General features: G+C 45.5%; 13 protein-coding genes and 1 non-coding gene across 23 annotated transcripts; 7 read left to right on the forward strand and 7 right to left on the reverse strand.

Moving 5' to 3' along the window:
* Positions 1-746: 746 nt before the first annotated feature.
* LOC120648316 (uncharacterized tRNA/rRNA methyltransferase YsgA-like) lies at positions 747-7,599 on the reverse strand. 6 transcript variants are annotated; one of them, XR_005664901.1, is made up of 6 exons: positions 6,882-7,599; positions 6,507-6,786; positions 6,240-6,290; positions 5,461-5,782; positions 1,316-3,876; positions 747-1,174 (listed from the first exon to the last, which is right to left on the reverse strand). XR_005664901.1 is itself a non-coding variant. In XM_039925047.1 (6 exons), the coding sequence occupies exons 2-6, from the start codon at positions 7,166-7,168 to the stop codon at positions 5,169-5,171; spliced, it is 1,056 nt and encodes a 351-aa protein (XP_039780981.1). In that variant the 5' UTR covers positions 7,169-7,194; positions 7,226-7,599; the 3' UTR covers positions 2,358-5,168. The 6 variants fall into 6 exon arrangements, 4 of the variants coding, with proteins under 4 accessions (XP_039780981.1, XP_039780984.1, XP_039780982.1 ...); XR_005664900.1 differs by lacking the exon at positions 747-1,174 and having other exon boundaries at positions 2,358-3,093; positions 3,722-5,284; XM_039925047.1 differs by lacking the exon at positions 747-1,174 and having other exon boundaries at positions 2,358-5,284; positions 6,882-7,194; positions 7,226-7,599.
* A 534-nt stretch (positions 7,600-8,133) lies between these two features.
* LOC120648317 (ferredoxin C 2, chloroplastic-like) lies at positions 8,134-11,897 on the reverse strand. The gene is made up of 9 exons (XM_039925051.1): positions 11,689-11,897; positions 11,376-11,583; positions 11,192-11,255; positions 10,160-10,183; positions 9,428-9,514; positions 8,953-9,041; positions 8,449-8,517; positions 8,288-8,332; positions 8,134-8,198 (listed from the first exon to the last, which is right to left on the reverse strand). The coding sequence occupies exons 1-9, from the start codon at positions 11,709-11,711 to the stop codon at positions 8,154-8,156; spliced, it is 654 nt and encodes a 217-aa protein (XP_039780985.1). The 5' UTR covers positions 11,712-11,897; the 3' UTR covers positions 8,134-8,153.
* Positions 11,898-15,339: 3,442 nt separating this feature from the next.
* LOC120648319 lies at positions 15,340-17,488 on the forward strand. Its single transcript, XM_039925052.1, has 5 exons — positions 15,340-15,718; positions 16,083-16,216; positions 16,675-16,822; positions 16,916-17,022; positions 17,121-17,488. The coding sequence occupies exons 1-5, from the start codon at positions 15,409-15,411 to the stop codon at positions 17,160-17,162; spliced, it is 741 nt and encodes a 246-aa protein (XP_039780986.1). The 5' UTR covers positions 15,340-15,408; the 3' UTR covers positions 17,163-17,488.
* Positions 17,489-17,773: 285 nt separating this feature from the next.
* LOC120648320 (glucosamine inositolphosphorylceramide transferase 1-like) lies at positions 17,774-20,789 on the reverse strand. The gene is made up of 4 exons (XM_039925053.1): positions 20,505-20,789; positions 20,297-20,419; positions 19,898-20,065; positions 17,774-19,784 (listed from the first exon to the last, which is right to left on the reverse strand). Exons 1-4 carry the CDS (start codon positions 20,754-20,756, stop codon positions 18,102-18,104), a joined length of 2,226 nt encoding a protein of 741 aa, XP_039780987.1. The 5' UTR covers positions 20,757-20,789; the 3' UTR covers positions 17,774-18,101.
* Positions 20,790-39,686: 18,897 nt separating this feature from the next.
* Positions 39,687-40,205, reverse strand: LOC120647709. Its single transcript, XM_039924568.1, has one exon. The coding sequence runs from the start codon at positions 40,203-40,205 to the stop codon at positions 39,687-39,689; it is 519 nt and encodes a 172-aa protein (XP_039780502.1).
* A 7,589-nt stretch (positions 40,206-47,794) lies between these two features.
* On the reverse strand, positions 47,795-53,710 carry LOC120648322 (magnesium transporter MRS2-A, chloroplastic-like). The gene is made up of 13 exons (XM_039925056.1): positions 53,134-53,710; positions 52,716-52,788; positions 52,485-52,555; positions 52,104-52,189; positions 51,910-52,000; positions 51,139-51,207; positions 50,229-50,309; positions 49,979-50,144; positions 49,480-49,525; positions 49,309-49,389; positions 48,555-48,637; positions 48,401-48,444; positions 47,795-48,291 (listed from the first exon to the last, which is right to left on the reverse strand). The coding sequence occupies exons 1-13, from the start codon at positions 53,527-53,529 to the stop codon at positions 48,196-48,198; spliced, it is 1,383 nt and encodes a 460-aa protein (XP_039780990.1). The 5' UTR covers positions 53,530-53,710; the 3' UTR covers positions 47,795-48,195.
* A 366-nt stretch (positions 53,711-54,076) lies between these two features.
* On the reverse strand, positions 54,077-57,307 carry LOC120648324 (recQ-mediated genome instability protein 2-like). Its single transcript, XM_039925059.1, has 4 exons — positions 57,107-57,307; positions 56,895-57,018; positions 56,241-56,308; positions 54,077-54,514 (listed from the first exon to the last, which is right to left on the reverse strand). Exons 1-4 carry the CDS (start codon positions 57,236-57,238, stop codon positions 54,395-54,397), a joined length of 444 nt encoding a protein of 147 aa, XP_039780993.1. The 5' UTR covers positions 57,239-57,307; the 3' UTR covers positions 54,077-54,394.
* A 134-nt stretch (positions 57,308-57,441) lies between these two features.
* LOC120648321 lies at positions 57,442-63,567 on the forward strand. Its single transcript, XM_039925054.1, has 11 exons — positions 57,442-57,769; positions 57,986-58,080; positions 58,172-58,313; positions 59,330-59,395; positions 59,497-59,636; positions 60,032-60,158; positions 61,190-61,338; positions 62,251-62,386; positions 62,620-62,704; positions 62,791-63,056; positions 63,222-63,567. Exons 1-11 carry the CDS (start codon positions 57,590-57,592, stop codon positions 63,357-63,359), a joined length of 1,524 nt encoding a protein of 507 aa, XP_039780988.1. The 5' UTR covers positions 57,442-57,589; the 3' UTR covers positions 63,360-63,567.
* Positions 63,568-64,437: 870 nt separating this feature from the next.
* Positions 64,438-68,940, forward strand: LOC120648323 (GATA transcription factor 18-like). Of its 2 annotated transcripts, none has more exons than XM_039925058.1 (8): positions 64,438-64,840; positions 65,926-66,012; positions 66,106-66,242; positions 67,043-67,162; positions 67,254-67,359; positions 68,317-68,376; positions 68,464-68,537; positions 68,617-68,931. In XM_039925058.1, exons 1-8 carry the CDS (start codon positions 64,538-64,540, stop codon positions 68,660-68,662), a joined length of 933 nt encoding a protein of 310 aa, XP_039780992.1. In that variant the 5' UTR covers positions 64,438-64,537; the 3' UTR covers positions 68,663-68,931. The 2 variants fall into 2 exon arrangements, with proteins under 2 accessions (XP_039780992.1, XP_039780991.1); XM_039925057.1 differs by having other exon boundaries at positions 64,439-64,840; positions 65,914-66,012; positions 68,617-68,940.
* A 1,694-nt stretch (positions 68,941-70,634) lies between these two features.
* On the forward strand, positions 70,635-79,774 carry LOC120648325 (E3 ubiquitin-protein ligase UPL7-like). 4 transcript variants are annotated; one of them, XM_039925060.1, is made up of 14 exons: positions 70,635-70,803; positions 70,888-71,010; positions 71,530-71,770; positions 72,719-73,296; positions 73,984-74,955; positions 75,044-75,378; positions 76,117-76,395; positions 76,542-76,794; positions 77,318-77,488; positions 77,561-77,653; positions 78,507-78,614; positions 78,690-78,806; positions 79,209-79,298; positions 79,477-79,774. In XM_039925060.1, the coding sequence occupies exons 1-14, from the start codon at positions 70,774-70,776 to the stop codon at positions 79,558-79,560; spliced, it is 3,474 nt and encodes a 1,157-aa protein (XP_039780994.1). In that variant the 5' UTR covers positions 70,635-70,773; the 3' UTR covers positions 79,561-79,774. The 4 variants fall into 4 exon arrangements, with proteins under 4 accessions (XP_039780994.1, XP_039780997.1, XP_039780996.1 ...); XM_039925063.1 differs by having other exon boundaries at positions 70,648-70,803; positions 72,828-73,296; positions 73,974-74,955; XM_039925062.1 differs by having other exon boundaries at positions 70,746-70,803; positions 73,974-74,955.
* A 274-nt stretch (positions 79,775-80,048) lies between these two features.
* On the reverse strand, positions 80,049-83,747 carry LOC120648327 (GDSL esterase/lipase At5g03810-like). Its single transcript, XM_039925064.1, has 5 exons — positions 83,219-83,747; positions 82,945-83,081; positions 82,618-82,851; positions 80,566-80,821; positions 80,049-80,472 (listed from the first exon to the last, which is right to left on the reverse strand). The coding sequence occupies exons 1-5, from the start codon at positions 83,478-83,480 to the stop codon at positions 80,279-80,281; spliced, it is 1,083 nt and encodes a 360-aa protein (XP_039780998.1). The 5' UTR covers positions 83,481-83,747; the 3' UTR covers positions 80,049-80,278.
* Positions 83,748-92,136: 8,389 nt separating this feature from the next.
* Positions 92,137-92,275, forward strand: LOC120653058. The gene has a single exon (XR_005666749.1). It is a non-coding gene; the product is annotated as a small nucleolar RNA Z247 (small nucleolar RNA).
* A 7,044-nt stretch (positions 92,276-99,319) lies between these two features.
* LOC120647710 (glycine-rich cell wall structural protein 1.0-like) lies at positions 99,320-99,799 on the forward strand. Its single transcript, XM_039924569.1, has one exon. The coding sequence runs from the start codon at positions 99,320-99,322 to the stop codon at positions 99,797-99,799; it is 480 nt and encodes a 159-aa protein (XP_039780503.1).
* Positions 99,800-99,963: 164 nt separating this feature from the next.
* On the forward strand, positions 99,964-116,707 carry LOC120647711 (protein argonaute 12-like). Its single transcript, XM_039924570.1, has 38 exons — positions 99,964-100,287; positions 100,469-100,614; positions 100,755-100,901; positions 101,050-101,135; positions 104,703-104,753; positions 105,807-105,916; positions 106,008-106,114; positions 106,202-106,535; positions 106,658-106,765; positions 106,856-106,927; positions 107,110-107,232; positions 107,311-107,482; positions 107,577-107,698; positions 107,788-107,925; positions 108,168-108,310; positions 108,376-108,438; positions 108,524-108,587; positions 108,720-108,855; positions 108,960-109,033; positions 109,185-109,281; positions 111,470-111,520; positions 112,574-112,683; positions 112,775-112,881; positions 112,969-113,302; positions 113,425-113,532; positions 113,623-113,694; positions 113,877-113,999; positions 114,078-114,249; positions 114,344-114,465; positions 114,555-114,692; positions 114,929-115,071; positions 115,137-115,199; positions 115,285-115,348; positions 115,481-115,616; positions 115,721-115,794; positions 115,946-116,040; positions 116,135-116,166; positions 116,286-116,707. Exons 1-38 carry the CDS (start codon positions 99,964-99,966, stop codon positions 116,459-116,461), a joined length of 4,737 nt encoding a protein of 1,578 aa, XP_039780504.1. The 3' UTR covers positions 116,462-116,707.
* Positions 116,708-132,990: the final 16,283 nt, after the last annotated feature.

Raw genomic sequence — 132,990 nt, forward strand, 5'->3', positions numbered from 1 at the left:
GCACGCGTGCCACGCCATCAGCCGCACCGACAAATGCAAGAACGCCTTTAGACCAGACAGACCATCCCGGTCGTCCTCATCCGCCACCAGCACGGATCCTACGCACGCCGGTCTCTGTTGAGACGAATGCGCATGCTGTCGTTTCAAAGCGCGCACGCTACATGTGGGCACGAGATGCATGCAGAAGCGTGGTCGCTCGGTCCAACAATGTGTGGGTCCCTTCTGTCAGCGACCCGGCTCCATCGAGACTCGACGCCGTTCGGCACTACCGTCGTTGCGATCCAAAACGCGCCCTCGTAAATTCTTGCTCAATTCGGTCGTCCTCGCTGCCAAGCGCAAGCAATTCTTTTCTCTTTTTTTCCCCCACCGCAACGTGATGTGGACAGGTCATAGGAGATAAGGACGATTACACGATGACACGAAACCACTGGAGGGGCCGTGTGCTGTGGCCGACGATGGCACACGGGAGCAAAAACAGCCGTGCCTTCGGCGTTAGTGAGTAGTGAGTGGGGTCTGCTGCAGTGCCTGTACTAGAAAGATTTAAGATTTTCTGCAATGACACGTATGGTCGTCCCTGTCTCACTGCTGCCTCGTGCCCTCGTCCTTGCTAGCACGCAGCTTGGCGTATGGCGCCAAGCATCTTCCGAAATTCCCGCGGGTGTCATTGTCCAAGTAAAATCCGACCCTAATTGCTTCAATTATTCTCAGGCAGTGCATGTTGCATTCGATCAGCGGGTGGTTTTGAGTTGAGGTTCTTTCACTACCTTGTACAGATGCTACATCATTACAGGCACGGCAGTCAATTAGTCAGTCATCATAAAAGGACATCATCATAAGATGCAGGTTTAAGGTTCAACGTGACCCCAACGATTTTCCATGGATTGTGCCACCGATCGACATGGATTGGCAGCCCCGCTTGGAACGGGTAAATCTTGCCGATCACCGCAGAAGTGGAACACATCTCCACCCTAAACCTCCAACTTTTCTTCCCGTTAGGCATTTTTGCTCATCCAATAATCAGAGCCCGCGATGTTAGCTGCTTCTGGGAGCTTCCGGGCGCCCTACATCCACATGGGCAATGCTCTGAGGCCCGAATCCCTTCCCAGCAAATAAAGCGAAATTGATGGACTCCCTTTAAAAAAAAAACTAACAAAATATCCCCGATCCTGTGATCCTGTTAAGGGAAAAAAATGGCGCCAGCGTATAAGTAAGATGCATTGAATGTATCAGGCCGCAACAGCTCAGCTTTGTGTTGCCTGATCTGATCACTCTTTCCCAATGGGAACCAGAGACTAGTGTAGTGTCATTCACCAACCTGTCGATGCTTATTTCAGCTAAATGATGCACCAATCAGTGGCCTCCTGATGCCATCCTATCGGCGATCGCAGATTTGTCAACACGCCCAAACCAAGCCAAGCCGTGTCCTTGCCAGCACACTGCAAGACACCAAAAGGATCGGCAAGGCAGAGGTGCCAAATGGCAAGCGCTGCATGAACACCAACCCTGCATGATTCAGAGTCAGAAAGGCAATCATGTGAGTCCATGGGCATTATCAATTGACAAGGAAAAGATGCCGCAGTTCCACAATGAAGCATCGCACCGTGACACGCTGGTCACTGGAGGCAGCAAACAAACTTGCCTATGTTGGCATAGGCAGAGTGATAATGTTGATTCGATAACTTGACTAAACTTGTTTCGGGAAAGGCTATAAAGGCAAGGATGATGAAACAGCACGATCAGAACTCAGAAGCATCTAGGTGGTAGGTGCCAGTACCATACCGATATCACCTCCTTTCTGTGGAAAGTAGGCACTGTGCATGTGACATGACAAAACCCAAGATATTTTATGTTCGTACCTGAACATGATTGGTCCATCCCTGCTCTTTGATTGTACAGTACTTCTGAACATGTGAAAAATTGAGGAAGGCCACAAAGAGCATGGGCACAAAGCGCCAGTACACATACATTATGCACATGGAGAAAAACGTAAGAGCGTAATTTACATTAGTACCGTTCACTGTTTTGCTGCATAGTGGTATCAAGATACGTGCAGGTAGAGTAACGGCTTAATTTACATTACTTAGACTACTGGGCAGGAAACTGTCCAAGTTTCTTTCTTAAATAACAGCTGGTGGTTACTGATCACAAAACAAGTACAATTTGGAATTGAGGACTATCATTGTCACGTAAAAGATAATGACGAAATTATGCACAATGACATCAGAATCACTAATCAAAGATTGGCAGAAACGGAAGTTGACAAATGTTGTCTCACCACTTCATATAGGAAATATTAAGTGTATGTTAAGCCTGACGGCTCAAGAACTCGTAATTACTACAGATGCAATCACAATCACTATGAGAAAATTGTTTTCAGATGTCAAATTTTGAAAGGGTACATCATCCTTTACAATTTGAACTATAGAATAAAAGTTGACATGCATGTAAACTTTGCTTCGTTTATCTCTTAATTTAATTGAACAAAAAAGTTAAATATAATAAGGAACAAAAAAGAACACAAACTCTTGGAACAAAAAGGTTAAATATAAACTCTTGGAACAAAAAATTTAAATACAAACTCTTGGAACACAAACCTATGCTGGAGTTACTAACTAGTGCTTGGACCACCTAAAGACAACCTGAATAAGTTGTTTATGACAAATAGACAAAAAGCAAACTGAATAGAGTAATAAAGCAGTACAGAAAAAAAAATGCTACAAGTAGTGTTTCGTTGCTTTATCCAACATCTTGATGTTCCACAGTGCCAGCCAGCGCATTGATCAATCAACTTTAACTTTGTTTCCTATTAGTTTTTTTTTCAGGTGTCAGCACAGGTAGCATCCTAGTACTTTAGTGGCGAAGCATGTGAATGCTGTGATGCAGCTGACTCTATAAACTTTTGATACAGATTTTGTAAAAATATGTATCTGATTGCTTGTGCCTAGACAGCCTAGTGGTTGGTTACTCAGCATACTGTAGATAGCATAATGCCTTTTCACAAGCAGGAGATAGTGAGTTGTTTCCAGTTGCAGCAGACATGGCAAGCAATATACCAACAGTTCTGCTTGTGTAAATGGGTTCCTCATCTCTTCCCTGAGTATCAAGCAGTTTATACAGGGTAAAGGTATTTAAATAAATTGAAAAAAGGGAAAGATATAAAAACTGTTGTTATTGATATTTTAATGAGCCAATAACACTTCCCATAAAAAATGTTCAGAGAAAGAGCAAGTTACAACTACAGTAACAATTTTTTTATAAACATAATCAACTTATAAGCTGCATACAACAAAGCATTAAACCACAAAAGGCAAGTCAAATTAGGATTTCCTAAAAACAGATGCTAGTGCTTTAGAAAAAAAATGCCCTGCAGAACGGATTTCCGACAAACAGATGCTATTACTCCAAGGGGGGGAAAAGAAGAAGAAAAGACCACTGCTATGCAGAACAGTAGAAGTTGAAAGTGAGAATGGTAATATTATTTTTCATGGAAAAAGGAAATAAAACAAACCACTATACACAGATAAACTAAGGCAAAGTGATTGTAGATGCTCGAAAATCCTTTATGAACTGGTACAACATGATTCCTTGAAAAATATTGGTCTAGCATCAAAGACAGGAATTGGAAGCAGCACTAGCATTTCAGTGAGCTACAGGCATGCACACATTGATTGCAACAGTCAAATCCAGATTGCTTATGAGTTATGACTCAGGATGCTCTTACCTGTTAACAAAGCAAGCTCCACCTGAAAGCATGCCTTTGAAGATCCAACTAAATCAGCCCGGAACAAGTTGAAGTGACGCCACTAGAAGGTGATGGTGTGTTTTATTTTAGGACAAGCACAATACCAAGTCAGCAGTGGTGAATCATGAAAGATCCTGTAACAAGTACTGCGAAAGATGTTATTGTGGTGCAGGCATAATGCCAGGAGTTTTGCTGATCTTAGTTTTGATTACCTAGATAGTTAGATTTGATATCACCAAGAACCGAACCCAACTGAGAAGACACAAACCTAACACAAATTATTTGCCCCCTCACTGAGTGGAAATCAAATTTGTGTTTTATTCTTTCATACTCATAATATTGTTTATCTACGGGTCATAGGATCAAGGAAAAATCACTTGGCATGAGCATTCAGTGTCAATTGCTCAATTCTGTTGCAACAAATTATTGTACAGTAGATATTTTCGTGCATGTGTTAGACAACAGTCAGTAAAAGGAAAAACCATGGGACAGAGCTTTCGTCCTGGCGCCATAACTTCTCTAGGATGGGAATACCCAAATCTTCCATGAAAAAGGAAAAAAAAAGATGCAGCTCCTCCTGTAGACAGTAATGCATAATGTTCTCTCTCATTTATAATTTTACCATGCATTCAGCAGAGCAGAACATCAAGAAGACAGCAGTTAAGCTGAATTTTCTGTTGTATGCCATGTTTCTATGAAGGTCAGAGAAGTATAGTACAATCCAGGTACAGATCAATAGAGTTTATTCAGATGCAAACTTGCAAAGGGGTTTGCACACAAAGCAATGAAGCTTCCTCTCTACTAGGAATTTCAAACATCAATAGTAAAAGGTCTAGCTCAATGAGAGTTTATTCTAAAGTTGCAAGCATCCTATAAAGCTTATCTTGCAAATAATTCAACTGACAAATGATGAAGTAATTCTCTTTTAAAGAATAATTCTTGGAAAAGGACAAGTGGATTTTTCATGGCAATAAATCACTCACGTGGGATGCTGACATGCCCTACTTAGTTCTGAAAGGCGGATAACATCCATTATCCAGAATCCTCCTATGTTATTGTTGTTAAAGGATACACAAAAACTGTAAAGATTTCCTGCTGACTACTTATCATGGTATGTGTATTGATATACAATCGCTAGTGTCTCCTAACTTCAATGCAGATGTATTGCAAGATTAACCTGTAATGTTTCAGCTGTGAGCTGTCTATAACTTAAGTTTCTAACACAGATAGTAGCTTGTAGGCTGCGCCATGTGCAGAGGCCAGAATTGATTTTTCCTTTATCTAGAAGAAATATCGTCAAACATTCCAGCATTATATGTAGTCTAAAATGGTAAAACATTAATCAAGCCCCCTTTCCCCCCGAAACGATCATTAATCAGGCGTCACAACATGCTTCCTTTACTAGAGAGCCAGTGGAACACTGAAACTACGTGACACCACCATAGTAAGAAATTCCATGAGTAACAGTTCCCATACATTTCTTGTTCCTGGAAAAGTAAACCAGATGGAACAAACTGTTCATTTCCCTTGAATCAGCATTAGCAGTGAAGACAGAAACAAACAATTAGTTAAATGCAAATAGAAAACGAGTTGACAACATCCAAAGAAACAAATGCAAAGTTAAGGGGTTAAAGTTGTGCTATCTATTTGATATTTAGGTTGTAACATGAACAAAAATATACCACCTGCAACCGAAACATTCAGAGATTCAAAAGTACCTTCCATCGGAATGTTTACAAGCTCACAGGCTTGGAGGGTTTCTGAAGAAAGGCCATTCCCCTCACTTCCTAACACTAAGCACAGAGACTCATTCAAGAGTGAATCAGCTAGTTCTTTGGACAGCGAGTGGATTCCCTTGGATGCATCACTGCTACTTTCTGGATGGCCTGCCATCATCTTCATATCATATTTAGTCATTAATGCATGCAGGTCATGCCAGGTACCAGAGACAATAGGAAGCTGCAAAGAGGCTCCACGGGCTGCACGGAGAGCCTTTTCATTGAAAGGATCACAACAAGCTGGGAGAAGAAATACCCCGTCCTGTTGGCATTTGGGTTTACAGGTTGTCACAAGTGTAGAATTCAGAACAGTAAATACTAGAGAGTATTTGGTTTTGTCAACCAGATATAGTTCTAATACAAATGAATCCTGTGTTGTGTATCCCATTAAAAAAATTATTGTAAACAATAGCATCTGATAAGGACATTCCATCATATCTTGCATAAGAGCAGAATGAAATTTCAGGCATATTCTCAAGACCCAAATTACTGCCAACTCTATCCTGTGACGGTTCAATTTATCTTACAAATCAAATAGGTTCCAAACAGCTAGAAAAGAATCGAAGTAGAATGACAAATCTGGTCTAGGAAAGGAAAAGCATATGCTCTAGTGAAGTGGCAATATATTGTCAACAACTCAACATTATGCAATGTAGCAGTAGTTCAGTCTGACATACTTCAACAAGTAAGAAGTAACGCTAAAGAAAGAGATGTCGTACCCATTTGAAAGCACAAGCTGATCTTATCAGCGTTCCAAGGTTACCAGGATCCTGCAAGGTAAGGGCACTATGATCAACTTGAGATGCATTGTGCAAAATTTGTTACTATGCTTGTAATGCACATAACTAAGTTAGTTTTGAACGAAAACAACATGCATGGTTTAGAATTATGTTATGTTTTTGAACTGTGGAATGCTTTGTGGTCTATGCATAAATGATGACAGCAATTATCTCTCTGCACAATGGTGGGGTACTGCATATCCTTGCCTGGATCCCATCAAGGACCAGAATCCTCTTTGGGTGATTGAACAGCCCATGAAGAGAATCCCCATCCTCATGGCTCCCGAGGTCGCGGAAGTGCCTAGGCATGTGCATGACAGCAATCGCCTCGGTGGAATCAACCGACTGCATGCCGGACACCTTCTTCATCACCGCGGCGCTGACAAACACGACATCGCCAGAGAACTCGCGCAGCGCCTCCGGGACCTCCACGCCGTCCAGGAGAAGCAGGTAATCGATGGCGTCGAGCTCAAACCTACACATCTCCCTGAAGCAAGGGGGGCAGGAGCACAGGATTAGGACGAGAAGCTTCGCCGCGGGACGGGCCAGAATCGGCGAGGGGCCTGGAATAGCAGGGAGTACAGGATGGGCGCGAGGCCGACGAGGAGGAGGCGGCGGCAGGAGCGGCGGTACGCGGCGGAGAGCCGGAGCTTGACGCAGTGCTTCACGAGCGGGTTCGCCACGCTCGCCACCTGCTTGCGCTTTTGCCCGGCCCGCGAGGAAGCCGCGGCCGCCGGCTTCGCCGCAGAGGAGGCCGTAGCGACGACGGCGCGGGACGAGGGCATGCTCCGAAGGCGGAGGCCGCGCTCCGGGCTCGCCGAATAGTTGGCCGCCAAGGACGGCGGCGGGGCTCGCGCCAGGAGCAGCATCGCGGTGGCGAGCGGCCGAGCGGGGGCCGTGGTGTGGCGACAGGCGAGCTCCGTTTGTCAACTTGGTGGCTTCGTGGGCTTGGCGCCCATCTTATCTGCTCATGGACTCAATTGCACTGCACACTTGCATTCAAGTACTCAACGGTCGGGATGGCCCGTGGCCACAGAATTCCGCAATGCGCTTCGTCAGAAGCATTTTTTTGCCATTGGATATTCCAGCCTGCCTCGGAAACACATTTGAACTTGGAACACGATTGATATGTTTGATTAACTTTCAACTCATCTAGGATCCATTTATACGCTGCTATCTTTCATATTCTAGAACAAAGGAAAGGATCAATTTGAAATTATTGTGCATTTCATACTGATTTCTGAAGCTTGTTCACTGATCATTGTGCAAACATCTTGGCACATCAAAGCGCCACCGGCGGGAATTGCACGTTCGCCGATCGTTCAGGTCCACGCGGGCTGGAAGCAGCAGGCCGTAGCCACGGGAGCCACCTGCCCACCTGTGACCCTGCCTCACCCCGCCGGCGACAGGTCAACCCGGAACACGGCAAGGGTCCCATGACAGCACCACGTCAATCAAGCACTTCAAGTGGCATCTTCCAAATCTCATAGCTCCGGCGATCATTATTCGCGCCGAAGATTTACTGCAGTGCAGTTTACAACTTTACAAGGTTCATACAGCTCGTCGTCTATCAGAAGTGGCATCTTTACAAGAAGCACATCTGCACATGCCAAACTGCAAGGACACAACCGAACACGGGAGAAATGCGAACATAGCAGCAAAACAAAAATCCTCTCCTCTTGCGAAGCAGGTCCTTGTGACTCTATAAGCTACCAACTGCAGAAACAAAGCTGAAAACCACGATCCTGAAAGAAGTGAATGTAGAGATTCAGATTTTGGGGAAAGAACAGAGAACGAATGTATTCGGTATTGCAGGGATTCTAATTTGAGATGACACGACCTCTTAGGCACTGCTCACTCGTCTCCCATTGCAAGTTCTAGCGCATAATCGTCTCTTTCCTGAAAAAGGAGTCCAGTTCATCTGAGGATAGTGTCCAAGAACCAATATATAATTGCATCTTGTAGATCAGAAAGTTAGTACTACTCACCACAGGCCCTCTTGCAAAATATCTCCCGAATTGGAGCCAATATACCTGCAAATTGACAAACAATTTGTTAAGTAAATGAGTTTCATAAGATTATTTCCTACTACAAATGGAGCTATATATTAGTTCTTTATATTCAAAAAGTGCTTAGACTATGTGCTTGCCTCATCTTCATCTTGAGTCTCGACTTTGACATCACCAGATGGGAAGCCAACACACAACAAGGCATAGCCCTGAAAAGAAAACCATACAATAGGACTCACGAACACTGGAGCGCATAGTTGATTGGCAGCAGTAGACAATATTTTATGATTGGACAACTAATTTGCAATGGTGAATCTTTCTATGTTGCTCAACTAAAAATTATACTCAATCAAAAATATATGGCCATATATGTGACACAAAAGATACTAAATTATCGGTTACATTGTAATCATAGTCCTTCCTAAAATGAAGTCACGTTAGTCATGCACCAAGCTGCAAGGAATTACCCTTGCCCAGGAACCTTCAGGAAGCTGCATGAGCTGCCTAAACTGGACGTCAGGTTAATGGCGCAATACAGCATCGCATTGTCCAGACCATGTACATGGCCACATGGGGAACAATAGTATGGCATGGACACAGTACACGAATCAAATCCCAACTAGTGGAAGAAAACACGGATATACCTGATCTTTTAGTTCTGCAGATATCCCAAGTGCTTCAGGTTGTCTAATTTGTCCTGATTTTATCCGGACTGCACAGCTTGTACAACAACCTGATTACCAAAAAGAGTTTTCAATTATTATCTCGATAACAAGAAATAATCAAAATGGAGATACTACGCAAACTAGCACCATTCCTAGTTACACCAGTGCATCAAAATGCAATAGCATGTTTAGGTCCTTAATTTAGTTGTTGTCCGCAAGTATCAGACAAATAGGAGAGTCCCAAATGATCCCAACATGGTTCTGCCTACATGTTCCAAAAAGGTGAAGTAGCAAATTTGAGCAATGGGCACAAAGAGTTCACAATCAAAACAATTATGTATCTTTCCGATCAGATGCAGTGAAATGATGGATACAACCTAGACCTTCCATCTAGAGGATAAAAAATAGATGGTGCTACAACATGGTGGGTCTAGACTTTAAGCAAAGACTCTACTCTTAACAGTCTGACTGGACAACTTTTGTATATTGCCTCTCCAGCCCACCTCCTTGGTCGATGCCAGGTACAAGCAAGAGCTTCCATCTAGAAGATCAAAATTGTTAGGTGCTAGAGCATTTCAAAATAATCACACACTGACACACTCTTGCGAATACTTGGAGAAGATGAACAACACACGTGAGTTTTGCAGCGTGACGACTACTCCTCTACTCTCTTGCATATATATATATTTGCTCAACTCAATACAAAGTGATGCGGAACATGAGGTTGGTTTAACTTCAAACACAACAATTACAAGGGAATCGTTGGTCCCAAGTGGGTGGAGCATACAAATAACCTGATGGAGCACAGATAATTCTATTATACATGTCGTAGATGTCCTATCAAACTACAACCCCAAGAGTACTTGCTTATATATAAAGCGCAAAGGTTCCCCTACATATGCAAACTGTTGCACAATACATTTAGAGGGGGGCTCTAGGCCCAACTACATAGGAGTGCATCTGCTTATATATTGGAAGGACATCTCTTGTGCACTTCTCATAACCTATATGAGTTTCGTGTAAGACTTGCCCATGCTGCTATCCATATCTGCATGAGGAGGAGCCATGATACCCACTATTCAGTTTTCACCACCATCTTACACAAGTCTATTTTGGAGCACTAACTACCTGACTGGCTGCAAGTAGAAGGGGAGGGAGGGTGGTTTTCAGTTTTCTACCAACTTACATGGTGAAGACAGTGCTTCAAATCCTGTATGGAAGAAATGCAGATGCTTCAGCTAGTGGGAGACAAGCACGGTTGGTATCGGTGAACTTATTAATGTAAGCGCTACTACTAGTCATGCATAATGAGTCTACCAACGGTGGCTTACTTAACAGACACGTTCATGGTTGCTACATGAATATTTGGATCATATCATGTATTCCAGCTTGGGCAAGTTTGGTGCTCCCAGGGCATTCGCATTCTGCTCTACTCTTGGTGTAGCCGTGTAGTGAACACTGCATGCGCTATGTATCACACAAAAGAAATACCACATGATGGGCCAGCTGGTCTCGCTTGATTATTGTTTTCTTGCAAGTTTGCAACTACAAGGATATTGCCCGATCATTGCACGAAAACGCACCAGTAATTTGCAACTGATCTCAGTCAAATGCAGACCCTTACTTTGTAGTTTTGTTACTACTCAGCAAATCTTAATTAGTTGTTCATATTTCAGTTCCTAGGAAGATGGATGGGCGTGGTTCTTACGATCTCTTAACTATCTTAGCATCATTGTTCGAATTATCTTGAAGGCTCATATTTCAGTTCTAATGATAGGGACTAGGGTGTCGTTGGTGCCCAGCCATCGAGCCTAGCCAGCACTGCTGCTGAAAATTAAGGCTCATGTGCCATGCAAGGACAGCAACTCAATGTACTAATATGATTAACTGACATCTCCTAGAGACATTGCAGTGTCATTCATCAGGAGTCAGGAGCTCAGGATATGTTGCAAAAGCCACTATTCCTTTGTAAAACAACAACTGAACATTCAAAATCGTGCCGTTGCCAGGTTATCATGATAAGTTGGTTAATCATACACAGCAATCTGAATAGCAGTTCAGCAGATTAGCTTATGTCTGTAGTTGCGTCAGTTTACCTTTTCAAAAACCATGGCATGGTCAGGTCTAGCTTAATTCGGTTACTGTGCAGTAGTATCGAACAAATGAGAGTAGCAAATGAGGGCAGAGAGGGGATAGGAGGATTCAGGATGCAACCTACCGTGCCGGCACGCGAACGGCAGCCTGATGTCCTGCGCCTCCGCGGTGTGCAGAATGTACTGGTCCTGCGCCCGCCACCCACCATGAGCCCAAGTCAGTACCCGTACCAGATCTTCCTTCCCCACTCACTCCCCAGGAAACAGAGACGCCGGGGCAGAACGCGCTCGGGGCGAGGCTGGGCGTACCTCGGGCACGACGAACTCGTGGACGACCCCGCGCTGGCGGTCGTGGACTGTGACCTTGTGAGTGGGGACGGCGGCGGCGGCGGACGGCGGGCGGGGCGCCTGCTGCAGCTCCGAGGCGCGCGCCCTCGTGTCCCGCGCCGGGCGGCTCCGGCGCGGGGACGCGGAGCCGGCGATCCCCTCGCTCCTCCACAGGCACCCGATGCGAGCCCTGCAGCAACGCAACGCGCATGGATTGCCCGAGTTCAGCGTGCGCCAGCGAGGCGTGGCATCCGGTGTATCAGGAACCGCGAATGGTAATCGTGCCCGTACGTACGTGGTGGCGGCGGGGCAGGCCATCGTCGGCCTTCTGCTCTCGGTTGACGGGCGGGTCCGGCCCGCGGCGGCTGGGTGGGGCCGTGGGTGCTCGGACGGACGGGTCCGCTGCCGCCGGCGCGGGGGGGGGGGGGGGGGGGGGACGGGAGGGAGCGCGGTGATCGAGCGGGACGGAATCCTCGCGCAGCTGGCTCGGAGCGGATAAGGGGCCTGGCTGGCTGGCTGGCTGCCGCGCGCTCCCCCGCCGCTCGCTGGTCCCACTCCCACCACCCCCAAGAGGGCTCCAGGGAAGAGCAGAGCGGATCCACGACTAGGACGGGCCGGATCGCGTCGGTCGAACAGGCCTGGAAAACTATTTGTGCGCGCGGCCTGGCGGGTGAATCCGGCCGGCCCGCACCCCAGAGAGGCCCAGACGTACGGACTAGGCTGACTGTGGCCGCGCGGGGCGGCCGGCCGGTCCGAGCCGCCGCTGCCCGCGGCCAAAGGACGCGCGCTGTCGTGCCGCGGCGGCGCACGCAGCGCGGCCTTTCTAGCCGGCACCGGTTCACCATTCGGGAGCCTCGCCATCGGCCGTCGAAGGAAAACACCATCTGCTGCCTCCAAGCGGCCGGCTCCGGCGGTGGCGGCGCGCCACCTCCACCGTCCCGTCCGTGCAGAGCCGTCGAGCGGCGCCTACGTGAAAAACCATCCCGAGACGGATCTGCGGCGCCGCCGGGCGGTGGACGGTGGTCAGGTGTCATCCAATAGGGCCGCCGCGATGATTTTCTTGGCGTGCTCGACTCAGCAGGTACAGTGATGGGCGACCAGCACGCGGAATTCACGTGACGGAATAAAAAACGAAGAGAGAGAAATGAGTGAGTGTTTGCCCACACGCCCACTCCGGCCAGCGAAAGCAACCAGCGGCTGCTGCCATTGGCTGAATTCACGTGACGGAATAAAAAACGAAGAGAGAGAAATGAGTGAGTGTTTGCCCACACGCCCACTCTCCGCTCCGATGTCCAAGGAGGTTCGGGTCGAACCGCCCCGTAAGTACAGCTGCCTCGTCAAACCCGTGGGTAGCCGAGGGCGACCCACTTGTAGAGCTGCACCGCTGCTCGTTATTTGTGAGCTGCTGTCTAGCCACGTCAAATAAGCTTTTGATGTTATGATGATACCCATCACCCATATGATTCCTGCTGCTAGAGACACGTACAACTCCGATCGTTGGGAAGGCCAACGAGAATTCAAGCAAGCGAGCTGATTTGCCGCGCAACGGCTGTATTGCTCTAGTGGGCTCGATGTCGACAGAACAGCGAGAGGTTCGGATCGAACCCAGAGTCGATGGGTCACAAATTCAATTGCACATCTTTCATTCAGAGTCGATTCGCTCCTATCCACCACTTGATTTGAGGGTCGGAGCGAGTCCGCGGAAGGGTCGAACCGGACCCCTTGCAGACTGAATCAGGATGGTTCGGTTTCGGTCGCTGCCTACCGCCTACTTGGCTACTTGCCTAGTACTTGGCTTTGGCTCTTCCGACGCCCGCAAGGCCGCAGGAGCCGCACGGCCACGCCGGTGCACCGCACGGGCGGCCTCTTCTGTTCATCTTTCTTTTCATTTTCTATAAAATTTATTTATCCTTCCCGTGGCGCCTGATCGAGTGACAAGTTGACAACGTCTTTTTGGCAGGTCGCAATGCAAGAGTGTGTCAAATTTAGTAGAGATATAAATTGTGTCAAATTTTATAAATAAATACGGACTTATATACCACCTTTCATAATCACTCAACCAACAGTACCGGTCCATTTAAAAAACGGACGGGATATTTTATAAAGCATTAGACGCGCTCTAAACAGTAATCTGGATCTGATTATGCACACATGTTTGCTGCAACTTCCATGTGGTCGAGTATTCTCTATGCTGGTTGATGCTGCTACATCTTTCCCCCATGTTGCAGCGCCAACTCGCATCACCTACCCTCTTGCCCCGCCGTCTCGGTATCTCGCCGCACTGGCAACCAGCGACAATCAAGTGTAACCTTTGACAGATTGACACTATTAAAAGATTATGGAAAAAAATAATATATGAAGGATGATTAGACATGTCGAAGTCAAATTTACTGTGACAAAACTTGCACTGGACGGGATCCCTGGAAAAATTGGTCAACCACTGCCTAGTCACTTAAAGAAAAAGCACGAGATCAGTGTTTTTTAGTAGAGGAGATGCTAACCAGCCATCGAGATTCTATCGGTTCATGTCAAATTGTCAAGGCTTTGTTCGAACACATAATAAATTATTTATTAGAAATCTCACAATTTTTTTCCAAAATAAAAATATTATAGCTCAAACTATGTTTTGGCAGCACGGTTTCTAATTCTTTGTATTTATATTGGAATTGTAGGAAAATCAACTACTCCCTCCATTCCAATGTAGGTCGTTTTGGCCTTTTTAGATTCGTAGTGTTTACTATGCATCTAGATATAATATATGTCTAGATCCATAGCAAAATATATGAATTTAGAAATGTCAAAACAACCTACATTTTGAAACGGAGAGAGTATAGGTTAATACCCTACTTTGGAAATACCACTGTAGTTTCCTAATAGTAGAGGAGCCCTTTCCCACAAAAGAACTAAGAACATTCTTTTTTGCGTAATATTTCGTGAAACAATTATCACCAGACAACTCTGTAATTCTGAGAACTCGAAATTAACTGAAAAAAAAGGACTGAATAACTTTTGTTTTTATTTATTGAAGTTAAGTTGGTAAAATTTATATTTCAGAAAATAACGTAGAAACTTTGTTTGAAACACCTCGATGTTGAAATCGTCGACTATCAATAGCAAAGGTTACAAACTGTGTTATCCTTTTAATACTGCAACCAACCAGGACCTAAAACACCTTTTCCTTTTCTAGACAGAATGTTCTCTGAACCTTTTCATTACTTTAGGATTTATCCAGCACTTACTGGTTCAGGGTTATCTGAACGAACCCATTAACAAGAAAGATTCATCCGGCACTTGCTGTTTTCTTTTTGCTCCCTGAACCTTTATCAAGTATGATAAGATTCAGCCAGCACCAGCTGCTGGTTCCGTGGTTGGTCTGCAAAATATCTTTTTTTTTCCTTCAAAAAAAAAATCTTCAGGGACAGGAACTGTGTTAACAAACCGTCCTCAGCTGTCCTGAAGGCTTCACTTGTTTTTTTGATGGGAAAATTCGATTCATGCCACCACAACTCCGTGAAATTGGGTGTCATGTTGAAAATCATGCCACTCAATGGCATGATTTTCAACATGAGATCCAATTTCAAGAAATTGGAGTGGCATGGATCCAACTGAGCTTTTTTGATTCATGCACGCACATTTGTCGCGCGTGGAAGTTTGTCACCACACATGGGAGAGCTCCAGTTTGTCACCGTGCCGCATGAACGACACGGGAGAGCAGCCTCGACACTGATCCAGTCATCCTTGGGACCGCAAGGGGATCAGAAGAAAACAAGGAGGCGCGCATGATCAGTATCTGACTGCCTGTCTGTAACTCTGTTTGTTTGTTTTTTTCAGTCGGAGCAGCTGCGACTCTCCACGGCACCGAAGAGCTCATCACCCCCGCCTCCTCCCACCCACCCAAGAGCTCACCTCCTCTCGCACCTTATCTTACTCGTTTAAATACCCGCGCTTGTTCGCGGGTGGAGAGAGAAAGGGCGGAGCTAGAGAGAGAGAAAGGGAGGCGGGGGATTGGGGGAGGATGGCTCTGCTGCAGTGCCAGAGCCTTCCCGGCATTGGCTGCAGCGGCATCGCCCCGGCACGAGCGAGGGTGCAGCAATGTCTGGCAGCGGCGTCACACGCGCCCCTTCCGCCTCCCCTCCTGCGCGCCAATGGCGGCACGACGGGCCGCTCCCCTGCCTCCGTTAAGGCTGGCAGTGCGATAGGCTTCGGCCGGCGGGGACGGAGGGACCTGCGCGTCGTCGCGGAGGCGGCGGCGGCGGCGGCGGCCAAGGTCACGCCGGTGTCGCCTGGCGGCGTCAGCGTCAGCGACGTGCTCTGGCCTTCCGCCGGTGAGTTCCAAGCTCTCTGGTCAGATGTTGCCATGGCCCATGGCCCATGGCTACTGCCTCCGACTCGTTTTCTTCTTTTGGAAATCTCGGAGGTGTGCTATTTTATTTCCACTCCGCGATGCGATCTGCTGCTGACTGGTCATGGCCGCGTCCTGGCTTTGCTGGCTTTGTCTGAAGCTCCGAGCAGCTGAGCTGCCAGAAGATGACAACTATTGCTTGCATATTTATTTCAGAAAAGAAATGTTTCTCTCATATCGACAAAGGAGTAGAGGTTTTCATGGTTTTAAGGACAAAGTTTACGGAAGAGAAGGCCTTTCTCTCTGATGTTTTTTTTTTCTTCTGCTGCAATGTTGATACCATGCAGGAGCATTCTTGGCCATGGCAGTACTGGGGAAACTGGACCAGGTGGTGGCGTACAAGGGAGTCTCCTTGACAATTGCGCCCCTTGGAGCGGTCTGCTGCGTGCTTTTCAGCGCTCCAGACTCGCCTGCAGCCAAGGTTCGAGGTCAACATTCATTTTAAATACAGTTGCAAAAATAAATGTTCCACTAAAATGCATAGAGCAAGTAGCAGTAACTGTAAGGTCTAAATTTAGCAAAAAGGACTGCATCATTTTGCCAAAGGATTTTTTTTTTTGCCCATCAGGAACTAAGTTTCAAGCAAGCTCAGTGTTACCACAAGAGAATATGCTTGTGGGGTTGTGTAGGTTTCCAGCACAGTAAAATGGCATTGTTACAGACTGCTTACAGTTAACCATCTTCTATTATGAGATGATTTGAGATTTTAGAAACTTGTAGCACTCTCTTACAGCAAATCAAAAGCTCCTGAAATTCATCTATGATAATCAATACTAACATTTTTTGGGAGTTGCGACTGTACAAACTTGTGTCTACTCTCATCATGAACCAAAAGTTCTTGTGTTTCATCTGACTAATACGTGTGCTAAAAACTTGCAGAAATACAATATGTTCATCGCACAGATTGGTTGTGCCGCATTAGGTGTATCGGCCCTTTCGTTGTTTGGACCAGGCTGGTTAGCAAGAGGTGCAGCTCTTTCTGCCTGCATAGCATTCATGACCATCACAGGTGCCTCACATCCTCCAGGTAAAACTCCGATGAGAAAAACGCAGTCGGGTTGTATTGTATTTCATCTGTGCTTTCCTGAACTCTTGTTTTAACTGCTGCTTTTATCTGCAGCTGCAAGCTTGCCCCTCTTATTTATTGATGGCCCGAAGTTTCACAATTTGCAATTTTGGTATGCACTTTTTCCTGGAGCTGCAGGTTGTGTCGTCCTTTGCTTGATTGTAAGTAAATTGAACCTTACAGCTTCCTGAAAGAACCAAAGGCTTAGTGCATTAAAAAAAATAGAACATTGACCCATATACCACAATTTTATTTGCAGCAAGAGGTGGTGGTTTACCTAAAGAAGAACTTCAAGTTTTGATTGAAGCAGCATGACTTCATGACTTCTAGTGGCAGTGATTCCATTAATTATTCAATCATGTACCATAAATAACATGACCTGCATTTGCAAGAAGATGAGAAAATGTAGGTTTACTGTCACTTGGTTAAAGATGAAAGAAGACTTTCCTTGATACTTTCTACTGATCAAACTGCAGAGCTACAAACGTGAAGTACATACCAATCTCTTATTGAGTGAAGTCTGACAATTGCACACAACGAATTCCTGACTTTTCTTTTCTGGTAGCATCAGTCATGTAATGTAATTGTGCAAATTTAAATGAGTAAAATGCACCGTGGGCACCTGAACTTGCAGTGCTGTGTCAAATAGATCCATGAACTTAGAAACCAGACATCTAGCTCCTCGAACTTGCGAACACGTTCACCCCAGGTCCAGCCCGGTTGAGTACAGTGCCATGCAAAACCGGGCTGGACCTGGGGTGAACGGGTCCGCAAGTTCGAGGGGCTAGATGTCTGGTTTCTAAATTCATGGACCTATTTGACACAACGCGCAAGTTCAGGTGCCCACGGTGCATTTTACTCAATTTAAATAATCAGGAATACTTCATGATAACCTCTAGCTCTGGTTATATCTGAAGGGAGATCAAAACATTTGTTCTAGAATAGAGTTGCAGTTGCATGAACAGTACCATAATTACAGTTGACTGACCCAGACACAGTACAGATATCACTAAGAATTTAGAAAGGTTAGATTTATAATGGATTTAGTAATCAATTTCAGTGCAAGGACATGGCACACACAAAAGGAAGAATCTTTTTAAAAACTTACAGATAGGGATGTGCCAACAAACTATGAATCACACTGCACTGGTCCAAAACTCGAGTTACTACCTTATAATTATAAACATTGCTGAGCAGGCTCTTTTCGAATCAAGAAGAGGCTACCTAGCTATATTTGTCATTATGAATCCCAACCATCACCTCGTCTGTTAAAGAACCTCTTGGAAGTCAAATTCCCATAGATTCCTGAAAATATAGCAAGGCATTTACTCCTAATATGGTAATGTGCCTGTGTGTTACGACTAATGGCTACTCCTGAGAACTTAGACATATCAACTGCCCAAGCTGGTTTTACATACTCCACTGTACTTGTCAAGCTTTCATTTACAAACAAGAAATTCAGGAGAACATCCTCACAATTAAAGAAACTATCAACAATCTGCCTTCCTATTTCAGCCTCTTTGCTCCAGTATCTCTTAAAGGCCAGCTCATGATCCATAAATGCTGCTCCTGTCAGTATGATGTTATAACCTCCTTGTTGCCGAGCATACCTCTCGTTGCGGTATTCCAGAGGCCTGCCCTCAGCAAGGCGTGGATAGTAACCAACAATCCTATCAGGATGCTCCCTCCAAACCTTGAATCCACGCTCTAAGTCATCACATGTCATCATGATATCATCATCAAGCTCCATAACAGTTTTTTTTTTAATTTCTTTGTCTATGTTGAATCTGTTGTTTATTGTGTTCTTATTTTCAATTCTGATCCTAACAGGCACCATCGACTTCAATTCAACTAGGGATGGGGGTCGACCTTTGTTCCAGACCACTACAATCTCCCTCACTGATGCACATTTGGAGTAATGCTCCACAAACATCTTTAGATTCCAAAGTCGGGCATCATATGTCATGGTCAACAATGTGAACTGTGAATACCTGCCCTTAACAGGATACGGCTCTTCTGCGCCATTGCCACCAAAGATATAGTGAGTCCCAAAACAAGTTAGGACTACTAATATCAATAATATTACAGCTATGTAAATTCCGCCTTTCCGAGCTCTGCAATTAATTCTTCCATCAATAAGAGATCCCAACTTGTTAACATTGCAGATAAGCGAATTAAACTTATGGCATAGAAAGACCTGCTTCTCAGTTTTCAAGGTGTCACTCCGTTTTTCAGTATGTGGTAAATACCATCTGAGTGGTAAGATGCACTTGATCGCACCAATAAGCGCACCAAGAAGCAGAACTGAAATGGAAGCAACACCATAAAACATGGAACCTATAGTCAGACGATGAACTGAGTCACCCAAGGGAACTCTGTCTCCATCCATTACCCCAATCCAAAGCTGACCTAATGGATGCTGCTGGATATCAAGGTGATGGGACCTTGCACCATTCCATGCATTTCGGTCCTTGAGGGGTTTCTCAGGGACAAACGGGACCACGACTTCCTTGTACTGATTTGCTGTCAGGACTTCAACTTTGAACACTAGGATATCATAGCCAGATCCAGCATCACGGTCTTTGCCTATGCGATAAAGATTGCCATTGTAAATGAATGGCCTGCCTCCATTTCTGGCACTCGGCTTGTTGTCCTTATTATTATGGACTTGGTTCTGCCTGTGCGGGTTCCATGGACCAAGAGGAGAGCTGCTGTACCAAATACAGAGTTCTCCTCGCTGCTTCGAGCCATAAGAACTTATATCTGATCCAAGGAGCCAATAGGAACCCTGGAAATTTACGATGACTGAATCTACAAGTGGTCTCTCCAGAAGGACTTTTTCTAATTTCCACTTAAGGGGAAAATCCACAGTGTAATACAACCGAAGGTTTCCCTTTTTGCTGCTTTCAGGCATCATGTATGTCTGTGAAGTAAGGCAAAGAAAATGGAAGAAAGATAAAAGAATTAGAGCAGTAGGGCTTATTTGTCGAGGATAAAAAATGCACAGTATTATCTGACACATCAAAAAGTATTTACCTTATTTTCATAGCTAAACACATAAGGATAAGAAAGGTGCCACTTCTCATCCAACACTACACCCAGCTGCTGCCATGTTGCGCCGGCATCCTTGCTAATGGCAGCAGCGATGTTGCCTTGTGATGTAACAGGGTCTTTCGTCTCGAAAAACATATAAATGGCATCCCCCTAAAGACATCGTAGTTTTGCATTCATTAACGGCAAAATGCTATTTTGAAACTACAACAGATCATAAAAATCGTGACATTGTGGTGAGGTAATCCGTAATTATGAATTCGTGACCAAGAAATCAACACTTTATGAAATTGACGCAAGATGTGACATCGGAGGTGTAACTTTCCCGTACCCCCCATATTAAAGTGCTAAGATAATACTAGGAAAGCCAGCAAACCTCCAAACCTGGATGAAGAGAAAGGGGTTGGCGACGAAGCTGCTGGGGAATCCAGCCTCCGCCACGTCCGCGCACGTCACCACTGGGTTCGACACCGGCCACGCCGCTCCACCGCCACTGGAGATCCCCCACTGCGGCCACAGAAACCAAGTTAAACAGCAGCAGCACAAGGAGACTAGGAGAGGGAGAAGGGGATTTACTGGGGGAGCTGGTTACGTGTTCGATTGGCTTGAGGGAGAAGGGGGAGTCCCCGAGGAATACGCCGGCGGACCAGGAACCCTCGGCGTCGGGGCGGCACAGGCGGGTGGCCGGCGGGTGCGGGAAGCGCGGGAAGGCGGCGTGGGAGTAGGCGAGCGCTGCTAGGACGAGGAACGACAGCGTCGCGGCGAGGTACGCGGGAGCAGATGGCGCTGCAGGCTGGCGGCGGCGATTCGCTCCCGCCGCCGGCAGAGAGGGTGACGACTGCATCGGTGGCGGTTAGAGAAGGGAGATCGCCACGTGCGCCTCCCCCCCCCCCCCCCCCCCCCCCCCCGCATTAGGACGTAAGTAGGCCCCGGCTGTCAGTAAAATACGACGCAGCAATGACCGGCTCCACCAAATTTTATGAGTTTCGATCTGATCACCCGTGGGCATCTTTTTCCTTCCTCGTATCAATTTTGAACCATTGGAGCAAGGTCTAACGGTGGTTGTTCGTTTTCTTCCTTGAATCATCTTCTTTCTCGAGTCAATCTCCTTTCTCGCGGGCGCGGGATGTTAGTATATAATAGAAAAGATGATTTTTATGGGCATCTGATTACAATAATATTACTGAACATAATATAAATATCGTTATCCTCAAATGCTGAAGTTGTGCAATCTTTTTTGGATTAAAAGAGAAAACAAAAGATTACATATGTCTCTTTATCGTTGGGCGGTCAAGTTGTGGACATGAAAAACTTAGTTGCTTAAATTCAACTATACTACTAAAATAGAAATGATTGTTTAGTGACGGTCTTAAGCATCATTCACGTACTCATACACAAAGCACTCAACCAATAATGATAATTTTCTTTAAACTCATCGCCAGTTACATCGTCATCTGACGTTTAATCTTTGTCTTGTGTTGCGCATCTTTCTCAAGAATTTCTGGTGCCGTGTTCACTTTTAGTAGCGTATAGCTGTCCTTGTGAATTTCTTGTAATCATTTGTTGCCTGTGCGTAAGTCCCGCTAAAACTGGGAGAAAGGTTGGCCCTCAGCACATACGAAGGCCATCATCTGTGAATGTGATTGGCTTAGATGTTCAGTTTCCACCATCATCTTAATCAAGTGCATCTGGAATAAGAGTGTTGGGTATAGGCTGCCTTTCAAGAGAGCCTTTTCCGCCATGGTGAAGACTGAAGACGACTGTGTTTCAGTTTCTTCATGGAAACATATATATATGCTACACGCCGGGAAGAACACAGGTACGTACGCGCGATTGTGTGAACTTTTATAATAACGTAGCTGCTACTTGACTGACTGGCTGACCGTACGCATGCAGAATGCGCTGGGCAACTGCTCACTCGTTCATGCATTCCAGCTCTCCAGCACGAAAGTCTGGTGGTCGGCTGTATGGCATGCTGCTGTGACTCCAACCTGACATGTTGGCACCTCAGTATTTGTACAGAGTACGGCGAGTACATTACCGCGCGCGGGTGTAGGGCCAAATTAAAGTTGGAATATAGTTCAGCTTTTGAGCCAAACAACGGCTAAAAGTGGCGTGTCAGTTTTTGTTGGCTGGACGTCGTGTTGGAATATATGCGCATGTTACGTATGCCAGATACATCCTGCAAGATTTATGTTGCTCAAGACGCATCAACTTCTAGTAATGATAAACAAAGCAAGTTTAATTTACTCCATCGAACTATCGCAAAAGTCCGATTTTCAACCTTATGGTGGTTTTGAATTTTTAAAAAATAAACAAAATCTAATTAGATCTAAAAATCAAAACTAATTTATTTTAAATCAGAAAAATATGAAACTTGTACAATTTTTTTTATAAAAAATGTAACATATCCACTATTTCCCTATTTGAATCTTAGTTATTAAAAAATAATAGCCATAATTACAAGCGATCAAACATTATGAACATAAAAAAAATTGAATCTTAGTTATTAAAAAATTGGACAGAACCGCCAAATTAAAACTCTAATTAAGCGTAATGGCCGTCATTTGAACACATCGGGCTCATTAGCTTAACGGCTTAATTTGGCGATCCTTTCTCAACCCACGTCCCGATCGAAACATCACCGATAGTCCCACGCGAAGGTGGGCGCAGATGGTACAAGCACGACACATAATTGAAAGTACAACTAATATACATAAGACTTTACCTTAAGATTTACAAACCAAGTTGAATAAATACATAATTTACAAACTTCGTAAGACTGAGATCCGGGTCCAACTAGAGGAAAGGGCCTACAATTACCAAAAATGTGCCCTAGGGAGATCCCTAACTAAACGTCTGGCTCCACGACCTCCCATCCATCGGCATCCCGACGGATGAACTTGGCGCAGCAAGGGCAGAAGTCTATGTCTGCGTGTCCTGAAATAATGTTGGCAACAAACCCTGAGTATTCTAATACTCAACAAGGCTTACCCGACCAGTGGGTATACTTAGCCCACATATCTAGACATGCAAGGCTTTTGGCTGGTGGTTATTTTGCAGAAAAAGGCAACTAGAGTAATTCCTTACTTTCAATATTTTAGCTTCAAGTTCTATACGAATGAACTCTTATCTAATATTTGCAAAGACCTACTATAGCAATCATGGTGATGCAAGCAAAATAATTCAATGAGCTCAATACTTTTATATCAACATACCTAACTCAGATTCTACATTTATGCTACGGTGTGACAAAGAGACCAAGGCCCTCATAACCGCGAGACACGGCGAATCGATCCGATTTAACCTTGCAAGGTGGACCTAACCAACACGGCACGTATAAGCCCCGTCGGACCACACGCACCAACCCTTCCCCTCCCCGCCTCGAACTACAGGACCGCCCCACCATCATATGGTCAGCCGAGCTCAACATGAGACCACCAAAAGTAATACATGCATCCCCATTTCTCTGCGACTACTCGACTACCCCAGGAGGTGAGATGGAGTCCTGTACTTTCGAAACAAGGCAGTACTAGGCTTACCGGTTTCGACTACCTCCTACTCCCGGCATGCGGTTAGTACAATTCAATCCCCAATCAGCACTGCCACAACGACCGGTCCTTAATCGACACAGACGGGGCTAAGACACCCAGGAACCCTGTCCTGCTGCCATCCCTATCCATCATCCCCGCCCGGTCACTCATTTCCATATCCATTTCAAAAACAATCCTCAAATACTAAATTATATTTAAAGATAATAATGTATCTCGCGAGTAACCGGAAATTACTCGGCTTCTACATCCTACATCTCGCGAGTGCAGGAGACCACTCGTCTTCTACCGGTAACATTAAGCTTAGCACAACTATCGTCCTATACATGCTAGTATAACTCAGGGAATCCTATGGATCATGCAACTAGGGTTTCAAACAATTCCTGAACTTAATGCACAAGTAATAGAAACATACATAGGTGTCATAATTTAAAATACTAGGATATGCACCGGGGCTTGCCTTGCGCCTGCTGCTCAACACCGGGGCCAGACGGCCCTTGGGCCGGGTGCTCACACTTCTCCCCTTGGGCTTGCGTCGGCTGCTCTTGTGGTGCCGCAATCACCTCAAAGACGGCTCCCTCAGATGCGGATGCTACACGTATGCATATGAATTAAATGAGTACAGCCCAAGGATGTAACTGTTTTACTTTAACTGAAATACCCTGCGGACTGTCCGCGCCCAAGTGGCGGACTGTCCGCCGTACTATCCTACCAACCCATCAGAGGCAACAACGTCTCTGGAACTCTTTTCCATTCTACCTGCGGACTGTCCGGCCACCCCTGGCGGACCGTCCGCAGTTCTAACACTCAATCCACCAGAGACGAAAACGTCTCTGGACAATTTCCTAGACTCTACTGCGGACTGTCCGCGCCCAAGTGGCGGACCGTCCGCAGTTCACCCCTGCGAACCCCCAGAGACGACATCGTCTCTGGAACAATTTCAAACCTCAACGGCGGACCGTCCGCTCCCCTATAGCGGACTGTCCGCAGTCAACCTTGCAAAAACAACCAGAGGCAACATCGTCTCTGGACAAAAACTAACCTGACTGGCGGACCGTCCGCGCCTCCCAGGCGGACCGTCCGCGATAACTAATTTCTGACCCACGCCCTAGGCGGCAGCAAGGGCGGCGGCGACGGCGGAGGCCGTGCTCCGGCGCCGGCGACACGCCATGGAAGGGGAAAAAGGCTGTGAAGCATAAGGAACTCACCACAAATCCATTCCCGCGGTCGGTTCGAGTGGAGGACGACCGGAGAGGCGGATCGACGGTGGAGCAAACTTCAAGCACCTCCAATGGTGTCCGGCGATAGTGGGGGCGATTCCGGCCGGGGAGAAGCCGGTCTAGAGTTTGGGGAGGGTGGAGGAGGTGCCGAGGAAGGTTCCTGCACGAGGAATCTAGGTTCGGTGGGCGGAGGAGGGAGATCGACGGTGAGGGGCTCCGTCGGGGCGAGCGGTCGAGCTTCGCTCGGCTCTGGACGAAATGAGAAGGAAGAGAGAAATGACAGGTGGGTCCCACGACCATCCAGATAAATATCTGGGCGACGCCTCGCGGACTGTCCGCCGTCACCTCGCGGACTGTCCGCGTGGCGGTTGTTACAATCCTACCCCCTAAAAGAAATCTCGCCCCGAGATTTAATGAATGGCAAAAAGGAAGGTTTAAAAACTTGCGTGTACCTCGATAGGCTTGTAGCAATTCCGGGCATTTAGTCCGAACAAATTCCTCCGTCTCCCAAGTAGCTTCCCGTTCGGAGTGATTGCTCCATTGCACCTTATAGAAGTCACTGGTTTGATTCCGAGTGACCCTGGTCTTGTGATCAACAATTTTGATTGGGTATTCAGGATAGACAAGATCGGGTTCCATTTGTAGTTTCTCAATGTCAAGCACCTTCTCTGGAACACGGAGGCATTTCCGGAGCTGGGAGACATGGAATATGTTATGGACCACGGATAAATGGGCAGGAAGTTCCAAACGATATGCCACTGGCCCACATTGCTCAATAATAAGAAAAGGCCCAACATAACGAGGTGCGAGCTTTCCCCTCACCCCGAACCGTTGAACCCCTTTCATTGGAGACACCCGCAAGTAGACATGATCCCCCACTTGAAACAGGACAGATTGACGCTTCTTGTCCGCATAACTCTTTTGTCGGGATTGGGCAATCTTCAAATTTTCCTGAATGACCCGAACTTGCTCTTCTGCTTCATTCACCATATCAGGCCCGAAGAAAATTCTCTCCCCCGCTTCTGACCAATTCAAGGGAGTTCTGCATTTCCGTCCATATAAGGCCTCAAATGGAGCCATTTTGATGCTTTCTTGATAACTGTTGTTATAAGCAAACTCGGCCAACGGCAAGCACTCATCCCATTTCTGGCTGTATGTGAGCACGCAAGCTCTAAGCATGTCCTCTAATATTTGGTTTATTCTCTCTGTCTGACCGTCAGTCTGGGGATGATAAGCCGAGCTGCGAAGGAGCTGAGTGCCGAGGGCGGCATGAAAGTGCTCCCAAAACCGGGCAATGAACTGAGCACCCCGGTCCGAAATAATTGTTTTTTGGAATTCCATGAAGACTCACAATGCGATCTATATATAGCTGAGCGTATTGCTTCGCCATATGTGTGGTCTTTACCGGTAGAAAATGGGCCGACTTGGTGAGACGATCTACAATAACCCATATCGAGTCATACCCCTTGGAAGTTTTGGGTAGACCGACGATGAAATCCATACTAATGTCTTCCCACTTCCAGGAGGGAATACTCAATGGCTGCAAGGGGCCGGCTGATCTCAAGTGGCTAGCCTTAACCCTCCGACAGGTGTCACACTCGGACACATAACTTGCGATTTCCCGCTTCATCCTTGTCCACCAAAACCGCTGTTTCAGATCCTGATACATCTTGTTGCTGCCAGGATGGATAGAATACCTAGAGAGGTGAGCCTCATCAAGAATTTGTTTCCGGAGTTCTAAATCCTTAGGTACCACCAGCCGGTTCTTAAACCATAACACCCCCTCGCCATCTAGCTGAAAACATGCCACACGAGGGTCACTTCCCATGAGCCTCTGCCTAATCTTTTCCATGCCAATATTATTTTTTTGAGCGGCAATAATTTGATCCCGCAGTGTTGGAGTGAGGGTAATATGAGTAAGTGTACCCTCAGCTACTATAGCCAACTTCAACTTCTCCATCTCTTGGCATAGAGTTGCATGCATAGGTGTTGCTGAGATACAGTTACAACTTGCCTTTCTGCTCAATGCATCTGCTACCACATTTGCCTTGCCCGGGTGATAGTGAATCTCCAGGTCATAATCCTTGATGAGTTCTAACCACCGTCTCTGGCGCAAATTCAGCTCACTCTGGGTGAAAATATACTTAAGACTCTTGTGGTCTGAGTATATGTGAACAGGATTACCCAGAAGATAGTGGTGCCAGATCTTTAATGCATGCACGACCGCTGCTAGCTCCAGATCATGTGTAGCATAATTCTCTTCGTGCCGTCTGAGGGCTCTGGAGGCATAAGCAATCACTCGCCGATCCTGCATAAGGACGCAGCCTAGGCCCGTACCTGACGCATCACAGTACACATCAAACGGCCGGGTAATATCTGGCTGAGCGAGGACAGGGGCAGACGTCAGAAGTCTTTTCAAGGTCTGAAAAGCCTGCTCACAATTGTTGTCCCAACTAAATCTCACTCCTTTCTTGAGTAATTCAGTCATGGGCCTAGCAATTTTTGAGAACTCCGGTACAAACCGTCGATAATATCCTGCTAGCCCAAGAAAACTTCGAATCTCGGGAACAAAGGTAGGAGCCTACCAATCCAGGACATCCCGAATCTTGCTAGGATCAACAGAAATCCCTTTGTCCGAGATGATGTGGCCCAAGAATTGGACTTCCTTGAGCCAAAAATCGCATTTGCTAAATTTGGCATACAGCTTGTGCTCCCGCAGGCGCTGAAGTACAATGCGGAGATGCTCTGCGTGCTCTTCTTCATTTTTAGAAAATATAAGAATGTCGTCGATGAAAACCACGACAAACTTATCGAGCTCAGGCATAAACACTAAGTTCATGAGATACATGAAGTGAGCAGGTGCATTGGTTAGCCCGAAAGACATGACAAGATATTCAAAAAGCCCGTATCTGGTGGAAAAAGCCGTCTTGGGAATATCCTCAGCTCTAATCTTTATCTGATAATAGCCAGAGCGGAGATCAATCTTGGAAAATACTTTGGCCCCGAATAGCTGATCAAACAGAATATCAATCCGGGGAAGGGGATATTTATTCTTGATTGTGACGGCATTTAGAAGTCTGTAGTCCACACACAACCTGAGGCTTTCATCCTTCTTTTTCACAAAGAGTGCAGGACAGCCCCAGGGTGACTTGCTAGGACGGATGTAGTCCTTATCAAGCAATTCCTGCAATTGTTTCTTTAGCTCCGCTAGCTCATTGGGTGGCATCCGATAAGGTCTCCTAGATATCGGTGCCGTACCCGGTTGCAATTCAATGGCAAATTCCACATCACGGTCCGGTGGCATCCCGGGTAGATCCTCTGGAAAAACGTCCGGGTACTCGCGCACCACTGGTATGTCAGCCAAAACTTTGCCCTCAGTGTGATTCACAGTGGAAGTGGTTGACTCGAGGTTCTTTAAAGACAAGGTCATAGACTCTTGGTCAGATGATTTTATGTGCACCGAATGTGCATTAGTGTCCAAAAGAACTCCTTGTTCCTTCATCCAATTCATGCCAAGTATAATATCCACTCTTTGAGTTGGGAGTACTATAAGATGTGCTATAAATCCTTTTCCTTGTAACTGGAGAGGTACTCGCCTGACAACTTGGTTGGTAATTAATTGACCCCCGGGCGAATGAATATTGTATGGATTTGGCATGTTCTCTATTTTCAATCCCAGCCTAATGGCGCACTCCTTGGTAATGAACGTATGAGATGCCCCAGAGTCAAACAATATAGTGACGGGATGATCGTTTACAGAAAACGTACCCGCCATCACCGGAGCTCCCTCAGGAATACCATCGAGGGTGGTGTAGTGCACTTGCCCAGGCTTGAAGTGGGCCACACTCTGCTTCTGACCCTGCTGACTCAATTGCTGGCCTTGCTTGGGTGGCATTGGACAATTCCGTGCAAAATGACCCAACTGTCCGTAGTTGTAACACGGAAACAGGTTGGGGCGCAACCCCGGCTGCTGCACCCAGACCTTCTGTTCATTCTGCTGAGAAGCAGGAGGCCTGACCGTCCCCTATGGCTGAGCGTACTGAGGGGGCCTGTATCCCCACTGCTGCTGTGGCTGGTGCTGAAAGGGGGCTCGCTGTGGGCCCGACTGCACCAAGCGAAACCTCTGAGGGGCACTGCTAGAAGATCCCGCCGCCGGTGCCTTTCTCTTCTTCTCTGCCCTGTGAGCCAGGTGGGCGTCCTCCTGTATGATAGCCCCATTGACTAGCTCACTGAAACTGTCGAATCTGACCATCGCCAAGCGATCCTGGAGCTTGGTACTGAGCCCCTGCCTGAAACAGGCCTGCTTCTTCTCATCAGTATCCACATGGTACCCAGCATACTGTGAGAGGGTGTTGAATCCTTGGGAGTACTGTAGTACACTGTTATTGCCCTGGCTCAATGCCAAGAACTCGGTGAGCTTCCTGCGAATAACCCCTGCAGGAATATGATGCGCTCTGAAGGCTTCCTTGAACTGTTCCCAAGTGAAACGGGTGTCCGCGGGAAACATTGCCACATGATTGTCCCACCATGTGCGTGCTGGGCCCCTAAGCTGCTGAGCGGCAAATCCTGCCTTATCCCCATCATTGTACTGGTGCAGGGTGAATTTGGACTCGATAGTCCGAAGCCAGCTGTCTGCCTCCAGCGGTTCATCCGCTTTATGGAAGAGCGGTGGTTGAGTAGCCAGAAACTCTGGATATCCAGGAGCAGGCGGCTGGTGGTGATGTCCAGGCTGCGGCGCTCTGCCCTGCGCCACAAGCTCACGGAGGAGTGCCGTCTGCTCATCGCGCCCAGTGAGCATGGCCGCAATGGCCTGGGCCAACTCAGGAGGGTTCGGTGGTTCTCCCATTCTGCATTCAACCATGACGAGGTTAGTTCATCATCCAGATAAATTAAGACAAAACCGATAACAACTAATCCTTGCTAGTCATGGCACAATGCAGAATGTAGGGCTTCAAAACAATTCTGAATAATGCTTGTAGGCGGGGCCAGGCGATCGACCGGCGTCACCAATTGGTCTGACCGAGCTGCCCTGGTCCAGCCAAAAATGGTACGGCGGACCGTCCGCAGTACATGGGCGGACCGTCCGCAGTAACAAAAATCCAGCTAACCGGACTGTCCGCAGAGAGTCCGCGGACCGTCCGCTGTACACAACGCCAACCAGACTCAGTTCCATCCGGTTTTGGTAATTTTTTCTAAATGTCCGGCGGACCGTCCGCGGCACCTGACCGGACTGTCCGCTGAACACACTTTAAACTACGCGACAGTGCCTCTGGTCCGGCCGACGACACTTTCACAACCTTTCACGCCTCCCCACCGGCTCCTACGGAAAAACCCAAAAATACTACAACAAAGAGATGCATGCTCGCCCTGCGCTCAAAATCCATTTTTATATTTTTAGAAAAACTTGAAATTAGTCCTGCCTGTACCACCCTCGGTGCGTTTCGTCTCTGATACCAGCTGTGACAGAACCGCGAAATTAAAACTCTAATTAAGCGTAATGGCCGTCATTTGAACACATCGGGCTCATTAGCTTAACGGCTTAATTTGGCGATCCTTTCTCAACCCACGTCCCGATCGAAACATCACCGATAGTCCCACGCGAAGGTGGGCGCAGATGGTACAAGCACGACACATAATTGAAAGTACAACTAATATACATAAGACTTTACCTTAAGATTTACAAACCAAGTTGAATAAATACATAATTTACAAACTTCGTAAGACTGAGATCCGGGTCCAACTAGAGGAAAGGGCCTACAATTACCAAAAATGTGCCCTAGGGAGATCCCTAACTAAACGTCTGGCTCCACGACCTCCCATCCATCGGCATCCCGACGGATGAACTTGGCGCAGCAAGGGCAGAAGTCTATGTCTGCGTGTCCTGAAATAATGTTGGCAACAAACCCTGAGTATTCTAATACTCAACAAGGCTTACCCGACCAGTGGGTATACTTAGCCCACATATCTAGACATGCAAGGCTTTTGGCTGGTGGTTATTTTGCAGAAAAAGGCAACTAGAGTAATTCCTTACTTTCAATATTTTAGCTTCAAGTTCTATACGAATGAACTCTTATCTAATATTTGCAAAGACCTACTATAGCAATCATGGTGATGCAAGCAAAATAATTCAATGAGCTCAATACTTTTATATCAACATACCTAACTCAGATTCTACATTTATGCTACGGTGTGACAAAGAGACCAAGGCCCTCATAACCGCGAGACACGGCGAATCGATCCGATTTAACCTTGCAAGGTGGACCTAACCAACACGGCACGTATAAGCCCCGTCGGACCACACGCACCAACCCTTCCCCTCCCCGCCTCGAACTACAGGACTGCCCCACCATCATATGGTCAGCCGAGCTCAACATGAGACCACCAAAAGTAATACATGCATCCCCATTTCTCTGCGACTACTCGACTACCCCAGGAGGTGAGATGGAGTCCTGTACTTTCGAAACAAGGCAGTACTAGGCTTACCGGTTTCGACTACCTCCTACTCCCGGCATGCGGTTAGTACAATTCAATCCCCAATCAGCACTGCCACAACGACCGGTCCTTAATCGACACAGACGGGGCTAAGACACCCAGGAACCCTGTCCTGCTGCCATCCCTATCCATCATCCCCGCCCGGTCACTCATTTCCATATCCATTTCAAAAACAATCCTCAAATACTAAATTATATTTAAAGATAATAATGTATCTCGCGAGTAACCGGAAATTACTCGGCTTCTACATCCTACATCTCGCGAGTGCAGGAGACCACTCGTCTTCTACCGGTAACATTAAGCTTAGCACAACTATCGTCCTATACATGCTAGTATAACTCAGGGAATCCTATGGATCATGCAACTAGGGTTTCAAACAATTCCTGAACTTAATGCACAAGTAATAGAAACATACATAGGTGTCATAATTTAAAATACTAGGATATGCACCGGGGCTTGCCTTGCGCCTGCTGCTCAACACCGGGGCCAGACGGCCCTTGGGCCGGGTGCTCACACTTCTCCCCTTGGGCTTGCGTCGGCTGCTCTTGTGGTGCCGCAATCACCTCAAAGACGGCTCCCTCAGATGCGGATGCTACACGTATGCATATGAATTAAATGAGTACAGCCCAAGGATGTAACTGTTTTACTTTAACTGAAATACCCTGCGGACTGTCCGCGCCCAAGTGGCGGACTGTCCGCCGTACTATCCTACCAACCCATCAGAGGCAACAACGTCTCTGGAACTCTTTTCCATTCTACCTGCGGACTGTCCGGCCACCCCTGGCGGACCGTCCGCAGTTCTAACACTCAATCCACCAGAGACGAAAACGTCTCTGGACAATTTCCTAGACTCTACTGCGGACTGTCTGCGCCCATGTGGCGGACCGTCCGCAGTTCACCCCTGCGAACCCCCAGAGATGACATCGTCTCTGGAACAATTTCAAACCTCAACGGCGGACCGTCCGCTCCCCTATAGCGGACTGTCCGCAGTCAACCTTGCAAAAACAACCAGAGGCAACATTGTCTCTGGACAAAAACTAACCTGACTGGCGGACCGTCCGCGCCTCCCAGGCGGACCGTCCGCGATAACTAATTTCTGACCCACGCCCTAGGCGGCAGCAAGGGCGGCGGCGACGGCGGAGGCCGTGCTCCGGCGCCGGCGACACGCCATGGAAGGGGGAAAAGGCTGTGAAGCATAAGGAACTCACCACAAATCCATTCCCGCGGTCGGTTCGAGTGGAGGACGACCGGAGAGGCGGATCGACGGTGGAGCAAACTTCAAGCACCTCCAATGGTGTCCGGCGATAGTGGGGGCGATTCCGGCCGGGGAGAAGCCGGTCTAGAGTTTGGGGAGGGTGGAGGAGGTGCCGAGGAAGGTTCCTGCACGAGGAATCTAGGTTCGGTGGGCGGAGGAGGGAGATCGACGGTGAGGGGCTCCGTCGGGGCGAGCGGTCAAGCTTCGCTCGGCTCTGGACGAAATGAGAAGGAAGAGAGAAATGACAGGTGGGTCCCACGACCATCCAGATAAATATCTGGGCGACGCCTCGCGGACTGTCCGCCGTCACCTCGCGGACTGTCCGCGTGGCGGTTGTTACACTGGTGTGTTACGGTTACGGACCAGCGCTACTAGCGGCGTGCGTGGCCGCAGCGTGGCGGGGCCGCGCGCGGAGCTGCGGTGCGTGGGGCGGCGGCGGGCCCCGGCGCACGGCTGCAGCAGCGGCTGGGGGCTGGGGCCGTGGCGGCGCGCAGAATAGCGGTGCTGTGTGGTGTGGTAGTGTTTTTTTTTGGGCCAACACTGCCCATTCTGGAACCGGCGGTGTTGGTTCGGACTGTCAGGTTTGGAACTGGCGGTGATGACCTCCTCCATACGATGATGATTGTTTTGAACTGGTGGTGAGGAGCGTTGGAATAGTGAAGCTCTCTCCTCGAGCTCCCACGGGGACAGCATTGCCGGCGGCCAAAGTATTCCGATCGGTTTCGAAACCATCTCCCGCGCGCGGTCTACTTGACTCCATCCATTCTGCAGCCGTCATGAGGAAGCGTACACTATTAGGCTTTGTGGTCATCAAGACCTTAAGATTTGTACACTATTAAGCTTTGTGTTGCTCAGGGTGCATCAACTCCCCCATCTTTGTGATACATCAATATAGACACTTGCATGCATACTTTAGCTTCTTTTTGGAGAGCCAATCCCAAACTTGTGCCCTAATAATAGTATATAGTTTTTTATTGTATATTGAGTAGACATTCAGTACAGGAAACATATATTTATATGTAAACGTGAAAAAAAAATAAACATCATTGTCCAAATGTAACATTGGCACGATTTTCACTGACCGTGTCGTTGCGGAACATTCACATTTCCTTACTCTGAAGCATATATAATGCTCGAAGCTTTCGTACCTGCCTCTCCAATCATGTAGTTCAAATAGGACAAATATACGCATCAATGTGATTGTACGCTAAATTAGGAGTGCTCACGATCGCGGTAGCCAAAGGAACTGCACCAGCTACCCTAAAGCGGATTGAATGGTATTCCTTCACACTGTACAAGCATACACTATTCAGTTTTCACCAATATCTTAGTCCCCTAGTTCATCCGAGAACATTGGCCATTGTGACTGTTTCAGTCTATATTGCATGGAGAACGCAAGGCATATTGCTGCAGTTCTATATTTATAACTAGTGATGTGACCCGCGCATTTACACGGCTAGTATTGATATTCTAAATATATCTTGCATTTTTTTATCTAATTATTATTTATAAATTTAAATATTTCTCATCACGTGCTACTTACTTCAGTAATCAAGAGTGCTTCGCTACTGCTAGTGCAGTGGTGCCTCCTTTTCCATATATCTTTCTTTGTCAGAAGTGCACAACTCTAATCCTGTCACGACTGCCTGTCTCCTCGATCTTAGCTACTATTATTCTCTAGTAGCAGTAATTATCTACCAGCCCTTGATGCTGCCCACTGCTCAGTTCAACTGACTCAGCTGTTCCTTTGCCAGCTTCCCTACTTTATGATCTTCTTGGTTGTTTGTTGCTACTATGTTTAATTCTGCCGTTTGTTGCATGACGCCATGCCTCTATGGCCTAGTTTTTGTTGGGGAACAATCGATTCAAGTTTCTTGTCTTTTGGAAGCCAACAAATCTCCATAGTGCAGAGCACAAGATTCTGTTCAGATTTTCAGGAACCTATGTTCATGTTCAAGCCTGGTGAGCTTACTATACCAATCATGGTATGTTCGATATTGTTCTGGTTCCTGATCTGTTTGTGGTGTTAATTTTTTTTGAGCTTGTGGTATTAATTGTGAGGTGCGGTAGTGTCTTATAGCATTGTTGGCAACAAACTTTTGGAGTAATGTCAAGGACCCTCCCTCGGCAAGGATAGGGATGCAGGAGGGTTGCGAAAAAGGGTTAGGTTGGACGTGTAGTGACCTTGTGCTTGCATTGGGCTTGTGGACATGCACGTTCAAACATCATCATAGGCAGTAGGTGATGGACAATCTCCACACTCCACGGAGAATGAAGAAGCTTGCTGCGCGGCGCTTACTCTTGCTCTTAGCCCCCAACTCTGTGATCCTCATCGCTGGCCCAACTTTGGCCACCCTCTCATCATGATCACCGCAGGTCAGGTGGTAGTCTAATATAGCGCAAAACCTAGAATTATCTTGTTTATTTTGACTAATAATAATATAATCGTGAAGTGCATTTGGGATTTTGTTAATATAATAAAATATACGTGTGGTAAAACATGTTAATTGTTTGTTTAGCTAGTATATGCACGATATGTAGTTTGATATGCAAAACGATGGATAGATTTATATTTATAAATAGAAATATATTTTAATGGCACTGGTGGGTAATTTATAAACATGTATATGGATATTTTAGGTTAATTTTTTCGTAATGGCAGTGGCGGGTAATTTTAATTTTTTTTATTAATGTGAGTGAACGTGGAGACTCCATTTGTTGGCCAAATAATAAGATAATAGATGGAGTGGTAACCAGGGGCGGATACAGGAGGGGGGGCTAGGGGGGCTCAAGCCCCCCCAAGCTCCCCTAATTACACGTAAAACACTGTAGCAAGACTTCCAAATCACCATTAAATCTTCACACAAATCAACATCTATATTGTTTCAGCCCCCCTTGCCTCCAATTCTGCATCCGCCACTGGTGGTAACTACTCCAATGGATGAGCCCTCCTAACTCGTCATGCATAAAGGCTGCTCCACTTTGTAGGAACGCCACAGCTAATGCATGGGCAAGATCACTGTTCAAACATTCGTGGGGGCATGATATGGATGCTCCGTCCTTTATAGGGACGGCGGCGCCACGTACGTCCACAGCCCAGAGTGCCAGACGGTGCGCTGTCTCGGCCGCGCGCGGCATGCTTTGAGCCTTTTGACTACGGCATGTGCTGGTGCGCAGCGGAGCAGGCAGCGTGGGCCGGCCGGGCAGGAGCGCGGCTTTGCCCGAGGCCCCGAGAGATCTCCCGGCCCGGGACAACACTGCCGGCGGGCAACGCCAACTCCTCCTGGCCTGGTCGGTCCAAGGCCACTGCAACGGGCGGCCTCCTCAGAGGAGGCTCCTCTCTTGTTATTCATCCGCCAGGACGTGGCTAACGATGATGGCATGGAGGAGGAGGAGGAGGAGGACGACGACGTGACCACGCGGCTGCTACCCGACGATGTCTGACCATGATGAATGAATGAAGATTATAGCACGAAATACTTGTGGAGAACATGGGTCTGTTTGGAGAATTAGTTCTTAGATTAATTTGAGGACTAAAGTCTAGCTCTTAAATTATTTCTCTAAACTAGCCACTAAAGTTGCTTGGATCCATAGAATAATTTGAGAACCAAAGCATATACCACATTTTTTTTGCTTTTTAGCCCTTTTCGGAAAAGATTTTCACATATAGGTCCTTTAGTGTCGGACTGGGAGGGGGGGAGAGAGAGAGGAGTTAGGGAAGATTAGGGTTTTCTTCGTTATATAGTGTTCTCAGCGAATGGATTCATGCGTTCATTTGGGCTGGGCCGAATTTTCTGAGGCGGACACTTTGTACATGTCTGCCTCCGTAAATGATTAACCGAGGCGGTTGTTTTAACCGCATCAGTTAATAAAACAACCGCCTCGGATAATCTATTTTGCGAGGCGGTTTTTTTAACCGCCTCGGTTAATAAAAATTGAACGCCTCGGTTAATCGCAGGCATTAACCGAGGTGGTTTTTTTAACGTGCCCGCCTCCGAGGCTTTTTCAAAGCGCCTCGGTTAATCAGTTTTTGTAGTAGTGTACCACAAGTTCGGAGTCTTGCTGCACATGACTCACCCCAAAATGATTATTTGACGCGCCTGCGTCAGGCTATCACTCTGCTTGCTCCGTATGTTTTTACCATGTGATTGAGCAACACCATGTTGCGTTGTGGGCTTGTGGCATATGCAGAGATTTAACATCACGAGTACGAGAAAAAAGCCACGAAATATACACCAAACCAAAACATCTCACATACCCTTTATTCCTCCCTCCTCTCCAAGCACCTAGGCACATTTTTTTCTTGTCTGACATACACTGGGTCCATCCATGTAGTTAGCAGGATACAGAGCAAAACCTCCATGGTCCTGCAAAGCCTGCCAACACATGGCTGCTTGACGAAACTACACGACACCGGAGGCGAGCTCCATGGGGAACAACTAGCTAGCTAGAACAACACACACAAATACTGCCAGCGGGCAAACAAACACACAATCAGTACGGCAAGGACACGCTCCCATGGAAACCATCTAATCTAAACTAGAGCATCGATGGCCTCAGTAGTCACTTCTGATCGATGGATGGAGAGACGGCCGTCAGAGGTCTTGGTGCAGCGGTGCCGCGCCTGCGCCTCCTTCTCCAGCTTCCTTGATGGCGATGCCGATCTCGTCGTCGTCTTCCTCGCCGCTGTCGTCTTCGCCATGGTCCCGGCCTAGGCCGACACATAGCTCTCTCGGCCGCTTGAGAAGGTTGAGGATGGAAAGTGCCTGGGCCGCATTGTGGACGCCGATCCTCTCGAGCCCCTTGGCCTGCTCCACGCCTTCTCCACCCCACGCGCCGGTCGCCTCCCACCGAAACACGAGGTACGACAGGTCCACCCAGCGCGGCACGAGCTCAGCCTGCTCCCTGGTGATGAAGGTCTCGCTCTCCCAGTCTCCGCCGAACGCCTCGCGGATCGGCTTCCACCGCAGCGCCTCCGACGTCATCACCATCAGCCTGACCAGCGCCGCCGCCGCCGCCTCGGCGCTGTTGGAGCTGCCCAGAATCAGTAGCTAGCACGAGATCACGGACTCCGGCGAGAACTCACGTGGACGCACACACGAGACAGAAGCTAGCTCTGGAAGTGGACACACACACGAACACAGACTTGCGGCGACGAACGCCCCGGCCGGCGAACGGCCTGTATGTTGGCCTCTGTATTCAACTCACGGAACAAGTAAATGACTACAGGATCTTATAGACCCAGGCGACAACGTGACGCACCCGTCGAGCAACGTCCTGAACTCCGAGTCTCCCGCACACGCCGCACGATCTGCATGCCCAGCCACTAACCGTTGCATGCCGTGCCTCCACGATCCGCATGAGACGCGTGACCCTATCCTGATGCAGCTAACAACCTGAATACTAACTCCACTAGCAGTTGCATGCACACACATGCTGCCAAACTAACAGGCTAATTCTATGTGCATGCGACTCCCTGGCCATAGGCGTGCACACGACACGCTTCCGGCCACAAGCTAATGCAAAACACGTCTAACACATGACGTGATTAAAACATGTCTATCCTACATGCAAGACTCAAGACTAACTCAAGTCATGATTATTTCTAACATTGCCTCCCCTAATCTTGCCTTGCGTACTCAACGCAATCACAGAAGAGTTGGCTCATCATCGGCCGTCGCAAGTAGCGCCTCTTCCTGCTTCTTCTTGGGACATTCATCATTCATGAGCGAAATGTCCACGCTTGCCGCAGTTGTAGCACTTGCCTTTCTTGTTCTTTGACTTGCGCTCGCCGTTCTCGGAGTAGGTGCTGCTGCTCCCGTCGTCGTCGCCGCCGCCTTCCTTGCCGCCGCGCTTGTCGCCGCCGCCGCCACTGCGCTCCTTGCTGCGACGTTGGCGGCAACGCGCCTCCCACTGATCCTCCGTGAGCAGCAGACGCCCGGCACCATCCTCGACCGCCTGGACACCGCAGCAGCGTTCCTCCGCCACACGCAACCTGCCGACAAGTTCCTCCAGCGACAAGGTCTTCAAGTCGCCGAACATCTCGATGGAGCACGCGATCTGGTTGAGCCTTGCCGGCACAACCCGCAGCATCTTCTTCACGACGCGCTCATCCCCCATTGTCTCCCCCAACTCGCGCAGCTTTGCAGCAAGGGAGCCAATCCTCACAGCAAAGTCTTCAATGGACTCACCATCCTTGAACGTTATGTTCTCGAATTGCTGGATGAGATGTTGCGCCTTGGCTTCCTGCACACGCACGTCTCCCTTCCGCAGCGACTTGATCGCCGCCCAAGCGTCCTTGACCGTCTTCTTCACGGCGAGCCCGGACTTCATCTCCGGCGGCACACCACGCAGGATAACGGCCAGCGCCTGGCGATCCTTGCTGCGCTTGGCGGTGCCGCTCTCCACGGCATCCCAGAGCTCCATGCCCTCAAGGTTGACTTGTACCTCGAGCGCCCACTCGTGGTAGTTCGCCTTCGTCAGCTTCAGGATTTCTCCATTGACGGCGATGACGCGCTCCACCACGACCGTACGAGCTGCTACCATCACCCTTGTCACCACCACCGGCCATCGCCGTCGCCGCCGGTGCTCTGCGCGGGATCACGCGCTTCTTCCTCGACGGCTCTCGTGGTGGACGGATAGAAACACCATAGTGCATACGCCGGCTCTGATACCAAATGTTGGAGCTGCCCAGGATCAGTAGCTAGCACGAGCTCACGGACTCCGGCAAGAACTCACGTGGACGCACACACGAGAGAGAAGCTAGCTTTGGAAGTGGACACACACGAACACAGACTTGCGGCGACGAACGCCCCGGCCGGCAAACGGCCTGTATGTTGGCATCTGTATTCAACTCACGGAACAAGCAAATGACTACAGGATCTTATAGACCCAGGCGACAACGTGACGCACCCGTCGAGCAACGTCCTGAACTCCGAGTCTCTCGCACACGCCGCACGATCTGCATGCCCAGCCACTAACCGTTGCATGCCGTGCCTCCACGATCCGCATGAGACGCGTGACCCTATCCTGATGCAGATAACAACCTGAAGACTAACTCCACTAGCAGTTGCATGCACACACATGCTAGCCAAACTAACAGGCTAATTCTATGTGCATGCGACTCCCTAGCCATAGACGTGCACACGACACGCTTCCGGCCACGAGCTAATGCAAAACACGTCTAACACATGACGTGATTAAAACATGTCTATCCTACATGCAAGACTCAAGACTAACTCGAGTCATGATTATTTCTAACAGGCGCCGCGCTCCGGGGCCGTCGTGCCCGGGCGGGAGAGCGCCCGGATCGCCTCCAGCGCCGACGCCCTCCCCAGAGGCACCGCGGGGAGGTTCTGGTGGCCGCCGACGAGGTGGTCGTACGAGGCGTTGAAGGGGAGCGTGGTCGAGTTGGGGAAGAGCGGCTCGAAACCGGGGAACGCGTGCCAGAGCCCGGCGCCGTCGGCAAAGGCCATCACGCCGGCGTCGGCGTTCGAGAGCGCCAGCGTGACGCGGTCCTCGTCGGAGCAGCCGGCGAGGTGGAGCTTTATGGTTCTCCCCGGCGGGGTCCCGTCCTCGGCGTCCTTGATGGACAGGTACCTGTGGCCCTCGAACTCCAGGATCGGCGGGTTGTCGCTCAAGGTGCGGTGGAGCGCATCGAACAGCTCCCCGTGCGGCCGGGTGCACAGGTTGCAAATCAGGTGGACGTCGACGGCTTCGTACCCCGCCTCGGCGAGGAAGAACGCCCTGCTGGATGCTACCGCGAGCAGGAGCATGAGGATTGAGGAGGGGCGTGTAGGGAAACGGGTAGGCTACGCTAGCATCACTACCGCATAAACCCAAGATACTTGCGAGTAGAAGATCAGATCGTTACCACTAGACGCACAGCGCAGCGGAAGAAGTCGCGCATCGATGTAGAGGAATTAGTCGATCACGTCCCACGAACCGAGCTCCTCGTACTTGATCCCAGCAGCCGATCAGCGCAGCAGTCGCAGCAGCGCCTCCACGGAGTCCACACGTACGGGGATGAAACGCCGGGCGTCGGTGTGCTAGCACCGCACGCACGGCAAGGGCGGCGGCCGAGAGAGAGGGAGGGGTGGCGGCTAGGGAGGTGGCGTGGCTCAGGTCATCGCCCCCCTAGCCCCTCCCTCATATATATAGGGCGTACTAATGAGCTTCTATCTCATAGGCCCATTAGTAACCCTAATCCCTCTTGGATCAATATCCACTTGGGCCTTTAAATCGTATTGTGATGATGGGATCTTGGGCATATCACCAACAATCTCCCACTTGCACTAGAGACAATCATACATGCAAGCTTTCCAACATTCCAAACCCCTTAAGTGTGTGACCCGTTAGGTTCATGTGTAGGTGGTCGTGATCGGAAATCATTTCCGAATCACAAGTCAATAGCGGCACCTAGCAGGACATAGTGACTCACAAATACACATAAAGATCATATCGGCCGAACCTTAGATATACTCATACACCGATCCCTTTGCCACACGATACCAGTCAAGCTCAAAGCGAGATGCGTGCCACCTTTGTGATAGCTCGACCATTCTCTCGATCTAATAGTGGATTCTATTCATAACTAACCTTTAGTCATCATGATTAACTCTTTAATCACTTTGGCATGGCCATGCACTTTCAAATCCAACTATCTCGAGGGGCCCAGAGATATCTCTCCCGTTATCTAGGAGGGGCAAATTCCATCTTGATCCGCTCACATCCCATTCCATGTTTCATGACATACCTGTAAGCTGCTTTTGTAACTACCCAGTCACGGAGTAGTGTTTAGCAGCCCCAAGATGCACCACTACACACAGTGAGAAACAATGGCGATCTCAGGTCTAAGGATTCAGTAGGTATAACACTCAAGAACAACTGATGGCACATACAAAATAACAATCCCAACATTGTCTTGGCGTGGGTCAATCCAACACCATGTTCACCAACATGTGTCCACATCATTAATCCGATATCTCCATATCCATGATCCGTGAAACATGATCATCAATTAATGCATGTGCTAGTCTCAACGTCGTTGTTGTCCCACACAGCGACATAAACTAGGGATAATTTAGAATCATATCATTTTGAACAAAGAGTTTCACGAACAAGTCACATACTTGATAATCAATGTAAAATAATCATCCATGGAACAAATAACAATTATTTATCATTACATAAACATACTCATAACACAAAATCTCCCACGCACACTAGAATCACTGATGTAAGTATCTAATACCCATAGATCTCATGTGCGCCTCATGCTTTGGTTGTGGGAGAGGCTTCGTCAACGGATCAGCAACGTTTGAATCCGTGTGCACCTTGCAAACCTTCACATCACCTCTCTCAACAAAGTTACGGATGAGGTGATACTTTCGCAGTATATGTCTGGACTTCTTAGTTGTTCTAGGCTCCTTTGCTAGTGCAACGGCACCACTATTATCACAATAGAGGTCCACTGGACTGGACGCACTAGGAACAACACCCAAGTCAGAAACAAACTTTCTGATCCATACAGCTTCTTTTGCAGCTTCGGAAGCTGCAATATACTCGGCCTCTGTCGTCGAATCAGCCACCGTATCTTGCTTGGAACTCTTCCAGCTCACTGCCCCACCATTGAGGCAGAAAACAAAACCGGATTGCGATTTGGAGTCATCTTTGTCTGTTTGAAAACTAGCATCGGTGTAACCCTTTACAAGGAGCTCATCTTCGCCTCCAAATATTAGGAACATATCCTTAGTTCTTCTCAAGTACTTAAGGATACTCTTTACAATTGTCCAGTGAGGTTCACCGAAATCTGACTGATACCTGCTCGTAACACTTAGAGCAAAGGAAACATCTGGGCGCGTGCAAAGCATAGCATACATGATCGACCCTATGGCTGAAGCATAAGGAATCGTACTCATCCTCTTTTGCTCATCAGGTGTCGTAGCACACTGACTCTTGCTTAGAGTAATGCCATGTGACATTGGCAAGAAACCTTTCTTGGAATCTTGCATATTGAACCGATTCAATATCTTGTCAATGTACGTGTCTTGGCCCAATCCAATTAGCCTTTTTGATCTATCTCTATAGATCCTAATACCCAGAATATAAGCCGCCTCTCCTAAATCCTTCATCGAAAAACTCTTTTTCAATGAGGTTTTAACGGCTTCAAGCATTGGAATATCATTTCCGATCAGTAATATGTCATCCACATATAGGACCAGAAACACAAGTGCGCTCCCACTAGCCTTTTTGTAAACACAAGGCTCATCTTCATTCTTGATGAAGCCAAACCCTTTGACTACTTCATCAAAACGAATATTCCAACTCCGAGATGCTTGCTTAGATGTCCATTAAGAAAAGCGGTTTTGACATCCATTTGCCATATCTCATAGTCATAATATGCGGCAATTGCTAGGAGAATCCGAACAGACTTTAGCATTGCGACGGGCGAAAAGGTTTCCTCATAGTCAACACCTTGAATTTGTCGGAAACCTTTCGCCACCAATCGTGCCTTATAGATGTGAATATTTCCATCCATGTCTAATTTTTTTCTTAAAAATCCACTTACAGTCGACAGGTCTTACACTGTCAATCTGATCGACCAAGTTCCAAACTTGAATATCATGCATGGATTTTAACTCGGATTCCATGGCTTCAAGCCATTTATCGGAGTCGGGTCCCAGCATTGCTTCTTTGTAGGTCAAGGGCTCATCATTTTCCATCAATAATACATGGCGCTCCTCCGTAATAAGGAGGTTGAGCTTGTCAGTAGCGCGACGTGCCCTTATAGACCTTCGTGGGGCTGGTGCCTCAACTACGGGTTGTGCAACATCTTGCACATCCCGTGGATCTTCAGTGGGTGCTGAAACAGTTTCGGGTGTTTCCTGAATTTCTTCAAGTTGCACCTTGCTCCCACTAAATCCTTTTGAGAGAAACTCCTTTTCTAAGAAAACACCATTGCGAGCGACAAACACTTTGCCTTCCGCCTTATTGTAAAAATAATATCCTTTGGTTTTCCTAGGATACCCCACAAAGAAATATTTGTCTGACTTTGGAGTGAGCTTATCTGACATCAAACGTTTGACATAAGCCTCACATCCCCAAACTTTGAGAAAAGATAATCCGGGACGCTTCCCAGTCCATATCTCATATGGTGTCTTCTCAACAGACTTACTTGGAACCCTATTCAGTGTGAACGCAGCAGTTTCAAGAGCATAACCCCAAAATGACAATGGAAGATCAGCTTGGCTCATCATGGACCTAACCATGTCCAACAAGGTTCGGTTCCTCCGTTCGGATACCCCATTCCATTGAGGCGTTCCGGGCGGAGTTAGCTGCGGAATAATTCCACATTGCTTCAAATGATCACCAAATTCAAGGCTCAAATATTCTCCTCCACGATCAGATCGCAGAAATTTAATTGTCTTGCCTAATTGATTTTGTACTTCATTCTGAAATTCTTTGAACTTTTCAAACGATTCAGACTTGTGCCTCATTAAGTAGATATAGCCATATCTACTAAAGTCATCAGTGAAAGTAATGAAGTACTGAAAACCACCTCTGGCTATTGAGCTCATTGGTCCACATACATCGGTATGTACAAGTCCCAACAAGTCACTCGCCCTCTCACTCTGACCAGTGAAAGGCGATTTGGTCATCTTTCCAAGCAAACAAGACTCACATGTGTCAAATGATTCAAAATCAAATGAGCTTAACAATCCATCTTTATGGAGTTGTTCAATGCGCTTCTCATTTATATGACCTAAGCGACAATGTCAAATAAAAGTGGGATTCAAATCATTTGGTCTAAGCCTCTTAGTATTAATGTTACAGACAGATTTATTCTCAAGATCAAGAACATATAATCCATTCACCAATGGACAATGAGCATAAAAAATACCATTGCAAAAGATAGAACAACGTTTGTTCTCAATTACAATCTTAAAATCACCAACTTCTTCCAAACATGAAGAAGAAATAATGTTCTTGCTCAAAGCAGGAATGCAATAACAATTATTTAATTCCAAAACTAATCCGGAGGGTAGAGACAAGTGGTAGGTGCCGACCGCCAACACCGCAACCTTTGCGCCATTGCCGACCCGAACGTCCAACTCGCCTCTTGCAAATCTTCTAGTCTCACTTAGACCCTGCAACGATTTGCAAGTGTGAATCATCGATCCAGTATCAAATACCCATGATTCACTAGAAGATAATGCAATATTTATTTCTATAACATTTATACCTGAAGTGGAAGTCTCACTTCCCTTCTTCTTCTTCTTTTCTTCCAAGTACTTCTTGCAGTTCCTAGACCAATGTCCCTTTTCATGACAGTGGAAGCATTCATCTTCAGAAGTAGGGCCAGATTTGGCCTTAGGTGCTGGCTTTAGCTTAGAGCCTGAGGACTCACCACCGGAACTCTTTTCCTTGCCTTTACCTTTGGGATTAGGAGGCGTCCAACGCTTCCTCTTTTTGTTCCCCTTCTGAATCATCATCACATGATTGGGATTCTTCTTAATGCTCTCCTCTGCTGTTTTTAGCATCCCATGCAACTCACTCAATGTTTTATCCAAGCCATTCATCTGAAAGTTCATGATAAAAGGCTCATAGCTCGCCGGGAGCGACTGGAGAATAACATCAGTAGCCAAGTCTTGGTGAAGTTCAGAACCAAGTCTATCCAAAGTCTCAATATAACCAATCATTTTGATCACATGAGGACTGACTGGGCTACCTTCTGCCAGCTTGCACGCAAACAAGGATTTTGGGATATTGAACCTCTCAGTCCTGGCTTGGTTCTGAAACATCCCACGCAGCCCCTCGATCATGGTATGAGCATCCGCATGCTCATACTGCTTCTGCAGATCAGGGGACATGGTGGCGAGCATCAGACAGCTGACATCAAGTGAGTCATTGCAGTGCTTCTCATAAGCTCTGCGATCAGCAGCAGTTGCATTGTCAGGGAGATCATCAGGATATGGCTGCTCAAGAACATACTCCTTTTTCTCTTGTCTGAGAACAATTCTCAGGTTGCGGTACCAATCAATAAAGTTTGTTCCATTCAACTTTTCTTTCTCAAGAACAGAACGCAAATTGAAAGCGGAATTGTTACTGGCAGACATGATCTACAACATTAAAGTAAAGCAAGATTTCAGCACTAAGTTTATGTAAAGACTTTCATTAACTGATTTAACAAAAGACAACCTACTATATCAAAGTCATCTTCCCTCTAATGATATATAGTGGTTCAAGATCCATAATCACTTTAGCATCACGGCTAGAAAAATAGTGATACAGGTAAGTAACAAATTACTAATCACATCTCTATGTGACTCTTGTTTGTTGGGTGGCATCCAATGCCCCGGCCCCAACCCTATGCCTTAAAGCCCAAAACTGTTTTGATAGCTTTGCTGAGTAAACCAATACTATGCTTGTGAATGTCCGACATCCACCCTATACAAAAGTGATAGCTGAGGGTACTCTACTTTGGTAAACCTACCACACAACGATCAAAATTTATAGGTGCAGCTATTGGTAAAAGGCATCAAAAACCCAACCTTTTCTGAGGGAAGCTATTCTATCATGATTAAAGCATCCACCATATGTAAAAGCATGAAAGAATAGTATGACAGGAAAATAAACATCACAAGCATATAATCATATTATATTGTGAATAGTATGGCCTCTTGCATCACAATGGGCACCATCGCCATGGCTCCAAGGTGACCTCCATTGCCATCCGTCCTGTCTTGTGGTGATCATCATCGCCATCATGATTGAAGCCTCCATGAAAAGATACTAAGCTACTACATCTAATAGCTAGTGAAATAATTACATGAGGATTCAAACATCACAAGTCGACAAGCAGGTCGTTATACAATAATGGTGCAACCTCAACCCGGTTGTGTTAACTTGCGACACGCAGGCCGCACAAATCATCACATACATCATCACATGACATTGAGGTCATACCATTCACATCACACCCTGCAAAAACAAGTTAGGCGTACGACGTGTTCTACCAAAGTAGCGCTTGAGAAGCCGCTACAGCGAGAAAGCAACGGCGGTCAATCACCTCAAATCCGAGCCATTCATAATGCCTCAATTTTCACTAGGTCAATCACCTTGACCGTGCAAACTTTGCACTTGAGAAGACTGCATCTACACATGACCTTGATCTGTTGGTTCAATCTGCTGACTATGCACACAGTTAGTCCCGATGGTGATTCCAGCCGGTAGGGACATGTCGTATGCATAACAGAGAAAGAACACAAACTAATCTTTTGTCATATGCCGCGCAATCAACTCGCTCCAGTTTTAACCCCTTATGACCAATTGATCTAATCAAACCGTGCAAAAGTAATAGATCCAATCTACTACAACAACATATCACTTATATGCAAAAGATCCAGACCAAAAACTACGCAAGATGGCTCTGGTACCACTGTAGGGAAACGGGTAGGCTACGCTAGCATCACTACCGCATAAACCCAAGATACTTGCGAGTAGAAGATCATAGATCGTTACCACTAGACGCGCAGCGCAGCGGAAGAAGTCGCGCGTCGATGTAGAGGAAGTAGTCGATCACGTCCCACGAACCGAGCTCCTCGTACTTGATCCCAGTAGCCGATCAGCGCAGCAGTCGCAGCAGCGCCTCCACGGAGTCCACACGTACGGGGATGAAACGCCGGGCGTCGGTGTGCTAGCACCGCACGCACGGCAAGGGCGGCGGCCGAGAGAGAGGGAGGGGCGGCGGCTAGGGAGGTGGCGCGGCTCAGGTCATCGCCCCCCTAGCCCCTCCCTCATATATATATATAGGGCGTACTAATGGGCTTCTATCTCATAGGCCCATTAGTAACCCTAATCCTTCTTGGACCAATATCCACTTGGGCCTTTAAATCGTATTGTGATGATGGGATCTTGGGCATATCACCAACAGGGCGCGCCCGCCGCCGCTGCCGTGCCTCGGGCGGGCCGGGGACGGAGGAAAGGCACGCAGTGAGACATGAGTGAGACTGAGAGTTAGTGAGTAGGGGACGAAGTTTGTGACTTGTGAGTGTATATATGGTCAGATGTTCACTGTTCAGAGAGGGGCAGAGGGGGAATAATATTTTGTGTTGCAACTACACTACTACAGGACACAGTCCAAGATGCTTGTCCAGTTCATGGCGTGGGCCGGGGGCGCAAGAAAGGAAGCATAGCAGTATGAGCACGCAGCCGCCACTGCCGCGGACGAACGCAGGTGCCCCGCGATTTAAATGGAGATTAGGAGCGGAACGATAACTAGCGATCCAAGCAAACGCAACTGCACTAAACACAAACATGGACACAACGAACTATTTCCAAGCACGATCAAAATACAAAAGACTTTATCAGATGTCGACATGTCAATTTTCAATATCAATAGTCAAAGGTACCTTCAAATAATCTATGATGCTAACACATTAATTATACCGCCTTATGTTTCTGAGTTTGAAAACCTTGGAGTAAAATTGTACCCAGGTCCTAGAGCCCTCAGACACGCAGGCATTGCCTCACCGGTCGACTCCAGGTACGTATTGTGGTGACATTGTCTCCAGAGTTGCACCAGGAAATGCTTGGTCCAGTCTTCAAGATCACTGACTGAAACCATGCAAGAATTTGGAGCAGCGAACGCCCACAACAATCTCAAGAATCAATATGCATATCCATCAATGGATGTGCAAATGACATCAAAATTGCTTTATTTACAGTTCTAAGAACAGTTCTAAGATAGAGATGTTACAAGGTTCACAATATCTTCCTAGCCTTTAGGTATGAGTACACGAGGAAAAATCCAGCTAGTGCTCCAACTACTATTCCACCAGTCGTCGCCCAAAATGCCCACTGCTCGAAAACAAACTAATTGTCAACGACTGGAGAGGCATATGCTATATTGACATAGCTAGGTACATGGCATAGAAGCAGAAAAAATATCAGGAATGCAGGGTTATACCGCGTTCGTCTCGATGTATGATTTAAGATTCATGCCAAAAATTCCTACAGAAGAAATACCAGGGCATTACCCTAAGAGTGGTGCAGCAAATAAACCTGAGAAATAACATGAGATGAAACATAATTTACAAAACAAAAGTTTAAGATTTCTATACCTGCAACTAATGCTCCTACTGCAACACAAAACGTTCCTACTTGAAGAAGCAACTCGACTCTACTTACTTCGAGTCGCCGGGAACTGCAAGATTTTCAAAGCAATGGTAAGCAAAAACTTAATCCATTGCATACTGAAATTTAGAGCAACTTTGCTAAATTCATTTCTCATGACAGAATTAGCAGTATTTCATAATTACTGATTGTAGGATGCAGGATTCAGAAAACAACCATGAAACAGCAGAAAGAGGCGGCAAGTAATATGCAATGTTTCTGTCTTGACTTTTTTTTTTGAAACGGATTCTGTCTTGACTTTTGAGGCATGTAGATAATAAGTCACTGTCCTATTTTGAGCGACTTCTTTATATATTCAAACTAATTCAAGTTGAGGAGCATGCTTTAATATACAAACCTGGCCAACTTCAATCCAGAAAAATAATAAAAAAGGGCGTACCAAGTAATTCAGAAAAAAGAAATGAAGGAAAAAAGTATCAGTTTTATGTCCCCTGTTGAAGCGATAAATAAACTAATTTATTGGTCATGTTGCAGAAGCTGGTTTTTTATATTCGAAGTTGTAAATCTTTGAATTCTTATTGGCGTATTTAATTTAAATATTTCCAACTCTATAGGGCAGCGAAAAATCCACACAATTGCATATATCATCAATTATAGTTTAGGAACAGATGCATTAGTGAAAGAGAGAACATGCAGCATTTCTTAGAGCTCCAGTTGGTGAGAATGGACAGACTCACAGACCTCAAGTTCACAGCAATTGAGTCTTCCATTTCTCTTGCAGAATCCAGGAGTCTCTCTGCTTGACCATGACACGATTCACATCTGACAGAATGCACAATGAAATGACACCATAACGAGCAAGAAAAAACAAGAAACTAAAAAACCTAGTGTTTGCTGGGATGAGAAGAATACCGTTGAAGATAATTTTCCAATAACATTTCAATTTCTTCCTCTTCCTCTGTTGAAGCCAAAAAGGTCACAAACAAATCAAGTAAAAGTCAATTTGCTTCCAATGAATTGTAGATCACAAGTCATAAAAGGAGAGCTAAAGAAACCCAATCTCCCAGTTGAATAAAATTATAATTCTCTCCAAATTTTATTCAAGTTTCCTCTTCCTTTTCGCTAAAATTACTTCTTAATAAACCATTACATGGTACTTGTACTTTGACATCTAAAATCGCATCCTTATGCGTAATGTACGTAATGTATAAATTCATGTGTTTACTACTATAAGATTTCTTCTAGGTAATAAATAGTAGAGTTACATAGACTAAGCTGTGCAAATCCTTGATTTGTTTGCACATATCAAAGTGTTTAAATAAGAAATAAGCTTTTTAAATGACATTTCGTTGATTGACATATTAAGTAACCAGCAAAGGATGAAAAGTCACAATGATAAATAAAGCTGTACCTTCAGCAATCTGCTTATCTAAAGGAACAGAGCACTCCATGTGATCATCCAATCTATCAAGTGTGCAATTTCTCCCCATTATGCATATTCGGCGGATCTCATGAGGATCTTCAAGGAGATCAATGAGCATTTGTTTGAGGTCACCTGCTCGTGAACCCAGCTCAACCTTGACACATGAATACATTCATACAATCATAATCAAGCTTGAAAAAGTAGACATAAAAAATGATTCCAAAGTGCAGTTTTATACCAATGCTTGTTTACTTAGACGAAGCTGCTCCAGGACATCAGCAGTCAACCGATTTGGTAGAACTTCAAGCAATGCAGCCACCTGAGATGCAAACCCAAAGAAATGTTTGGTCAATGAAGGTTTAAGTGCTTGACAAACATAGGATTGAACACAAACGCCAAAAAAAATATGGTTGCATAGAAACCACCAATATATTTGGAGCAGCTCATACACTTTATTTCACAGAAGTGAAATAAACTACTACAGTAGTAAACTACCTAGATCAGCAGATTGGAAATGCAGAGTAAACTTGATAGGGCTCTTCACTACTGTATCTCATGAAAAAGGAGCAGAGTCTGTTTTCAAAAAAAAAAAAAAGGAGCAGAGTCAAGAGCTGATGACAAATTATTGGGTTAAGCTTTTTGAAAGTGGCAAAGTGCTGTGATGAGCATTTGGCACAGCATGTCCAGTCTCAGGTCTGCTGGGAACCAAGAGAAGATTCTCAGCTCTATAATTAGTCACTTAGTAGCCCAAACTGAGAGTAAATAATTTCTTATTCCGTGTACTGGTTGATGTATCTGAAGATCAGAAGCTCTGATTAGTTCAGATAGGAAATGTGTTATAGGAAAGAGAGAGAGACAGTGAATTTGCAGTTGAGCTTTTGAAAGAAATACAAGAGATGGAAATAAGTGGAAGCATTACTTTTTGAATGAATGCCACTGTATGCACTTTGGATGCTGTCTAAATTGAAATTCAAAGAAATAACACCATCAAATTTGAAGTCATTGACTGAGAAATTTTTACTGATGGTGTTTCAATCAAATATGCAGAAAAGATAATCAACATCGTCATATACAGTTTTGTGCAAGAAGAGACAGAGTTGTATATGACATAAATAGCTCAAGGAGGCAAAGACTTCTGTGGTGCTTACACTAGGCTCAATCTTCATTAATCTCTGCTCCAATCTTAGTATTCTAGAAAGAAGTGCAGCTTCAACAACCTAAACGCAAGAAAATCACAACGATACATCAGTTCATATTTCCAATATTTGGCACACTGACGCTTTCAATTTGCTTGAAAATGCAAGCATGCTGCAAATTTTTGATGCTGACGAAATACAATAAAATACTGGACTGCTAGAAAGATATAGAAGATGCAGAAATTTCATTCTCAACCATATTCAGATGGAGTTCTGGTATACATATCTATGTGTACAGCAGGGCACTTGGGCCATGGGCCTCATGAGCTAAATATAGAGATACTATGTACTACTATATACATTACGACACTTGACATGGACTACCTTTATTTTAAACAAAATTTAATGTAATATTAATTAATATCAGCCAAGATAAAATACAACCATGATTAGTGTACAAGGGATTATGCTTGTACAATTATTCAGTATTCTTAAAATCAGACTAAAGACACCGGAAAATCTTGCCTTAATAATTAACATGGATGCTGATGCTAATCTAGTAATTTTCACAAGAAGCACTTATTGATGCCCTACTTTGTTATTTTGTTTACCTATTGGAAGTACAATGCAGATATAAACAGAAATATGCAGCCGTCATAGCAATCCCTGAATCCGATGTAACTTAAATTAGCAGACTACTTTTGATGGGAGACTGAGAAGAAAATGCTTTTAGGTAGCAGCATTATATCAACGACTGCAAGGATTACTGTATAGATCCATTACCTCAAGCTGAAAAGGCATTGCGGGCCCACCATTGATGTTTCTTGGATTTAACCTAGGCAGTAATAGCTCTAAAAAGGCCTTCCCTCCTGGACTACTCAAGTTACAAAAAATAAAATCAATAAGTTTATAAAGAGATAGATGGTAAATTTTGAAAGAAAGGAAGTAACTTGTGATTATTAAAGGTGACAACTGACCTGTTATAGTTAAATATAAGAACACGCTCATACATAGCAATTGCTCGTAAGGAACCAAGATTGATTAAAATAGCTTGTTCACGTACCTGTAATAAATGACGAAACATGATTTTTCACATGCTATAGAAAGGGTGGTGTTTAGGAGGGATATGAATAACAGTGCAAGGATATAACAGAAACAACACCGAAATACAAAATAAGGAAAGAACAGCATCCCAATTAAAATGTTTAATACATGAGTTTACAAAATGAGAGGGAGCAGAAATATATTGTCTTTCAGAGTAGTATACACATCATGGTAATAATCAATACAACTGAAACATGTAGCATAGCATGTATAAAGGAAAGTCTACATAGTTATGTATTGAATGTGCCTATTACCAGCAGGGAAGGCATTGAATTCATTAACCATAATGATGGATCAACGCTTCGAGTATCACGTAAACGGAGGCCTGTCAGGACAAAAGTTGAAAATCAGAAGATATCCTTCTTTCATGTGCTCGAATCGGAAATCACAAGATAGTAAATCACACGAACTGAGCATTTCAGCTAAGATGGTACAAAATGAAGTTTATGTAGGGGGTGCTTGAGAAACACGTTCCTTTTACATACCACTAGATTTCAGTAGCTGCCGCCTGCTTATTTTTTTGGTGGACATCCTCCCAGTAGATCTTACTTCTATCACCTGGGTAAAGTTCGATTTCCGGAGAACGGTTAATGACTATGTATTTTGTAGGGATGTGAATCCCGAAATCTGTAATGTGCATATCACAATTCGACATAAAGACAACCTCTACAATTACCTAAATAATGTCACAGAGCAAACCTGACGACAATTGATTTGACCAAAAAGGAAAACGAGCACGTATGCTTATTTAATTCGGATACGCAGTACTGAGATGATGTTTTTTTTTTCCGAGTCAGAGATGATGGATGTTGACTGGCAAGCAACAATGCAAAACGAAACACCGTGTGAACAATTCAGTAAGAAACCATTACAGGTTCGAGGCTTTGCTTACTGGCCGCCTACCTCATACACGGGCTCCTTGATGCCAAGCGAGATGTAATCCGCGGCGAACCGCCCCGAGCCCCTGGACGCGTCCTCCCTTGCCCCACCACCATCACCACTTCCCCCATCCTCCTCCTCGCCTTCCTTCCTCACCTCCACGACCTCCTCTTCGTCCTCCTCCACCACCTCCTCCTTGGTCAGGGAGGCCCGCCCGTCCTTCCCCTCCGCGGCCCGCGGCGGCGCCAGAATCAGCAGGGGCAGGATCCCTCCCTTCCTCACGCTCGAGAGCGCAGGAGGCAGCCTCGGCAGGCGGTAGCGCAGGCATGCTCCGGCGCCGGCGCCGGGCGGCTGCAGGAGCGGCGGCGGGAGGAGGAGGAGGCCGGCCTGCGACGACGCGGACAGCGGCACGGACGCCATGGCGGGCGCATCAACCGCGGGATCGCGCGCGGCGAAAGCTCCTCCCCGATGCTTTACAGCTTTGGTAATGGCTATTTTCCGACAGGAAGGTGACGGAGCGAGCGAAGCGGCGAGACGCTATCCGAACCGGTGGTTGAGCTCGTGGCTGCGCGGGCTCCTGCCTGGGGCGATCTGATCCGTCCGATCACCGACCAACGGTCTCTGATGCGGTATTCTCGTGGTGGGTTGGCGTTGGCCGGTGGGTCCCGGTGCGCGCGCGAGCGACAGCCGACAAGTGCGTGGTTGGCGACTTGGCGTGCCCTCTTCTCCGGGGCTCCGGGCCATGGCTGGCCGGCCGGGCCGGGGACGCCGGCGAAACCGATGGCGTCAGCATCAGCCCGCCGCTATGTTCAGCTTGTCACGCAGCGTGACGTGTCTGCGAGTAGCGACACCTGCGCCTGCTGGGACTAGAATGTTCTTGACCATGCGATCCCAAATTGGTTGAGCACGCATGACAGTCGTGTCGGAGACGAGATCAATGGAAAGATTCATTTTTCAGAGGTTTAACTTCAAAAAAAAAATTCAGAGGTTGGATTGACTTCACAAATAGTCCGAGTATTTCATAGGGCTAGTTTGGATAAACCATTCCTCTTGTGGATTGAAGGTGATCGTCTGATCGAGGGAAAAACGAACTCCCGCAGTTCTCTCCAATCCACAAATACCAGTTGATGGCCATGGGGCCCCAAACACATGCCCGTGGGAAAGAGAAGGATGCCATTAGCCACAACCCACAAGCCAGCACCCTCGGCATAATTGAACAAATATTTCTAAAGGATTTAAGGTCTACAACTACTGCTACAGCCACTGGAGATCAAAGGGCCGGTGCTCATGAAGGGGGACTAGCAACCGAGAATGGCAGGTAGAACAAGTTGTACGCCTCAGCTACTTCCATGTACCACATTGCTTCACGGTCCGGCTGCTCAGAGAGGTCGACCATCTTATGCACCTGCACCAATCAAGTTCGCAGATCATTATTGATCGATCAAAAAGGAGACGCTCCTTTGGAGATAAAGATTGTACTATTATTATCGAAAGTTGGAGTTGGCAACTTCCCTCATAAGATCCACCAGAACACTCAGTACATGGATATAAACAAGCACGCGAAACATCACATGTCAAAACAGAATACAATTTCCTCAAAAAAAAAACAGAATACAATGATATACACCGTGTTCGGCAGGCTGGAGCTGGAGGCTGGAGCTGGAGTGGTGTGAGAGAAAAACATTGTTACCTGGCTGGTGGCTGCCAGTGGCGGAGCCAGGAATTTGCGGCTGGGTATGCCAAACATAAAAAAATTGAAGCTACTACGCAATATAATGGACAATTAAGTTATCACGGCCATAACAAATCCATAATAATAAATAGTGCCAGCATCCTTCATGCTGGTGCTGGGGTGCTGGCGCTGGGATGGCGAGGCGCCTGCGGTCTGCCACGCCAGAGTTGCCGTTGCTGAGATGGAGAGGGAGGGAGCAGGGAGCCGAACTGTAACGCCGGTTTGGGGGATAGGCGGAGGGCCGAGGGCCGGAGGCGCACTAGAGAGGACACAGAGCCGGGGGACAGGGGCTCGAGGCGAGCCGCAAGCAGAGAGACAGAGAGAGCAATTCTTTTGCATGTTGGGCTTTTTTTGCTAGGCTTTGTTGAATTGAGACTATAAGTTGTATATGATACTCTCTCCATCCCAAAATAAGTGTAGTTTTTGGCTTTCAAATTTTATCCCATAAAGAGTATAGTTTTAGCTTGTTATGAGATCCATCTAATTAAAGCAATACCAAGTATACCAAGAAAGCATTGCATAGGAAACATATAGAACCAATAAAATATTCAGTAGATATTACTTTTCTAGTTCCAATGTGTATGCATTCATTGAGGATCCAGAAAACCAAATAAATAACACGGTTTTCAATCACAATTGGTAGAAGTAATTAGGGGTAACAAAGTCATTTATTCGAATGAGTAATGTACCTGAAATTTTCTAAAACTACACTCTTTGTAGGATGCAAGAAGTAGTATACATCTATGAATATGTATTAGTATTTTTCTCCAAATCTTGGGTATGCCTAGGCATACAGGGGCATACCCCTGGCGCCGCCACCGGTGGCTGGAGGCTGAAGCTGGAGGAACGTGAGAGAGAAACACTGTAGCGCTGGAGGCTGGAGCCTCCAGCCGAACACGGTGATAGTGTTTACAGGTATTATTATTTATTTTCCTTTTTTTCCTAAAATTGGTTGAAGGAATTCTTATAACCTGTTTAACCAAAAACAAATTTATAAGCGACTTGTTATATGAAGATCTATGGAAAGAAAATCGACATCACCCTGAACATAGTCAGGCTAGATGCTAAACAGCTCCCATGTCTCACCACTGAAACTAATAAGTTTTTAGTACTTCAGCACTGGCATGTCTTAGCATATTGTGCGGTAGGCTCAACCTAAGAGGAGCAAATCACATGCCACCGTTTCCTGGTTCCTCTAATAGTCTTATTCAATGAAGAATCAGCTAGGCTTGACAAGGCAGGCGTTTACTGAATTGAACTTTTCAAAATGAAAAATGCAATCACATTAAACAGTAAAGAGGTCACAAACAGAGAACTTCGAATTCTCGATAAATCTATGGAACAAAGGCATGCAAGAAAAAAGGGACAGAGATGAGAGCGTGAGGGAATGAAATGGCACCTTGATAGCTGGATAATTGTCCTTAGACTGTTCTGCAATGTATGCCCCAATAACCATTACATACATCCCTACAAGAGAAGATAGGTTATCAACCAGCGTAAACAACACAATTAATCCAGAAAACAACAAAACAAGGATAGAATGCAAATGTAATGACATCTGTGCAAACAGTCACTTTTCAAGATAATTAAGAAAATTATGCATAGAGTAGCTGGTAGTCTATATGTTGGACTGGAAGTAAGTGAATGGCTGTGGGTGTGATTTATGCAGCAGCATTGGTGTGGCAGATGCACAGTCAAACATGACACCAAGTCAAGTTAAGGTAATTGTAAAGATCCTATAATCTAAAGAATTTTCTTTGAAAGAAAATAATCTAAAGAATTCGTTTGCAAACTATTCAGTTTATGGTAGCGGGTAGTGATGCAGGCCATTAAATGGGTCACTTTGCAGTTGTTCTAAGCTCGTAGATTTTCCATGGTTGTTACAAATAATAGAGCTCACGTAACTAATATAATTGAATAATCAATCTACGAAGGGAGAGTTAATTATATATGCAATTCATGATTTGTCAAAAGTTATTTGTCACACAACATTCAGGATACTGAGAAGGCAAGATGACAAGATAAAAAAAAAAATGACAAACCCGTGTATTACCTGGCAGCCACCGTCGGCCCTCGGCTTCTTTGGGCAAGACGAAGAGCTCGGCGACGCAGGAGCCATCATCCAGCACAAGACGCCCTTCGCCGGCTTCGCTGTAGTTCGCCGACAGGAGCACACCCTGCCTGCCGCCGCAAGTCTTCAGGGCTCTGGCCAAGGAAATGAGGGGAAAGAGAGGGGAGGAGGGAGGGGCGGGCTAATTTGGGGACCTGCATCCAGGCGCGCTGGAAGCGGATGCCGAATAGCATCTGCGCGGGGGAGGCGCCCTCCGACGCCGGCGCCTCGGTGGCGCCGGCGAGCTGGGAGCCGAAGATCTTCAGCGCCGCGAGCGTGTAGTCCATGGCGACCGGAGCAGGCCGCGCCGCCGCAGGGAGAGGTTGGGGGCCTTGGCCTCTTGCAAGCAGTTTCGAACGCGCTGGGCGCTGGTATTATTAAGTTCGTAAATGGGCTGGACCGCGCTGTCTTCAAAAACTGGCCACCCAAACTCACCTGGAAGAGATGGGCTGAAAGCTGAAGCCCGGGTCAAGTCTCAAGTGGTTGCGCATCTGGACCCAAACTCACCTGCGGGCTGCGGCGTCTTGCGGTCCCACTCGAAAGCGTATTTGCAGTTCGAGCTCCTCGCCTCCTCGGTTCCACCTTGCTGCCTCGCCGGCGAATCCTCGAGTTCGCTAACCTCCGCGGGCCACTCTGCAATGTCGGCGGGCGCGCCGCAAGAGGATGTCCTCGGGGAAGGCGAATCGGCGTGTGACGAAGTGCTCCCGCCACAGCAAGGACGGGAAGAAGCGGGGGAGCAGGAAGAGGATGACGGCGTCGAGGTGGAGGAGGAGGAGGAGGAGGCCCCTACGCACCTCCCGTTCGCGCCCTCTTCCGAGGTGCGTGCCCCCCCTTTTCCTCTCTTGCTCAGGTCCATCTGCTATGGAGGCGCGTGTGCTGGCTCGGGAGGGCATTCCGTCGAGCAGTTGGTGACTGCCGTGTGGGCAGCGGCTATGGCGGAAACGTGGCGGCTTTTTCTTAGCTGACCTGTTACATAGATGTGTTTGGCCTTCTGCTGTTCTACTGACGCTCGTTCTCCTTGTCATGACCTGCAGCTGCTCGATGATGTGACGACAGTTGATCCCAGCTACACCATCTCTCTTATACGGCAGCTAGTACCACAGGGTTCAAATGTGGAGAAAGAGTTCAGGTAAGCGTTGTGTTCACAAGTTGGAGTTATATGTTAGCAATTGGCAAACAAGATGATTGTATTAAATTCCTTTTTATACCCAATAAAACAGTGCTAAGCAAGGTGCCCCGGAAGAGAAAGGTGAAAATTCTGATAATGGGGAATCAGCACAACTTGAGAATAAGGATCCATGGGAAGAGTGTGGTTGTATTCTGTGGGACCTTGCAGCTAGTAAACCTCAAGCAGAACTGATGGTATACTTCATCAGTATATTTCTACTATTATATGTTTTCTCTGTAGATTGTTATGCTATGCAGAGCTTGTTATCATCGGTATAATTTCTACTATTATACAAGTAATGACTCTTCTCCGTGGTGGGGGTTCGGGGATTGTTTTAACATGTAATGCTGTTAGATTGATAAGGAAAAGAATAGAGAAAGAAAAAAGAAAAAAGAACATTTACCCAAATGCTGTTATGTCAGCCATTTTTTTTCTTTTGCTGCCCCAAGAGAACGGATCGAGGTAGGATCATGTTACCCCTCACGCTTATTACTCTTTACTGGATGCAGGTCAGATCCTTGGGTGGAAGTTCAGGTTCTGAGTCCACCTGTTTTACAAATTTATGGTGATAGATCTACGATATTCCATTGAATTAGTTTTTGAATGCACAATATGGCACTAGATGTGAAGATATGTTGGACGCTGGGCCCATATGTCAGACTCATATTGATGGCATATTGTAGACCCATGAAGCTATTCCATGGGATATTGTAGAATCTCCCAACTTATCAGGGTGCTCTTGTGGGCAAGTTCAATTGTACATTGATACCGATAGAACCTGCTTTAAATTCTAAAACATGTTTATATTGTTGAATCATGCTAGTATTGGCCAACATTTGGATACAAAGAGTTGCACCTTGTCCAATAGCTCGGTGTAGCCTCAAAATTATCGCCGTTACTGTTGAAATTTTTAGAACCATTGGCGGATGTGCATCATATAATATTCTGCCGTAGCAAACTATGTTGAATGGTTTCAAAATGAAGAGTCTACACATGCGCACACCTTGAATTTTTTCTAATAACAATATTTGATTGTTAAAATCTCAAAAGAAAGTTTATTAATGATGCTCCTTGATACATAGAACCTTTTAGTTTATATCTAAGCTTTTCTTGAATTTGTTGCACTTTTTTGTTACTATGAGGATACATGCTGTATAGGTTTCTCAGGTGGATCTAGTGCTGCTAACAATGCAGATTCTAATTCTTGTAGATGAACAATCTTGTACTTGAAGTGCTGTTGGCAAACCTCCATGTAACTCAATCTCCTAGAGTGAAGGTGAAACAACACTTACCTTGTACCCTTGCTCACACTGCCCAATTTCTAATGGCCATATCTTAGCATTTTTTATTTGTTGAATTTTTTCTCTACCTGTACAGGAAATTTGCATTGGAATCATGGGGAATTTAGCCTGTCACAAATCTCTAGTTAGTGCAATTAGCATGCAAAATGGTTTGATTACTACGGTTGTGGATCAGCTATTCCAAGATGACTCTACTTGCCTTTCTGAAACATTCAGGTCAGGTTTTCATGAGTATGGATGTTATACTAATTACAGTAATCATGTAGTGCTTTCTTAGTATCTTATTTGCTAATGTAAAACTTGCCCTTTGCTAATTGATTCCCTTCTCCCTTATTGAGCCCTTCCAACTCTGTGAATTGTCTGCAGTGCCAACATTGTTCTAGCACTTTAAGGTTTGTCATCTTGAAACATAATTTGTGATTCCTGCCAAAAGTTACTGGCCTTTTGTGCTCCTTTACACGCCATGTACTTGTGCTGTCCCCTTTGCTTTGATTGATGTTGTATTGTTGTTTTTCTGTAGCCTGGCAAGTACGTGTGAGCTAGAACAAGAGTTCCTCATCAAAAGTTTGTCATGCTATAGACATAGTCAATATAATCTTTTTGTACAACAGGTTTTTAGCTGCTGTTCTTCGTAGCAGTGCATCTGTTTCTTGGGCTGAAGCTCTTTTACCTGATGAAATTCTTTCACGTGTTCTTTGGATCATTGGAAACACACTGAATTCTACATTACTCGAGAAGGTACAATACTGAATCCATATACAGCCTTCCTGTGACTAATCAGTCAATTTAATCTTGAAATTTTTAGTAACACATTCATTTTACTTAAATATTCTTATATATGACACATTCCTTTTAATATTTTGCTTGATGAACTTTGTCTGAGGATATCTATTAAACAGCTTTAAGCTACAAAAATAATTTTTGAACCCCTATGTTCCGCCCTCCCACTCCACCCACTTACACTTGCAGGAGAGGCAGTGGTTAATAGAAATTTTTGCAAAGGGAACATACGTATTGCAGTCCCTTCTGATGTGGTTTATATCTCTTAGTTTATTTTTTCTTTAATGACAATTAGGTCTGTATATTTGCATTTTAATTCTTGAGTTTACCATATCATTATGCATTATGATTGTGGTTGATATAGAGTAATTTACTGGCTATTCCATTCCTGTCAGCAGCCAATTGCTATGGTCTGGTCTTCTTGATTATTCTTATAATGTGTTTAGGCATCCAAATAAAGTTGCAGTTGCCCTTAACATAGGACTCCAATATTTATTAATACTGGTAACTGTCAGTTACCTGTAATGTACTTTGTGTAAGGAATTGGGATTTTACACTGTTTCTGTGAACAAATCCACAGCTATGGTGTTATTTGCAGTCTTAAATTCTTAATCTCTTATAACTATCATTTATCTGCCTATATGCTTTGTACAAATTTGAACCATTGAGCACAATTGTCAAGGATGGAGGCAATGGGTGACTAGGGGGTGCCATGGCTTCCCCCATTCCTACGCAATTCTACTAAATAGCTCTTTAAATCTTTTAGGTACAAAAGATAAAAATCATTACTTAGCACCATATATTGTTTACATCAACTCTTTTCGCCCCCCTCATCAAAATTTCCTGGCTCTGTCCTTGACAATTGTTGCTGTCTTCTCCTTGTTGTCCGGTTCAATTGAAACCATATTAGCTAATCAAACCCTTTCATGTTCTCCATGGAGTTTACTTACTCTGTTGCCCTTCTTCTTTTTTTTCTAAATTGCTTGCAAAGCATTGACTTTCTATCAACTGTCATTGATAATCAAGATGTGACTGCCATTCTTCTTCAGCCTTTGATAAAAGTGGGATTTGTTGATCATGTTATCAGTTTGTTAGCAAGTGAGATAAAAAAAATATCAGATGAGAGTAAATTTGACAGGTACGGTGAGCAGTATTCTTGTGAATTGAACTAAGTTTAGAACATGCTCATTTCGTATAATATTATCTGTTATCTGCAAAAAGGTATTGTTCTCTGTTGCAGTACTGCATTTATTTTTGGAGAATTTTCATTAGATAATTTTCTCGAACACGCACTGCGTATCTTTGTATTAAGAGGAAAGGAGTTTAGTCCAAATTACAAACCAGTAGCTCTCCTTGGACCAGGGGGAGGGCTGTAGAAAACGATGAAAAAATACTGTTACAAAGAAACTGAATCTAGGACTTGACCAAACAGCGCCTGCCACGGTCTACACTTGCTCAACCGACCTTCCGGGGTTCAAGGCAGCAAGCCCTTTAGCCCCAGCGAGACCCCAAAGAAGGGACTCCTCCTTGAAAGCTTGAAGAGCTCGCTGCAGATTCGGGGGCCAATCCCTCGAAGACACATGAATTCCGGTTTCCACAAAATCCAAGCTCCGATGATGCAAAGGGAGTTAAAACCCTTCCGGTGATGCTTCTGTAGTTTCTTCCAAGACCTTCTCCACCACTCAGTGAAGGATGCAATGTTGTTGCTGGGAGTTAGGTGGGATAAAATTTTCATTAGATAATAAGAACAATATATTTGATTATCCAGTTTTTTTATGGTCTAGAAATGAGGATTAGTGCTTCAACCATAATAACTGTTTACAGTTTTCTAATCTTCCTTTTACTGCAAAATTAGAATCCCTCCCTGTTTTGTGGGTTGCAGGCATTTCTTATTTTCTTGCAGATTGATCTGTCCTGTATTCCTTCTTTTAGTTTTGATTTGTTAACTGTAGTTATTTTGTTGTTGTTATCCTTGTTACTTCAATTTTAAGTTAATAACCTGGGACAGAAATGAAAATATAAGATTTCTCATTTTACGAACACATTTCAGGTCTGCTTCTCGTGATTTGATCTTTCATTTTATGGAAGAATTATCTGCAACAGACAGCTGTTTAGAAGTGATGTCATCAAGTGACCAGCTGATTCAAGTGCTTGATAAGATAATTAAGTTACCCGATAAATTTGAGGTGGGCACTATGCTTCCATTTTTGTTGATTTGATCATTAGAACATCTTGTTTAAGTTACAGTCTGGTTTACTCCCTTGTTTCGGTATGATTTTTTTTACCATCAGTAAAACCATGAAATGAGAAAATATGCACTTAAGAATTTTTGAATTTGTATACTCAGTTACATACCTGATATTTCTATAGATAACATGCAATGTTGGTAACTGTGTTATATTTGCAAACTCTGCTTCAGGATTCAAGCTATTGTGCTTCTGTGGTGATGATACTAGCAAATCTTCTGGCAGATGGAAAACATACTGTGCCTAGTCTCTCTCATGGTGGGTCACATCTTACAAAGAATGCATCTTACCATTTGAAAATCACGTTTGTGTTATCATAATGCTTTGGCCTTTCGTTCTTTCAGATTTACCCTTCTTGGAGGGACTCTTTGACATTCTTCCTCTAGTTTGTGATGATAACCAAGCCCGGAACGCTCTCTGGTGTATCTTAGCACGTTTGCTGGCACAAGCACAAGGAATTGATATGAACTCTTCCTCTCTCGAGCATTTTGTATCATTGCTGTTAGGCAAGTTCATCCTCATCAAAGATGACCTTGAGAGCCACAGAGTTGAGAAAGAAGTGGAGTTGTCGGCTGAGGATACTTACTTCAAGCATGGTGTATCCACATCTGTATCCTTCCCAGTAAAATACTTTGCTTCTTTTTTTCCCCCAGGAAAACATAGTGACTTAATGGAGATGTTGGACATTTATTTTCTTTTGCAAAATTTAACACACCAAACATGATGAAACATACTGTAGAAGCACATTGTTGCTTTTCCTAAGCTTTTCGTACAGCTCAGCACGATCTGTTGTATCATGGAGAGATGGATTGCTGAGAAGTCCTCCTTGAGCGAAGAAGAGGATGCACCGACTGAAAGTACCATTGAAAATGCTAGAAAGCTGCTGAACTACTGCCAGAACTACGATATGTAGCTTGCTAACTGCAACTCTAGTCATTGCTGACATGTGGCTCTGCAAGGTTGCAGTGCGCAGCTGCTTGAGCGTGGAAAGTTGTTGTAACCTTCTATGTCAATTTGCATTGATATAGCTTGTAGAAGATGATATGTTAATCGATGCTTATGATTTAGTAACAATGATTGCTGACCTTGCTACACATGAAGGTGTTGTCATATTGCTAATCTTTGTTCGTTGTCCCCATTCTAGTCCAAGGTGGGCGGACCGGGATCAGGTGCAGTTGTAGTAGCGACTGCAACTTTAACAGTCACGGCACCGATGCCGCCCAAATATGATCCGACAGCTCCGTGTAAAAGGGTATTGTTCGTCTTCCTTTCTCCCACGCTATTCTCCTCTTGGCAGCTCTCCAGTGTATTCAAAAAAACAAAGTAGGTGCTGTCATTTATCCAGCATCTTCATCATGGTGAAGTCACGTGAATTGCAAAAAGGAATACAGTTAAGCTTGTGCTTGTGCAGGAAACCCCTTGATTGTCTGAATCTTAAACCTTATTACGCCGCACTTCATCGCCACCTTTGTCGTCGCTAGAAGTGGAGGTCTATGATTATAATCAGTCATACTTCTTATTTTTACTAGTCAAAGCTTACAACATAAACAATTTCAATAAGTCTATCAGAACTATGTCAATCAAACTTATAATGTAAAAAAAATTACAAAAAAAATAGCTCATATGTCACTAGGAATTGAGATTCGCAACATAAGCTGTTTATGTTGCGAACGTCCACTTCCCTTGCTTAATTTTGTTGCAAAAGCCACCCTATAGTAAAAACATAATTGGTTGGTCCATTTTTAATATTTTTGGAGACCATAATTTAGTCTGTATCAAAAATACAAAATTAGTTTTTTTTTATGATAAAATTTGTCTGTTAGTAAATGGATAGAGCACGTTAAAATAAAATCAACTTACAAACGTGGTCAGAGGCTCAAAAAGAGTAAAAAAGCGTACACCGAACAGGAAGCCAGGAATCTTTCGGAGGTCCTTCACGCAAGAAGGCCAATCCGACTCAGCTATTCCCTCGCATCACCACACGTGACACGAGCTGGGACCCCAGTTAGGAGTACACCACTACAGCTCCCGCCCCGCATCACGGCCTTCCATTCCCCAATCTAGGGTGCGAGCTCCCCGCCACCGCCGGCCATGCCCGACGCGGACGTCGACGTCGAGATGCGCGCCGCCGGCGCCGCCACCGCCACCGCCGCCGCAGCCTCAACCGCACCCAGCGACGACGATGGCGATGACGGCACCGGGGAGGATGAGGAGGACGGAGAGGACGTCGATGACGAGGACGAGGACGAGGACGAGGAGGAGCGGACCGCGCCGGCGCCGGTCGAGGAGCCTCCCGCCCCGGCGCCCGTCTCGGCCTTTCCGGGAAACCCGAACCAGCTGACGCTGCTCTTCCAGGGCGAGATCTACGTGTTCGAATCCGTCACCCCCGATAAGGTCTCCCCCTCGATTCATTTCGTTCTGTTTTGCAATTCACGTGTGAAATGTGCAGCTCCAGAATCCCTGCGATCGAGTCAGAAATTTGACGTGCTTAGTGAATTCATTCGCGATTGAATATACCCTTGATGTTCTGTTTCTGTTTGGAGCCATTCGGCCATTCCCTTGTTGACTGGTGCACGTATTTGAACATCAGGACTTGCACACCTGTTCTCACCTCATTCTGGCTGAACTCTTTTCCCACCTGAGTTTGTGTTTGGATTGGAGTGCTCTAGTCAATATTGTTTTGAAGAAACATTGCTGACGTATGAGTATCGAGTACTGTCTCATTGACGAACGAAATGGTTGGTTTATGTTTGGAGTAATCGCCTAGTGGTTTTGAATTTTGAAGCAAATTTTGTGCTCATGTTGACTTGCATAGCTATACTTTTATGCAGCACAATGCTGTTGTTAGTAAGACTAGCTATACAGTGGCGAATCTAGGATTTCTAGTTAGGGTGGTCCAATAGATTTTTTTTAAAAAAATATATTAGTGAATGAGTCAATTTAATCTTATAAAAAATATTTTTTTTCTCACTTTTCATCTTCTCAATTCAATTATACATAAGAAAATAATTAGTAGCTATTTCTTTGAGTAATAAATAAGGACATACAAGAGAAAATTAGAAGATAAGAGATGGACCAAATCTTAGGGAGGGCCGGCCCACCCTCTAGATCCGCCCCTGCAGCTATACTATACCTGTGAAAATCTGTGTACTCTGTAGAAACCCCATTCTTCTGAATTATGTAACTTCACAGCAACTAGTAGCAACCACTGAGATTCTGTGATTCTAGTAATTTGCTTGAGGAAAATTTGCAACCCTGTAATAGCTTACCTTTTACCATGTAAGGAGCACATTAATAAACAGCATGGTAATCTGCACGACTCGTTAGTGCCATGAGCCATATGTTTACCATGGTACTTGAATATCCATCTGGTTCAATGTTTAGGCATAGGTAATTCTGCTTCTTCTTCTTTATTTTTTTTTGAATTTCTACCTCTCTGATCCGCTTCTGTTTTTTCTAAGCTGAAGTTTGTTTTCCAGGTTCAAGATGTCCTGTTACTGTTAGGACGTGGTGAACTACCACCTGATTATGCTGGCAAGGTTGTACCTAGTCAGAATGAGAACAAGGTATGCGTAAATTGTTCTGCAGTCTTTATGACAATAATTCTATCAGTGTTTCTGCGTCAATTATTGATAAGCAATTTAGCATTGTTTCTGTAGGGTTATGATGACATACTTCGGAGGACAGACATTCCTGCAAAAAGGGTTGCCTCTCTACTCAGGTTCCGTGAAAAACGGAAGGAAAGAAATTTTGATAAGAAAATACGTTACGCTGTTCGCAAAGAAGTTGCACTCAGGTTTGTATCACATCTTGAGAAAGCGTCAATTTTATTTCTAAATTCTATTACAAAAAGTCTAGATAAATTGTAGGTGTCGATTACCTGTATTTATTTTCTATCATCTGTGATCCTTCAGATTACATCTGATAGTGGAATTATCTTGGTGCCAATAGGATCAGAATATATTCCTGATAGTATTTTTTCGCTATTTTATCAGCATGCCATCCTCCTGCTACTTAATTGAACAAAATGATCATTGTTAGACCATGGCAATTGGTTTCACCGGAGATGCAACTAAACTCAGCAGCCTTTACTGTGATGACTAAAAATGTGTGCTGTTAGTCTTTCTCCTCTTACTTGAATTTCATCCTGACCAGCTCGTATGTATCAGAAAGGGAACCTGATTTGTCCAAGCTCCTAACTTTACTTGCTTGTTATTTTTCTTTTCTTTTCTTTTCTTTTTGGCACTTGGTCAATTTCTTTGTTTTGTAAATATTGTCAGAGAATGAAAATTGAAGTAGTTGTTTTTTTTACAATAGCAATAGTGTGGTTCTATGACAAAATGCTACATATATTAGATAGCAGTTGTTGGAGGTCTATGCTGCTCAAAACCATGAGTACTACCTATGTTGGAACCTGACAGGGATAGCTAGGGTTCTAGGGCCTAGGATGCAAAGGAAGGTACATCCTCAGAACTGCATGGTACATAGTCATATAAAAGTCCTCTATTTCAAAACATGGAGCAAACTAGCGTATCCTCTAAACTGCATGGTACATTGCATATCTTAATAATTGGTGGTTATTTTTGTCACTCTCAGGATGCAACGCCGGAAGGGGCAATTTGCTGGAAGGGCCAGCCTGGAGGGAGAATCTCCAGCTCTTGTCTGTGATCCTGGTTCCCAAAGCTCAGGCCTAGATTTCGTGTCACGTGAATCAAAGTTTGTCTTGTATTCTATTAGTTTAACACTTGATATGCTCTTCTGTCTGTTAATGGAAAATTGACCCTTGTTTTTCGTATCATCTCTGCAGGTGTCAGAACTGTGGTACTAGTGAAAAGATGACCCCAGCAATGCGTCGTGGTCCTGCTGGTCCAAGGACTTTGTGCAATGCTTGTGGATTGATGTGGGCAAACAAGGTATGATTACATGCTTAAACATGTTGAATTCTTCCTCTCTTCCTGACGGCTGACATGATCATATTCATTTTCATTTTGTAAAGTTCGACAATCCCGTTAATGCATTTTCTTGTAACTTTTCCAGTCACAAAGTGTTCTGGATATGAACACAGTCCCTGAAGGGATGCTTTGTCATTAATTTCTAGTAAAATTATATACGTAAAACCAAATAAATTATAATATTATGGTAGCATTTTCCGAGATGAATCTATACATATCGCTTTCATGTGACAAGTCTAAAAAGATATGACAATATTCTAGGTCAAACAAATTGGTTGACTATTTATGTGTGGAGAGAGAACACATTATATTATACCCAGGTGGAATTATTTTTGCATGGTTGAACTTGGAAAAATAGTTCTCCACAACATGGCTAACACTGTGCTTGTTCTACACATTAATATTCTGTTTTGCTGTTAAAATGCTTGCAGCAGTAGTGTATGCATGGTTTCTGGTTACAGCTTGATGGGTACAAATTCATTTCATGTTGCAGCCGAATTACAATGAGAGGGCTAATCTAGTCATTTTCATGTTGCTTGTGGAAGTCAGCAAATATGAACTTTAGTTGCATTGCCACCTTCTTTTTAAGAAAAATAATACTTCCCCATGGAGGTCTGCTATTGCACTTCAACGGTGATGTGTCAGAATAATAGTCGCATTGTTCTTTGGAGGTGAACAAAAGGTATCATTTAGCGCTTGAAAAGTTAAGGGAACCCATCTTTCATGTTATGCTTTTAGCAAACTGCTCCTTTGACTGTTATTATTTCCGTTGCTCAAAGATTGTGAGAAAGTGTAACCAGTTCTCTGTTCTATGAATTTATCTCAACTCTAGCCACCCACCCTAAACTTCTATCAGGATTTGACTGCTGATTCTTACATATGTACTTATAGCTACCACTTCACCTTTGGTAACTGTAGGGTACACTGAGAAGTTGCCCCAAGGCAAAAGTCGAATCTCATGTGGTTGCAATTGAGCAGGTTTCGGTTTCTATATACTCCTACTGAGCACACATTTCTGAGCTTTGAACGTTTCCATAATCTCAGAGAAATTATTCTCTCTCTCAGGCTGGAAATGACAACAAAGTGCTGGTGACACCGAAGAATGACAACACTTCTGTTTCTGCAAGCAATGGCGAAGTGTGAGTTCAAAACCTTTTTGCCCTTTTCCAGTGTTATTCAGGCAGGCAGCTCACGAACTTGTGTATTTGTCTTCTCCAGCACAATTGCAGCAGAGGCAGGAGCGCTAAAGGGTGACAGTATATAGCACATGATTGTTGAAGGAAAAGATCTCGGATCCTTTGCCTATAGCTAGACAAGACACCTCGATAGAAAGCTCTGCTATTGCAGAATACTGATTCTCGTCAAGTGTACATTCATTCCTTGCTTGAGAGTGTTAGGCATGTAATTAACATAAGGCGTCCGATTGATGTATGTTGTGTAAACTGTAAGCCAGATGGCATCTGTGGTGTTACATTTGCTGCTTTCCTGAGCATGTGACATTCACATAAGTCATAATCGAGGATTCTCATTCCCCGTTGTTTGCGCTGTCGTGTTAACCATCTTCTAATTGTGTCCGTCTGTGGTTAGTGTTCTGCAGCTACACGGACGGGGATGCCTGAACCAATTTCAGACAGCTGAGATTTGAAACTGCTGCTTTTCATATAGGTCGTGTGAAAAAAAGGAAAAAAAGAAAAATCATGGAATGTTTTTGTCTAGTAACAATAGGCCGTCATTGCGATATTCTGATTGAAGAGACCTTGTGTAATGATGTGGCCATACCTGGCAGATTACGAAATCAGAGAAAGCTCGTGTCGTGGTTAATCATGGCTGGCTATCATCATGTGTTAGCGTGTGCAAAAGGTGAAAAGATGTGGGCTCGATACAAGGAACGGGCAGCTTGTGAGCATTTACCAAAAGCTTTACACGCCATAAATTATGTTTGGTCCATTTGAATTGTTAAAAAATATCTGCCAGGAACTGAACTGTTCCATGTCAAACTCCTGCATTTTCATCCACTTTTCATGACTTCACTTTACAATACTTTTTGTAACATAAGTGTACGACATAAAAAAATATGTGAAAAATGTTTGGACGACAATGGAATCTGGAGGAAATACTCTGTGGACCTTACATAGATGAGAGGTTTTTTTTATGGAAAAAGTGTATTTTTCATCCTCAAGTATTGCAAAATTGTGATATTAATCACTCATATTTCGTGTAAATTAACCCCTTAACTTACTAAACTGGTGCATTTATCACCCCCACCTTAATTTAACAATTGTTTAGTGTCATATATATTGGTTTAGATCATATAATTATCTTACAAACTATTGTCTAGCCACATCTAATATTAAGTCAATCGCTATAATAGTTCGATGTGAATTAGTTCCGTTAATTTTTCGAACAAAGTTTTTATGGGTATCCAGTTTAGAGGATTTACCGATTCTTTTAGACTTTATATCTTCAACTTAGGCCCTGTTTAGTTTCCAAAAAATTTCCTATAATACCCATCACATCGAATCTCTTGACACATGCATAGAGCATTAAATGGAGTTGAAAAAATAACTAATTACGCAGTTTAGCTGATTAGCACGAGAAGAATCTTTTAAGCCTAATTAGTCTATGATTGAACATTATTTGTTAAGTAACAACGAAATGTGCTACAGTACCAAAACCCAAATTTTTTCATCAACTAAACACACCCTTAGCATATTACATTGCTAGGTGCAGATTAGTCAAATGATTGCGTGGCATAAACCGCCAATAGATTGCACTAAACTATTGTTAAATTAAACTAAGGTGGCCACAGTGATAAATGTACCAATTTAGTTAGTTAAGAGGTTGATTTGCATCAAATAAAATACGAGGGATGGATGACACACTTTTGTAATCCTTCAGGGATGGAAAGTACATTTTGTCCTTTTTTTAACCTATACGATTCAGTTCATTTTTTTAAAAAAAAGTAAAAACAGATTACCACTTAGAGACATGACATAACTCTCTTATGCCTTCGCACGATCCTGAGCCTTAAAGGCTCTAGTTCCTATCAATTTCAGATTATAAACGCGATTGCAAACAGGATAAACAATGCTCGAGACTGGAGTGGAGAGGCTACCTTTTTTAGCCTTTTCAACTGCTACGAGTTCTCTCGGTTTGGAGTAGCATATACGTTGCTGTTTGCCACTTTTTTTTTCTTTTTCAAAACGAAGGTCCGAAACTGTCTTCCTCTTAACGGAGCTCTTCCATAACCCAGTCGCGAGTCGCAACGGCCCGTGACGACGACGACCCGCTCGCGGCTCGCGCTCGGTGTTGTGGACGCGTCCTTGTTCCTTCCTGCGCACGCGTGCGCCTCCCTTCCTCCGCTCCCCGCCGGCGATGTCGGTGCCCCCTGCCGGCAACCGCCAGGTCCCTCCCCCGCCTCGTCCCGCTCTCCCTCCGCTGCTCCGTCCCTTGCGCGCTGGCTCACTGTTTCTTCTCTCTCTTCTGCAGGTGTCCCTGCGTGGGTCGAGCGCGAGGGAGATCACCCGTGACGCGCTGCTGCAGAAGGTCTCCGAGGAGCGCCAGCTCCGGAGCCATCTCCGCCGCGCTGCCGCTGCCGCCCTTTCCATTCAGGTACCTGCCGCCGCCGCCAACCGCCCCCTGCGCTACTCATCATGAATACCTACCTAACGACCCAACCGCCCACCAATTGCTGTCTGCGCTCTGAAATCCGCTTGGAAATCATGAGGCGGGATTTAGGACCTATTTTTCTGGTGGTTTAATGGATCTAAGGGCCCGTGGCTCGTTTGAATAATGCACACGATTGATATGGATGTCTTTCTGAAGAGAGGGGGAGTTCTAACGAGTATATTCTGTTGGCAACCATAGAGGCTGATGGACCGATTAATACTCCGATTTGCTAGCTGAATCCTTCAATTTGTATTACTATAAATAAATTATGGGAATGCATGAGAAAGCATCCAGAAAATACTATTTTTTCTACTAAATACTCAGAGAGTATGAACACTAATAATAAGCTTTATGCAAAATCTGTAGTTAATCAATCTAGAATATATCTACAATTAAGCAAAGCCCAGTGTGCAATAGCTGTATCAAATGGATGCTCACCGTTCTTTTCTTTCCTTATGCCAGCGAATATGGAGAAGGTACTATGTGATAAGAGTAGTTTCAGAGCAGCTTCACGAAGACTGGAAACTATTAATGAACCAGCCTAACATTGACATGACAACTCAATGGATATCTAGAAAAATGCTTAGGCCATTTCTTTTCTTCATTACTCAACCATCTAGCTGGTACGAGGGACAACAGAGCAAGACCATGGAATCTATTTTAACATGCTTCAAGATTGTCTTGAATAGCATAAACTTAACGGGTATGTCCTTTTTAGTACTTCTACTTTTGCTTTGATCTTTTCTGTTAATGACTTGAATTTTCTGGTTCAGTATTTCTGAGGACTATAATCTTTATATTGCTCAAACCCTGTGCAAGATGGCTGAATACTAGAAATAAATTAGGCAGCTTGACAGAAATATACAAAAGCATACAGGGTGAACAGTACAATTTTTTTTTGCTGTGTTTAGGTATTATCAGTGGTTGTGCCCATGTAATATGGCAAGCATATGGCTAGAATGTTTGTCTTGGAACTTGTGATTATGTTCTGTTTCTAGTACTATTTGTTTGGCTCTATTATCTAGTGAATGATCTAATAATGGAAATGTTATGGGTGCCAAAATGATTGTTCATGAGTTTTTAAGTTAAAAAAATAGCTTAGTGCAATCACTAAGATGTATATATTGGAAAATTCCATCCACTGTGAGGATGGCATGTGGGGCCTGGGGCCACACATGCCAGCAGCACATGAAGTGGTATTTGCCACCTTTGGCAATCTTTTTTTTATGGTACCGAGCAATACCTTTGATGAAATTTACTATCAGACAATCAATTCAGACTTTATTTGATTATATTATTTGAATCGGTTGAATTCAGTGCTCTAAATTAAAATTTATTCCAAGTTTTGGTGCACGAAGAAGAAACAGGTATAACCAGTCCTTGTTGATGCTCAACAACATGTGCACGATAAGCTTGAAAATATCCACACTATGGGTGTTCAAATAGTATTACGTGATACTGGGGAATTTGATGGCCACCATAATATTCTTGTTCTTCTATAGTTATATAATAGATTAGGCTAATGCGCCAAAAGTTTTCATCAGATTTAGTCATACAGCAGAACACCATATTGTTGGAGCAGATTAGTTATGCTTATCTCTTCTGATCAGCATGTCTTCCTTTTCGACTGACTTGTATCTTTTGTCTGTAGATGCAAGCAAAAATTTCTGTTCCTTTGCTGTGGGTATGCCAGAAGAGAGATCTATTTGGCTTTATCAGGCAAAAAAGATGATTTCACTGTGCTCTTTCATTCTTGCCAGGTGTGACCATTCCTGTTGCAAGGATGGAAGCATGGTTGACTTGACTGCTATTGCTATGAGATTGGCTGTGTCTTTAACTGATTGCAAAACATGGAAAAGCTTAAAAAGTGAGAGCAGTACAGATGCATCTGTAGAGACTTTGATTGAATATATAGGTACATGCCAGAGTGGCACATATAATTGTGTTAGGCAATATATAAAATGTCTTGGCCCTCATGTTACTTCAAAGAAAAAAAGTTCCGCAACTGCAACAGATGATCATTTTCTGATTACTGCTAGTGCAATTACTCTAGCCTTGCGCCCATTCCACTCTAAGAAAGCTGAGAGGGGTACTGATCTGAATGGTGCTTCAAAGGAATACTTCAAACTTGTACTTACAATACCATATCTGTGCAAATGCATGCCCCCTCTGCTGTTACCTGCTCTTAAGCACATTTCTGTGCTGCAACCGTGTCTCAATATTATACTGGTAAGGGTCTTAATGTTGATATGGTCAAATTCTGCTCTGGCATTTTCTGTTTTACTGGATTGATTTTTATGAGAGCATTAACTCCCCAAGGATTCGGAAATTCAACTACTATTTTTTTTTTGTTTTGACATGACAAGATAGAATTATTCATTTGGTTGAGTCCTAACTTCCAAAGCAGTGTAGTTATGATCTGCTAAAATCTTAAGTGATCTTTGTTTTACTGTAAGAGTCACTTACTTTACTGGTTGTGATCAGTATACTGCTCTGTATGACTGTATGTTGGGGCAATGTTGCAAGATATGCTACGACACTGATTCTTGCTACAGACATTTTAATTTATAGTGCGACTGACATAGTCCTAATTGAACTAGATGCAATTGTGAAAGAATATCAATCTTATTCTAATCTCATTTTCTACTTATATCCAAGTTCCTGCAGTGTTTATAAAAAATTTCAGCATTTTCTCAATATCTAGACAAAAAAATGGTTCCATGCTACTTTGTAGATTTTAATGTCCTTGACACTTATCCTTCTAGATGTTGTAGTGTTGGTATCGATTGCTTCGCTACCTGCTGCAGAATTCAGTGTTTTAATTTTACATGAACCATCACAGTTTATTCATTGTTTACTTTAAAGGATGGCATATTGTAAATGTGGAACTGATCAAGCCATGGCAGGTGGTGGCAGATCTCCAAGGATAAAATATTTGAAGAAATAATAAAATTGGAGAAGTCAGAGGTTTTAGCTGTTGACACTACTGTTATTCCTTGCTCTGGTTGGGCTCTTGGAAATATCGTAAATTTAGCTACCAATCATGATGATTTATCCAGTTCAGGGTGCTTCATTCAAGGGCTAGATTTTTGCCTATATGTTGATGTTGTTAACTGTATTTGCCAAAACTTACTGGAAAATTTTGAGAAAAGCAGGGGAATGTCTCAGAGTGTTGGTAGTATTGCTTTCCATGCTGAGACATCTGTTGCAGAGGAAGGGGATGATACCAATGGCAGCCACAGCATGAGAACATTATTTATGGACCTTCTGAAGCCAATTTACCAGCAATGGCACCTGAGAAAGCTTCTGATGTTGGCAAAGGAGGATGTTTCATGCAGCAGGGGGACTAATTATGATCCAACTCGGCTCCTAAAGTTGTCAGATGTTGTATGCTTCTACTATCACATGCTCAGAATTTTCTCATCGTGCAACCCTTCTATCGGTCCGTTGCCTATTCTCAACATGCTTGCATTCTCTCCTGGATTTCTTGTTGATTTATGGGGGGCACTAGAAATGTCCATTTTTGGCCAAGCAGTCCAGAATTTACAAGAAACAGAACATGATAAACAGTTGTCTACAAGTAATTCAGGTGAGCAAGTATCCTCCACTAGGCAAAGAAGGAATGCCAAGGACGCAGCAACCAAGTGGGCAAATGTGCTCCAGAAGATTACCGGAAAATCCAATGATTCAGAGGAGGGCACAATGTCTGATAGTATTTTAATTTCTAAACAGTCTGATGATGACGCATTAACTTTATGGGATATTGAAGCTATGAGACATGCATCTGAAGGTATTGGAAAGGACTTAATTTGCATGATCTATCTTTTCTGTGCTATATATGGACACCTATTACTTGTGCTAGATGATATTGAGTTTTATGAAAAGCAGGTAATATTCTGTGCCCATGCGCATCCGTACATCTCTTTCTAGTCTCCTCGCCTTTTGACAGCACTCCTTGCTTTCTCTGATTTTACAGGTTCCTTTTACTTTAGAGCAGCAGCGGAAGATAGCATCCGCACTTAATACATTTGTATACAATTCTTTCGTTCAGAATGGTGGGAGCTACAGCAAGCCTCTTCTGGATGTAGCTGTCAGATGTCTTAATCTACTCTATGAAAGGGACAGTAGGCATAAATTTTGTCCAATTTCTTTGTGGTTGGCACCTGCTAGAAATGGTCGAATTCCAATTGCTGCTGCTGCCAGGGCCCACGAGGCAGCATTTGGTAATTTTCAAGGAAATAATATTTCAGGAATTCCTACTCGGAGCTCTGTACTTACCACATTACCACATGTATATCCCTTTGAAGAGAGGTACCTTACTGGATTTTGGTCCAAAAAATGTCGACAGCTTTCATAGATATCATAAACTTAACTGAAATGATGTTTTGAACTTTTTTTTTAGAAATCCTAAACTTATGCTTATGATCTTTGAGTCAATTGCTCATACCTCCTTACCTGCTTGTCCTAAGTTCCTTTTGACAATTGACAGGTGAATTTGGTTATTAATAGTACTAGGACCTTTGATTGTTATTGCTAGTCTCACACATACAAATCCCCTAAAGAGATACTTATACACCATGATTTGCTTTAGTAGTGATTTTTTTTCTTGTTGTATCAAAACCTATGCTTCTTAGCTCTTATCACTGATTGTGGATACATGATATTTCACAAAGTTTACCTGGTAATTCTGTCTGTTGGTTGAAGAAAGTTTGATACACTTGTGCCCTTTAAAAATGGTGAAAGTCAACCTTTTTTAAGAAAATTCTTTAAATTTGTGTACAAAATTCTAACAGTTTTCATCAAAGATTTATTGAGTGAAACGTTACCCGGCCAGACCTTTTTCTGCTGCTGGAGCTCATTTAGTGGTCATACTGTGCTTGTGTAGCATTAGTTGTTATGTTGCTTTTGCTATGGTGTGACAGACATATCACTAGTTTGTATTAATTTAGTTTGCATATAGATTCTTTTTACAAGTACTGCAAGTTTTTAGTATGTAAGCGTTTCTATGCAATGCTAACTTTTCTTAACACCATTTTATAACTTACCCAGAGTGCAGATGTTTAGAGAATTTATTGAGTCAGACAAAGCATCGAGAAGAGTTACTGGTGAAATATCTGGGCCCGGTCCAGGATCAATTGAGATTGTTATTCGTCGAGGCCATATAATTGAAGATGGATATAGGCAGCTGAACTGCCTAAGATCAAAGTTGAAATCTTGCATTCATGTATCATTTGTAAGTGAATGCGGTCTTCCAGAAGCTGGTTTGGACTATGGTGGTCTCTCAAAGGAGTTTCTAACAGATCTTTCTAAGACTGCTTTTAGTCCAGAGTAAGCATACTGTTAAACATTAGCCCTTAAACCTTATATATCTTAATATAAACATATAACTTCTTTTTCTCAAAAGTGAAGAGTACTGTCATTCATCAAGGCATTGTTGCTAATCTTTTTCTTCTATTTCTCACAACACTCAATAGGTATGGACTGTTTTCACAAACATCAGCATCTGATACCAGCTTAATTCCTAGCAATTCTGCTAGGCTTTTGGATAACGGCATTGATATGATTGAGTTTCTTGGTCGAGTTGTCGGCAAAGCACTCTATGAGGGGATTCTGTTGGACTATTCTTTCTCACCAGTATTTGTGCAGAAACTTCTTGGACGGTATAATTTTTTGGATGAACTATCAACACTTGATCCTGAGCTTTACAGAAATCTTATGCAACTAAAGGTACAATAGATTTTTTTTCTTTGGTTTATTTTCCCAAGATACAAGCATGTTAAACTACTACTTAGAATATTGCCTTTTCCATTGAAGGTCATATCATGGGTGGGTGGCTATCATTCAACCCCTTTGTTTAGTATATCTCCCGTGATACTATTTATGAATATCGATCATTATCTGCTAGTGCTACTTAGCTTGCCTTATCAATCTTTCATTGCTATTGTAGTTTGTAGTGTTCACAGGTTAGTGGTCAATGCTCTGCATTTCTTGTTGCTCCTCATATTTTTGACAAGATTTTTCCATTTATTAAGCCTTGTTGAAATTGGTTGCACTTTTGGGATTGATGCTGTTTCTCTCTGTAGAGGTTATATATGATATTAGTTTTTTTTATCAGCTACCTACGTAAAGACTGCATACGGTACTAGTTTTGTTTTTTTAATGAAATAGCATTTGATATAATAAGATGATAGCATTTTGATGTTGTTACCTTTTTTATAACAACAATGTGAATTACCGTTCTACCAAACAGCACTACGAGGGGGATGCTGAGGATCTATATTTGGATTTTACTGTAACTGAAGAGTTAGGTGGCAAAAGAATCGTCCATGAGCTGAGACCTGGTGGTAAAAGTATATCTGTCACAAATGAAAATAAGCTGCATTATGTTCATGCAATGGCAGATTTTAAGCTTAACCGTCAGGTTCGTTACTTGGTCTGAGGTTTTGCTCTGTATCAGCAGGAAAACCTTTTTATAGCGCCATTGTCCTTGCAGATACTTCCATTTGCAAATGCATTTTATAGAGGACTCAGCGATCTCATTTCACCATCTTGGCTAAGCCTATTTAATGCGAATGAATTTAATCAGGTAATTCTCTTCTCCTTTCTTTCCTTTTTTCGGGGAGAGGATTCTTCTCTATATTTTGGATGCTACTGAACTGGAGTTCCCTGCTATACTGTGGAAAATGACCCTTGAACTAACAGTAGTAAATAAACTATAAACTTTGAATGAATCAAATACTAAAAATTAAGGAAAAAAGCTAACTTAAAATGTTTTGTAAAAAGAAAAGAAAAATGAGATTTGATGAAATGAAGAGAAAATTTTGAAATGTGCTCAGGGTAGGAGGATAATAGTTGTTGTATTCCTCCAACCCTAGAAGGGTGGGTATAAATAGTACCTACACATGGGCCTCTATACATGGGCTCAATATACTCCAACACCCCCCCCCCCCCCCCCCCCCGCAGTCTGAACTACCGGCGCAGCGGTGTTCAAGACTGGACAACAAAAAAGCTAACACCCCCCCGCAGTCTGAACTACCGACGCAGCGGTGTTCAAGACTGGACAAGAAGAGAGTACAAATAGAGTACAAAGGGCAAATACCCCCCCGCAGCCACAACTAGCCTGATACCATGTAGGAGGATAATAGTTGTTGTTGTATTCCTCCAACTCTAGAAGGGTGGGTATAAATAGTACCTACACATGGGCCTCTAGATGGGCCTCTATACATGGGCTCAATATACCCCAACACTCAGGAGTAACTCATTGTGCTTCTTTTTATAAAGAGAACCAATTCAAACTGACTAAATACCCAAGCACCCTTAATATATCAACCAATAATTGACTACCTCAAAAAATGTAGATGGTTTGTGTGAATGTCAAAACTGAAACTATGATGGCCCAAAATTCCTAAATCCTGCTAATTCATCATTGCCACATGCAGTTACTTTCAGGCGGACTGCAGGATTTTGATGTTGATGATCTGCGGAAGAACACCAAGTATACTGGTGGTTATACTGAGTCAAGTCGAACTGTTAAACTCTTCTGGGAGGTATGTGTGTTTTCGTTTACCAGCAGCAAATAAATTATTGGTAATATGATTATCACCTCTTTATGCATTCTGCAGGTCATCAAAGGATTGAAGCCAACAGAGCGTTGTTTGCTCCTAAAGTTTGTGACGAGCTGTTCACGAGCTCCATTACTTGGATTCAAGTATCTGCAGCCTTCTTTCACAATACATAAGGTTTGATTAAGCACACTGCGAGAACTTCTCTTGTTTTAGCGATATGTGCAACTTTAAAGCCCTTGATATCTTTACCCTTTCTTTGACCTAATGAATCAACTGAGGTGTTGCATAGTTCAATGCAGACCCTTCTGTTGAATTATAATTTAAAATGTTAAAGAGATGCACATTTTTGTGTTTTAGTGTTCTTTTGTTGATTTTTCAACAGTAATATCAACTTGGGATTAGTAATGACCTCTAAATTTGTTTACAGAAGCATGCTAATTAGCTCACTGATGGAAGTATTTGATGCTATCGCTTTTAGTACTGTAACTAAGAAAACTCACGAAACAGAGTTGCAACCTATGTTTTGTTATGTTCTATTTCTCCTTCTGATTCATAAATCTTCTCTCATTGCCCTAGGTTCCATGTGATGTAACACTTTGGGCTTCAATTGGAGGCCAAGACGTAGACCGCCTTCCATCTGCTTCCACATGCTACAATACTCTCAAGGTATAGCTACATGCATCTACATCCTATCAGTATCATCTCCTCGCTCTCCTGCTGCTGCTGTTGTAATCAGTCCATCCTATGACAAGTCAAACCTGTTAGGATCACTGGCCATTTGGGCATTCATCCTGGCATGTGTGCTGTTCTTACTTCTTTTCTAATGTTTTTTTGTTACCTTCAGCTTCCAACATACAAGCGGTCAAGCACGCTAAGGAGCAAGCTGCTGTACGCCATCAGCTCAAATACTGGGTTTGAACTCTCGTAGAGGTATATGCTTTGAATTGGTGGTGTTGTAACCGTGTCAAGGTTTGCTGTGAATATAGGTATAGCAAAATTTGATTAGATGCATCAATTGCCGACAATGTGTCATGTTTATTCAGAATAATAGCCCATTTCAAGGTAACGCTTATTTCTATTTGTCAACACAGCAAAAGGTTTGTTGGTAAGTAAAGTGCCAGAGTAGTGCGTGTTCTGTGGCCTGTGCTTGTGTAGTTCAGCAGTTGCCAGAAGCTTCACCGGGACTATGCTACGGACTGGTGGTCCCGGCCTGCTAAGACGGTGAACCTTGTACGGCATATCGCTCTCTGCAAAACTGCACGGCAGAGGAGGAAGCACTCCGTTTTGAGTAGACCCAACCCAACAGCTATGCTTCGGAATATGCCGCTGGCTGGCTCCAACCCAGCCAAATAAGCGCATCCGAACAGGCCGGTGGGTCACTGTAACGTCGACCACTCCGAAGTGAAGTCCAAGTTTGTCGAACAAATTGGGAAGACGGTGAAGAACACAAAATTTTACAGAACCACACTGTTTCTAAGCAGCACAAAACTACGAGAGATCATGGATGGAAAGACAAGCAAGCAGACAAACAGCAAGCAAGCAGCACAGAACGACAGAAAAGCATGGTAGTACATTTGCTGGTAGGATGATGGAATGGCGCCGGGAATTGGAGTGTATTTTCTGCCCGGAGGCTGCCGCGCATCTCATCAGGCGATGAGCTGCAGGCCCTGGAGCAGCAGCGCGTCGGCGAGCACCCGGTTGGCGGCGTCCGTGGGGTGGAAGCCGTCCCAGAAGACGTAGCCCGTGGCGTTGGAGCACGTCCCGGGGGCACCCTGGTGGCACAGCACCGACGTCTCGATCGTTCCCGTCCCGCAGCACGCCCGCCGCGACTCGAAGAACCCTGGAGATGATCGGCCGACCAATGTGAGGCTTGCTTGGTGCGGTCATGAAAAAGCGAGGAGAACGACGTGCTCTCGACCGATGGTATACGTACCGGCGCTGGTGGGGTTGTTGACGAGGTCGAGCAGCGGCTGGTAGATGTCGAAGACGACGAGCTTGAGGTCCGGGCGGCGGCGCTTGACGGCGTCCGCGGCGGCGCCGAGCTTGCGGTTGAAGGTGAGGGAGTCGTTGTTGAGGCGCTCCACGCAGCCCGGGTTGCCGCCGCCGAACAGGGTGACGGACGCCGGGAGGCACCCCATCGGCGGCAGCGACGTCACGCCGATCCGGCGGGCGCCCAGGCTGTACAGGCGCTGCGTTTCGGCGCGCACACATCCAGTGCTCAACCATCAGCCATCGTGCACCACCGTACCGAAATTAAAGGAATACTACTTGCTTTGCAGTGTGTAAGCACGCATTCAGCACGAAGCAGGCTAGCAGAGCATTGGTCACTTTCAGAAACGCATTCAGTTTATCACCCCTGATGATGTCTGATGCGAATAAACGATGGACATCACTCGAGGCTTCCTGCAAGAAAGATCTGGCATGTCTTGGCTGCTCCCTCTGCACCTACTTGGTTTGGTACGCCATTTAAGAATTACTGCCACGGCCACGGGCCATGTCGGTATCTTTTTTTTTTCATGAGGAGGCACATGTACAGCGGCGTACTATGTCCATGGACGATGCATGGGATGGGCATGCAACAGCAGAAAACTAGTGTACTACCCCGTACGTGTTGAGAATTTTGACTAGTAACCAGACCACTGAGCGAGTACAGCGAGCGGTAGCTGGCCAGTGGCCACACGAATGCAGAAGCAGTAACCACAAGGGTGCGCGGCGCGTGTCTCTCTACCGTTGTTAGTTCTCCCCGCAGAGCGCACGCGAACTAGTGAATGACCAATCTTTTTTTCTATTTCGCCGCTCCGCCTGTTCTCCGCAGACCACCACGACCACGGTATGCGACATGGAAACGGAGGCGCGTTCATTGGGCACACCGGTACTGGTGGGACCGTGGGAGGAGTGCGACCGTGCAAGTGGTTGGGAAAAACACAGCTGAGCCGGCCGGCGCCAGCTGATGTTGCATGCACGCACAGGTGGGGCACGCGACTTTCCACAGCTTGCAAGTCGTAACGTACACTTTGGTCACATGCACCACCAGCACGGCCGGGATCTCGAACCAAACCGCACCAGTCTCCAAGCATAGCGCGCCGAGCAAGCCAGAGGCCGGCCACATGTGACGGCAGTAACACACTAGCGCAGTGGTGGTCTCCAGAGGCATTGATGTCGCAGCAACAGCTCGCGTACGTACAGGCACAGGGACGCAGTAAACGGCATCGGCAGGCAGAGGCAGGGGCGACCATGTTATTCACCCAGACGCAGCAGAGACTACTCCTAGTCCTAGGGGAGTTACTGATGCCATTTTTTTATACTGAGATATTACTGTCGTACTGCGGCCATCGTATTGCCCCGCATTCACTCCTACAGGGCCCTACCCGCTGCAACCTGTGACTTATCCCCTGCGACGCCATTGAGGCTGTGTTCAGATACCCAACCCACCTCCCAAAATCCAAACTTTCCATTACATCAAAATCACATCGAAACATTAAATATAGCAAATGACCCATACATAGAGTACTAAATGTAAATAAATAAAAAAACTAATTGCATAGTTTTGATGTACGTTACGAGACGAATCTTTTGAGCCTAGTTAAATTATAGTATGACAATATTTACCACAAACAAACGAAAAGTACTACAGTATCCGATGTGACTTTTCTCCCATTTTTTCAGGGATCTAAACACACCCTGAATTGCACATCAGCCTTGCATTGCATGCCCGCTCGCTATCTAATCTCCAAGACTCCAAGGCAAAGGTTGAACTTTTTTCTCGACATCTTGCTGCATGCACGCTTGGTACTTGCTAGGGGTACTACCGTACTTGCAGCATGCCGGCAAGGAATATATCCCAACTAATCAACTCTGGGCAAGAGGTCGTTATTCTAAAGACGACATGTCACTTCCTAATTCAGTCGTTACTCACGTCGCTGACATGTGGTCCTAACATAAGCGAGTGATTGAATTCGAGAAAAAAAAAATTTGCAGTCGTTACCTCGACGAAGGAGGTGAATGGCTGCATGAGCGCGTCGGCGAACTGGTCGGGCGCGTAGGCGGCGCCCAGCACCGGGTTCACGTAGTAGTTCTGCACGTAGTCGCTGGTGCCGGCGCTCACCACGTAGATGGACCCCGACGTCAGCGCCTTGGCGCGCTGCTCGCCGGCCGACGCCGCCACCCGCGACTGGTACTCCCGGAAGTAGTCCGCCTGCCGGCTCAGCGAGATCGCGCCCTGCACGCATCGCATCCATCGGTAGGCCAGGTGGTGAGTCAGCAGCATCGATCAGCGAGCCGGCCGGCCGGTGAACACAGCACCATGACGTACGTAGAGCGCGGCGGTGGCGTCAAGGTAGCCGGCGGCGCCGGAGGCGAAGTTGGCGCCGTGGAGGAGGCTCTTGTTGTTGCTCTGCGCCTCCTCGCTCAGGTACGCCGGCGGGTACGAGCTCAGCCCCAGGTTCTCCACTGCATGCATCCATAGTAGATCGATAGAATGTTCAGCATGCATCATCAAACGATTCAAGAGGACGGACAGAGAGAAGATCGAGCCGAGACCGATGCGTGGAGATGGATCGATTCCGGCCGGCTAGCTGGTGGCTTACCGGTGTAGTCCGTGGCGAGCTTGCCGTTGCAGAAGCGCCCCGTGGGCGCGTGCGTCGCCGGGAAGTCGCGGCCGTAGGGCGGGAAGTCGGCGCGCACCAGCGTGGCCAGCCGGTTGTTGTTGCCGGCGTCCACCACCGAGTCGCCGAAGATCATCACGCCGGGCACCAGCGCCTGGCCCCTCGCGGTCGCCGCCGCCGCCGAGAGCACCATCAGCATCACCGCCGACGCCGACGCCGCGGGCACGGCGGAGCTCAACTTCATCGTCCTCGCTCTCGACGCGTACGCGAACGCCGGCCGGTTCCCCTCTGCGGTTGCGAGCTGAGGAGCTAGCAGTGGGCTGCGCGGTGGGTGTGGAGTGTGCGGGCGTGTCAGAGGCCGGCACGCACTCACCACCGCGTGGTTTTAACGGGGGTCAAGTGATCGAGGAGGTACTGGTAGTGGTGGCGTTAGTATTGACTGCTGTTGGGTGGTGGTGGAAAGAGGTGGGAGCAGGCATTCAATGAGCTTGGTGGAGTGATGTTGATGAGTGGCCGTGTTTGGTTCCGTGCGCTAAAGATTATTATGAAATACGGTGTTAAATAAAATAAGTTTATAAAATTAATTTTAGAACCCTGCGGCTAGGAACCCCGAAGAATCTAATGAGATCTTTAATCGCATGATTAGAAGATGATTACTATAGCATCACCGTAACCAATCATCAATTAATTATCGTCATTAGATTTGTCGCAAAAAATTATACACGTCTCTAAAAAGATTTTGCAAATAGACTTCATTTAACACTCCATGCATACGAGATTCTTTTCTCGGCTTGTGTGCGCTAGAAAAACCAAATAAGGCCTGAACAATTGAGAAGCTCGATCCAATTTTTTCGAAAGATTCTGAACCTTGCGGTTCGGCGTACATTAATAAAAAGAAGAGAATTGACTCAATCTATAAGTAAACCGAGTCCGAAAACCGTACAGGAGACACAAAACCTAGGCATCAACACGGCCACATCACTCAAACTCCATAACGACGACCAGCGACCACCACCGCTAACCCAACCACGACCATTCCAAAAAGCAAATACTGGAACTACCGTCGAGCGATCCTCCAAAGCGATGCCTCCAACGAGAAAAAACGGCATCCTCAGACGTCGTCATCGTCATCGCCACTCCAACCGGAACACAGCTTTCACCTAGAGGAACTCTCGTCGGATGGAGGAGAGAGCAGTCATCAAATCGACGCCTCCAAGGAGGATTGTGGCACCCAAAGATGTCACCGTCGCAAGGCTTTCGACCGATGTCATGCCAATCCCGCTCGGCAATGTATGAGCAAGGAGCGGAGAGGTGGCCCAATGCCTGCCCACCACGCCTCCACGGCGTCGACGAAGCGCACCTACTCAGCCGAAACCCGCAACGCCACCACGGCGCCGCCGGGACACATCCGAGAAGACCACCGGCGGCCACGCCACCATGGCGCAGCAACCACTCCAACCTGCTCAGGCGGTGGCGAGGGGAGGTGAGGGTGGGGAGGGGTGGCGGCGGCGGCTAGGGTCGGGGTGCCTCCCGTGCCGCCCCCGAGAAGAGAGCGACGCGGGGGCTGGGAGAGATAGGCTCGATCCAATTACTTGCTCATCCAGATGGTTGTTTGTAAACTTCAGTGTGGAAATAGATCATGTCACTGCAATGCTTGTACTACGTTCCTCCTGCCTACAAGTTACATCCATACAGGCTGTCTATTTTCTGGATTTGTTGCAAGGTAATATAGATGGGCACGCAAGCATCTCTTCCAAAAAAAAGAAAAGGAGGACCACGTATAAGTTCAATCGATGAATTTGAAAATTGAAACGAAACACCCACAGCGGCGGCTAAACAACTTCGACAAGGAACAGGGAAAATAAACTAAAGATTGTAACTGTTACTCAGGTACTTCAGCGTCCAGTTTGTATGGAGATACGCCTTGCTCTTACCACAGAAAATTAAAAAAAAAACACGAAAAGGATTAGGACTCACTCAAACTAGTTCTAATCGAAACATAGAAATGTACCAATTTACATTGTTTACTGCTGTAGTAATACGTCTCTAAACTAGTTATTTTCAGACAAGTCTCCAGCCCAACAGGGTGTATATATGAAAGTCGTGTCTATCAAGTGGCCAGGATAGTTCAACAACACGCCCAGATCTTGGACCTTGGAGCTATCAAAATGATATACAAATAGCACTCTCGAATTTTCCAAGAACAAGATGTGTTTAAAATGATGGAATCCAAAAATCCTACACCCCCACAAGTCCCTGGCGTCGCAATCTTTAATGCCAATGGCACCATCATCGTCAGAGTCCCAATCCAAACTCTCTTCCACTATAGGAGCATCTGGTCCTTGGTTGTCTTCTGGGTAGAAGGCATCATGTTGCAAGATCCAGGATCCGCCGGTTCGGTCATCAGGGTTGTGCCAGAAGTAGTCTACCACATCTCGCACGGAGATGTTTCTCTTCAATACCCACTCCATCTTGCCACCAGATTCGTCGAGGAACCAAACATGGAGTCGGAAGCACTGATGATCATCAACAAATGCTACAAAATGTATCCCGTTCTTCGACTTTCCAAGATTAAATTCACAAAATGCTACAGAAAGAGTTTATATAATTTCTATATTATCTCTATATATTTAAGCCTTACCTGTTCTTTCTGTATTATAAGATTAGATTAATTCTTTGACTAGTCAAGTTGAGATGGTGATAACACGAGTTAAAGAAGTTTGTATAGTGACAAGGCTAAACCATGATCACAACCATTCATTACTAAGTCCAGACCTATCTAAACCGTAAAATTCTCATTGCGGTTGAACATTTCAAAGCCTTCTTCTCTGATTTTCATTCTCCTGGCCTTGTGATTGTACTGTTGTGCCTTGTGCTTGTACTACTGTTGTTCTTGTGTTGTTTTCAAATTCTCTGCTTCAATTGATATACATGCATCTTGATCTGGGTTATTACTGTTTCCTTCATGAATCTGCTCTATTGTTGTGCACAGGTGGCCATCATGTGGTTGGGGCACAAGTCTGCCGTCTTTCCTCCTTAGTCTATGCATTGATGTCTATTGGACTTTTTTTTTCTTTAGTGATGTTTGGTTGGCCTGCGTGCATTACAATAGAAGGGGTCTGCCTACAATGCAATCATTTCATTTCAATCAAGCTTTTAAGTGACATTTATTTTACCATATTTTAATTACAGCCCACTAATGCTGTTTTATAGTATTTTGGAATATCATAATTTTTTGTTTTTAAGCTTTTAATTCATTATGCAAGTTAAAATCATTGCTAGGCTTAGTATGTTTTGGGCTCAACCTTTAATAACAAATCCACACTTGGACAGACAGTCAACAACTGTTGTGGGCTGTTTGTTCAACTTGGGTTGTCTGTTAATGGATCCATTACCAAACAAATCACATCTCAACAAATAGCCCATGACAGGACAACAGATAGCCCAAAACAGTTAAAAACATTGCTAACGGGCACAGTCAGACCTGTCACCAAAAATGGGCACACAACAACAGTACAGATGGGCCCGGTTAGTTCAACCACCAGAATTAGTATTCAAAATTTTGAATAACTATTCCATGGACATTTGGATGGACATCCAACGGTCCAGGCTAGTGACTTACATATAGTAAAATGTAAGTCACCCAAAACAGTGACTTACAAATATGTAAATGTAAGTCGCCTTATAAGGAGACAGACCCATATTTTTTTTCCACCATGGGCAAAGCCTGAATTTCATTGCTAGAAGTAATGAAATTACAGAGTTTAAGAGTTTAAAAGTTCAGAGCCGCCCAAAATGAAGGGCCCACGTTCCTGCTGAGAGTCTCTAAGAACTAGAGTTTTACCAAGTCGCAAAAGAGAACTACATAACAAGCAGAAAGAACACTGCCACGCAGGGCAACACAAAGCGAACGTCTAGATAAGCACTTCAGATGCTATATGGCAGATTGGATGCGAACTATTGGTCTATTGCAGTCATTTGCATCGACGTCTCAAATTAAATAAGGTTGCATCAGGCAGTACAGTTGCAGAGCATTTGGTCACCTACGGCTAGATTGTTGTAGGTGACCAGATGCACGATGAAGAAGATGAGAGACTTCAGATGATATATGGCAGATTGGATGCGAACATGTCCGGCTAAATAAGGTTGCCATACAGAAAGAAAGAACCCGTCGAGATTTTCCGGCTAGATCGAATGAACTCCTCCGGCTCGACGCTCGCGCGTGCAAGGCTCGGGAGTTCGCCGGAGTCCGGCGAGGCAGCCCCGCGGGGATCACGACTTGACGAGGGGGCGCGCGGAAGAGCTCCGTTCTCCACTACCGTCCGTTTTGGGCCCTTCCTGACCGTGGGATGCGAACTGGACGGCCCTCGTCTAGCCATGGGGTGGACGGTAAATGAAATACCGTCCACCCCCTGGTTGCAGTCGCAGCGGCCAGGAAGCGGACACTGCTCTGGCATGCACGCTAAGAGCGCTGGCGTGCCACCCGCCGCCCGGCCGCCGCATGCGTCGGCAACAAGCTTGGCATCCTCTCTCTGCCAACCAGTGTCCCGTTGCGCGCACGCCGCGCCGTGCCGCTCCGCAGTGTGCCAGGGGCTAGGTGCGCCTGCTGGTGGCCGGCCTGGCCGCGCCATGGCGTACCGTCACACGGTGCGTGTGCTCGGAGTAGCTAGCGCGCCACACGCGGGAACGCGGTGGCGTCCCCGTCGTACGCGACGCCGTGCGGGAGGGAGAAGTCGGCGGCGGTGATGTTCGACGCAGGTTGCTTGGAAGTAGGGGAAGCGGTGAGCTGGACCATCGCCGCGCGGTGCAGGTGCGACGACCGGTGGAGCTTCCGGGTCTGGAGGCATGGTGGTTCCGTGCTGTCCTCGTCCACCCCAGACGGTAATTGGAATACCGTCCGCCCATGGTCGCCGTATCCGGCGGCAAGGCCACACGCCGGTGAGCCGAGAACCGGCAAGCGAGGCCATGAGGAGGACAAGGATCCGGAATAGGTGCTAAGAGCACCGGCAAGCCACCCGCCGCCGCCTGCGTCGGTACCAAGCAAGGCAGCCTCTGGCTGCCACGTCGCGCTCGCCGGCTCCGCAGTGCTACGCCAGCCTCCAGGTGTCGTCCTCCCGCCATGGCGTGCCGTTGCGTGTGGTCGGAGTGAAGCGCCGCAAGCGGGAACGCGGCCGTCGGACGCGGCGCCGTGGTGGAGGGAGAAGTCGGCGGCGCCGTGACGTTCGACGGGCGGCCGAACGGTGTGCGGTGGGCTGCCTTGTGGTGGCAGCCTGGCAGGCTGCTTGGAAGGAGAGGAGGCAGTGAGCTGGGCCATCGCGGGCCGTGTCCGTACCGTGGCGAGGTGCGAGCTGTCCTCTGATTCAGGGTAACATCGTGGTCGTGCGGAAATAATTTAAGTCGTCACACGCCTTGATGGCTTGATCTGTCAGATTGTGCAACTTGTAATAGTAAAAACTCTACTAAAATGAATTTTCGAAGTAAAAATAATGAAGCTGTTCAATTAGACATGGATTATTAAGATATGATGTCACTCCGAATATTTTACTCAGAAAATACAGAAAAAGACCACACCTTCTTCCCCTGTTTTTTTCTTGTAGCAAACCAACTTGGTGGTTTCAAGAGGATGCTCTGTGAAAGGGAGCACCCGGAATCAATTGTATTTTGATATCACTAAGGGGATGTTTGGTTTGCAGCCTATCGGTCGCCACAACGCACATGCGGCGCCGCCAAATTTGGGGATGTTTGGTTTGCAGTCATCAGTCGCCAAGCCACACATGCCGCAACACCAAAATTGCAGCGTCAAATTTTCCCGTCACAACTGTGGCGAGAAAATGAACTGAAAAAGTTGTGGCACTCTACAGGTTAGTTAGCAGCCAAGTAGCGACCTTATTTCCTGTGGCAGCCTCAATTGTAGTATGGTAAAGTGTGGTGAAAAACTAAACACGCCCTTGGCTGCCTCAGCTGTGGCGAGAAAATGAACCGAAAAAGCTGTGGCACGCCACAGGTTAGTCACCAACCAAGTAGCAACCTTATTTTCTATGACGGACTCAACTGTAGTATGGTAAAGTACGGCGAAAAATCAAATACGCACTAAGTTACAACACCAGAGAACTTTCTGAATCATGTGGGCGTGTACACCAGTGCTTGCATCGACGTCACAAATTGAATAAGGTAAGAAAATGGACGTGGAGCTACCGACAGGTACAGTAGGATCAAGTGTGCACTCTGTTTTATCGTAGCAGTCTCACCGGTTGCGTTAGGCAGGACAGCTACAGAGCATTTGGTCACCTGCTGTTGATGGAGAACGGTTAATTTGCCTGGCTGACTATCCCGGCCGGTTTCTGATCAAACTCGCAGGCAGTCAGGCATGCTCTCCTCTCATGGGTCTAGACGTCTAGTAGCTTAATTAGGGGACGTCTTCCCCTCTAATTCTCTCTTTTTTTTAAATGATTGTCGCCACATTTTCATGGGGGGGGGACCTTATTAGCATTTTCATTCAGAATTTTTATATACTAAGTATTTGTCATTTTATCTTTTCATGTAAATATAGTTGATGTTGATGTTTCCCTGAATTTTATCTCACATGTTTGAGCTAAATGCATCATCACCAGAAAGTCACATTTTTCACATGATATTCATTACCCCACTCACTCACTAGCTAGTTGGATAAGGACTTTGTGCGGATGACTAGTGCTTTCCTCCCTTCCTGTGGGGCCGGGGTGAATGAGTGAATCTTGTTACATTCGTTCGAAGTTTAGGACGAAATCCAACGACTACGTTCAAGCAATGCTGCTGTTCTATTGCAATAATGCTATGACATATTGCCTGCCCAAGAATGAAACTTCTACAAGGACAAAACCAAGCTGATGAACTTACCAATGAGCTTACAGATTCCGGTGGCCTAATATTAATAACTTGATTAGTTTGCAAATTGCAGCCATTTGGAGTGAGTTGCAAAGTCAGCGGCCGCAAAGACAGCCATGTACCTGTTGTTGGTGGAACTCCACAGTTCAGACTGCACCTGATGCCCATGCACGGTACCATCGATCTCACATCTGACAGCAGGAGGAGATTCAAGTGAGAGTCGAACCTTTAATTTGCAAGTACCGCCATATAGTAGCTAAGACATGTTTCTGTCACTCATCTTGACCTCTCAGAGTACCCATCTTTTGTCACAAAGCATATACATAATGTTCACCTACAACTTCAATTCTTGAGATGATGATGCACTTGTGCAGCTTTGGAGGACAGAGTGTTACAGCCACACGGGGTTGAATGACACAAACTGAGAGGAAAGACTTAGCCTGTGTTCGGCTGGTGCTTGGCTGGTGCCCGGCCGGCTGCTCTTGGCTGGTTCTGTGCCAAGCCGCCAGCAGCAGCCGAGCAGCCGCAGCCGCCAGCAGCAGCCGAGCAGCCGCAACCGCCCAGCAGCCGAACAGGGTGTTAGTAAGCAAGAGGTATACATAATGCCATTCGTTAGCTTTGTGAGAACATCTGCAGATGGAAAGGCCAAGTTGGTAGGTAAGCAAAAAGTGTCACGATACCACTGTATTGGTGGCAAGTCATTAGGAGTTGATCACCGCATGTCTACCATTTGCGTCTGTTCAATACTCAGGTTGTTTTATATTTGAAAACTCATGGTAACTGCCACAGACTGGTCAGAATTAATTTGATAAGGTATGATCAGATATTTGATAAATCGTTATGCCATTGCAAAGAATGCCTGATTGTCTCCTGGTCGTTTCATGACTTGAATTTATCAATTTCACATTTTTGTTCGATCGGATGACCAACTTGGAGATTCCGACGTCTCCTTTAATTTTGATTTGGATTTTTCTATTTGATTGTAGGAAGATGGAAGGTAGGGATTTGTACCTTTTGTTATAAAAAACCATTTGCAAGTACTAGTTTAATTGGCACCCAAATAATTTCGAGCAAGCTGGGCTAATATAATAAGTTAGTTTTCAAGTTACTTCGGATTATGTAAAATTGTTTTTGTATATATATAATATTGTCTATTTCGTTGTCTACCAAAGTGGAAATTGCGAACTGTTGGTTGCAGCTCACTTGGAGGATGAAGTCTGAAAATACCAGATTTTTTTTGATGCAATGAAAATACCAGATTCGAGCCCAAAAATTTGTAGGTATTAAAGATTCCGTGAGATGTAATCTTTGCAATGTAAAACTTTGGTACGGTTGAGATTGTTCTGTTGTAGATAAGCTGTTGTTTCTTAGAGATAGAGTACAATCTCAATCAAAACTGATCTAGTCCTTGTAATCCACGTGAGGGGATTTTCCTCACCTATATTAATATGCAACCGGCACACGGAGAAGGTGCGCCGTTCCACCTAAAATCTTCCGCACCTCTGAGTTTTTACATGGTATCAGAGCCAGCCATCTATAGACCGTTTCCATCTGTAGATCCAATCCATAGCATCATCCTCCGGAGCTGCCATGAATCCCCTCTTCGGCCACAGCGTCACCGACTCAATCACGCAATATGGAAGGCACAAGTTCTTGCTGCCATCCATGGTGCACGGCTTCAGGGACACATCACCGGCGCCAAGATAGCACCAGCTACTGAAATAGATGGCAAGGATGCTGACGGTAAACCTATCAAGATTCCTAATCCAGAATATGATGAATGGTATGCATCGGATCAACAGGTCCTTGGCTTCCTTCTCACATCTGTCTCCAAAGAAGTATTGGGACAAGTAGCTGCAAAGCAAACTGCAGCTGAAGTATGGAAGGCGGTAGAAGACATGTTCTCATTGCAAACAAGGGCTCGTGCTGTGAACACGCGCCTGGCACTTGCAACCACCCAGAAGGGAAGCATGATGGTTGCAGAATACGTCGGGAAGATAAAGACTCTCGGCGATGAGATGGCTGCTGCAGGCAGACCACTAGAAGATGAGGAGCTCATTGAGTATATCCTCACTGGACTCGACCATGACTTCAATCCTATTGTGTCTGCTCTTATTGCAAGAGCAGATCCAATATCTGTAAGCGAGGTTTTTGCGCAGCTACTTGCTTTTGAAACTAGGATGGAGCTCATGAACGGGCACTCTTCCTCTGGGTCATTTGCCAATGTGGCAAACCATGGAGGGAAGGGTGGCAGAGGACAAGGACGAAGCAATGGCCACAACAACAACACTGATTCTGGCCGTGGTCGCGGTGGCTTCATGCGCGGCCGTGGTGGCTTCTCCAACAACAGTCGTCCTCCAAGCAACAATCAGCACTCCAACACCTCTGGTGGTCGTCCGCTATGTCAAGTGTGCTTCAAAAAAGGGCACACGACAGATAGGTGCTGGCACAGGTATGATGATAGCTACGTACCTGACCCCAAGCTTGTAGCTGCTGCCTCTAACTCCCATGGAGGAGACACCAACTGGTACGTTGATACCGGTGCATCTGATCATGTTACTGGAGACTTGGAGAAGCTTGCGACCAGGGAGAAGTACAACGGCAGCGACCAGATTCATACTGCTAGCGGCTCAGGTATGAGTATTCAACATATTGGTCAATCTATTGTTCGTGCTTCCAGTCGCAATCTTACTCTCAAAGATATTCTCCATGTTCCACAAGCTGCTAAGAATCTTGTCTCAGTTAATCGTCTTGCCAAAGATAACAATGTCTTTTTAGAATTTTACCCTGAATTTTTCTGTATCAAGGATCGGGACACGAAGAGTACAATCCTTAAGGGAGCATGCTACAAAGGCATGTATCCCCTTCCTCCTGCGTCGTCAGAAAAGCAAGCTTTTGGCGTCAATAAACCCTCCCTTGATAGATGGCACAGCCACCTTGGTCATCCTGCTGCTCCCATCATTCCAAGAGTTATTAGGGATTTTAATCTTCCTTTTGTTCAAGAGTCGAATAAACATTCAGTGTGTGATGCTTGTCAGCAAGGGAAAAGCCATCAGCTACCCTACCCAAAGTCTACTAGTATTTTGAGTCATCCTTTACAACTTGTCTTCTATGATGTTTGGGGACCGGCACCAGATTCTTTTGGTCGTTACAAATATTATGTGAGCTTTATTGATGATTTTAGCAAATTCACGCGGGTTTATCTTTTGAAGTTTAAATCTGAAGTTTTCCAAAAGTTCCATGAGTTCCAAAAACTTGTTGAACGCTTGTTCGACCGCAAGATTATTGCTATGCAAACTGATTGGGGAGGCGAGTACGAGAAACTTCACTCCTTTTTTTCTCAAGTCGGCATCACACATCTTGTTTCCTGTCCCCATGCTCATCAGCAAAACAGGGCCGCTGAGCAAAAACATCGACACATTGTTGAGGTAGGCTTGTCCATCCTAGCTCATGCTAGCATGCCTTTAAAATATTGGGATGAGGCATTTCTTGCTGCAACGTTTCTTATCAATCGAACTCCTAGCAAGGTCATTGAGTTTGCAACTCCCCTTGAACGTCTCTTTCACACAAAACCTGAGTACACATCCATGAGGATTTCTGGCTGCGCATGCTGGCCCAATCTTCGGCCATATAATAGCCGCAAACTTCAGTTTCGCTCCAAGGAATGTGTGTTCCTCGGCTACAATAACATTCATAAAGGCTTCAAGTGCCTTGATCTCTCCTCAGGTCATGTGTACATCTCTCGTGATGTAGTCTTTGATGAAGATGTTTTCCCTTTCTCCAAACTTCAATCCAATGCAGGAGCACATTTAAGATCTGAAATTCTACTCCTTCCTCCCACTCTTCTAAATCCCAGCACTGGTGCCGAGCAATTAATTGGCCATATGTCTCATACTCATACTACTGCTACTACTGAAGATGTGCAGGAACAGCAACAAAATCCCAGGGATATTTCACCCGCACTGCTTCCCCTTCACCAACAAATAATGGCGCCCATGCATACGACCATGGTGCACCTCCGGGCACTGAGCCCAGTGCTGATCCACCTGCCCCGGGAGACAATTTTGCCCTGGGATCGGCACCCCTCCAGACAGGCCACGGCTCCGTCCCGGCATCGACGCCAACGTCGGGCTCGTCTCCTCCACCTGATCATGTCGAGTCTGATCTGATTGCTGCTGGATCTGCATCGAATCCAGCGGAGGCAACTGAACACACAGGAGCCGATGCTGATTCGCCTGAATCTGCTGCGGCCATCGACTCAGCGACATCACCATCAAATCCACGCCCATGTACACGGCTTCAAGCTGGGATTCGAAAACCCAAGGTATACTCTGATGGAACAGTTCGCTATGATTGTTTTACTTCTACTGGGGAGCCACAAAATATTAATGAAGCACTGGGTGATATAAATTGGAAGCGTGCTATGGATGTAGAGTTTGATGCCTTGCACAAAAATAAAACATGGCACCTTGTTCCACCACAAAAAGGCAGAAATATTATAGATTGCAAATGGGTTTATAAAATTAAACGCAAAGCAGATGATAGCTTGGACAGATACAAAGCTCGTCTAGTAGCTAAAGGGTTCAAGCAAAGGTATGGAGTGGATTATGAAGACACTTTTTAGCTCGGTTGTTAAGGCTGCAACTATTAAAACTATTCTATCTATTGCTGTTTCATAGGGCTGGAGCTTGAGACAGTTGGATGTTCAAAATGCATTTTTACATGGTGTTTTAGAGGAGGAAGTCTACATGCGGCAACCTCCGGGGTATGAGGACAAAGCTATGCCCAATTATATATGTAAGCTAGATAAAGCCTTATATGGTTTGAAACAAGCTCCACGTGCATGGTATTCTCGATTGAGCACTAAGCTATACAGTCTTGGGTTCAGATCTTGAAAGGCAGACACTTCATTGTTTTACTTCAATACTGACAAGATAACCGTTTTTTGTGCTAGTATATGTTGATGATATTATAGTAGCAAGTTCTACACCAACTGCAACAGTCAAGCTCTTACAAAATCTTGAACAGGAGTTTGCTTTGAAAGACTTGGGAGAATTGCATTATTTTCTGGGCATCGAAGTTACCAAAGTGTGTGATGGTATTGTCCTAACACAAGATAAGTATGCGTCTGATCTACTCAAGAAGGTTGGCATGTCCGATTGTAAACCTGTGAGTGCTCCTCTATCAACAAGTGAGAAACTATCTGCTTTTGAAGGAACTCCATTAGGACCCAATGATCCTTCTCAGTATCGAAGCATAGTAGGAGCTTTACAGTATTTAACTCTTACTAGACCAGATATTGCTTTCCCTGTTAACAAGGTATGCCAGTTCCTACATGCCCCTACAATAGTTCATTGGGCAGATGCAAAAAGAATTCGGAGATACTTAAAGCAATCAACAAAGATTGGACTGAAGATTTGCAAATCAAAGTCTATGCTTGTCACGAGATTTTCTGATGCAGACTGGGCAGGGACTTTAGATGATCGAAAATCTACAGGTGGCTTTGCAGTCTTTCTTGGGTACAACTTGATATCCTGGAGCGCACGAAAACAACCAACTGTCTCTAGGTCAAGCACTGAAGCTGAGTACAAGGCCGTAGCAAATGCGATAGCTGAAATCATGTGGATACAAACCTTGCTCAAAGAAATTGGGGTTCCATGTCCAACTGCAGCTAAGCTATGGTGTGACAATATTGGCGCAAAGTATCTCTGAGCTAACCCAGTGTTTCATGCTCGGATTAAACATATTGAAGTTGATTATCATTTTGTCAGAGAACGAGTCAGCAAGAAATTATTAGAAATAGATTATGTGCCTACTGATGATCAAGTGGCTGATGGATTTACTAAGGCTTTGACAGTAAAGAAGCTGGAGAACTTTAAGCACAATCTTAACCTAGCTCGGTTATGATTGAGGGGGGGCTATTAGAAGACTCTGTGAGATGTAATCTTTGCAATGTAAAACTTTGGTACGGTTGAGATTGTTCTGTTGTAGATAAGCTGTTGTTTCTTAGAGATAGAGTACAATCTCAACCAAAACTGATCTAGTCCTTGTAATCCACGTGAGGGGATTTTCCTCACCTATATTAACATGCAACCGGCACACGGAGAAGGTGCGCCGTTCCACCTAAAATCTTATGCACCTCTAGTTTTTACAGTAGGGGCCTAAAAGGCAATTGTTATGGCCTACTTTCCTTTCCATCCAGAGCCCAGAAGTGTACAGCAAGCATGTGCATCTCGTGCTATAATATGTGAATCTCCACCATCCACAATTGCCCAAACATCCAAAATAAAAATAAAAATATATAGAATGAAAAAAACATCAAACATTGAGGGAGGCTCAGGCAACTTAATGTTGGCCCAGATCGTGGAATAAGCCCAAAACTACCCTCACAACCAACATAACATGCTCGCTTCAATCTCATCTGCCCATAAGATCTAATGGTTGAGATCCAACCCTCACCAGATAAAAACCCGAGCACTCTCCTCCTCCCCTGCTAACCCATGTGTTATGAATCAAAGTCCAAAGACAGCAAGAATCCCTTAACTTCGATGATGGCCAATTATTGAAGAGAGGAAGGAAAAGTGTGTGTGTGTGTGTGTGTGTGAGTGAGTGAGAGAGAGAGGGGGAGAGAGAGAGACTGCTAGTAGCACAGTTTGAGTGTATTTTCCTGATTTGTTACCTATTTTCCCATCAATCCTTCTTTTCTGTTTTTATTTTGCCTTTCATTTTTCAATCGATCTTTAGTTTTAGTTTATGGTAAATTGAGATTTGCTAACGAGACACATTATGATTTGACAAAACATTGATTAAAAATGACTAAAACAAATTTTTAGCATGTCACTCTTAAAAAACTCACATTCTACTCTAAAATAAAGAAAATATTTCCCTTATCTCTATCCACTTTTCTCCGAACAGAAGTGGTACATAGATGATGGTTTAATTTTTGTTTGAATATTTTCCTTCTAAAATAATTAGAATTTCAGAGCACCCGATCATTTTCCAACTCTTCAGATTTATCTCTAACCCTAGGCACACCTCTGCTCCTTCCTCACTCCAACTTACCGTTTCCGCCGCCCTCCCTACTCCAAACCTCACTTCCTCACCGTCGCCGCTCCCTCCATACTCCAAACCACCACCTCCCCCTCCCCCTCCCTCCCTACCTTAAATATATATCGTCTCCTCACCGCCGCTGCCGCCGCCACTCACTCCCACCCTCCAAATTCTGCCTCCTTACCGCCGACGCCGCTCCCTCCCCACCCCAAACCTCACCTCCTCACTGCCACTTCCGCCGCCACTCCCTCCCTACCTCAAATCCCGTCTTCTCACCGCCGCCGCCACCGCTCCCTCCCTACCCCAAATCCTACCTTCTCACCACCGTCGCCCGCCGCTACCTTCCCAAAATCCCACCTTCTCACTGCTGCCATCACCGCGCTCCCTCCCTACCGTGCCCCAAAGCCCGCCTTCTTGCCGCCGCCACTCCCTCCCAACCCCAAACCCCGCCTCCTCGCCGCCGCCACTCCCTCTCTATCCCAAACCCGCATCCTCACCGTCGCCGACCCACCGCCAGCACCCTACCCTCGGAGCAGACCACACCTCTTTTCGCCTTGGTGTGGTCCTTCGTACTTCAACATAACACATACAACGGTCCATTATCCACTACCTCGTTCGCATCATCCTCGCCAAGCTCATCCGAGGCACAAGGTATGACATACATTCCCCATGGTTTGCGTATGAATACTAGCTTAGTGAATTGAGCCTAGATTGATTTAGGTAGTATTTAATTCATGGTACAAGAGGGAATTGGATGGAGCGGCTCGGTTCTTGGTAGTGTTTGTCTGTAGCGCGATGGATGAAGTGGATCCAAAAACTAATATCCCCTCAAAATTCTAGGATGAGACGGTGCTTAGCTCGCTTAAAATTTTAGGTGAGGCAGACTCATGCGATAAAACATAGCATCTACTAAAAATTCATGCATTCACATATCACATATATGTAAAAACCACAATTGGCGACTGTCTCGATCATATATATGTAAAAACCACAACTGGCCACTATCTCATATATGTAAAAACCACAACTAGCAACTATCTCATATATGTAAAAACCATAAATGGATGCCCCACCTCTGACCAAATAAAAATAAAATCGTTCCATCCCTTAAATTAAAAACATCTAGACGGGGCGCTATCTCATATCTGGGGGTAAAGAATGGATTTGTCCTTTAGTATATTCTTCAACTATATGCACAGCCAGCCAAGAATAATCCCTTTCCCATACAATTTACTAATTCCATTTTCGTTTCAAAAAGAAATTCAAATACCATTTTCTCTAATTTTCGTGCGAGCTTGCAAAATCCAGGGGCGATCGTGCCGCGAGCGAAGGAAGCGGAACGCGTATCGATCAGACGATGGGACGAGGCACACCCATGGCCATCAGAGCACCTCCCAGTCCCAGGCAAATCGATGACGATTTGATAGGTCGCTGCGGCGTCGTAGCGCAGGGCGAGCTGGCCTCGTAACTCGTATAGAGCGGTAGAGCCCCACCCCACCCCACCCCACCCCGGCCCATTGGCCATTGCGATTTGCGATGCCAACCGCTGCCTCGCGTCATGGCGGAGAGACCAGGCGCCCCGACGGGCGACGGCGACAGGGCGAGACCTCTCGGCTCTCGCCCCCGACCGCGGATCTCCTGCGGGCCGGCAGAAGATTTTGCCACGGATTCCCAGGCGCCGCGGGGCTGCCCGCACGCCCGCCGCCCGCGCTTCGGGCGCGAGGCCCCCGCCCGGCGGTTACTTCGCCATGCCTAGGCTCACCGCAAATCGTTCGTTTCCAAGACACTGACACGCCGGGCCCGCTTCATGCACCTCGTTGCCGCCGCCGGCGGGTCGCGTCGCGGCCTCCAGGTGCGAAAAGGTTGCCGGCGGGGCGCGGCCTGGGGCCTCCCGTGACGTGCCCGCACTCCTTTAGAACCAATGACGCGTGGGGTCACAACATCAGTGGGACCACATGCCAGCCGCATAAGCAGGTTCGTACGCGTCGTTATTTGTTTTCCATCCGACGGCCCATAAATCCCCCACCTCCCCAGGCCCCGCCGCCCCGGTATTTAGGCGAGGTGCAGCACGCGACTCGTCTCCCGCCGGTCCATAGCGCTTCAACTTTCGGCAACTGATCGAGTTGGTGGAGGCGCCTGGCGTGCTTGTACTAGGGTTTGCGCCTCGCCATGTCGTCGCGTGGCGGTGGAGGCGGCCGGCGCGGAGGCCGGGGCGAACAGGGAGGGGGCCGTGGAGGCGCCGGCGCCGGCCGAGGGCGCGGCCGTGAGGGCGCCGCGGACCTCGGTGCCCACCCTATCGGCGCCTCGCGCGGAGGGGGTGGCGGCCGCGGCGATCGCGGCGGTGCCGCGGCGCCAGGCCCCGCCCAGAGAGGGGGCCACTTCCAGCCCCCGCATCCGGCAGCCGGGGCCGGGAGAGGTGGCGGCTACCCTGGCGTGGCTCAGGGGCGCGGGCAGCAGGTATCGGCGCCGGCGCCGACGCCTGCGGAGGTTGAGGCCCTGAGGCGCCAGGTGGAGAGGAAGGCTGTGGTGGCATCGGCACCGGCGGCGGGGCTCCGCGAGGGCCCGTCGTCGGCCCCAGCGCAGAGGCAGGCTCCGGCGCTGGGTCTGGCGGCTCCTGCGGCCGCGCCACGACCGCAGATATTTAAATAGCTTTCGCTATAGACCACTATAGTTTCTAGAAAGGACAGCCGTTATGGCATTCAGCCCGCTAAAGCCGGCTATAGCCCGCTAAATACCGGCTATAGCCCGCTAAACGATGTAACGGTTGCTTTGCCGCTAAACATCTTAGCCGGCGATTTAAAACCTTACCGCAGATGCAAGCGAAGGCGCCGGGCCAGGCGGCGGCAGCGGCGCCGGCGACTGCAGTAGGGAGCTCATCGTTGGGCTCACCAAGGGCACCGGTGCCGGGCCAGGTGGCGCCTGCTGCAGCGGCGCGATCGGAGACTCCCGGGAAGGCACCGGCGGCTCAGGCGACACAGATGGCGCTGGCGGCGCCTGCAGGGAGGCTGCCTCCGGCGTCTAGCAAGGCGCTGGTGCTCGCCCCGCGGCCGGGGTACGCAACGGCCGGCCGGAGGTGCCGCGTGCGCGCCAATCACGTCCAAGTCCGGCTCGCCGACAAGGAGATCTACCACTACGATGTATGCAGGAAACCTACCTACCTCTCTCACACACAATCTCTCGTTTGGTATTCTTCTGTTCTGTCTATAACAAATAATGTTATGGAACTAGATCTGAAGAAAACTAGTGTGATCTGTGATGTATATTCATCTCTTGCGTCGAATAATTAATAAGTGCCGTCGGTGTCTTGTTATTATGCAGGTGGCGATCACTCCCGAATCGGTCTCCCGGGCAAGAAACAGATGGATCATCAACGAGCTCGTGAACTTGCACAAGCAGTACTTGGGCGGGCGGCTTCCTGTTTATGATGGAAAGAAAAGCCTGTTCACAGCAGGTCCACTGCCATTGTTCTCATGCTAACAAACCCTGAGAGAGCAAACAAGGGGTATGACGCGACGCGACCTAGTAGTTAACCTTGCGTCCATGTTATGTTTTGTGTACTCTCCTGTGTGTGCTCATCATGTGTAGCCCTACTTGCGTCATGCAGGGAGAAAGAGTACAGGGTGGCGATCAAGGACGCCTCAAAGATAGATATGTACAGCCTTCAACAGTTCTTAGCTGGTAGGCAGAGAGAAATGCCACAGGAGATTATCCAGGCTCTTGATATCGCTATGAGGGTCTGCCCATCCTCTAGGTAATACTAATCCATCAATGGACGGACGCACAATCATTTTGTATCTACTGTTATATAGCCGTATTACTTCTCCGACTCCGGGTGTCTTATTTTGCATTAATTTATGATGATTTTTTTCCTCGTTATTTCCCTTCCAATCTTGTGGCAGGTATACATCCATCTCAAGATCATTTTTCTCACCACAAGAATTTGGACCTGGTGGACCGCTCGGGAATGGTGTCGAATGCTGGAGGGGTTATGTAACAATCCAAAAATTGGAATTCAAATGGAAATACAAAATTTTATCCAAATTTGAACCTTACATGTGGACCCCACCTGTCAATCTCTCTCTCTTCTCTCTCCCTCCTCTGTTCTGTGCTGGCCGAGCCATGGTCGCCGTCCGAGTCATGGCCGCCGGCCACGCGCCGCGCCTTCGCCGCGCCCCGTCCCTGGCTCTCCCGTAGCTTCTCGGCTTCGCCACGCGTCGCCGTTCCCGTGCGCGCACGCCGAGGATTACCGTCGAGGCGCCACGACGTACCGTGCCGTACGACTGCGTCTCGCCCTCCCCCTCGCCCTTGACCGCCTAGATCTTTCCCGCGAGCTCCGAGGCGTCCCCATCCTTCTCTCCCTCCTTCCTGAGCGCGAGCGCCGAGCTCCGTTGTCCCTATTGCCCGGGAACGGCTGTCACCGCTACCATGGCCGCCGCCCCCTCCTAGGCCGCCGCGGAGCCCCCTCCTCCACCCTCCCTCGCGCCCAAACGACCCCGTAGCTAGCTTCCTTGACCTCCACCGGTGCTTCCCGACATGCTCGCCGTCGCTCCCGACCACCGGACCGCCGCCGCCGCCGCAACTTGCCGCCGCCGGCCGCTGCTCTTCGCGGAGCCGCCGCTCCGGCCATCCCTAGCCCCAACCGAGCCCATCCCTGAGTTCCTCTCGACGCCGTGGAGCTTTTCCCCCACTTCTCCCACGCCTCCGGTGCGCCCCCACGCCGGATTCCGGCCACCCGCCCCTCCTCTGTTTCCCAACCCGGCCAGGGACCCACAGTGAGAAGGAAATAGAAGTCCAGGGGTCTAGATGCAAGATTTCCTTTCATTTTTCTTTTGTTTTCAAAAACAGCAAACTTTGAAAATACCTAGAAATTCGTAGAAAAATCAGAAAAATTCAAATCCAAATGTTTTGGAATCCTTGAAATAAGATCTACAACTTTCATTACATGCACATATTTATTTTCTGTCTGTATTTTAATCTAGGAAAAAGATTAGATTACATAGGTTATAATTATTCTAGGAGTTATACTCACTATCTATGGGTTATTTTTGGTGGGTAGATACTTCATGCCGTGCTTAGATTTTTGTAAAAATTTGAGCACCAGTTAATACTTTTAACTAGATGAAACCCTAGTCTTGGCTAGATCTAGTAGAATAATATATTCTTCTATTTCTGGATGTTCTGATTTAGATATATGTATGAAACGTTTTCTGTGTATTTCCAATACTAAATGAACACCACGGTCCAAATTTAGTTAATTATAGACTTGTGTAGCTATTTCTTTTATTTAATCCTTGTTTAGTAGACTTTAATTATGGGAAATAATTTATGTTGTTTTTAAATCATGAAAATATTTCTGAGTGTTCTTTTTGAATAGCTTAGCTTGTCCATGAAGTTTGAGCACCATTTAATGACTAGAACAGAAGTTAAAAATGAATCTTGTTAGATTGATGTCTGTTTTGTTTATTTTCTCAGAATTAATTCTGTGTAGATAAAATCATGAAAATTCATAGTATCTAATTTATCTCTGTATAGACCTCCTGTTAAATTTTCAGCTTCTTTTTTGCTCTGGTCTGACCTGTATAATTCAATCTTGTTCTGGAGTTGTCTGAATGAATGAATTGTTTGGATTAAATGGATGCATGAAATGACATGATTTTTACAGAGTAGATTTCTCTTTGTACCTTCTGTTTAGAATAATTTTTCTGAAATTGTTGTTGTTTATGTACTGAGTTATTTAATTATTAGCAAGCCATGACCTGCATGTTATAGGAATCAACTACTGCTTATTTGTGCAGTTAGTGAACTTCTTTTGTGCCGTTGATCATGATGCCATGGGTAGTTAGAAATGTAGTTAACTACTCTATAAACGATTGCCCATGTGATATGATTGTTTGTTACTTGTTAGACTACAACTTTATCGTGAAGGAAAAATAATAGCATCTATATTGTTGAGCAACTCAGAACTATGCATTCATACATATGCATTGTCGCATTTCTTTTAGGTACGATAGAAGAACCGCGAGAATGACGTGATGATAGAGTCGAGCCAGAAGACGGTGAATGTGGACACGTCGAAAAGATGGACGGATGGATCCCGAGGTGCACGACCGAAGGAAGATGTTTGTCGAGCAAGTATTCTCTAACTCACACTGACCTAGTGTTAATCCCAGGCAAGCCCCGGTGCACAACCTATTATTTCAATTTATGACATCTATATATGTTTCTATTACTTGTGCATTAGGTTTAGGAATTGTTTGGAACTCTAGTTGCATGATCCCTAGGTTCCCTGTAGTTATACTAGTATGTATAGGATGATAGAAATGCTATGCTTAATAAGATCTCGGTAGAAGTCGAGTGATTTCTGGTCACTCGCGAGATATAGGATGTATCGTTATTTTGAGTATATGGAATAATGGAATAGGTTGGAGAAAGAAAAGAAAATGGAGACCGGGCGGGGAAAGGCTAGCCCGTCTGTGTCGGTTAAGGACCGTTCGTTGTCTGGCCCTGTGATCGAGTTTGAATTGTACTAACTGCATGCCGGGAGTAGGAGGTAGTCGAAACCGGTAAGCCGAGTATTGCCTTGTTTCGAAAGTACAGAACTTCATCACCACCCCTTAGGGCGAGTCGGGTAGTCGCGCAGAATTGGGATGCATATGTTTACTTTTGGTGGTCTCTCGTTGAGCCCGGCTGACTATATGTAGGTGGGACGGTTCTGTAGTTCGAGGCGGGGAGGGGAATGGTTGGTTTGTATTGTCCGACGGGGCAAATACGTGCCGTGTTGGTTAGGTCCACCTTTCAAGGTTGAATCGGATCGATTCGCCGACAGTCGCTCTCGGATATGAGCACCTTTATCACAGCACCGCATCGTAGTGATACAATATAGAATATGGATTATACATTTATGATGATGGTTACATTGAATTATAGTGTATTTGCTCTACCATGTGTGCTCTAGTTGGTTTAGGCAAATATTAGATTATAGTTAATCTATATAGAACATATAGCTAAAATATTGAAAATAAGGATCCACCTTTATGATGCTTTTTCTGTAAAATAAACCACCAGCCAAATGCCTGGCATGTCTAGATATGTGGGCTAAGTATACCCAATAGTCGGGTAAGTCTTGCGGAGTATTAGTATACTCAGGGTTTGTTGTTTACCCTGTTTCAGGTATAAAAGCTAACCAGGATTAACATCGGTGGGCTCGATGTGTCGTCCTCACGTGTTCATAGTTATCGTTTTGTTTTATTGGTTCTCCATCAAATTTCCTTCTCTTAGGTCATATTCTCTTCCGCTGTTGTCATTTATTTTATGTAAATTCTATATTTAAAGCTGTTTTGTAAATATTTATGTTATTATTTATTTTTGTGAACTTATATTATGCTGGTACCGTCTGTGCTCGCCGTTGCGCGAGACTTCTGGTGTGTTTCGATCGGCCTGTGGGTTGGAAACAGGCTGTCAGGTTACACTTAATTAAGCTAATGCGCCTGATGCGTTCAAATGATGGCCATTACGCTTAATTAAGCCGTTTAACTTGGCAGTTCTGTCACAGGTTACTATCAGAGTCTACGCCCCACACAGATGGGCTTGTCCCTTAATATTGGTAGAGTTGTCCTCTTGTACCTAATGCTTTTTTTGTTACCTTAAATCACAGCTGCTTGCTCATTCTATTGTGCCATAATTGCTTTCAAGATGCTTCTGTTTAAGGAAAAAATATCCACACCCACATTCATAGTGCATTGTGTATCTTTATCATCAACTGAACTAGGATTGCACAAGCATCTCTTTTTTACCATGCTAAATATTAGTCTTCGATCCATGTGCTAATATAATGTAGGTGGTTTAGATAAGATCTTGGTGCATAAGCACAGCAAAGTATTTGAGCCTTAAAGTGTCGCTAATTTAAGTCAAACATTTAGGTTCACTAATTCAACTAAATTTTTTATACCTTTCACTAAACATACAAAGTATTCTATAAACTTTAAAATTAAAACATTGAAAACTCTGAATAAAATCAACAATGTGTTGCAGGTAGGCACTTAGCCTGCTTCATCCTGCATCATATCCATCAACATTGTAAAAGCTTGTGTGTCACATCTATCCTTGTGTTCTTACAGGAAAACAAATAACTATTACAGTAGTATACTACTATGGTACTAAAATTGACCATTGGCCTTGCACGCTCTTGTACTAACAGAAAAAAATTATCTAACCTTCACTGAACTTATTTTGATGCTTAACTGATTAAACAGGGAAAGGTGAGCAAAAATAAAATGCTCACGTGCTCAGAAAAGAAACATGGATAGAAAGAAAGTCCATTATTAATATGATCTGAATATTTGAGCATGAAGCTTTTCTGTACAGCGAGAGAAGGTTCAAATTAATAATCAATTTGATTTGACTTTTTTTAGTTTAATACATTCTGCTTTCTCGGATCGTAAGTTGTGGCTGTCATAATCTATATATATTACTGTAGGATATTTGTTCTTTTTACCTGCCACCTGTGAAACAAAACACAAATTTGGCATTGTATTTTATTTTGAGTTATAATACATCCTTTTTAATAAGATGACCTTTATTTTAATATTGTGTTTATATGATGTTTGTTATTGAAAACCAGTAGTTGTGATGGAACTTTGTATTTCTTGTATTTCAGATATTTCTGCAACAACATTTTACAAGGCTCAACCCATCATAGACTTTGCAGTAGAGTATCTGAATGTCCGTGATACTTCAAAGCGTTTGTCTGATCAGGAACGCATAAAAGTATAGACCATGATACCTTTATGATTCCCTCAATTTAGTTCTGTTTAATTGTTTCATTACATCATGCTTCTTTTTTGTTTTTACATTGTAGCTAAAAAAAGTACTCAAGGGTGTCCGGGTCGAGACCACACATCGCCGTGATATATCCATACGATACAAGATTACAGGGCTAACCTCAGCTGCATTAAATGATTTGACGTATATTTTCTACTACAGAGTTCTTCAAGTTGCCATTCTGTTTCTGTAATCATATTGTATCATTAAATATTTATATTTGTGTTCCAGGTTTGATCAAGATGGCACAAGGGTATCAGTTGTGCAGTACTTCAGGCAGCAATATAATTACTCACTGAAATACACTCACTGGCCATGCCTTCAAGCTGGCAATGCTACCAGACCGACCTATTTACCTATGGAGGTCTCGCTTTTATGCCTTTTTGTCAGCCTCCTTCAAGATATACCTGATCTGTTCACATGTTATTACAATGTTCTACTTATGCAGGTTTGCAACATAGCTAAGGGACAACGCTACTCGAGTAAGTTGAATGAGCATCAAGTCAGAAATATCTTGAGGTTGGCCTGTGAGCAGCCAGCAGAGAGGGAGGAGAGAACTTTAGGGGTGAATACTGTCAATAACCCTATCTGTGACTACACCTTTTATTTTCTGGTCCATATTTTTTTTCTTATTCACACTATTAGTTTTGTTTTCATAATGTATAAACACCTTATGTGCATTCTCAGATACTCAAGAAGAACAATTATACCGCTGATGATTATGCAAAAGAATTTGGCATTAAGGTGAACAACCAACTAGCGTTGGTTGATGCTCGTGTGCTTCCGGCACCAAAGGTAAATGTTTTTTTTTCTTTTGGAGTAGGAAATAACATCATTGGTTTTAACCTAACATATACTAATTATATATTTACCTCTACTTTTTAGCTTAAATACCATGACTCTGGAAAAGAAAAGGTTTGTAACCCTTCCGTTGGCCAGTGGAACATGATTAATAAGGTACAATGTTGTTCTATATAAGCTTCATCTCCTCTCTCATTCTGCGCGTACCTTCTTTGTACAACATGCATGTTGCTTGGTGTAGTTACTCATTTAGCTGGCAACTGTCATAAATTTTGTTTAATGGCTGCAATGTGTTGAAACATCACTCAGTATCGTAGCATATTTGGTGTACTTTTCAGAGAATGGTTGATGGAGGAGCTATCAAATTTTGGGCATGTCTTACTTTTACCTCTCAAATCCATCCAAATGAGATCGGGAGATTTTGCGAGGATCTTGTAATGATGTGCAACAGCATTGGCATGGTAAGTTTCCCTCTAGAAGACACTTCTTACACCATCAAATATTTTGTCTAAAAGTATTTTTAACTATTTTGTTTGTAGCAAATGAGCACCCAACCATGTGTACCAATCAAGAGAGCACGCCAAGACAATGTAGAAGCTTCAATCAGAGATATTTGTGGGCATTCTAAAGAAGTGCTTGCTCAGCAAGGTTTAACAGGGAAACAACTTGAGTTGCTCATCATAATTTTACCTGATATGAGTGGTTCTTATGGTAAGATGTTTAAATGGATCTTCAAGCTAATGATTCTTCATTCTCTTTTCAAACGTAAAGTTCTAATTGTTGGCATTTTACCCAATATATGTAGGGCTCATTAAAAGACTTTGTGAAACTGAGGTTGGTGTAATAACTCAGTGTTGTGCACCTAAGAATGTTAAGAAAGGAGGAAAACAGTTTCTTGAAAATCTCGCCCTAAAAATCAATGCTAAGGTATAGGATGGCGCATTTTCAGTGCTATGCTATTATACACTTTATAATCAGGCTAATAGAACAGTGACGGTGTTGCATTTTTCCATTAGGTTGGAGGGAGGAACACAGTGCTTGAAGCTGCTTTGAACAGGAATATACCACTTCTAACAGACATGCCTACTATAGTCTTCGGAGCTGATGTTACCCATCCACCTCCTGGTGAGGGCTCGTCTCCATCCATTGCAGCGGTATGTTTATGCTCTCTCTCTCTCTCTCTCTCTCTCTCTCTCTCTCTCTCTCTCTCTCTCTCTCTCTCTCTCTCTCTCTCTCTCTCACACACACACACACACACACACACACACACACACACACACACACACACACACACACACACACACACACACACTTTTTCCAGCATACACACGCATCTAGGCACACATTTTCTGATACTTTGCTTACGTTAAAGCTTTCCTAATATCTATCCATGTAGGTCGTTGCATCCATGGATTGGCCTCAAGTTACTAAGTACAAATGCTTGGTGTCTTCACAAGGGCATAGGGTCGAAATCATAAATAATCTTTTCACAGAAGTGAGAGATTCAGTCAAGGGCATTGTCAGAGGTGGAATGATTAGGTACGTTAAGACAAATTAATAATTTTGTTTGTTCACTTTGCGGTGCTAACATTTCTATATTGCAGGGATTTGCTTATTTCATTCTTAAAGTCAACAGGCCATAAGCCTAAGAGGATTATATTCTATCGGTTCGTTAACATAATTTCATATATGCTTTCATTTTTCTCTCTTCTTTGTTTGATGCTGATATACTGAATCTCCAATTATTTTCAGAGATGGTGTTAGTGAGGGGCAGTTCAGCCAAGTCTTGCTTTATGAAATGGATGCTATTCGGAAGGTCTGTTTGTGTGTGTGTGTGTGTGTGTGTGTGTGTGTGTTTATCCCACTTTTGGCCTTTACATTTTGTGTATTTCATGCATACTTGATATGCATGTGTTTGTGACACTGTTGTCTGTGATTGTGCTGTCAGGCATGCGCAAGTTTAGAGGAGGGTTATCTTCCCCCAGTCACATTTGTTGTTGTGCAAAAGAGGCATCATACCCGCCTGTTTCCTGAAAATCATCGTGCAAGAGATCAGACAGATAGGAGTGGAAACATTCTACCTGGTAAGTCTTTGTCTAGAAGCTGTTAATATTCATGCATGATTATTTTGAGGTGTCAATGCTTGTTTCAAAACATGATTGAAGTTTCGAGTGCTTTTTTACCCCAGGTACTGTTGTTGACACAACTATATGCCATCCCAGCGAGTTTGATTTTTACCTCTGTAGCCATTCTGGTATTCAGGTACGCTGCACATGAGTTGCATGTTGTGCAGTTCAATGCTTGTGATGTATTGTGTTATGTTTATTAAGCATCCACCTTAATTATATAAATCGATAAAGATTTGTTATGTAATTTTAATTTCTCATATGTTCTTGTTTTTGCCTTTGGACAGGGAACAAGCCGCCCAGCACATTATCACGTTCTTTTCGATGAAAATAGGTTTTCTGCTGACGCACTGCAGACCTTGACTTACAATCTGTGCTACACGTAAGCTTCGTTGGTGATGTTCGCTCGTCAGTTTACAATTTTACCATGATTTGACCTTTTTCTTATATTGGTGTCTAGTGTCTTGATGTCTGTTTTGTTTATTTTCTCAGAATTAATTCTGTGTAGATAAAATCATGAAAATTCATAGTATCTAATTTATCTCTGTATAGACCTCCTGTTAAATTTTCAGCTTCTTTTTTGCTCTGGTCTGACCTGTATAATTCAATCTTGTTCTGGAGTTGTCTGAATGAATGAATTGTTTGGATTAAATGGATGCATGAAATGACATGATTTTTACAGAGTAGATTTCTCTTTGTACCTTCTGTTTAGAATAATTTTTCTGAAATTGTTGTTGTTTATGTACTGAGTTATTTAATTATTAGCAAGCCATGACCTGCATGTTATAGGAATCAACTACTGCTTATTTGTGCAGTTAGTGAACTTCTTTTGTGCCGTTGATCATGATGCCATGGGTAGTTAGAAATGTAGTTAACTACTCTATAAACGATTGCCCATGTGATATGATTGTTTGTTACTTGTTAGACTACAACTTTATCGTGAAGGAAAAATAATAGCATCTATATTGTTGAGCAACTCAGAACTATGCATTCATACATATGCATTGTCGCATTTCTTTTAGGTACGATAGAAGAACCGCGAGAATGACGTGATGATAGAGTCGAGCCAGAAGACGGTGAATGTGGACACGTCGAAAAGATGGACGGATGGATCCCGAGGTGCACGACCGAAGGAAGATGTTTGTCGAGCAAGTATTCTCTAACTCACACTGACCTAGTGTTAATCCCAGGCAAGCCCCGGTGCACAACCTATTATTTCAATTTATGACATCTATATATGTTTCTATTACTTGTGCATTAGGTTTAGGAATTGTTTGGAACTCTAGTTGCATGATCCCTAGGTTCCCTGTAGTTATACTAGTATGTATAGGATGATAGAAATGCTATGCTTAATAAGATCTCGGTAGAAGTCGAGTGATTTCTGGTCACTCGCGAGATATAGGATGTATCGTTATTTTGAGTATATGGAATAATGGAATAGGTTGGAGAAAGAAAAGAAAATGGAGACCGGGCGGGGAAAGGCTAGCCCGTCTGTGTCGGTTAAGGACCGTTCGTTGTCTGGCCCTGTGATCGAGTTTGAATTGTACTAACTGCATGCCGGGAGTAGGAGGTAGTCGAAACCGGTAAGCCGAGTATTGCCTTGTTTCGAAAGTACAGAACTTCATCACCACCCCTTAGGGCGAGTCGGGTAGTCGCGCAGAATTGGGATGCATATGTTTACTTTTGGTGGTCTCTCGTTGAGCCCGGCTGACTATATGTAGGTGGGACGGTTCTGTAGTTCGAGGCGGGGAGGGGAATGGTTGGTTTGTATTGTCCGACGGGGCAAATACGTGCCGTGTTGGTTAGGTCCACCTTTCAAGGTTGAATCGGATCGATTCGCCGACAGTCGCTCTCGGATATGAGCACCTTTATCACAGCACCGCATCGTAGTGATACAATATAGAATATGGATTATACATTTATGATGATGGTTACATTGAATTATAGTGTATTTGCTCTACCATGTGTGCTCTAGTTGGTTTAGGCAAATATTAGATTATAGTTAATCTATATAGAACATATAGCTAAAATATTGAAAATAAGGATCCACCTTTATGATGCTTTTTCTGTAAAATAAACCACCAGCCAAATGCCTGGCATGTCTAGATATGTGGGCTAAGTATACCCAATAGTCGGGTAAGTCTTGCGGAGTATTAGTATACTCAGGGTTTGTTGTTTACCCTGTTTCAGGTATAAAAGCTAACCAGGATTAACATCGGTGGGCTCGATGTGTCGTCCTCACGTGTTCATAGTTATCGTTTTGTTTTATTGGTTCTCCATCAAATTTCCTTCTCTTAGGTCATATTCTCTTCCGCTGTTGTCATTTATTTTATGTAAATTCTATATTTAAAGCTGTTTTGTAAATATTTATGTTATTATTTATTTTTGTGAACTTATATTATGCTGGTACCGTCTGTGCTCGCCGTTGCGCGAGACTTCTGGTGTGTTTCGATCGGCCTGTGGGTTGGAAACAGGCTGTCAGGTTACACTTAATTAAGCTAATGCGCCTGATGCGTTCAAATGATGGCCATTACGCTTAATTAAGCCGTTTAACTTGGCAGTTCTGTCACAGGTTACTATCAGAGTCTACGCCCCACACAGATGGGCTTGTCCCTTAATATTGGTAGAGTTGTCCTCTTGTACCTAATGCTTTTTTTGTTACCTTAAATCACAGCTGCTTGCTCATTCTATTGTGCCATAATTGCTTTCAAGATGCTTCTGTTTAAGGAAAAAATATCCACACCCACATTCATAGTGCATTGTGTATCTTTATCATCAACTGAACTAGGATTGCACAAGCATCTCTTTTTTACCATGCTAAATATTAGTCTTCGATCCATGTGCTAATATAATGTAGGTGGTTTAGATAAGATCTTGGTGCATAAGCACAGCAAAGTATTTGAGCCTTAAAGTGTCGCTAATTTAAGTCAAACATTTAGGTTCACTAATTCAACTAAATTTTTTATACCTTTCACTAAACATACAAAGTATTCTATAAACTTTAAAATTAAAACATTGAAAACTCTGAATAAAATCAACAATGTGTTGCAGGTAGGCACTTAGCCTGCTTCATCCTGCATCATATCCATCAACATTGTAAAAGCTTGTGTGTCACATCTATCCTTGTGTTCTTACAGGAAAACAAATAACTATTACAGTAGTATACTACTATGGTACTAAAATTGACCATTGGCCTTGCACGCTCTTGTACTAACAGAAAAAAATTATCTAACCTTCACTGAACTTATTTTGATGCTTAACTGATTAAACAGGGAAAGGTGAGCAAAAATAAAATGCTCACGTGCTCAGAAAAGAAACATGGATAGAAAGAAAGTCCATTATTAATATGATCTGAATATTTGAGCATGAAGCTTTTCTGTACAGCGAGAGAAGGTTCAAATTAATAATCAATTTGATTTGACTTTTTTTAGTTTAATACATTCTGCTTTCTCGGATCGTAAGTTGTGGCTGTCATAATCTATATATATTACTGTAGGATATTTGTTCTTTTTACCTGCCACCTGTGAAACAAAACACAAATTTGGCATTGTATTTTATTTTGAGTTATAATACATCCTTTTTAATAAGATGACCTTTATTTTAATATTGTGTTTATATGATGTTTGTTATTGAAAACCAGTAGTTGTGATGGAACTTTGTATTTCTTGTATTTCAGATATTTCTGCAACAACATTTTACAAGGCTCAACCCATCATAGACTTTGCAGTAGAGTATCTGAATGTCCGTGATACTTCAAAGCGTTTGTCTGATCAGGAACGCATAAAAGTATAGACCATGATACCTTTATGATTCCCTCAATTTAGTTCTGTTTAATTGTTTCATTACATCATGCTTCTTTTTTGTTTTTACATTGTAGCTAAAAAAAGTACTCAAGGGTGTCCGGGTCGAGACCACACATCGCCGTGATATATCCATACGATACAAGATTACAGGGCTAACCTCAGCTGCATTAAATGATTTGACGTATATTTTCTACTACAGAGTTCTTCAAGTTGCCATTCTGTTTCTGTAATCATATTGTATCATTAAATATTTATATTTGTGTTCCAGGTTTGATCAAGATGGCACAAGGGTATCAGTTGTGCAGTACTTCAGGCAGCAATATAATTACTCACTGAAATACACTCACTGGCCATGCCTTCAAGCTGGCAATGCTACCAGACCGACCTATTTACCTATGGAGGTCTCGCTTTTATGCCTTTTTGTCAGCCTCCTTCAAGATATACCTGATCTGTTCACATGTTATTACAATGTTCTACTTATGCAGGTTTGCAACATAGCTAAGGGACAACGCTACTCGAGTAAGTTGAATGAGCATCAAGTCAGAAATATCTTGAGGTTGGCCTGTGAGCAGCCAGCAGAGAGGGAGGAGAGAACTTTAGGGGTGAATACTGTCAATAACCCTATCTGTGACTACACCTTTTATTTTCTGGTCCATATTTTTTTTCTTATTCACACTATTAGTTTTGTTTTCATAATGTATAAACACCTTATGTGCATTCTCAGATACTCAAGAAGAACAATTATACCGCTGATGATTATGCAAAAGAATTTGGCATTAAGGTGAACAACCAACTAGCGTTGGTTGATGCTCGTGTGCTTCCGGCACCAAAGGTAAATGTTTTTTTTTCTTTTGGAGTAGGAAATAACATCATTGGTTTTAACCTAACATATACTAATTATATATTTACCTCTACTTTTTAGCTTAAATACCATGACTCTGGAAAAGAAAAGGTTTGTAACCCTTCCGTTGGCCAGTGGAACATGATTAATAAGGTACAATGTTGTTCTATATAAGCTTCATCTCCTCTCTCATTCTGCGCGTACCTTCTTTGTACAACATGCATGTTGCTTGGTGTAGTTACTCATTTAGCTGGCAACTGTCATAAATTTTGTTTAATGGCTGCAATGTGTTGAAACATCACTCAGTATCGTAGCATATTTGGTGTACTTTTCAGAGAATGGTTGATGGAGGAGCTATCAAATTTTGGGCATGTCTTACTTTTACCTCTCAAATCCATCCAAATGAGATCGGGAGATTTTGCGAGGATCTTGTAATGATGTGCAACAGCATTGGCATGGTAAGTTTCCCTCTAGAAGACACTTCTTACACCATCAAATATTTTGTCTAAAAGTATTTTTAACTATTTTGTTTGTAGCAAATGAGCACCCAACCATGTGTACCAATCAAGAGAGCACGCCAAGACAATGTAGAAGCTTCAATCAGAGATATTTGTGGGCATTCTAAAGAAGTGCTTGCTCAGCAAGGTTTAACAGGGAAACAACTTGAGTTGCTCATCATAATTTTACCTGATATGAGTGGTTCTTATGGTAAGATGTTTAAATGGATCTTCAAGCTAATGATTCTTCATTCTCTTTTCAAACGTAAAGTTCTAATTGTTGGCATTTTACCCAATATATGTAGGGCTCATTAAAAGACTTTGTGAAACTGAGGTTGGTGTAATAACTCAGTGTTGTGCACCTAAGAATGTTAAGAAAGGAGGAAAACAGTTTCTTGAAAATCTCGCCCTAAAAATCAATGCTAAGGTATAGGATGGCGCATTTTCAGTGCTATGCTATTATACACTTTATAATCAGGCTAATAGAACAGTGACGGTGTTGCATTTTTCCATTAGGTTGGAGGGAGGAACACAGTGCTTGAAGCTGCTTTGAACAGGAATATACCACTTCTAACAGACATGCCTACTATAGTCTTCGGAGCTGATGTTACCCATCCACCTCCTGGTGAGGGCTCGTCTCCATCCATTGCAGCGGTATGTTTATGCTCTCTCTCTCTCTCTCTCTCTCTCTCTCTCTCTCTCTCTCTCTCTCTCTCTCTCTCTCTCTCTCTCTCTCTCACACACACACACACACACACACACACACACACACACACACACACACACACACACACACACACACACACTTTTTCCAGCATACACACGCATCTAGGCACACATTTTCTGATACTTTGCTTACGTTAAAGCTTTCCTAATATCTATCCATGTAGGTCGTTGCATCCATGGATTGGCCTCAAGTTACTAAGTACAAATGCTTGGTGTCTTCACAAGGGCATAGGGTCGAAATCATAAATAATCTTTTCACAGAAGTGAGAGATTCAGTCAAGGGCATTGTCAGAGGTGGAATGATTAGGTACGTTAAGACAAATTAATAATTTTGTTTGTTCACTTTGCGGTGCTAACATTTCTATATTGCAGGGATTTGCTTATTTCATTCTTAAAGTCAACAGGCCATAAGCCTAAGAGGATTATATTCTATCGGTTCGTTAACATAATTTCATATATGCTTTCATTTTTCTCTCTTCTTTGTTTGATGCTGATATACTGAATCTCCAATTATTTTCAGAGATGGTGTTAGTGAGGGGCAGTTCAGCCAAGTCTTGCTTTATGAAATGGATGCTATTCGGAAGGTCTGTTTGTGTGTGTGTGTGTGTGTGTGTGTGTGTGTGTTTATCCCACTTTTGGCCTTTACATTTTGTGTATTTCATGCATACTTGATATGCATGTGTTTGTGACACTGTTGTCTGTGATTGTGCTGTCAGGCATGCGCAAGTTTAGAGGAGGGTTATCTTCCCCCAGTCACATTTGTTGTTGTGCAAAAGAGGCATCATACCCGCCTGTTTCCTGAAAATCATCGTGCAAGAGATCAGACAGATAGGAGTGGAAACATTCTACCTGGTAAGTCTTTGTCTAGAAGCTGTTAATATTCATGCATGATTATTTTGAGGTGTCAATGCTTGTTTCAAAACATGATTGAAGTTTCGAGTGCTTTTTTACCCCAGGTACTGTTGTTGACACAACTATATGCCATCCCAGCGAGTTTGATTTTTACCTCTGTAGCCATTCTGGTATTCAGGTACGCTGCACATGAGTTGCATGTTGTGCAGTTCAATGCTTGTGATGTATTGTGTTATGTTTATTAAGCATCCACCTTAATTATATAAATCGATAAAGATTTGTTATGTAATTTTAATTTCTCATATGTTCTTGTTTTTGCCTTTGGACAGGGAACAAGCCGCCCAGCACATTATCACGTTCTTTTCGATGAAAATAGGTTTTCTGCTGACGCACTGCAGACCTTGACTTACAATCTGTGCTACACGTAAGCTTCGTTGGTGATGTTCGCTCGTCAGTTTACAATTTTACCATGATTTGACCTTTTTCTTATATTGGTGTCTAGTGTCTTGTTTGCCCAGCTATGCTCGATGCCCTCGTTCAGTCTCAATAGGTGAGCACTCCTGAAAATCATGTTTCTTCTTACAAGAGCTGTTTGTTCGTCAGCACAATTATTTCCCTTCTTTTCCAAGTTTGTGCTAGCAGTTTGATCTGTTCTTGATGTTGTAACAGTTCCTCCAGCATATTATGCGCACCTGGGCGCGTTCCGTGCGCGTTACTACATGGAGGAGGACACTTCCGACCAAGGCTCGTCAACAGGGACCTCTCGGACGTATGATCCATCTGTCCCCGTGAAGCAACTCCCCCAAATTAAGGAAAACGTCCAGCAGTTCATGTTCTACTGCTAGAGGTGGACGGAATCTTAAGACCTGACATTGCCACGTTTTGTTGTCGTGCATGGCTTAGAAGTATCACTGTTGTGCAAAAATGACATACTAGCAAGCTAGTTACCGAAAGCCAACTGGCGATATCTTTTTGGATGGCTCAATGTGGCAAACTGCAAAAACGCTCATTTTGGTTGTCATGGTTCTTAAACTGAAGGCTTTTGTGTGATTCTGAAATGCTTCTGTTGCTGTACGAAGATGTTTTGACAAGTTTTGATCTCGATGATTTTCTTAAATCTCAATGTCCTCCCCTCGATGTGTTTCTCTAGGGGCAAAGAACATCTTAACATTGGAGGCAAGAAATAAATGATCATTCATCGCTGTTACATTCAGAATAGTGTATATGCCACATTACTGATTGAGAAAGTGCATGTAACATTACTAATAGGGAATTACCCCATCCGTACCATAATTAGTAGTATATTTTTTAGCTGTTCAGAACAAATTAGGAGGCATGAGAAATGACTTGGATTGCCCTAATTAAAGCAGTTAATGGACGAACCAAAAAGTAAGACAATTAAATGTGCATGAACCTTGGAAGGTGAATTATTAAAGTTAATCTTGGAAAGGAATTAAAAAAGTTTGTCAACTACTCTGCCGTTCTAAAAATGTAGGGCATTCTAGAGTTTAAATTTTATACTCAAATATAAGACATTTTAGGTTATGAGTGGATCAAACTATTTTTAATTGTGCATCATTTTTAGGTCTTTTCCAATAGTAAGACATGCATGCAGCCATGTAGAGGGAGGTGCATGGGAAAGAGCATGCTATTTTAATTAGCACATATTTAGTTACCCAAATAGAGTCTCAATGCTTAATAATTAGGGGTAGGAGAGTCTTTTCTCCATCTCCATAATCTGTTGGAAAAAAATCCTAGAATGACCTACATTTCAGGATGGAGGGAGTAAGGTAAGTGTATGTGCTCATTGCACAGTTACTGAGACATCGGCTAGGTTTTAAAGGGATGAAACTCATCTCTTATCTCATTTATCTCTCTCATAAAACTCTCCGATTATAAACTGCTTATGGGTGAAAATAAGCAATAATTTCACCAAACGCTTCGCTTGGTTTCGCTTTTGTAGTAAGTTGCTTCAGAGATTTGTACTATGAGAAATAAGAAAAATGTTGAGAAAAGTGGAATCAAATAGGGCCATAGTGATACTGCCAAGTTAGCAAAATTGCTGATGTGATATATTATTTAATGCTTATGAAATTCTTGATGGAAATCCTATTGAATTCTTTTATGAGGTATATTTTGAATGCATAAATGTGAAGTACTCCTTTCATTCCAAAATAAATACGCTTCATGAGTCAAAATTTGTCCAAAAATAAATGCACATCTATAGGACAACCCACCTTTTGTTGTTATTTTCTATTTTCTCTACTCCCAAGATGCAATGACTACATATCTTAATATTTACTTATTTATAAAGAGCGGACTATTTTCGCAGTACATTGACTTTTAGTCCGTCATGTCTCAGTGACATGTGGGCCCTCTACTAGGTATCAGCTTTTCCTTGTATCAGAAGCCGCAACAATTCTGTGTCCTGCGCACCGTATCCTCAACCCTCTAAGACTGACTTCAACGGTCGACGTGCATTCACGAGAGGCAAAATGAGTTTGCCTCTCGTGAACAGTGGATGCAGCCCGCCCGGACGGATTCTATCTCCAACACACGGAGGCAAAAGCAAAAATGCCATCTGCGCCGCCGCGAGGAGCTCGAGCGCGCGCCGCCGCTCCGTGCCGTGCCCAGCTCCGCGCGCGCCGCCGCCGGCCCGCCCTGCCTCGCCGCGCTCGCCTCCGGCCACCTCGGCCTCGCCCGCGCGCGCGACCGCCGTGCGCGCGGAGATCGCGGCCCGGCCAGCGCGCGCCGTCGTGGCGCGTCCCGCGCACGCCATCGCGGCCCGGTGCGGGAGAGGGAAGGGAGAGCGCCCCCGCGCGCCGTCGCATGGCCTCCGCGGTGAGGAGGAGCGGGGAGGCAGCGGAGAAGGGGCGTAGGGCGAGCGGAGCGGAGCCATGGCGAGCGCGCGTCGCCGTCCGCGTCGTGCTCCGCCGGCCGCGGAGGGCTCGGCGGCATAGGCGGCGAAGGAGCCGGCCCCGCCGGTGGCGCCGCCGGCGTAGGAGGTGAAGTTGGCGGTGACGACGTTGCCGTCGGCCTCGTAGGACTCGAAGCGGTCGGCGCGGCCGGACGAGTCGCGGCCGTAGCGGCGGAACGAGTCGGCGGCGATGTTGAGGTCCGGGGAGTAGTTGCGGAACGAGTCGCCCCCCTCGCCGGCACCGGTGCCGTAGTTGGAGAAGGAGGCGGTGTCGGCGGCCGGGAGCGGGGAGAGCTTGGCGACGAAGAAGGTCAGGTGCGGGCAGTTGTTGGGCACCTTGCGGTTCCAGTACCGGATGAAGGCCGCCTTCGCCGTGAACGGGTTCACCGCCGGGGACGGCGCGGCGGCGGTGCCGGCACCGGCGGCGGCGGCATTGTGCGGGAGGAGGAGCACGAGGAGGAGGAGGACGGTGCGGGGTGGCGGAGGTGGAGGAGCCATTGGAGGATTTGGGGACGGGGACGGGGACGGAGACAAGAAGCCATGGGAATGATTAATAAGAAGAGTGGGGAAAGGGGAGGGCCGCTTCCGCTTGTCCTGCTCGCGGCGGCGCAGGCTTGCTCCCGGCGCACGTCCTCGACGTCGTCGTCGGTGACGAGCTTGCGCTTGAGGATGGACTTGCACGCGAACTCCTTCCCGGCTCCTCCCCGCGGACGCGCAGCCCCGTATCGACGCGGAGGAAGCTCGATCCGCCGGCCAGCGCGCGGGAGAGGCCACCCAACCGGCCGCCTCGAGCCCCGCGAGGAAGTCCGGCACGACGGAGGGCTCGCGGGCAGGAGGAAGGAGCGGAGGTGGTCGGGGTCTTGCGGCTGGACGGCGACGGTCGGGCTCGTATGCCTTCGAGGAGAGAGGCGATGCAATTTTGCCTCGTCTCTCTCCTCGAACGCAAACTGCCTCTCCCGTATGCGTGCTCTGTTGGAGGCGATGCCTAGCGTGAACAGTACGGTTCGGTGAGGCAAACATGCGAATGCGTGCTCTGTTGGGGTCAGTCTAAGCCTCTGGTGGAGTCCCAAGTCCCAATCCCCAACCGCTTGCGCGACCTGCCTCACCCTGGCCCCCCCGACGGCCTCTCGCGCCACATGTGCCCGCGGCCAGGCCGGCGGCCACACCGGCCTGCACGCGCTGCTCGCCACCGGCCGAGCTCGCCGCCTCACCTCCCAGCGCCTGCAATTGCGCTTTTCTCGCTCGAGCTCGGATTTGCTCCCTCTCCGTCTGTAGTGATGAGCGGCGGCCCGGCTGCGGCGGACTGAGGCGCGTCCTGCCAGGCTAGCGCCCGCGCGACAGGCACAGTCTCTGCGGTCGAGGCGCGGATGGTTGGTGCGAGTGGGCAGAGTGTGCGGCGGGGTCGGCCGGGCGAGCGGCGAGGCATGCGGGCAGAGCAGGGCAAGCGGACGGGCGGCGAGGCATGCTGGCGGAGCGGGCGAGCGAGCGAGCGAGCGGGCGGACATCGCAAGCACAATGCCGTCGGCGAGGTGCGAGCACAGCCACAGTGAAGAGGCCACAGGAACAGATGGGACGGTGTTGATTCATTGCAATGGAACTTGATTGGATTGTCGTGCCAATCCATGGACCAGGAAATCCATTTGATGAATAGACTCTCAGGAGTCAGGAGTTCGAATTGGGTGGATGCCGCAATTCGAATTGGGTGGACGCTGCGAGTTGTTTGCTCTCGTCTGAGGCCGGGCACCGCCGCTGTGCAGCTGCTACCCAGCTCGGAGCATGGCCGCCACTCGCCACCCGAGACCCGCGCCGCGGCTATACTTCACGACCCGCTGCGCGACGAAGCTTCCCTGGCCAGAGCTTGCTCCATTCGGTCGAAGTCTGAACTCAGGTTCTTGAATCTTGATCCTTAGCTGGAGCCTGGAGGTGGGAGATGACAAGTGGGTCCCCTTTGGCATAGGGGGAGAGGAAGAAGACTGATGATGCGTGAGAAGCAGCTCACCTGTAACAAAAATTCAGTCTCCGACATGCCACCATCGAGTCACTTGTCATAGACAAAGTGCTCGACGTGGCATCTTTTGTGATATATTGCTTGTCTCTTCTATTTGCTGATTCTTTCTTAGTTGTTCAAAACATAGCACTAAAAGTATACGGTCACACTTTTATAAAATCACATTTAGTGTTATGAGGGTAATGATATATTGATTTATTATTCGTACTTTTATAAAATCACATTTAGTGTCATGAGGGTAATGATATATTGATTTATTATTCGTCCGTTGCAATGCACGGGCTTATTTGCTAGTATAGGTATATATGTAGTTTTTCATTAGCATTGATCTTTTCATCAAAACTCTAGAAGTGCACTTAGAGCAAGTCTAATGGTCTCTGTCGGCTACTGGCTGTAAGAGTACCAGATCATCATGCATGGTAACGGACTTTACTAGCATTTAGGCCGTGTTTAGTTCATCGCGAGTGTAAACGCAAAATTTTTTTGCGAAGGAATCTTGCCAATTTGAAATACTAAATAAAGTCTATTTACAAAAAAATTTGCACAGATGGGTTGTAAATCGCGAGACGAATCTAATGATGCTAATTAATCCATGATTAAGCAATAATTAGCGGATGGTTACTGTAGCATCAATGTTGCAAATCATGGATTAAGTAGGTTCATTAGATTCGTCTCGTGATTTACAGCCGATCCATGTAAAAAGTTTTGTAAATAGATTTTATTTAGTACTTCAAATCAACAAGATTCCTTCACAAAATTTTACGTTTTTGTGTTTACGGGTGGAAAGCCTTACCGCGCAGCACTGAGAGCAACTAGTGCTTTCACCGACTCCCAGCGAGCTAGCACTTCGCGAGACACCTTCTTCCATTCTCTCTCCTATTTTCTCTCTATCCCACGTAGAATCTCGCCCTCCCACGTAAGATCCAGCCCGCTCTCTCCCACGTAGGATCCGGTCCGCTCTTCGCCTACCCGTGACACTTCACCTCGTAGTAGGACAGCGGGAGCACAGAAGAGTGTGTATGCCACATTACTACTACCGATTGCGGAACAGCGTACGGCGCACTAGCTATTACGAGCTAGCATTAGTGAGGTTTTGTCCCTGTCACCGACGCATCCCCTCCTTTTCCCTCGAGCGCCAGGATTTCGACTTGGCATGCATCATGTCGCGTTGCTCGTGGATCAGCTTCTCGACTTCTTCTACCGGCCGGGCCGAGCTTTCAGTCCGGCGGCGCTCGCGCGGTGACCGCAGGGTACCCGGGGCTCGTTTAGTTGCGGGGTATAAAATTTTTAAAATAAAATCTTTTTATGTTTGAAGTATTAAATATATATTAATTAAAAAATTAATTATAGAACTCGTCTGTAAACTACGAGATGAATTTAATGAGCCTAATTAATTTTTCATTAGAGCATAATTACTATAGCAATTATTATAGTAATTTATTGTCTAATCATGATCTAATTAGACTCATTATATTTGTCTTGTAATTTAAAGCAAATTATGCAATTAATTATTTATTTTGTCTATATTTAATACTTCATGTCTATAAAATTCCTGTTTAATGTGATAGATCTTTTTTTGCGGATAATTAATGTGATAGATTTGAAATTTTAAATTTGCAACTAAGCAAGGAGCGGGCGAGACTGGCGTCTGGTCGCCGTCGGCCGCTGTGATCGGCGCGTCCCGGCGGGTACAACTACAAATTTTACTCTGCAACCGTGATCATGAGCCGTCTACAATACGAGCGCCAACGACGGTCGCCGCGAAAAAATGACCAGGCAACGCCGAGCACAGTGCTCTGCAACCGTCATCATGAGCCTGCGCTCCCCGTTAGGATGGCAACGGGTCGGGTATAGTGCGGGTAGAGCAAATACCCGCCCACAACAATACCGAAAACTCTAAAGCATATCCGTACCCGAGAAGTCTAGCGGATAAAATTTTATACCCATATCCATACCCACCGGGTACAGGTTGGGTTTCGGATATCCATCGGGTATTTTAATAATAGCATAAATAACTTATCATTTAGTCGAATTGACTATCATATTTTGAATTTATCATCCATATAGGCGAACGCAAAGCATTAGTAGAATTAAACGGATCATCTTGCACTTTTTTTTATTTTCAACATCTATTTTGTAGTTGTATGTAAGTATATGTGTTCAATTCTAGTTATGTATTTCATCTAAAAAATATAGCAATGATTATGCGCTTCACTACAAATAATAGCTGTCGGTACCCCAGGACTGGGGTACCCCTTCTTGCTGTATCTAGGCAAGAGCCTTGTAGTTATCCATGACTACGACCAAACAGCCGGACCCCTGTGGTCCGGAGTCCTGATCTCTCGGCAACAGTTCCGGACCTGCCTCACGGCTGGGGAAGATCCGGGAACGACGCGTGTCCCGGAAGAGGCGGGCAGCCAGAACAGCCGGGGCTCCGGATCTCCCGAGGGGTCCGGACCCCGCGGAAGTCCCGGACCCCTCATGGGGTCCCGGACCCCCAGTATGGTAACCGGACTCCTCGCTAAGGGAAGAAGTCGACGCCATGCCTCGGGGTGGTCCGGAGCCGACACGTGTCGGCTAGCACGGACACATGTACAAGGCCACTTGGTCTCCATATTAAACCTCACCCACCACTGCATTCATTACGACAGGGGAACGTCAGCATTGATGTAGCAGAAGCCGAGGCGATACTTTGACCAGGGGCACTATTGTTCGCGTATTACCAAGATAGTGGAGCTGTTGGCGCCGCCCACGCCACGCCTGCCAAGTCTGCCATAACAGATGGATACGACGGCTCGGCTTCACCCATTATGACGCCTACATAATAGCCTCCACAGACTACGCCGCAAGCTTCGCTCCCCCAACGGACACCTTGGTGACGGGACAAGAGAAGACCACTGTAGCGCTAGCAGGGCGTGGGAGCGTATCGGAGGAAAGATTTTTAACAACTGTACCCATCTAAATACTCTGCGCAGTATGCTGCGCAGTCACGTTGGGCCCACTTGTCGGGGCCCCAACGTCCTATGTATCCGCCCCCTTGGTCTATAAAAGGGGGCGCCCGCTAGAAGGAAACTCGGGCTGGGTAAGAGCCAAGGCCCGGCAGAGGATAGACTCATACACAACAGAGATCAAAACTTCTCCCAGTGGACGTAGGGTATTACGCTCCGGCGGCCCGAACCACTCTAGATCGTGAGTTCTTGTGTACTTATCTCAGGGCAAGATCAGCCCAATCGCCTAGTACCTCCCCGAGCACTCCCTCTCTGGGAATAGGCGGGTGCGTTCCGCCACCCGGCTGTGGGTACCCTAGAAAACCCACGACATTTGGCGCCGTCCGTGGGGAGGGATCAGGCGCTGGCTGGATCTTCAGGCTTCTGGGGCCGTGTTCATCCTCTGCAACAACGAACGAGAAGATGAAGAGTGGCATGGTGGCACCTACGCCGCATGTTACTACGCTGTGGCACCAGCACCCTCGGTGCGACGGTACACGGCAGCGGCGCCTGCTGTGCGTCGCCACTGCGATGCCTCAGAGCCGGCACGGTGGTGCGCGGGGGCGACGCCTGTTGCGTGCCGCCCCGCGCCATCCCAGTGTCGGCTCAAGGTTTTCTCTCAAGCAACGGCCATGCTTCCTCTCCGGCGGCATGACGTCGGCTCAAGGCTTTCTCTCAACATGGAGCCTGGAGCCGACGGCCATCCCGGAGGAAGTTGGCCGTGTCGTCCTGCCGTCGCCAGCACCGGAGATCCGCCTCAGCGTAGCTCGGTGCTGCTGCAGACAAGGCCCCGCCGCCAGGCGCGAGGGCCCCTAGCGCTAGCACCAAGGACAAGCCGGCGAACGACCGCACCTCTCCGTGCTTTGCACCGGTCCTTCTGCTGCGCAAGGGCGTCTGGCTTCCATCGGCAGACGACGGCGGCGGCAGGGGGCCTCTCCCATTCAAAGCCAAAGAATTTGTCTCATGCTACCTAAGCATATGACAGCTCTTAGGCAAGGAGTGGCCCCCCGGGCTCCCGAGGTGATGCTGGATGATGCAGTTCAGGCACATTTAGGACGCCTTCGCCTCCGACGACTATGAAGAATTTAGGAGTGGCCGTGCCACTTCCAACCGGAGAAGAACACGCTGTATAGCATGCAGCCGTAGGTTGCTCCTAGGAGAAAGAAAATTCCTCCTTTGTAATAGTGTGGCGCCTATGTGTGAGTCCAGAGCGGTCAAGGTCCGACCTTGTAAACCCGACCTCTGGCCCTATCGCACAAACAGGCAAGCTACGGTCCGGAGCGGTAGAGGTCCGACCTCGTAATCCCGACCTCTGATGTATACCGTGACAACCACAATAATAAAGGAAATTTTCTTTCTCAGTTTTATCTAGGCACCACCATTGATTACATTTATTCGCCTTGGTTTAGCTATTCTTCCCACTGAAACGGAATCTTCCTATTATTGCTAACAATTCAAGATAAGTTGCTGGCTTGTGGCCAGGTGGAGACACCCCTTCAAGCTGGAAGGCAGCTCGGACCCCTAAGGACCTGGTCCGGAGAAGTAGTACCCGTATCCTGGGGTAGAGAAGCTCCGCGTAGCTTAGCCTGGTAATGTACCCTAAGTTTACGTACTTCACTACCCTGTTACAAGTACTCTAGTATCCAAGAACTGCTGTCTTTAAAGGTCCCGAGCTCCCTTCTAGTATAAGGCATGGTTTCTCGCACCTTACTACTCAGATCCGGTGGTATATTTCATTGGATCGTTAGCAACGCCTCAAGTCCACTCTGGTGGCCCGCTCCGGCGGAGACCGCTCGCCACGGTCGCCTCAAGTCCACTCCGGGAGGTGGTGCTTGCTCCCTGATCGATCCGAGGTCAGTGTAGCCGCTTAGCTTGGTTCCGCACCCTAAGCCTACACCTTCGTCGTCCTGTGGAGAGCACTCTAGAGCCTGAACCTGGCAACCGGTGTACCGGCCTCAGGGGTCCGGAGCACCCGCTCTTTGTATGAGCACACCAACGTAATCAAGTTGCGTAAAAACACATCACGATAGTGGCCCCACCCGCGGGTTCGTACCTCTCCCGAGGTGGGCCCGGGGGCTACTGTCGGTACCCCAGGACTGGGGTACCCCTTCTTGCTGTATCTAGGCAAGGGCCTTGTAGTTATCCATGACTACAACCAAACAGCCGGACCCCTGTGGTCCGGAGTCCTGATCTCTCGGCAACAGTTCCGGACCTGCCTCACGGCTGGGGAAGATCCGGGAACGACGCGTGTCCCGGAAGAGGCGGGCAGCCAGAATAGCCGGGGCTCCGGACCTCCCGAGGGGTCCGGACCCCCGCGGAAGTCCCGGACCCCTCATGGGGTCCCGGACCCCCAGTATGGTAACCGGACCCCTCGCTAAGGGAAGAAGTCGACGCCATGCCTCGGGGTGGTCCGGAGCCGACATGTGTCGGCTAGCACGGACACATGTACAAGGCCACTTGGTCTCCATATTAAGCCTCACCCACCACTGCATTCATTATGACAGGGGAACGTCCGCATTGATGTAGCAGAAGCCGAGGCGATACTTTGACCAGGGGGCACTATTGTTCGTGTATTCCCAAGATAGTGGAGCTGTTGGCGCCGCCCACGCCACGCCTGCCAAGTCTGCCATAACAGATGGATACGACGGCTCGGCTTCACCCATTATGACGCCTACATAATAGCCTCCACAGGCTACGCCGCAAGCTACGCTCCCCCAATGGACACCTTGGTGACGGGACAAGAGAAGACCACTGTAGCGCTAGCAGGGCGTGGGAGCGTATCGGAGGAAAGATTCATAACAACTGTACCCATCTAAATATTCTGCGCAGTATGCTGCGTAGTCACGTTGGGCCCACTTGTCGGGGTCCCCAACGTCCTATGTATCCGCCCCCTTGGTCTATAAAAGGGGGCGCCCGCTAGAAGGAAACTCGGGCTGGGTAAGAGCCAAGGCCCGGCAGAGGATAGACTCATACACAACAGAGATCAAAACTTCTCCCAGTGGACGTAGGGTATTACGCTCCGGCGGCCCGAACCACTCTAGATCGTGAGTTCTTGTGTACTTATCTCAGGGCAAGATCAACCCAATCGCCTAGTACCTCCCCGAGCACTCCCTCTCTGGAAATAGGCGGGTGCGTTCTGCCACCCGGCTGTGGGTACCCTAGAAATCCCACGACAATAGCAAAATGTAAATGTCATTTTCAATCTATTAGTTCACACAATCTCAATATCCATCTAGTTAGTTCATACAATCACAAGAAAATGAGACATAAAATTTGTGAATGATATGAGTTTACTAGATTATTTTTTGTATTTCGGGTACCCATTGGATGTCCACGGGTAAAATTTTTTACCCGCGTTCTACTCGCAGGTAAAATTTTATACTCATATTCATACCGGCGAGTAAAATTTCATATCCAAACCCTCACTTGTCGGGTCGGGTACCCGCACCCGCGAGTAAAATTGCCATCCCTACTCCCCGTGTCCTGTCTCCTCTCCTCCCCACACGGTTCCCCAAGCGCCGCGCCGGGGCGCACCGCCGTTCCACGCGGGGCCCGCCACATGCCCGCTGCTGCGTTCACCGGAGGCGCCTTACCGGGCGCCGCTGACACGAGGGTCCGCCCAGCCGACGGGTTGAGGTCGACCCGCCGCTCCCCTCGCTCGCTTCATCGCATGCGCATGCGCATGCGCCTGATGACGTGCGGGGTTGGGCCACCAGTTGGGACGCCGGCGCGTGTCGCTTGCGCTTTCAAGCGGCCGCCTCGATCTCCAAGGCCACGCCGACATGTAGTCTTTGGGCTGTAGCTGGAGTACGTATATATATCTAAATCTATATCGCCGAACCAAAAGGAGCCTGTGAAGGCTTCTGCCTTGTCTATATGGTCGAACCAAAAGGGAGCCTGTGAAGGCCTCTGCCTTGCTGCTGCGGGAGCCTGTGAAGGCCTCTGCCTTGCTGCTGCCAATCCCGTCGCTCCGGCTGTCTTTAGCGTGCTTAGTTAATTTTTTTTACGTATTGTGTGTAACCTGCAATAGTTGTGCTTTGGACTCATGGGAGCGTCCTTTACTTCTCGCCACAGTCACTTTCCTATTTGTGGGCCGTTCCTGCGTCGTGGGCTGCTCGCTGTATTCCCGATGTGTGGCAATTATTTCGGCCTTTTTTCGTTGCTGCAGCCGGACGGACTCCTGCCTGGGCCACCGTACTTCGTATGCTATACCAATCGCCGACCAGTACTAAGCGCTGCTCTGCTGTTCTCGCCCCCAGCTTACACCTGTGTGGCAGTTTTCCTGCTTCCGGCGCCGACTGGATTTCTCGGGCTGCGTCGCCGACTACACCGTGTCCTGGAGTTTCTCGGTTGCATCATCGAGTAAAGCGCCTTCTCCTTTCATCTTCGATGCCTTTTCTTTCCTTCGTTCCCCTTTGCTAATCTCTAAAATTTGCTAACTCCTCTTTAGCTATATTTTTTTTACTGGTGCAGATTGTTGTTGTTATCGATGATGCATATTTTCTGTTATGGTCTAGGGTCCAGTTGCCTACTATGTGCTTTGGTCGTCGTGCTCCCAAGGCCTCTGGCTCTTCTCTTCTGTTAGCCTGCATTCCAGGTGAGATTACCAATTCCAGATTCTACTGCTACTCATTTCCGTCGCATATTATTTTGTTATAGTTGTTTGCAGCTATGTTTCTTCTTTTCGTTTTCTGATTGTGGCTGCCTGGTCTCCCTGCCGATGAGCTTTGAAGGGGAATTTTTCTATATTTGTGGCGGTGACCCTATGTGCATGTCAGCTCCATTTGCATTGCACTATTGTTTGTCGTCTGCTTTCTATTTCATTATTGTTCTTGCTATCATATTTTCATTTATTTAAAACTTATGTGCAACTGACAAATGGAAGCACATGGATACGGGCGATCACCATTAGAGGTAATAGAGATCTCTTGGATATGGTAACAGGTTTGGTATGATTGAAGCATTTGAGGTGCTTCTGTTGATTGGATTTGGTCATGAATTGAGCCGTTCCGGAAAATTGCCCTTTCTTACAGTGCTCCGGTTGTGGCTGTGACTCCTCTCCAATCTAGAGAAAATTGCCCTTTCCAATCTAGAGAAAATTTGTAGTCAATTGCTATGGTGCCCCTTTCCAATCTAGAGAAAATGCCCTTTCAAACAAGGTTGTTAGGATCAACAGCATGCCACATGTACTTTTTTCGATAGCCCTTTCTTACAGACATTCAACAACATAAGTTCTTTGTAATAAATAACAATTTGTGTTCTTTGTTAAGATAAACAAGAACCGTGTTGTATGATGATGTTGCTCCTCCATGCCTCCAACCTGTATTACCTTCAAAAGTTATTGTGCATGATCAGTGCAACAAAGGCCGTGTTTAGTTCCAACGTAAAAAATTTTTGCGATGAAATTTTGCTAATTTAAAGTACTAAATGAAGTCTATTTACAAAACTTTTTTTACAGATGGGTTGTAAATCGCGAGACGAATCTAATGATGCTAATTAATCCATAATTAGCAGATGGTTACTATAGCATCACTGTTGTAAATCATAGATTAAGTAGGCTCATTAGATTCGTCTCGTGATTTACAGCCCATCCATACAAAAAAATTATAAATAGACTTCATTTAGTACTCTATGCATATGTTAAAATATTTAATGTGATGTTTTTTTACGTTTTATGAGGTTTACGAGTAAAAATCTAAACAGAGCCAAAATCCATACACTGGCATGCGTGACCACTGTACAGGCGCGGCGTTAACGCGGCTACCTTCCTTCCTAGTACTGTGCACGCGTCGGGGACGGGGAGATCAGTGGGGCGTGGCTGTTTTGCCCCCCTCGGGGCTCGGGAACTAGTAGTAAGTACGAGGATGGTTTCCTACAAGCTCGAGGGGCAGAACTAGAATTTGGACACCGCGAGTCAATCCAAGTCAAGCCCCGTGTAGATATGGGTAAAGGAATTTTTTTAGATGGAATGTGCATGGAAACTGCCGCGCGGGTGCGGCGGGGCTCGTGGGAACGTGAGTCGTGGCTTGCATCGTGTCTCGCTCAGAGGTCAGTAGTTACATTTTTGCAGTTATTGTTTTGGCGAGATGGAAGATATACTCCTTTCGTTCTAAAATAAATATAATTTAAAAAAATTATACACATCAAAAGAAATAATTGTGTTACTCCTAATTATTTATAGCAATTGTGATTGAAATTCGTGCTGATTTTTGAATCCTCAATATGCAGAAACTAGAAAAATAATATCTACTAAATATTTGATTGACTATATATGCTTTTTCATATAAAATGCTTTCTTAATACTTGGTATTTCTTAAATTAGATGGATTTCATTATAAACCAAAACTATATTCTTTATGAAACAAATTTGAATGGTAAAATTACACTTATTTTAGGATGAATGGAGTATATTAAACAACAGTGCAGTACATCTCCCATTACAAACACAACCCTAAAAAAAATTACAAGCGAGTCCCAAAAACTACTGTTCATCCTCCCCATCTCCAGAACCATGTCCGGTCTTCTCCACCACCTCCTTCTAAATCCACCTTACTTCACGCCAAGAGGTACCAAACATTGGAAAACCGCAAGATCCAATATTTTTTGCTGTTAGGGTACCTGAAACAAGCTTGGTAAAGCACGTCCGGATATGGGTAAAGGAATTCTTTAACGTGAGTCGTGGTATGTCGTGGCTGGCAAGCTCAGCTCAGTGGAAACGGCTAGTTGGTGAAATTTTTTGGATTTTGGTACTATAGTATATTTTATTATTACTTAACAAATAATGACCAATCATATATTAATTAGGCTTAAAAGATTCATCTCGTGCTACTCAATTAGACTGTGCAATTAGTTATTTTTTCAACTGCATTTAATACTCCATGCATGTGTTCGAAGATTCGATGTGACGGGTACTGTACATTTTTTTTTTGGAAGGGCGTTAGGTACCTGAAATTTTCAGTTCAGAGATCACGATGAAATGAAACAAATTGCGTACCATTTCCACGTAAAAAGAAGTGATGTACCAGTTCCATGTATTGTTTCTAGATTACGAAATAGTATACCAAGTATCATAACCCCAATACATTATACGTAGAGAGTTAAAGTTGCCCGATCGATTCGTCCTATCAGAATGATCAGTTGAGCCAGTCAACAAAAGCTAGAGTAGCAAGCTTGCAACCGAGCTTGAGCAGGATGTGAAAGAGCATGGGGACACCTACGGAGACGAGATGTGAACAAAAATACGCTCGCTACAGCCGAGCGGCTGAGCTGCACACCTGCAACCGTCACAACCAATTAGGCTCTACTATATAATTAGTGTGACGATTAGTTTGCAAATGAGCACTTATATATTTAGAGTAATTAATGGTCTATTTGGATTTTGCAAGATTTTTGCGGCTAGGTCGTACATTGTGAATTGTTAAAAGCTAGGGTCCTGTTTGGATTATATAACCCAAGTAATAAGAGGCCAGATGGAAAAGTTGGATCGTGGAAACTACACCTGCACTGCACAGAGGCACAGCCTCACAGATTGAGAGAAAGCTCAAGCCTCCTCTACCGGGCGGCAGCATGTCTGGTAGCTCGGCACGTCGACACGTGGGTGATACTGGCAAGTCTGCGACGACAGCTAACAAATTCAAAATCCCAAAATTCAAAATTTTTATAAATCGTCTGCATGTCTGCATGGTGTATTAAATATAATCGAAAAATAAATCGCATTATACAAATGGACTATAAATTGCGAGACGAATCTAATGAGTCTAATTAGGGTGTGATTAGATATTAAATTGCTACAATAAATCTATGGTAAATATGTTCTAATGATGAATTAATTAGGCTCTTTAGATTCGTCTCATACTTTACAGGCGAGATCTATAATTAGTTTTGTGATTAATCTATATTTAATATTTCAAATGTGAAAAATTCCCTTCCAAAAATCCCAAAATCCAAAGTGAACTAGGAAATGATGAGAAGAAAGGCGGATCGCGATCGCGGGCAGAGGCCGGCGAAGCAACGAATCTGGGTCGGCTGCCATGCTCGGTTCTGCCCCTGGTCCTTCAGCGCGAAGGCAAGGGCGGCCCCGCCCTATCCCCTCGGAACGGAGGCAGGGGCAGAGCCGGGAAACGGGATGGGGGGACCGTGGTGGGGCCGTGCGACTCTTTCGCCTCTTTGATCGGAACTGCCGTGTTCCAGAAAGTTCCTGCTTCCACGGCAAGCTGCCTCATCTTTTCAAAAAAAAAAACCAATTAGGCTCTAAGTATATAATTAGTGTGACGATTAGTTTGCAAATGAGCACTCATGTAAAATTATGACAAGTTGTAACACCCCATGCACTAGTTACCTTAAATTAGGATTAATCGGGAGCTTAACATGATCATTAGTACTAACCATGCACTGTTCATGGGCCCTGATATTTTCTCTGGGTATGCCTCATCTTCTCCCGAACCATCCACGCACACACAGACAAGCTGAGCAGAGCCGTGCCCAAATTCGCCACGACGCCGCCCGCGCGTGCGCCACCATGGTCGCGGGGCCGGGCCTGCCCTCGCCGCCTTGCGCCGTCCGCACGTCCTGCGCCATCGCCGCCAAGGCCGCCGCGGTCGCGAGCTGAGCTTGCCGGCGAAACCGCCGCTCGCCGCCATGGCCGCCAGCCCTGCTCCGTGGAGCCTTCCCCTCCGGCCCTTTTCCTCCCAAACCGAGTCCGCAACAAGCTTCCTCACGCCCCACCGGTGCTCCTCGGCCCGAGCCCGCCCCGAATCAGCCGCCGGAGCCTCGTCGTGGCCGCTCACCGCCACCGCTGGCCGCCTGCTCCCGTTGCCGGCCCTCCTCCGGCCACCCCGGCATCAACCGAGACCACCCAGAGGTAGCTCTCGAGTCCCTCTAGCTTTCCCCCAACTTTCCCCACGCCGCCGGTGAGCCCTGCCGCCGGAATCGGGCCAGAAATCGCCGCCCTGCTTTGTTTCGCGACCAGGGACCTCGGGCAAGAATTGAAACAAGTTCAGGGGGTTATCTGCATAGCTATAGACTCAAATGAATAGTGCTGCGAAGGGTTGTTTTGCAATAATTGGCTGAAATTTGAAAAATCATAGTAAATCATAGAAAAATCAGAAAAATGTAAACCAAAATTTGTTGGATTCCTTGTCATAAGTTCTACAGCTTTCCTTACAGGTTGATCTTCATATTCTAAATAGTTTTTGCTCTATTTTAAATGTTATTGTAAGTAGTTGCAAGCTTTGAAAATACTTAGTAAATAGTATAAAAATAGTAAAAAGTTAAAACCAGTTGGGTTAGTTTTGTTTTGGCATGTAGAACTTATGAAAAATATTTAACCTGCTGTTTATTTAATGTTTTTATGATGTATTGATTTAATCATGAGTAATGCTTGTTTTAGCTTGTTTATTTAATATCTGTAATTTGGAAAGTCGAAAAATTATGAAATTTATGAAGTAGATTACACTTTACATG

This window comes from Panicum virgatum, chromosome 9K (assembly GCF_016808335.1).
Source record: "Panicum virgatum strain AP13 chromosome 9K, P.virgatum_v5, whole genome shotgun sequence".
NCBI lineage: Eukaryota > Viridiplantae > Streptophyta > Magnoliopsida > Poales > Poaceae > Panicum > Panicum virgatum.

Excerpts from the sequence above, each read along its gene's own strand:
- LOC120648316 (XM_039925047.1), bottom strand. The coding sequence starts at position 7,168 with ATGCTGCTCCTGGCGCGAGCCCCGCCGCCGTCCTTGGCGGCCAACTAT. Across the intron at positions 6,291-6,506 it reads TGGTCCTTGATGGGATCCAG|GATCCTGGTAACCTTGGAAC; the intron begins GCAAGGATATGC and ends CTTACCTTGCAG. Across the intron at positions 5,783-6,239 it reads CAGCTTGTGCTTTCAAATGG|GACGGGGTATTTCTTCTCCC; the intron begins GTACGACATCTC and ends AAATGCCAACAG.
- LOC120648317 (XM_039925051.1), bottom strand. The coding sequence starts at position 11,711 with ATGGCCTGCCCCGCCGCCACCAC. Across the intron at positions 11,584-11,688 it reads GCCTGCCCCGCCGCCACCAC|GGCTCGCATCGGGTGCCTGT; the intron begins GTACGTACGGGC and ends GCGTTGCTGCAG. Across the intron at positions 9,515-10,159 it reads TGAAGCACTGTCTTCACCAT|ATGGAAGCTCTTGCTTGTAC; the intron begins GTAAGTTGGTAG and ends TTGATCTTCTAG.
- LOC120648319 (XM_039925052.1), top strand. The coding sequence starts at position 15,409 with ATGGCTCTGCTGCAGTGCCAGAGCCTTCCCGGCATTGGCTGCAGCGGC. Across the intron at positions 16,217-16,674 it reads CAGACTCGCCTGCAGCCAAG|AAATACAATATGTTCATCGC; the intron begins GTTCGAGGTCAA and ends AAAAACTTGCAG. Across the intron at positions 17,023-17,120 it reads GTGTCGTCCTTTGCTTGATT|CAAGAGGTGGTGGTTTACCT; the intron begins GTAAGTAAATTG and ends TTTTATTTGCAG.
- LOC120648320 (XM_039925053.1), bottom strand. The coding sequence starts at position 20,756 with ATGCAGTCGTCACCCTCTCTGCCGGCGGCGGGAGCGAATCGCCGCCGC. Across the intron at positions 20,420-20,504 it reads CCCTCAAGCCAATCGAACAC|TGGGGGATCTCCAGTGGCGG; the intron begins GTAACCAGCTCC and ends CTGTGGCCGCAG. Across the intron at positions 20,066-20,296 it reads ACCCCTTTCTCTTCATCCAG|GGGGATGCCATTTATATGTT; the intron begins GTTTGGAGGTTT and ends CGATGTCTTTAG.
- LOC120647709 (XM_039924568.1), bottom strand. The coding sequence starts at position 40,205 with ATGCTCCTGCTCGCGGTAGCATCCAGCAGGGCGTTCTTCCTCGCCGAG.
- LOC120648322 (XM_039925056.1), bottom strand. The coding sequence starts at position 53,529 with ATGGCGTCCGTGCCGCTGTCCGCGTCGTCGCAGGCCGGCCTCCTCCTC. Across the intron at positions 52,190-52,484 it reads ATTCAATGCCTTCCCTGCTG|GTACGTGAACAAGCTATTTT; the intron begins GTAATAGGCACA and ends CATTTATTACAG. Across the intron at positions 50,310-51,138 it reads TAATGAAGATTGAGCCTAGT|GTGGCTGCATTGCTTGAAGT; the intron begins GTAAGCACCACA and ends TTTGCATCTCAG.
- LOC120648324 (XM_039925059.1), bottom strand. The coding sequence starts at position 57,238 with ATGGACTACACGCTCGCGGCGCTGAAGATCTTCGGCTCCCAGCTCGCC. Across the intron at positions 57,019-57,106 it reads TCCAGCGCGCCTGGATGCAG|GGTGTGCTCCTGTCGGCGAA; the intron begins GTCCCCAAATTA and ends GGCGGCAGGCAG. Across the intron at positions 54,515-56,240 it reads ACAATTATCCAGCTATCAAG|GTGCATAAGATGGTCGACCT; the intron begins GTGCCATTTCAT and ends TGATTGGTGCAG.
- LOC120648321 (XM_039925054.1), top strand. The coding sequence starts at position 57,590 with ATGTCGGCGGGCGCGCCGCAAGAGGATGTCCTCGGGGAAGGCGAATCG. Across the intron at positions 58,081-58,171 it reads AATGTGGAGAAAGAGTTCAG|TGCTAAGCAAGGTGCCCCGG; the intron begins GTAAGCGTTGTG and ends CCAATAAAACAG. Across the intron at positions 62,705-62,790 it reads TGTGCCTAGTCTCTCTCATG|ATTTACCCTTCTTGGAGGGA; the intron begins GTGGGTCACATC and ends TCGTTCTTTCAG.
- LOC120648323 (XM_039925057.1), top strand. The coding sequence starts at position 64,538 with ATGCCCGACGCGGACGTCGACGTCGAGATGCGCGCCGCCGGCGCCGCC. Across the intron at positions 66,243-67,042 it reads CGCAAAGAAGTTGCACTCAG|GATGCAACGCCGGAAGGGGC; the intron begins GTTTGTATCACA and ends TGTCACTCTCAG. Across the intron at positions 68,377-68,463 it reads ATGTGGTTGCAATTGAGCAG|GCTGGAAATGACAACAAAGT; the intron begins GTTTCGGTTTCT and ends TCTCTCTCTCAG.
- LOC120648325 (XM_039925060.1), top strand. The coding sequence starts at position 70,774 with ATGTCGGTGCCCCCTGCCGGCAACCGCCAG. Across the intron at positions 77,489-77,560 it reads ATTTTAAGCTTAACCGTCAG|ATACTTCCATTTGCAAATGC; the intron begins GTTCGTTACTTG and ends TTGTCCTTGCAG. Across the intron at positions 78,615-78,689 it reads CTGTTAAACTCTTCTGGGAG|GTCATCAAAGGATTGAAGCC; the intron begins GTATGTGTGTTT and ends TGCATTCTGCAG.
- LOC120648327 (XM_039925064.1), bottom strand. The coding sequence starts at position 83,480 with ATGAAGTTGAGCTCCGCCGTGCCCGCGGCGTCGGCGTCGGCGGTGATG. Across the intron at positions 82,852-82,944 it reads ACGCCACCGCCGCGCTCTAC|GGCGCGATCTCGCTGAGCCG; the intron begins GTACGTCATGGT and ends CGATGCGTGCAG. Across the intron at positions 80,473-80,565 it reads CAACAACCCCACCAGCGCCG|GGTTCTTCGAGTCGCGGCGG; the intron begins GTACGTATACCA and ends GATCATCTCCAG.
- LOC120647710 (XM_039924569.1), top strand. The coding sequence starts at position 99,320 with ATGTCGTCGCGTGGCGGTGGAGGCGGCCGGCGCGGAGGCCGGGGCGAA.
- LOC120647711 (XM_039924570.1), top strand. The coding sequence starts at position 99,964 with ATGCAAGCGAAGGCGCCGGGCCAGGCGGCGGCAGCGGCGCCGGCGACT. Across the intron at positions 104,754-105,806 it reads GGGCTTGTCCCTTAATATTG|ATATTTCTGCAACAACATTT; the intron begins GTAGAGTTGTCC and ends CTTGTATTTCAG. Across the intron at positions 113,533-113,622 it reads GTGTGCTTCCGGCACCAAAG|CTTAAATACCATGACTCTGG; the intron begins GTAAATGTTTTT and ends TCTACTTTTTAG.